The 143,671-nt window shown below is 39.5% G+C and overlaps 11 protein-coding genes and 1 long non-coding RNA gene across 16 annotated transcripts; 5 read left to right on the top strand and 7 right to left on the bottom strand.

Annotated features, from left to right (window-relative positions):
- Positions 1–2,950: 2,950 nt before the first annotated feature.
- LOC148909620 (adrenocorticotropic hormone receptor-like) lies at positions 2,951–3,880 on the bottom strand. Its single transcript, XM_089034219.1, has one exon. The coding sequence runs from the start codon at positions 3,878–3,880 to the stop codon at positions 2,951–2,953; it is 930 nt and encodes a 309-aa protein (XP_088890345.1).
- Positions 3,881–7,696: 3,816 nt separating this feature from the next.
- On the bottom strand, positions 7,697–45,797 carry LOC116299479 (protein FAN). Of its 4 annotated transcripts, XM_089033932.1 has the most exons (40): positions 45,429–45,797; positions 45,178–45,300; positions 38,736–38,903; positions 36,270–36,368; positions 35,309–35,387; positions 34,918–34,973; positions 33,378–33,471; positions 32,120–32,188; positions 31,189–31,233; positions 30,633–30,685; positions 30,505–30,545; positions 30,015–30,106; positions 29,681–29,752; positions 28,918–29,017; positions 28,459–28,552; positions 27,925–28,007; positions 27,247–27,326; positions 26,529–26,619; positions 25,911–25,974; positions 25,441–25,492; positions 25,070–25,190; positions 24,367–24,498; positions 24,220–24,262; positions 23,693–23,792; positions 22,811–22,916; positions 21,936–22,026; positions 20,505–20,570; positions 15,606–15,664; positions 14,719–14,786; positions 13,885–13,952; positions 13,624–13,685; positions 13,154–13,215; positions 12,808–12,864; positions 12,363–12,386; positions 11,954–12,011; positions 11,390–11,443; positions 11,145–11,183; positions 10,690–10,792; positions 9,819–9,928; positions 7,697–9,060 (listed from the first exon to the last, which is right to left on the bottom strand). In XM_089033932.1, exons 2-40 carry the CDS (start codon positions 45,204–45,206, stop codon positions 8,966–8,968), a joined length of 2,979 nt encoding a protein of 992 aa, XP_088890058.1. In that variant the 5' UTR covers positions 45,207–45,300; positions 45,429–45,797; the 3' UTR covers positions 7,697–8,965. The 4 variants fall into 4 exon arrangements, with proteins under 4 accessions (XP_088890058.1, XP_088890059.1, XP_088890061.1 ...); XM_089033933.1 differs by lacking the exon at positions 20,505–20,570 and having other exon boundaries at positions 45,429–45,795; XM_089033935.1 differs by lacking the exon at positions 38,736–38,903 and having other exon boundaries at positions 45,429–45,793.
- Positions 45,798–46,334: 537 nt separating this feature from the next.
- LOC116299476 (uncharacterized) lies at positions 46,335–48,731 on the bottom strand. The gene is made up of 2 exons (XM_031708134.2): positions 48,484–48,731; positions 46,335–47,020 (listed from the first exon to the last, which is right to left on the bottom strand). Exons 1-2 carry the CDS (start codon positions 48,503–48,505, stop codon positions 46,623–46,625), a joined length of 420 nt encoding a protein of 139 aa, XP_031563994.2. The 5' UTR covers positions 48,506–48,731; the 3' UTR covers positions 46,335–46,622.
- An 8,318-nt stretch (positions 48,732–57,049) lies between these two features.
- Positions 57,050–62,727, top strand: LOC116299477 (uncharacterized). Its single transcript, XM_031708135.2, has 8 exons — positions 57,050–57,185; positions 57,378–57,550; positions 58,319–58,505; positions 59,178–59,310; positions 59,480–59,582; positions 60,068–60,283; positions 60,912–61,030; positions 61,622–62,727. Exons 1-8 carry the CDS (start codon positions 57,166–57,168, stop codon positions 62,060–62,062), a joined length of 1,392 nt encoding a protein of 463 aa, XP_031563995.1. The 5' UTR covers positions 57,050–57,165; the 3' UTR covers positions 62,063–62,727.
- A 1,362-nt stretch (positions 62,728–64,089) lies between these two features.
- On the top strand, positions 64,090–67,323 carry LOC116299483 (uncharacterized protein F13E9.13, mitochondrial). The gene is made up of 5 exons (XM_089034707.1): positions 64,090–64,165; positions 64,807–65,038; positions 65,510–65,592; positions 66,002–66,336; positions 66,814–67,323. The coding sequence occupies exons 2-5, from the start codon at positions 64,945–64,947 to the stop codon at positions 67,130–67,132; spliced, it is 831 nt and encodes a 276-aa protein (XP_088890833.1). The 5' UTR covers positions 64,090–64,165; positions 64,807–64,944; the 3' UTR covers positions 67,133–67,323.
- A 791-nt stretch (positions 67,324–68,114) lies between these two features.
- LOC116300682 (uncharacterized protein F13E9.13, mitochondrial-like) lies at positions 68,115–115,811 on the top strand. The gene is made up of 5 exons (XM_089034410.1): positions 68,115–68,142; positions 86,870–86,969; positions 87,297–87,379; positions 87,744–88,078; positions 113,929–115,811. Exons 2-5 carry the CDS (start codon positions 86,888–86,890, stop codon positions 114,245–114,247), a joined length of 819 nt encoding a protein of 272 aa, XP_088890536.1. The 5' UTR covers positions 68,115–68,142; positions 86,870–86,887; the 3' UTR covers positions 114,248–115,811.
- LOC116300670 (uncharacterized) lies at positions 88,093–90,288 on the top strand. The gene is made up of 2 exons (XM_089034409.1): positions 88,093–88,520; positions 88,869–90,288. Exons 1-2 carry the CDS (start codon positions 88,509–88,511, stop codon positions 90,084–90,086), a joined length of 1,230 nt encoding a protein of 409 aa, XP_088890535.1. The 5' UTR covers positions 88,093–88,508; the 3' UTR covers positions 90,087–90,288.
- On the bottom strand, positions 109,282–111,671 carry LOC148909619 (uncharacterized). The gene is made up of 2 exons (XM_089033625.1): positions 111,539–111,671; positions 109,282–109,910 (listed from the first exon to the last, which is right to left on the bottom strand). Exons 1-2 carry the CDS (start codon positions 111,651–111,653, stop codon positions 109,315–109,317), a joined length of 711 nt encoding a protein of 236 aa, XP_088889751.1. The 5' UTR covers positions 111,654–111,671; the 3' UTR covers positions 109,282–109,314.
- LOC148909618 (uncharacterized) lies at positions 113,927–116,622 on the bottom strand. Its single transcript, XR_016120516.1, has 3 exons — positions 116,278–116,622; positions 115,354–115,451; positions 113,927–114,039 (listed from the first exon to the last, which is right to left on the bottom strand). It is a non-coding gene; the product is annotated as an uncharacterized LOC148909618 (long non-coding RNA).
- A 210-nt stretch (positions 116,623–116,832) lies between these two features.
- LOC116300720 (tumor protein p53-inducible nuclear protein 2) lies at positions 116,833–118,842 on the bottom strand. Its single transcript, XM_031709640.2, has 3 exons — positions 118,506–118,842; positions 118,161–118,333; positions 116,833–117,930 (listed from the first exon to the last, which is right to left on the bottom strand). Exons 2-3 carry the CDS (start codon positions 118,297–118,299, stop codon positions 117,449–117,451), a joined length of 621 nt encoding a protein of 206 aa, XP_031565500.1. The 5' UTR covers positions 118,300–118,333; positions 118,506–118,842; the 3' UTR covers positions 116,833–117,448.
- A 973-nt stretch (positions 118,843–119,815) lies between these two features.
- LOC116300728 (sorting nexin-20) lies at positions 119,816–126,015 on the top strand. Of its 2 annotated transcripts, none has more exons than XM_031709651.2 (3): positions 119,816–120,128; positions 123,252–123,421; positions 124,657–126,015. In XM_031709651.2, exons 1-3 carry the CDS (start codon positions 119,954–119,956, stop codon positions 125,338–125,340), a joined length of 1,029 nt encoding a protein of 342 aa, XP_031565511.1. In that variant the 5' UTR covers positions 119,816–119,953; the 3' UTR covers positions 125,341–126,015. The 2 variants fall into 2 exon arrangements, with proteins under 2 accessions (XP_031565511.1, XP_088890721.1); XM_089034595.1 differs by lacking the exon at positions 119,816–120,128 and adding an exon at positions 122,225–122,334.
- A 1,428-nt stretch (positions 126,016–127,443) lies between these two features.
- Positions 127,444–133,950, bottom strand: LOC116300709 (fatty acid 2-hydroxylase). Its single transcript, XM_031709629.2, has 5 exons — positions 133,612–133,950; positions 132,300–132,359; positions 130,690–131,100; positions 129,816–130,068; positions 127,444–129,322 (listed from the first exon to the last, which is right to left on the bottom strand). Exons 1-5 carry the CDS (start codon positions 133,891–133,893, stop codon positions 129,252–129,254), a joined length of 1,077 nt encoding a protein of 358 aa, XP_031565489.2. The 5' UTR covers positions 133,894–133,950; the 3' UTR covers positions 127,444–129,251.
- Positions 133,951–143,671: the final 9,721 nt, after the last annotated feature.

Raw genomic sequence — 143,671 nt, 5'->3', positions numbered from 1 at the left:
TGCTCCAGCTGAAATTTCAGTCTACTAATAGTTTCAATTATTTCTAAATCAGTTGGAATCATTTCAAACTGTTCGATTGAATGTTGGTTCTAGTGGGGATTCTGATTTTTGATTAATAAAATAATAATAATAAAACTGCAGAACAATTACAAAGCAGTTGTTCCACCAAGAGAGTTAACACCTACCAAATCTAATTGCATGCAAGGATATGACTGTTGATTTTAACCGTGAGAGGAACACTGGAAAACCCGGCCAGAGAAAAACCACTCGAAGCACAGGTGAAAACCAAGTTTGCCTTTTTTGGAAAACTGTGTATGCTTTCCTCAATATAAAATGATCAACTGAATCTGCACGAGCAGATGTTATTGGCATAAGTTTGAAAGACAGAGGCGTGCGCGCAAAAGAAAAGAAAATCTAAGTTTTGGATATTTGCAGAATATATCCTACCATGCTCGGTATTAGATCAGAGGTGACGATCGCTCATCAGGCTTTACCTGTACATAACAACTGCAATCTAGTGATGCGCAATAATTGGTTTTGTAAGCGGGGCGTCAAGAATTCAATCAGTTTGGTTCTTTCAATTCGGGAGGTGTAAGGCTCTCTCGAAAGTGTCATGCGTCTAAAGTGTTTCACCTGCTACAGCTTCAAGTTCGTTGTTATCCTTATATAAACCAAAAAGGACCAACTGTTATGCCAGTCATCTCAAGACTAGTATGCGCAGAACTCCATGAAGTGTTATCTCTTGATGTCTAAAGTAAAGCGCTAGACTGTGACGTAAGTTATTGTCATTGCTATAGCTATGCCAAACAGAGATCGATTAGCTGATGAAACAAAGTAACTTGGCAAGAACTACATCACAATGCTAGAGTGCATACCATATATCCATGTGAAAAATTGTAAGAAATGGCACAATTAGGAAGTTCAGTGGACCTCAGTAGACCGAAGACCTACAAAACTTTGCACTAATTTGTACAATTTTGAAAGTTAACTTTTCACGAATTGAATATGGTATGCACACTAATATTTGTAAACACCGACTACCGGCGCAGCTATAGTTAGTAACTATCACTGGAAGCAACATGATGGCTCTAGGAAAGCCACAGTGGTTGCAACCAATGGGATGAACGCTATCTCAATCATGTGACCACTTCACAGTTCCCTGCGCCATCTTGAAAGGTAGCCGTGCCTTTTCATCGAAGCGAGACGAACGGTGAGCATGCAATGATAGAGACATGTGAATAATTGTTCAAGGTGTTTAAAAAAGGTCTCTATCATTGCAAGCTCACCGTTCGTCTCGCTTCGATGAAAAGGCACGGCTACCTCTCAAGTTGGCGCAGGGAACTGTGAAGGAGACTATTGCGAGCGAGGTGTAAAGTTGAAAAACAAGGACACGGCCATGACTAAAAACCACAAAAATCCAAAATCTATGGTTTATTTATTGGAAGGCGTTGCACAGTGTGGAAAAGGAAAGACTGTTGCGAAGACTCGTTCTGGCGAGATGAGATCCAAAGACAGGAGCGAAGCCACGAAAGAGAATATTGAAAAGATGTAAACGATACCAACGACGATGTTGATGTTAAAATTCAAGTATTGATCAATAAAGATACAAACACTATACCTTGTTCCAAAACCTCCCCGTACATTATGTCAGTCACGGAGAGGTTGATCACACAGTACGTACTGCGACGACGAAGATGTCTGTTTATCGAAAAGGTTTAATCACACCTGTTTATTGATCATTTTATATAAACCTAACATTATTTCAATTTAAAAACACAGACGCCTTTGTCAATAAAGCAGAACTCTTTAAGGTAAACTGACATTTATTTTAATTTGGTTTTTCTAATTTGGCTCTTTCCATAGATTTAAAACTACTTTAAAACTACTTTAGTCGAGAAGTGCAAAAAACTTTCATTTCATTTCATAAGCACAAAAGTAATTTTTTCATTAATTAGATTTTGCTAGTATTGAATGCTCTTTTTTGGGTTGTCTGGCTGTCGAGTTTGGGTCAAGCTTGGTAATTTAGCTTTAATATATTGTTGTTTTTCTTTCTCTCTTTCTCGTTGCATAGCGTTCATGTACAAATAATCTTGACTAATTATTTCCGTTTTCAGCACCATTTTTAAAAATTTATTTCTCCTTTCTTTCTCTACTCAGTCTCTATTAAGTTAGTATAGTACAGACCTTTATAAATTTATTCTGAGTAAAATAATTGCTCCTTTTATGCTCAAAAACGGCCACATAGGATTCTTTTAAACTTTCTCAGTATTATCATATAGGCAAACATTTGGTCTACAAAGTCTAATAAATCGCTTTTAAAGTTTAGATCTGCATTTCGAGAAAATTGGCGTGATGTAAAATCAAGGACATCACAATTTCGATGCTAGAAAAACTCCGATTTCACCCAAGCTAGCAGGTCCGTGTACCTTCGTCCATTCAATTTTTGTAAAAATTGAAAATTGAAAATTGAACCAATAAAAATGTGTTTCTGGTTTTGAAAATGTAATTTTTCACCTTGATGTTTGGATTTTCCGTGTATCATTTTTTTGGAAACTGGAATGGTGGTATAGTGTGCTCTACATCATCATCCATTCCAAACCACCGCTGCATTGCCTTCCTACATGGTATAGTGCACTCTACAAACCACGGCTGCATTACCTTCCTACATGGTATAGTGCGCTCTACAGCACCATCCATTACAAACCACATTGTCTTCCTTCTTGGTATATTGCTCTCCACAACACCATCCATTCCAAACCACCGCTGCATTGTCTTCCTACTTGGTATGGTGCGCTCTACAGCACCATCCATTACAAACCACATTGTCTTCCTTCTTGGTATATTGCTCTCCACAACACCATCCATTCCAAACCACCGCTGCATGCTCTTCCTACTTGGTATAGTGCGCTCTATAACACCATCCAAAGTTATACTTTAGCAGTAGTTCTGCTCAGTTTACGATTTCACGGCCGAAGATCTTACGCAGTGATGTCACTGCAGCATTACGCATTCCTTCGATTCTCCAGCAGTATAGCATTGGGTTTAACACACCATTTATACTAAAAATTGTTTCAGAAACAATAAATGCGATTCTTATTCCGTAGGAGCGTCCTTGTACTGTACTAAATGGAACTAAAGTGCAAATACAAGGAAAGTAGCACAAAACAAAGGCACCTATCACCAGAAACATGGTGTTTGCGGATTTTCTGAAACTTACCATGTTGATGGGTTGTTGAGCAGACTGTTGAGATTGTATCTGCAATGAGTGTCTACGAATTACGAGGCACACCCGAAAGATGAAATAAAGGTTTATAGAGAACATTATCACAAAGAGACAAATAGCTGTCAAGATAGTCTTCATATTGTGACTAAATTTTATGATTAGGAAAGCGCAACTTGGTCCAAAGAAGCAGAAGAATCCAAGAGCGATTCCAACACGTTTGGTTGTGATGATGTCTTGGTATCGCAAGTGAAGGTGTACGGCCAGGAATCGATCAGCAGTGATGGCAGTCAGTGTTAGGAAAGATATTACTGTTAATGATAAAGCAATATACATAAAGACTTTAGCAAGGGAACAATACACATCATGGTTACGACGAAACTCGGAAAACTTAAAGAAACAATATATGGGTTGGGCAAGGATACCAATACTGAAGTCTGAGATGGCAAGACCAAGAATAAGAATATTGGAGGGAGTTTGTAGAGAAGGTGTTCTTGAAATGGTGTAAATGACCACAGCATTACTACAGCTGGCTACTGTAGCGATAACAGCGTTGATAACGATCATGGCAAGCAAAAAGTTATCGTAATTAATATCGCGAGGAACGCCATAGAAATACAAAGTGTATGGAAAACAAGCGACACTCAAATTGTGTAACATTGTAAGATTGTTCTTATAACATGGCCAGTCATTTCAGTAAAATGAAAAAATATTTATGAAGCTCGAGGTTATGACACCTTATCGATCTTCACAAGCAAAAGTAACCAGACTACACTGTCATATCAGTTTAAATACCAATGTTTTAAATTCTTAATTAAAAAGACACAAGGAACGCCAATGTCCTGTTAAGGCCTTAAATGGATACAATATTAGTGATATTATATTCACAAATTAGTGAAGCATTCTTATCAGCTGCATGCAGTGTGGCTTTCCTCCTCAAGTTAAACAGATAATCTAAAAAAGAATTTAATTTCAAGTTGCTCCAGCTGAAATATCAGTTTACTAATAGTTTCAATTATTTCCAAATCAGTTGGAATCATTTCAAACTGTTCGATTTAATGTTGGTACTAGTGGGGATTTTTGATAATCAGAGTTTCTCAACCAATCAGCGCGTAAGATTTTCAATAATTACCTCTGTATTTATACTAAAAAAAAAAAAAGAATAAAACTGCAGAACAATTACAAAGCATTTGTTCCACCAAGAGAGTTTACACCTACCAAATCTAATTGCATGCAAGGATATGACTATTGATTTTAACCGTGAGAGGAACACTGGTAAACCCGGCCAGAGAAAAGCCTCTCGAAGCACGGGTGAAAACCAAGTTTGCCATTTTTGGAAAACTGTTTACGCTTTCCTCACAGGCTAACCACTCTAATAAATGAAGGAAATACTCTAATAAATGAAAGGAAACACTAAATGGTGTCTTGTCTTTGTCTTTTTATGCGCGCGCGCTATCGATTTTTTGTAATCTCCCCTACCCCCCTTGGTAACAATTTTGTTTTTCTACTATACAATATACTAGTATATAAAAAACGTTTTGGATATTTGCAGAATATATCCTACCATGCTCGGTATTAGATCAGAGGAGACGATCGCTCATCAGGCTTTACCTGTACATAACAACTGCAATCTAGTGATGCGCAATAATTGGTTTTGTAAGCGGGGCGTCAAGAATTCAATCAGTTTGGTTCTTTCAATTCGGGAGGTGTAGGGTTCGAAAGTGTCATGCGTCTACAGCGTTTCACCTGATACAGCTTCAAGTTCGTTTTTATCCTTATATAAACCAAGGACCAATTGTTATGCCAGTCATCTCAAGACTAGCATGCGCAAGTTATCGTATTAATAACGTAAGTTATTGTCATTGCTATAGCTATGCCAAACAGAGATCGATAAGCTGATGAAAAGAAGAAACTTGGCAAGAACTACATCACAATGCTAGAGTGCATACCATATATCCGTGTGAAAAATTGTAAGAAATTGCACAATCAGTAAGTTCAGAGAAATCGTTGAAATTAAAAATGCCGGGCATTTAGTCCCTGCCAAGCAGTCTGAAATAACGAGAAATGTTGTGCCACGAAGTGCCAGGAAATCAAAGAGACATTCGAATTCTGTGCAGAGCAAAGTTAAACTTAAAAACTGAAATCTATTAAGCAGAGAATAACCGTTGCAGTTCCAAAAATAGAATGCTTTAAATGGTTTAAAATTTTTTCTACTCTAGAAATCGTCGAAAATCAAAGTAACCTAGCTCTTCTAGAACTCAGTTCCAATCGAAAAACTACTCGCGCAGGGCTTATCGCTTAACATGTAACCGAACTCGTTTAACTTGCAGCAACTCGTTTCTCATTTGCAGCTACTCGTCTAACATGCAGCAACTCGTCTAACACGATGCAGCAACTCGTCTAACACGATGCAGCAACTCGTCTAACATGCAGCAACTCGTCTATCACGATGCAGCAACTCGTCTAACATGCAGCAACTCGTCTATCACGATGCAGCAACTCGTCTAACATGCAGCAACTCGTCTAACATGCAGCAACTCGTCTAACATGCAGCAACTCGTCTAACATGCAGCAACTCGTCTAACACGATGCAGCAACTCGTCTAACATGCAGCAACTCGTCTATCACGATGCAGCAACTCGTCTAACATGCAGCAACTCGTCTATCACGATGCAGCAACTCGTCTAACACGATGCAGCAACTCATTGTTCTTATTACATATAATGGCAGATCGGTAACCCCCCACAAAAACAACAGCGCATACACATACGTTTGGTGAAACTGGGTATTTAGTTAACATGGGTGATTATATGTATCTATCTATGTGCTTGGTACCTTCACCGGGCCTCGAAAACTATTCGCAACCACAGGCAGATGATCAACGACATGTTTGGTCCAAGACAAGCGTCCATCGAAATCACCTTCAGCAAAAGTGTTACTGCTTTACTATCGTGCTATTCGTTATCGGCGATTTCCCTGGCTGTATCATTCGCTATGTTTTCCTTTAACCAGGGCAGTATCAAATGGAGCTGTGCATCTCTTTGGACCAGTACCAAGGGCGGATCCAGGGGGAGGGTCGGGGGGGTTCGCGACCCCCCTGTCATTCTGAGGTCAAATAAGCTTCTTGTGGTAAAAATGCGACTGGGATTCCTTTGCCCACAAAATTTACTCCTGAGACCCCCCCTTCAAAAAACCCTGGATCCGCCCTGAGTACCAATATATATCTAAGTTTTGTTTTTATTCCAGTCATCTGTTTCGTTATGGATAAAAGGCTGTTGAAAAACTCGGTTGGAAAAAAAAACCGAAGAGACATATGTGGTATAAAATAGTAAAATTCTAGAAAGAAAAAAGAAACTATGACGTCGCCATATGATTTTGTGGGGAGTTAGCGATCTGCCATTATATGTAACGTATTCATAATGTTGATAAATGATAACAATAATGAATAATAATCATGATGATGATTGTTGATAATGGTGATAGATGGTGATGAGAAATGTTCATAAATAATTATAACGAATGAAGTGATTATTGATGGTTTGCAAGCATTCCCAAGAGAGACAAAAAACATGGCGGCCATCTTGGGGCGATTAACAATGAATGCTAGAAATCTTTTGTCAAATGGCACCAACGCTACCCCGAGAGTAGCCTGCGTTCAGCCGGTATAATAGTCCCCTTCACAGTTTCCTGCGTCATCTTGAAAGGTAGCCGGGCCTTTGCATCGAAGCGAGACGAACGTTTAGCATGCAATGGTAGAGACATGTGATTAATTGTCAAAGGTGTTAAAAAGGGTCTCTATCATTGCAAGCTCACCATTCGTCTCGCTTCGATGCAAAGGCCCGGCTACCTTTCAAGATGGCGCAGGAAACTGTGAAGGGGACTATTGCCCTATTTCACTATGACGTCACTGCTTGTTTATGTGGGGGATAAATCGCCAAATCCAATAGAAAATTCAACAAAATTTGCTGCTAGCGTAGCAGTGTGATCTGGTTTTCAGATATATTATGTGTTAATATGTTCTAAAAAAAATATTCTGAGCGTTTGCTGGCTACTCTACTTCTATTCGTGGATTGATACGAGTCTTAGAACAATTTTCGGTGAATTTGCGTTGATTTGACCCCCTCCGACAACCATGATCCTTTGCGTTTAAACAATAGATTGTTTTGATGTGACGTCATAGTGAAATACTGTAGGGCAATCTCCTCGAGGAAATTTATTTCTAGGAAATTATATCGGCTGAACGCAGGCTACCCCGAGAGGCGTCCCGAAAGGCGTCCCGAGATGCGTCCCGAGAGGCGTCCAGAGAGGCCGCATTGACGTAACATGCAATCGAAGAATTAATGGCGACGCCAGGATGTTGAGGATGACTATAAATGATAATATTGATCAATGATAGGTGACTTATAATGATAACGACGATGAATGTTGACGATAATAAATAACAGCGATAATGTTGAATTTATGTACCCGTGAGTGTTAGATCTACGATAGAATTTTAATTGACATTTTGATATCAACATCTCAAATAAATTATCTCACAATATTTTCATTTCAGTACCTCAATTTAATATTACCAGTACTAAATAACTACCTTTATTGAAGTCAATTGGTGTAGATATTTGTGAGGCAATACAAGTCATATCCCCAAAAATGTAAAGAGTGCGACGAACAAAGAATTATGGAAATCAAGATGGCGGATTATTCGAGTCAAAGAATTCTATGCGCACGGGCTACCTGTTGTATTGCGAGTTGGAGAACAAATTTTGCACATCTTATCACTCCGCGCTCAACTACTAATTTACTTTGATTTAAAGACTATAGAAAGCTTCAAGTGTCGGCACAGGGAGCCCAAGCTTGAGTTTTGCGCCAGTACATTATAGTAAATGTATGTGGTTAACAATTTTTTTTTCAATGATGTTTTCCAAGGATCCCACATCTTGGAATCTAGAATTCAGTCATTTACATACGCTGTAATACAAACTAGGAAATAATTTACAAAGGCTCTTTCCAAGCTTCTACTAGGGGAGTCAGTTATGCCCATCAGATAAATTTTGTCATTTCTGGAAGTGTGGGATGGAAGCAATTTTTATAAAATATATGTAAAACCGTTTCGTCTAAAATAATTCTAAACTAAATGTAGGAAAATATAATTTTCTAAACTTTAAAAAGCCATTTGGGTTGCCTTTGCAACACGTTATAAACATTTGCTTGTCATAGACGCAAATTGATAATTTTTTGCTCATTAAATAATGTGATTTTTTTTCAACAATCGATTGAGAAAATAACGATAACGATGACCTCTTTGTACAGTGAGGTACAGTGAATACGATCACCTGGGGTATATAAGGATCGTAGGGCCACGTGATGATCATCACGCGATACATATAGTCAAGATCATAGATGGTTGTTCATGACTATGTCCACCAATAGTAGATACTTCGCGCATCTATGAATCTCCGTTCATTATGGCAGTTATAAAAAATTATACCGGGTTACCATGACTACCACTGTAGCCACGGTTGCCAAGACTACCATAATAACCACGGTTACCATGACTACCACTGTAACAAACGTTGCCTTGAGCATCACTTTTCTCGCCAACAAACCTATGCATCTTCAGTTTATCAAATATCTAAACATAGGCTTTGAAGTCTAACTAAATATAACCGTACATGTTCAGCTCCACGACGCGGCTTCGCTGCCAATGAAGCTGAGCATATTACCAAGGCAACAGTAATGCTATTGTTAAACTTTGATTTTCCAATGAATGACTTGACCATCCTCTCCTCCAGTTACTACGAAACACCCATCACCTGACACGTCAATACATCGAATAGCACCTGAGAGAAGGTACATTTAAATATGTTAAAGAGGTATTCACAGTCGTAATAGAGCTTTTAAGTGTGACGTCCATCACATGGGAAAAACTAGTTCGGGATTAAAGACAAGAAGCAGTTCTATAAAGATTTTTCTAACGCGTTCTTCATGACAGGATTTGTTGTCCAAAGGTCTAATATTCTCAGGCGGAGGTTAAATCATTAAGAACATTTATCGCTTTATTTTAGCGGCTATTGTGAGCAGTCGTACCCAGAAATAAGTCATAACATAACAGCTCGATAAAGAATTTCTCAGTCTTCTAAAAGCTAGGGTGTGGCACATACGGTTTTAGGGACTTGTGTGTGCACTGCAATACATATATAAACAAGATGGAACAATCATTGGTGCGCAGTGGATATGTATGTTTTGTTATTACGTAGTTAGGATAGTACGCGAGCGCTGGTTGGTCGAAAACTGTGCTTTATGAGTGAACGGAGCACTGTGCTGACGCCATCCGCGCACGCGAAGTGCTGCTAGATCCTGTGACCTTCTTTCTTTTTGCGTAAATAAATTCAATACCGAAGTAAAATTAGTAACTATATAATAAAACGAATAAAACAACTTATTCCGTGCTCTGTTCAGTAATAAAGCACTTAGGAAGCGCCGTAAGCACTTCTCCTTACACTTCTTTCGTGCTTACTCCATTTCTGCGTGCTTTATTACCGAACGGAGCACGGAAAAAGCCATTTTATTTGTTAACTATAGGGTTAAAAAGCAGTACCTTTATGCGCCGTAATGCTTGTTATTTGCTGTACATGAAATAAGTCCCATATTTGAAGATCACCGGACTCTCCTCCTGCTAGAACCATTTGCCCATCCCACACGGCACACCTGCAGATAATCCAATGACATCATATATCAACCATTAACTAACAAGACGTATCGTCACTTCTATCGGTGTCTGGATGTACCACATGATCAACTGTTGTCATTGTATCAGACTCGTACCCAGTCGTCACTCACGTTTTTTAAATGCGCGCGAAGGCTTTTTTGAAGGCTTTTCTCTTCCCTCCTTCCCTTGATACACCGCGAACTCACTAAATCCTTCCAATCAACCACAGCGTGAGATCAATAAGAGAAGAGAAGCGACTGGGTACGAGTCTGTCATGGTACTTGCGAAAATAGTCTATGTACCCATCATCCACGAAAAAAAATATGGCAAGGGTAGGAGTATGTTTATATTAGGTATGGATCGTTAAATAATTGAGGGGAGAGGGGATGCATTAATTTACGTTTCACGACATTCATTGTAACAACCCCTGCATGCAATTTTTAATGTTTGCTCGACATTTCTTTACTGAAAGGAGAGGCTGCGCGATTTGTTTTTTCGTAGGTGAGGTGCTTGCTCGATATTTTTTTGAGAATTTACGCAACCCCCTTCGGATTAATTATCTAATGGTCCGTCCCTTAAGGATCCCTCATTTACACGCTTCGAAAGTTTCTAATTGAGACAGTCAAAGTTACCAGTGGCCAAAATGTTGAAACAAATGCTTTCATTTACACGAAAGGGCTGTTCCTCTGCGCGACCCTTCAAATATTATCTCTGTCCTCAATGGTTTTTAACTTAATTTCAAGAGAAACAAAACACAAACCTTATTTCTTCGCCTGCATTTTTCGAGAAGACTTCTGTTCCGGTTTGCACGTCTGTCACTCTCATCGAGTGATCAGAACCACACGAGAAAATTCTTTGACCGTCTATAAAAAAAAGCACTCATAATTAAAGAATGATCTAGAAATTAGCAAACTCACTATACATAACTAATCAGATGTGTTTTTGACTGCTAATCACACACGCGAAATCGTACAATTTGCCGTACCAGTTTCAGTGCTCTTCCAAGCACCTTTTAAAGACGCCTTCATCTATAGTCTCCTACGCAGCCGCTATCTATAGTCTCCCACGCAGCCCCTATTACTGTCTTCACGCAACGCTTACTCCCATACGTAGGAGAATACTCCATCTATAATCTCTACGCAGCCGCTATTAGTGTCGTCACGCAACGCTAACTCCCCTACGTACGAGACTATTCTATCTAACAACTCTCCTTACCTGGACTGAAGAGAACTGAGTGTACTGTCTCTCTATGAACTGCAACAAGATAATTATGGTTTAGAATTTTATTTATTTTATCTGTTTATCAACTAAATTTCAAATTATCCAGCTCAGAGGTTGTTTCAGGGCTCGATAAAATTGGTTACGATTGGATAAAAAGAGCTTTGCGGTTTCCGCAACAATAACTTGAGAAAACTGCCACTACTAATTCCTTGCTATAAAAGAAAAAAATTGTTACTCACTATGATGTTGACTTAATATTGTTTGCTGATCGATATTCCACAGAAGAACATTACCTAAGTACAAATAAAAATAGCAGATTAATCTATATACGGTAAACCTGGGGTTACTTAGAGAAATATGATAAATATCTTTTATTAGTTATGCAGAAAAAAATAACAAAGACATCTGGAGATACTGACATACCTTTAGAGAAGTGGAATGTTTAGCACAGCAAAATGAGGAGAGAAAAGAAAGGCAGAGGGGGAGAGAAAAAGACAAAAACAAAATGAAACGAAAAGTGACAAACATTCAAACAAAAGTTACGACATTACGACAAAAGTTGCATAGAGCATTGCAGCGTGTAACCTACAGCGCAATTTGAAAAATATTGTTGCAACGGACAAGTTGAAGCAATCGTTGCAAAAAGTAGAATTCGTTTATACTTTTGGCAACGATTGCGTCTCCGTTGCACCGTGTAAACTTTCTGCAACTTGTTCTGCAAATTGTTTCGCAATTGCTCCGTGTAATCGCGCCTTAAGTCACATAAATAATCTTACTATCGACAGTTTTCTACAAAGACCTACCATCCATAGTCCCTGTAACTACAAGGGTATTGGTAGGATCTAAATCCACCGTATTCACCTAAAACGACAATAATAGATTATGAGAATTTAGTATGAATGGAATTACTGATAAAGGACATATGACGTGACGTTTCATGACCGTGACGGTGCCGTTACCGTGACGGTGCCGCGACGGTCGGCGCGTGCGGTATAAACTATCCTAATTATGACATCCTAATATAGGAGCAGGAATGTCACAGTAAGCTTCTTCTTTATATTTCTTACTGGTTCTCTCACCCACCCACCCATCCACCGGCGTTTCTTCTTGGCACTTCACCTTCTAGGCAAAAGCCAACTTGGAGAAAAAGCCTTCAAGATGTTAATCATATAAATCTTCCCTCCTAAGATATTTTAATAAAAATTAACTTACTTCTGTGTCATGATCCAACTCCGCCTAAAAAAAAGAATAAGGAAGAAGTTAGGAGATAATCGCCCACTGACATAACTTGTTGATGTGAGACCACTATAAGGCTCGTGTTTCAAGTTAGACTGTAATATCAAATAAACTCAACGCAAAAGTTGCGAAATAAGAAAAGTTTATCAAACCCTGAAACAACCTCTGGGCTGATCTAAGTCAGGGAACTGCTAACTCACAGACCAAGCTCTGAAATAACCATTATGGTGATCTAGGTCAGGGCGATGCTAGCTCACAGACCAAACCCTGGAACAACCATTATGGTGATCTATGTCCGGGCAAGGCTAACTCAAAGATTAAATTGGAATTTAGTGTGTACGGTTTTATGGAGGGAGGAAAACCGGAGAACCCAGAGAAACAAGATTACTTTAAATTTCATTATAAGTCATGTCTTGCTTACCAGTATTAGCGGCGAAGCTGGTTTCTTGCCGTCTGGCTCGGGAAGGAATTTCCATACCTGAAAAACGCATTCAAGATCTACAGGTTACTACTTCTATACTAGATACTTCAAAAGTAAAGTACCCTGTCATAATACATTTGTGACAACTGAAACCTTTATAATATAGAGGTGTCCTTAATTTAATTAGCTGCGTTAATTTTGTAGTAGATCGTATGGACCTTATTTGCACACAATCAGCAGAACTCAAGCTCACTTTTGCGTGCTTGGGGTGCACCGTGTATCTGGATCTCGGGTTTGAAGTGTCTTATCACACAGGAATCCCACTCAATGTTTTAAAGAGTCTTACTTTGACTGTAGAATCCCAAGAGGCTGTAACTAGTATTCCATCGTTCCAGCATAAACATGATACTGAAAACAAATAAAGTAAACCGCCACCCGGATAGCTTAGTAAGGTAAGACTGTGGGTCTGTTGTGCGGGAGGTCGTGGTTCAAGCCTTGACCAGACCAACACTCAGGGTCTTAAAATTGAGGAGAAGGTGCTGCCTTCGTAATTACATCTGCAAATGGTTAGACCTTCACGTGGCTCGGATGATCACGTTAATGGTAACGCTGCCGTCCCTAATGAACTATAGATGTAACCTGAGTTTCAGGCCCAATGGGAGGGGGGAAGGGGTGGGCAGGAGAGTGAGGACCACAAGTTTATCAGTTGAGTTACTGTCAAGTGTCAACCTCTATAAACAAAGTTGATTTATTCTATCTATTTTAAACTTCAGTAAAGCAGAGGCCCACTCTAATGCTCTTTAAAGCTCGACTTACTTGCATCATCATGTCCTCTTAACGTGTCTACCACACGACCATATTCTACTGAGTAGATGTATCTAAATAAAACAAAGAGTGGTGAAACTGCAAGCTACTGCAAGAATGTATGTATATATTAGACAGTGTTAGCAAAGATGAGACGAAGCTTTCTGAGTTCTACATTTTCCCACTCGCATTAAACATGCCTTATCGCAGATTAATGTGGTCAATCAAACGAAAATATAAGAAAAAGGCTAATGACAAAAGACGAGTTCTTACATGTTATTATCCCATGAACCAACTATGATTGTTTTAGCATCAGGCATAATGGCACACGAAGAAAGAGCCTGTAGAGAGATAAAACACCATCAGAAAAATCTAACCAAGCATGCATACAAAAACATCTTAGGTGCATTTTTCAGTCATATATTAATAAAATTGCTATACAAGAGTTAATACAGCGTTAGCACTAATCTGGCTTTAGGCCCATGTTCTTTGGGGACAAGGTCAAAACAAGGGCCCATAGGGACCTGATTTTATTGATTTAGAAGGTGGGTAACGGAAAATACCCTCCTCCCCCCTCAGATAGCTGTTAAAATACTTGATACTGCGTGTTAGTAGTGAATATTTCAATACACAAATGTATCGCGACTAAATTGTCTCCTATATTTTTGAGACGACAATATTTTGTGGTATTGTCGTTTCAAAATTAAGGCTTCTGATTGGCTAACGCGCGACGAAAAGGAAAGCTTGAGCGAGCGTGCGTTAAATCTTTACGCTTGTTGTTTGCGCCATAACGCGTGCTCGTAAGGAGAATTTCGTATTTAATCAAAGTAATTCGGTCAGTCCGTCGCTTCGCGACTCCGCCCAATACCGAATATATTTTCTCCCAACTAGTCATCAATATTTCATGGTATTGTCGTCTCAAGATTGTAATTAGTTTATAATAATCATTTGTTAAGTATTTCTGCTAAGGGGTTACCCCACTCTTCCCCTCTAAGTCGGGTCCCGCTATATTACGACTGTTTAGAACTCATCCCTTTTTCTGTTGCGGACAGAATATGATACACGTTCTAAGAAAATGAGCATTAGAAATCACAACAAACTACTAACCATTGAAGAGAGATTTATACTTCGTATTTGTTGTTTTTCTTCTAACGAGTAGATCTTCAGTTGCGTATCTAGGGAGAATGTAGTGTTTGTAATTAGTATAAACAAACTACTCTACTATTGCTATTACTGATGCATTCTGATTGCTAAGATATAAATATGACCTATTTCTCAGAGCCCAAAAATGATATCAAGGCATGCAAAACATGCAGTACCTTAACACAACTATGGAGCATGCACTTGCAGATATGTTGGAAGATCTAACATCAATTCTTTGAATAGATAAATCGTTGCATTTTCCGATACTGATTGTCATGTAGAATAACGTACATGTAATGTGCCCCCCTTCCTTGCCTTTCCTCTACCTCTCCTTCTCTAGCTCCCCCTCCCCCTCCCCCCTTGAAACACGGCGTTCCCATGGCTTTGGAACAACTACAGATTACTGAGAGATGTAATAAGTATTAATTATTTGAATGCAAATCCTCATTTTCCAATGCTGATTCTGATGGTCACTATTGTACTAACTCCTCTATTGTCATCCCTCTACCATTCCCGTCCCCTTACAGCCCTACACCCTTGGCTCGGTCCTCCTCTCTTGTCCTTTCTCTACCCCTCCAGTCCCCTTACAGCCCTAAACTCCTACGCCCTTGGCTCTGTCCTCCTCCCTTGCCATCCCTCTGCCCCTCAGGTCCCCTTACAGCCCTACACCCCTACATCCCGGGGCTCTGTCCTCCTCCCTTGTCATCCCTCTACCCCTCAGGTCCCCTTACAGCCCTACACCTCTACACCCTTGGCTCTATCCTCCTCCATTGTCATCCCTCTACCCCTCCCGTACCCTTCCAGCCTTACACCCCTACACCTTTGGCTCTGAAAACTGTTCAGGTACCTACCTTGTGAAACAGAGAACACATGTTTACAGTCTTTGGAAAGTCGTACTGACGTGACAGTGCTAAAACATTTAAATGTGTAATAAGAAAATCATTAGAACCCAATGAATCATCAATAAATCATCGTCAAAAAATTACCACATTCTTTGTTTTACAGTAGTGGAATGGAAGAGTGCGAAAGAATGAATTAGTCCAATAGAGATTTAGAAGGATTACATAATAACAGTCTTATATTATAGGTTGCGTTAGTTTTATAACAGTCCGATATTGTGCTTGATTTAAATACTATTTTTAAACGTTCAAACAATTAAAAAAATAGAAAAGAAATATTAAGAGCGGCTGTCCGTAAAAATCAGACATAAGGTGGCAACAGTCAAAAAATCAATTTTGTTCATACTTTGAAGTTAGATACCCTATCATATAACATTAACCCCTGTGCACTTAGTTTTGCAAAATTCTTTTTAGTTCGTGAGAAATTTCACTTTTTATGCAGATAGGCAAATATGCTAATTTGACGACTCTGAAATTGAGATAAATCACCAATCTCGTGTACGAAATACAATCAATACTTGACCTTTCCAACCTAATAGACTTCAAATATGGTATCTCTATATGCCTCACAACGATTTTCAGACATGTAGCTATAACGAAGAATTTCTGGAAGAATTATTTGCAAGACACAGTTTTCTTGAGCTTAAAAGTACCCTCAAAACAAGTGAGAATTTTACCATGGCCGATACAACGGAAAAACGAGATTTTCACTGTATGTGATGTCAAGATGATATTGTTCAAGATTGTAAAAAAAAATTCTTAGGTAAATGTGTTCTTAAGCCTGTACGATCGATCAAATATGCCTAAATACGTTGTTTCAGAAAGCATGGTTTTTGCATAAATTAGCTAGTGAATGACTGCCAAAATTAAAATAATATTTTTCAAATCTTATATATGAATTTGAGGGATTTTTCTGAAGAAAGAGCAGCATTTACTCCCTACCGCTTCACAAATCATGAATTCTAGGTGTAGTGACGGCCATCTACACAAAACAGCGAAAGCGTTGCGTGACCACTAGCGGCAATGACTATTGGAGATGAAGAGTTCTCCTCAAAAACCTTATTTTTTTACCGGCCTAGCCACTTGAGGACTAAACTTAAATTTCGAAGCCCCTTAAGCTACGCTTTCTTTCAAAATAATATCCCCCTCTTGTATGCATAACAAATTTATGTAATAAATGTATAGGAATGCAAACTTTGCTCTTCTCACGAACGCATCAAAAATAATAGATCGGCTCATGTTATGCGCCCTCGTATTGTGTGTGACCCCTGAGGTAACATTTGTCTAGTTTCAAAGGCCGATCCAGGATATTTTTGAGGGGGGGTCCAAAAAGTACATTCGATCAGTGACGTTATTTTTGAGGTCATACATACCGCTATATTTGTTGTAACCTTTCAGAACGCAAACATAACAACTTGATTTGGCTTTCAATTTATAAACTTACATAAGAGTCATGACTTTCAATAGAAAATTATCTGTAATATATCGTATGTTAAAAAGGGGAAATAACGAGTTGTAAAGGGGGGTCCGCAGCCATGGACCCCTCCGTTGGATCCGCCCTTGAGTTACGCGAGTGATTTCGGTAGCGGTAAGTTATCACATGAATCCCGCTCAATATATACTCCCGTCATATATATTGTATTAATTTAGGAAACAAAAGCTAATAATGTCGGTATAAATATTTTTTTCTTATAAAACGGCTTTAGTTGAAATGGTTGTTTTTCTTGTGAAAAGATGTGTGCGGACGAGTGCCGTCAATGTAGGATTGTTTTCTTTTCTTATCCTTTTTGCTGGTGTCCACGTGTTGCTCCAACTCGAGCTCTCGTAACAGGGGTTTCGAGAATTTTTTCATCGTGTTCTGCACAGCAAGCTCACACAGATTATAAACATCCAAGAATATGGGGTGCTGTATTAATAGGGCATTCTGTACTTCCTTGTTCATTTTGTCCAGAGCCTTTTCTGGAAGCTTGTCGTCTTCTCGTGCATCTCTTTCGGCGGGGACGACCTTTTTCTTTGGCAATCGTGAAAAAAACCTTATACCACTTGTTTAGATGTGAGGAACCCATCAGGACTAAAAAAACTAACACAATCAGAATTCTTGGCCTTCCTCAAGGACTTTGAGGAAGGCCAAAAATGCTTTCAGTTCGACCCCGTTGAGCTGCGCCACTCCTGTACTTGCGGTGGTGATAAGCGATGACAGTTTTTTTTTTCTTTTGATGTGTCGTTGCAGGATCAACTTTATGCCCGGTCTGCTCACCAATGTTAAACTGGGCCATAAGATAGTCTTTCTGTATTTCTTTAAGACGTTTTCGACCTTCGTTTGATTTCATTCCCCAACCTATTTTGTGATCGAACCGAGCTAGTACTTAGAGGGTCCTGAAGGGGTAAAATGAGTGCTGGTATTATCCTTCTTTGGTGCTGGGAAAATAGGATATCATGCACTGGGATTCATAAACAAAAAACCATCAAAAATGGGAGTAGGATTAAGATTTGAGCAAAACATACTCGGGCTAAGAATAAAAGGATTTGAACTGGGATTTGGGTAAATATTAGGAATCCCCTTCAGGACCCTCCATTTATCATAGGAATACGCAGAGTTAATAGAGGGGAGTCCCCTCTATTAACTCTGGAATACGTCATCAGAGCCTTGCATAGATTTGAACGGCCAGGAGCTGCTAACACGAACGTTATACTTTTAGATACTAAAACATAAGGAGGAAGACGCACAAATGTAGTTAATGACGGGAAATAAAAGTAGTATTTTCGGTATTTATTTGGATACATTAAAAAAAACTCACATGCACACACAGTATTTATTATCCCGCCGCCGGTGGTCACGCAACGATTTCGCTGTTTTGGGTTGATGACCATCACTACACCTAGAATTCATGATTTATGAAGCGGTAGGGAGTAAATGCTGCTCTTTCTTCAGAAAAATCCCTCAAATTTGCTAAGTGTTGATGTCTCAAACGGCTTATAAAAGATTTGAAAAATATTATTTTAATTTTGGCAGTCATTCACTAGCTAATTTATGCAAAAACCATGCTTTCTGAAACAACGTATTTAGGCATATTTGATCGATCGTACAGGCTTAAGAACACATTTACCTAAGAATTTTTTTTTACAATCTTGAACAATATCATCTTGACATCACATACAGTGAAAATCTCGTTTTTCCGTTGTATCGGCCATGGTAAAATTCTCACTTGTTTTGAGGGTACTTTTAAGCTCAAGAAAACTGTGTCTTGCAAATAATTCTTCCAGAAATTCTTCGTTATAGCTACATGTCTGAAAATCGTTGTGAGGCATATAGAGATACCATATTTGAAGTTTATTAGGTTAGAAAGGTCAAGTATTGATTATATTTCGTACACGAGATTGGTGATTTATCTCAATTTCAGAGTCGTCAAATTAGCATATTTGCCTATCTGCATAAAAAGTGAAATTTCTCACGAACTAAAAAGAATTTTGCAAAACTAAGTGCACAGGGGTTAATGTTATATGATAGGGTATCTAACTTCAAAGTATGAGCAAAATCGATTTTTTGACTGTTGCCACGAAATTTTCGAATTTGTCTGGTTTTTACGGACAGCCGCTCTTAATGCCTTAGTTTATATAGTTCACAGTTTAGGGATCATTTGAAAATTATTATTCGCTTCTCCGAAGTTAGATGAAAGACTGGTAACGAGCTCGTTGTGCAAAGGATTGTGGGTCAATTAATTTTGGGATGAGATTAAAAGCTTAGCAACCTCTCGTGCCCAAGTTCAGTCCCACAAACCTATTCACCATACGGTCATTAATCTCTCTTACTAGGAAAGGCGAATATCTGTATTAGATTTATTTGTTATATCTTATTTTTTAAATGTTTAACCATTTCAAACCTTTATATATATATATATATATATAAATTTTAACTTACTTTTTATCTTATGTTTTTATCATATCCTAATCTTTAAAGACGTTTAATTGATGATAAGGGCATATCTTTATAGTACTATATTTTTTTAATTGTTATTCAAAGAAGCCTTTATTGCATTATTTCATCAGTTAATCATTATTATTTGACTGGATTTTTTTCTCAGGATTGCGCACTCAACCAAATCCGATAAAAAATTCGAACAAACATGTAACTTAGAATTCGTCATTTTTGTTGTCCTTTTGTTGACTGCGCAAGTGAGCATGAGAAAGACGACCATTCGACATGACGTGTGGCTATGGTTTAGGCATCAGTGAGTACAATTTAGTCTTTATAATGTCCTTGTATTTATCCTCGCTTCGCTAGTGAAACAGTGCTTTCTATATGTTCAACCTTTTGACATTACTGAATACAGTATACTGTGTCCAGGTTTAGTTACATTAATTAGTGATATTAAGTTGAATGATAGTTGATTAGGAGTGTGTGTTTATGTGATACGTGACTAAAGTAATGACGTCTTATTTTGTTTTCTATTAATCATTTTAAATTGTTAATTATGATTATTAAATTATGTATTAAAGGCTAATTACATATAGGCATGACACGTGACCAAACTGTCAATATTGTGCATTTAAGTTCAAAAAATCCTTGACACGTGACCAAAGTATTGGTGGTCACATGGTCCTTTATGTTTAATATATCAGTGATCACGTGTTACTTTATAACTAATGTATTTAAAATAACCATCGTCATCAGCTACGCATCACTTATATAATTGAGTGTTTATACAAGCATTCAATTCTAGTTTATATCGAAACGTTAGTGCATTAGTGGTGGGGATAGCCCCCTTCCTAAATTATCTTGTGTTAGTGTTTTAATGCAAACCACGATATGGATCATTTAGGATTTAAAGAAGGAATTTAAGGCATTCAAACCTTCTGTGGCGCGTGATAGATTTGTTGGCAATATTCACTTTAACCTCTTTAATACAAGAAGAGTCCCTGGAGTAGAGTAGTAGCTTCAGGTTAGAAAACATACAGAGAATGTGATGTAACACTGAGAAGGATTGAATATCAGAATCAATATAATCAGATATCCAGTTCCAATAAGAACTACACAACAACAACAATAACGACAACGACAACAACAGCAACAGCAACAACAACAGCGACAACCACAACAATGACAACGACAACGACGACAACAACAACAGCGACAAACACAACAACAACAACAACGACGACAACAATAACAAGAGCGACAACAACAACAGCGACAACAACAACGACGACAACAACAACAACAGTGACAACCACAACAACGACGACAACAACAATAACAACAGCAATAGCAACAACAGCGACAACCACAACAGTGACAACAACAACGACGACGACGACAACAACAACAGCGACAAACACAACAACAACAACGACGACAACAATAACAAGAGCGACAACAACAACAGCGACAACAACAACAACGACGACAACAACAACAGTGACAACCACAACAACAACAACGACGACAACAACAATAACAACAGCGACAACAACAACAACAGCGACAACAACAACAACAACGACGACAACAACAACAGTGACAAACAACGACGACGACAACAACAACAACAGCGACAACCACAACCACAACAACGACAACAACAATAACAACAGCGACAACAACGATAACAACAGCGACAACAATAACAACAGCGACAACAATAACAACAGCGACAACAATAACAACAGCAACAACGACGACGACGACGACGACAACATCCGACAGAGATAAAGTAAATCACTCACTAAAACATTATTTAAACCTTATGGAGCCCCGAGAAAACTCTGGGCCGATCTGGCAATTTGGATGTCACTTGATAGGAATGTATTACGTGACAGACGCCTTGTGTGATACAGGTGTATCACGTGACAACTTAGTAAAGAAAGCGAAAAGCTTCTATTCTAAGTAGCGAAGTATCTGGTTATAACTGTTAAAGTAGCTGGTCATAATTGGTTTTCAGTACGGTGATTCGATTAAATTTACTTGATAGCGGTAAACAAGAGATTTACATTGATATTTCAATCTCATTTTTATTGGCTTTAATCATTGGCAATTTGAGAGATAAGAAATAAGGCTAAGATAAAGGGAACAAACATCTGCAAATAATATAGGGGATATCTTTATCAGTCGGTAACACTCAATATCCCTGGCTGAAGTCCAGTACATACATGATAAATAATAATAATATCACTTTTTTAGTGAATGAGGTAATGAGACCTCTTAAAGAAGCGACCACGCCATCACGACCACCTCTGCAAATCGACCACATAAGAAAGATCTAAAGCTAGGTAATTGTGACTTACTCTTTGTGTAGCTTGTGACATGACGCTTTTTCTAGTTTATCAATGCTGCCCCAGTGATCTAGTTCTGGCTCGGCACTGTCATCAAAGTCAACTGGAAGGAAAGAGAAATAAGATTATATGATGTTGATAATCATTATCATAACGGTGATGTGGAAGACGATATCGACTATAATGATAATGGTGATCATGATCATGATGTGCTAGTGGTTATGGTGGTTTCGGTGATGGTGGTGATGACGATAATGATGATGATGATGATGATGGTGGTGGTTTCGGTGATGGTGGTGATGACGATAATGATGATGATGATGATGATGGTGGTTTCGGTGATGGTGGTGATGACGATAATGATGAGGATGATGATGACGGTGATGATGACGGTGATGATGACGGTGATGATGATGGTGATGGTGATGATGAGGATGATGACGGTGATGATGATGGTGATGGGGACGATGATGATGATGATGATGATGACGGTGATGATTGCGATATTCAATTGACACTCGTTGGAATGAACGAAACACTGTGTATCATTGCCATCTTATGCTGAAAGTAAGGCATGAAATGTCCTTGTCTTACGTACTAAAGAGAACGGCTACACCAAAAGCTAATCTTTGCTGTTCTTCTTTTTAAGTAAAGGGATGCCAATATACTTCATTTCACTCTAAAACTGGGGTGCTTATTGAGTAAAATACTAGACAAACATGAAATAATAATGCAATAGGATTTGAAGCGCTTCAATGTTGCCGACGTTGTTGCCTGCGTTGCCTTCCTGCAGCTTAAGGGAATGATGATGACGATGATGGTAATTTGTAATAATGATGATAATAACAATAAGAATGCAAAACTTTATAACAACAAAAGTGTCTTACCACTGACGTTCACTACTGGTATTTTCTCTGCCCTCGGTTCTTTTTCTTCATTTTTGATCGCAACGTCGTTTTGAGCTGTTACACCATTAGTAGATGAAGGCAACGCCTAAGAAAAGCCAATGTCAACATGTTTTTTTAACCAAGGACTAACCATATTTTTAATTTTTGTTCATTATATGCTAATTATTTTGTGGTATGTCTGGAAAGGAGCTTTTAGCTAAGTACATAGACCACGTTAAATATTTAAAAGGTCATTGTATTGTTGTATTGCAACCTTTAATATTGTTTTCGGGAAACTAATCGTCATCTTACGAGAGTATAGTTTGTTAGGTCTATCCCTTGATTACTCGGGGTTCTCTGGGTTTTTTCCCTCTGCAAAACCCAATACGCTAGATGGCAATTGGATCTGTGAGTTAGCCGTGCCTGACTTTGATCAGCCCAGAGGTTTTGTAAATGTCTAGACAACTCACAACGTTGCAGCTTTGATGGGCAAAAAAAAAAAAACACAAAAAAACTGACGCCCAGGATATGAAGTTGTAAATCAATATTACAAACAAAAGAAAACAATAAAGAAATATCGTACACGAGTAAAAAAATGTTGGGGGAAATTTTACGCGCACTAAGAAACAAGGAAGTGAATAACAAGTACCCGCGAAAATACCCAAAGAAATACCACGAACCAGAGAAAACCACGGGAAAATGTTGCACACCAGAAAAAAACGACGAAAGAACATTTGCGCAATAGAGAAAGCAATGACACAAATATTGCGGCTCTTTGTTGGTGTTGTAGGGCACCTGAGTCATGAGAGAGAGGCAAGTGAGTGCAGAACATTAGTCATTCAAATCGGTAGTCATATTTCAAAATATGACAACAAAACTTACCATTCTCTTTGGATGGGGACTCTTGAATAGTTGCTTTGGTGTTTGACCGAACTCTAGTATCTGTGCTTCAAGTGATGCTCGTTCATTGGGGTCTGTAATGCTAAAGACAATAATATCCATAACATTAAGTACAAATTCATTTCACTCTTACTAGGTTCTTAAACAATTTCTAAATGCCACTGAAATACTTTCACGCTTCAGACATCCCCCCACCGTTTTCTCAAGGTCGCGCGCTCATCCAAATTTAAGAAACTTGACGGGCGACGATATCAGAACAGGAGCTTTAATGAGAATTATCATACATTTCCATGATATTTTTTAGATACGAATTCATAAAATCTACTATTCTCCTCTTTAAATATAAAACTGGCTTCTCAATTTTACTGAATTTGCGTTTTTTTAGTTTTGTGGCCCGTCAAGATGCGCACGCAACCTTGGAGAAAACAGTCTCTTCGACTCTATAGTTGTTGTTTTTTGTTTTATTGTTTGTTCGTTTTTTTTGTTTTTTGATTTAGCTGTTTTCTTACCTGTCAAGGTCAACTGCGCCTTCATAGGTCAAATAGTAGAACACTGTATATAAAATAAAAAAGGTTGGTTTCCATCAATCAAAAAATAGCTAACGCACGATGTTTTATGGATGGAAGCGATACACCCTAGATAAAACAAGTGTATACCATTGTCAGACTTCCACGCTTCCTCTCCTCTTTGTTTGTATCCAAATATCAAGTCAATCCAGTTGTGTAGCCGCTCTGATACGTAAGGACATTCCAGAGCCTCACGATTGATTCTGATGAAGTCCTCTGGATCTGGAAAAGAATATAAAAGAGAGTCAAAAAAGAAAACCTATAGAAGAGTGGAATGGGGGTGGGGTGGTGGGTGGTGGGGGGTGGGGGGGGGGGAAGAAGGGTGTTGGGATGTCTGGTAGCTTGCGTCGCGGAAAAATCACAGTCCACGTCCTTATATAGAGGCTTTACAACATCACTTGATGGCAGCCATGACAGGAGGCAGGAACAACTGAATCTGGTCTAATCCGGTTTACATGAGAAGGAATTCAGTTTACCAGGGGAGAAAGATTCTATTGTTGTGCCTCCTGTCATCAAATCCTCTATACTAAACTAGGAAATAATTCTACTTTTGTGAAATTGCACGCATTGTCGCATCATGTGTGCAACGCAATATAATCCAATAGATCCAAAATGTGACATAAAAACCAACCTTAGATTAAGAAAGTGAATACAGATCAAAAACAGTAATACCAGTATTAAATAGACCCCCTATATGCGGACACCATTTATCACCCTTCATTAATACTACATCAAGTAAGGTCCCAAAGGTCTCCCATCACTTAATAAAGGTAACCCTACATCACAAGATTACCTTTAGCGTAAGGCGGAAGCTCGACGTCCATAACCTTTGTTTTGTCTTGTTTTACACCAAGAGGAAGACCCTGACTGTTGATTAAGAATTCACCCGACGACTGAAAAAACTCGGGTATAAGCTGCAATAAGAATGGGATAACTCCATTATATTTAAAAGAGATATCAACGAAGCTTCTGAAAGGTTTAAGCTCTTCAATGGGAGGGTTCCTAGCATTAATCAAACTGACTACCATGATACTGAGCTGGCACAGGGTGGAAAGAACGGGGAGGGGGAGGGGAGGCGGAGGAGGAAGGGGAAAGGTGATTGGGAAGGGGAGAGGGGCGGTCACCTCAGTCCTCCTTAGAACAAGAAGCACTCTAGCAGCTCACCTCTTTTACGTCTGCATGTCCCGTTAGTACATTATCCCATGTTTCAGCAACACTGTAAGCAGATTAACTAGTATTAATACTATATATGACACCAAAAACATACGTTTAAAGGATCGTTTACAAGGGCGACTTTTGCGGCGATTCGAGGTGTCCAGAGACAGAGACAGAACAAAAGATTCCTTGCCATACAACACTCATCATGTTTATGCACTAAGATAACTCCAGAAGAGGCATTTTTGAACGGAGGGGAGGGGAGTGGAAAGTTATTTGGCTTCCGTCCATTGCCTCTACGCTCTGGGTTAGTATCTTTTTTTGTTTTGACCTTAACGTCATTAAAACATGACAATACCTTTAACACTCGTAAACTGCTTATACGAAAACCGTTACCGCTAGTGCATATTGTTTCAGCCAACACCAACATGGATGCGTATATAATAATTACATCTAACCAAAGATAACTAACACTTTACCTGTTGAATAATCGATCTGGCTGATCAAACTTTCCTCCTTGCAGACAAAGCATGAACTCAGGCGCTGCAATAAAAATACCCGAAGCAGATTCAGATTCTCTATTTCACACACCAAGTTCAAATAAGTTGTTCACATGTATCGATCATATTATAAATAAAGGGCCTATACAAGGAAAAGAAATACAATTAATAAAACTAAATAAATATTATCTTAATAAATTTTAATAATAAATTTTATGTTATATAAAAAATAATAAAAAATAATAAAATAAAATAACAAATTAACAAATAGGAATTGATTATTCTTTAAGCAAAACAGGTGTGATTATTTTACTGTTAATAAAACTACACACTGTTGTTAAAGGAGCATAGCTTTCAAGTTAACCACTATACAATCAATAAATAAGGTTATTACGCCGAATGAATATCAAAAGAAAAGAAAAAAAATGAAAGAAAGAAGAAAAAGAAAAAGAAAACAACAACAGATAACGAGCATGGTTAAAAAAGAAATGGAAAGACATAACGAAAATGGGTTCTGAAAACAATGATGGATTAGATACAACTTTAGCTTTGCCTATTCCCAGCAGCATTCTTAACACTATTGAAGAGCATCCTTACCGACTCGAACCAGGTAATATAAAACATATCCTGGGGTGGAGTAGTGCGATCCGTACAGAAATTTTGGTTCGGGCATTTCTTTACACCGCTCCTAAAAAGAGAGACAAAAAAAGGAATTATTCAATATCTCAATTGCATTTGTGTTGCCTTTTAGTGAGGGGTCTGCGCGCGCTTTGACCCCTGAGAATCACAGAATGGGCCTGGACGGATGGGGCGGATAAATCCTTAGCCAGTGGATAAATCGATGCTGCTATCCAACAAATTTATCCACTGGATAAAGATTTATCCGTCAGATAGCACTATCCACCATTCATACAATCAGGCCCAGTTGTAGTGTATAGAGCAGTGTTCGTATGACTGTAAAGAATTCACGGTAGGAACATGGCGTGCCGTGACCGTGACGGTACAATCCACGCAGTCCGATTGGATGGTAAGTGATCATGCGCACTGTGATTGGTTCGCTGTGAACGTCTTTAACTAGATGCCGTACATTTTTGGTCATAGTCATATGAAATTCGCATAAAATGTTACGAAATTGAAAACGTTATGCATGTCGACTCAGACAGAAACTTCAACGTATAACGACGTATAACATGTGTAAAAACATCTATTATTATAATAAACATTGCAATCTTCTACTGCAACATAGCGTAGATTCACGTCCATATCTAGCGCAATAGTCCACGTGTTTGTTTAATACCAACAACCAATAGCATACCTTGAGTTGTTGTAATCTGCTTTCATTTAATGCTCCTATTGGCTTGCTGAGATCTCTAAAGGTAGCCGGGTTCGTAAGATCTGATAACGGAACAAATCATTTATGATTCAATCTTGAAAAGAATAAAACACTTAAACTCTGCAGGGTTTAGTTGGGGGATCTGCATTGGGCATCAGCTAAATTAATGCCCGGGGGGGGGGGGGGGGTACTACCACCCCAATTTGGGTAGGGGTGTGCCGCCAGGACCTCAAAACCCTGACCCTATCCCAGACCTAAAATTTTGATTTTACATACCCTACCCCAGACTAAAACTAAGAATTGTACACCCTATCCCAGACTAAAAGACGGAAAATACGGTTTTACAATCGATTGCAATCAATATTTACTAACTATCTTATAACTATTTTTATTGTTTTTGTGTCGGCAGAAAGCGTAGCCTATTCGACAGACAAAAACAACCAAATCGTTAACTCTATCCCAGACTAAAATGATACCCTATCCCAGACAAAATGTCAAAAAATGGTACCCTACCCCAGACCCAAAAGCCGAAAAACCATACCCTATAGGGCGGCACATACCCGTATAGCAAATATAGGGGAGTACCCCCCTGGGAATTAATGGTATCAAAGAGGGGGGTCACTCAGCAGCAGCCTAAGGTAATATAAGGTTATTAGTTACCCAGTGATTCGCTTGTGTAATCGGCCAGTATCCATGGAAACACTGGATACTGAGTTAAATCATTAAAACTCCTATCAGATAAACTGAAAAAAAAAGAGGAAAAAATGCCGTTACTTTTTAAAAATCATTTAACGACTTAATATAACGCTGATGCCAATGAAAAACTTCGTCAAAGTGGAAACTAAACTTTGTAACGGATTGGAGCATTGTTTATTCACGAGTCAAACTACTGCCGTCTCTTATCCTGACTTTTGGGATCTCGGGTTGGATTAATGAACTCTGCATCACGAGTTTTAACTTGAATTGCTGATGCAAACTCTATTAAAATACAGCTTGTTTCAGGGTCCTTTCTACGTGTTAGCCATGCCCTGACTTTGATCAGCCAAGAGGTTAATTGTTTCAGTGTTCGAAAGGTTTGAAGAAAAGACAGCGGAACCCATGGATAAGTCTCGTAAGTTTTATCGCAAATTGGAGTATGGCATGAACTGTTTAATTTACTAATCTACGAGTCAGAGAAAGAGTAGAGAATTGTACCTGTTTAAGTACATCAAATAATCAAAGTTTGAAATGGCACCATTTTGCCACTTCAATGTCATATTTTCTTGGCCAGAATCTTCCAGCTTCACAACTGTAAAACATAAATACAGTTACGAATAAGAAGAGGAAGTTTTTATATTCATCAACCACAACATCAAGTGATGTGTGTTTTATCCTCTCCTATAAGATAATACCCGTTCTCCTCTAATAATGTAACTAAATGCCTTCGAAAAAGAAGTGTACGTTAACCATATTTTACTGAAGAGAGAACATTTACTGAGCGATCCAAATTTTTCCAATTAATACGAATAGGAAATTTGCAACCATCAAAAAGATGGTACTACTCTGCGCACTCGATCATATTTAAAATGTTAGAATGCGCAATATCAAGTATTAAATTTTTTTTGTTGTTATTATTATTATTATTATTATTATTATTATTATTATCTGTCTCACCTTGTTGTGCTACAAGCTCGTCAAAAAAAGTATCCCTCTCTTTTTGTGAGTTTAATACCAAATACATCTGAGATCCATCTGAAGAGAATATCTCTACTCCCTGTGAAGAAAATCATTATAGAAATGTTGGAAAAGGAGAAAGATTATTTATGAACATGACCTCCAAAGATACATAGGTTGAAGCTACGATGCAAGTACAAACGCAAGTATTGAAGACTCTTAAAACTCCAGTCATGTGAGCTTAGACTCACTTCTGAGACCGAAAAACAAAAGCAGAAATTAGAATAACAAAACAAGCACCACATGGATTCCAGGGTAAGTCCGCATACACTGGAGTTTTAAGTCTCGTCAATAAGGATCAAACAACTCTCATCTTTATCTCTGTGCCTACGCTCACAAACTGAAAATCAGGTTAAAATCCTTTCGCTAGTTCTTAGTGTGCGGCCACGTTAATGTTTTCACGGACGTAAGGAGTAATGATTAACTGAGAATTTAATGAGAGCTGTGATTAAGAAGTCATACCCCTCCCTTGACAAATGGACTATTCATTAGATTAATTGATGCTGGCTTATTTTTCTAGGGAACTTGCAGAGACGTTTACCAAGAATCCTGGTTGCAACTTTTACATTTTCTTTCCCTCTTTCCCTTTTCTTTGCCGAGTCACTCTCACTACGCACGGTCGTTTAATAAATAAAACTAGTAACCGCTCTTTTTACTATAGCTACGTGTATCTTCCGTATACTGACCATTCATTGGTACTTACCACGTGACGCAGTAGATATCTTCTCTTTACCACCCGACTTATTTGAGACAATTTACACTTTACTACTGGACACTAGCAAACAAGAGAAAAGTCAAAAATAAACCCATTGTATGAGCATCACACTATTAAACATCAAGAAAATATCATGGGAACCAACGCAAGGGCGAAGAAGGAAAAAAGATAGGATGACATCATTGGTTGAAATAGTTGCGCTACTTAGTTGGATTCAGATAGGTGCGCAACCTAAAAAGAAAGACTGTTGTAATACAGTAGTTGGTAGAGAAAGAAGAAAGAAAGGCAGAGAATGACATCATTGGATTAAAAAGTTACTTACAGGATCCGCATTGTTGAATGGCTGGAAATACAGCCGAGAACATGTTAGCATCACACGGCCAGGATTACAGACCAGGGGAGTGATCCTCTTAGCTGAACAAGACACATTAAAAATATGTTATTACATAATGGCTGGAGTTTACTTGTCACAGTGGGGGTTTAGGAGGTCCCATTCTCTCGCAAACCATAGTTAATTGTTATTTCACCATAACAGAGTGTATTCTTTGTTTGATTGGCTGACAGCTATGATCAATAAGAGGACAGACACATAGAATGACAAATCGCTCGCTCACGGATCCAGCGCGCGCTTGAAACCGTTTTTCTTTTAACCTTTTTCCTTGTTTTTAGATGTTTTTATTATTATTTTATTGTAAAAGACAAATTGCTCATAGATTTCCATTGTCAGTCCTCTTATTGAACATAGATGATCAATAAGTGGACAGACAATAGAAATCCTGGAGCGATTTGTTAAATAGACTTGTCTCTCTTACCTGAAGTCTCTATTACAATTTTCTCGTAAAAGTCTTCCAGCCTGTTGAGGTAGTAAAAGTTACAATATATTTTGTATTAAATGGCAAATAGCATACCAAAAGCAGTGAATGCGCAATGAAATATTTACCAGCTAGTGTTAAATGTAACTTTAGACTGCCTTGACTGGACAATTGTATTCACCTGAATAGAAAATTCAATGTCAAGTTTGAAAAGAGGAACTACAGATAGTGAAATCTCAATCACGACACAAAAGTTATCAAAACATATGAACGTGAAAAAAAACACCGCATGAACAGAAAACTAGAGTATAGAATCAATGACAACTACTGTATGGAACCAATCAGAGCCAAGAGGTCTGGTATGCGTTGCAAGGATATTAAATAACTACACGTGTACAGGTGATACAGCTGAAAAAGGCACTGCACATGCTCTGAAGTTCAGTGGAAAATCCTTAGGTGCATCGTGTTTACAAATAAAACCACTGGAGATTTCATGGCGTTTGGTAAATCTTTAACATGGAAAGTTGGTGCTTATTATTTTCCTAACACATCGCTTTAAATTTTTTCTTCCCCTGATCAAATAAAGTGAGAGAAATTTGCATTATACGAATGATGAACTTCCAAGCATATGTGGTGCGTTTCTACCCATGTCTGTAAAGGTGGAGATATGAAGGTTCAACTCACCATGGTCAACTGGTCAGCTGGGGTCAGGGTTGATGCCCTGTTAAGCTGCAAGAAACAAGTTTGATGATTAGATATTGAACCTTGTCTTAGATGTTTATACAAATTGAGTGTCAGATCTAGCTACACAAACTAGAGCAGAGTCAGGTTGATCAGAAGGACTTTCCTTAGTCGGTGTGGCTGTCAGTCGGGATTCCTTTACTCGTCAACTGTCCTTACTTAGGTCTGTACCTCCCAGTACAACCCGAACTACAACTTTAGCCTTGTTCACAACTAAGTACAAGATTGAATGCACAGAAATAGATAAATTGCCCAATCAATCAAAGACTTTATTTAAACAGGGTGGCCCATTCAGCTACCTGGTTGATATCCAGAGGGGTCCTGCTCATCCTTATATAACCAGGTAAATAATCCTTTATCTAGACAAATTCAACCTCGTGGTGGTTTGAATGTTTAGGTTGATTTAATTTGAAGTCAAAACAGTCTCGGTTACTAAACTAAACATGTAGACTTGCATAATCATATACAAAAAGCATTATTCATGTGAACAAATCATTTCTAAAATTCTGTTGCATAACAAATGTAAAGTTCCAAATGAATAAAAAGAATTGTAAAAAAAGTATAGCAATGTAATAAAACGTGATTTGGACTACAAAGTACAGTATTATTGCAATAACTGTTATCAAATGCTATCCTTATGCTATCCTGCAACAACCTCTGAGCTGACCAAAGCCAGGGCACAGCTAACTCATAGGTAGGACCCTAAAACTACAATACCTCTAGGCTGATGAAAGTCAGGGCACAGCTACTGTAACTGACAAATCAAAGTGATGACAACCTGCAATTTACCTATACCTAAGGGACTTCCTTTCAAATTTTAATTTAAATAACCTCTCATCATCAATTAAATTACAAGGTAACATAAGATATTCACCTGTTCTAGCTGAGGGAGCACAAACCCCAGGGCTACAAAGTTGAATGAAAATAAATACTTCTTCTTTTCCTGAAAAAAAAGGATGGCCAGTATGAAGAGAATGTTGATTTAAAACTCATGAATGACAATATTAGCTAAAATAGTTGGTATCAGGATATAAAGCTGATTGCCAGGGCCAGGGCTAAAAAATAAAAGTCAGTCATCAGACAGTGTCTGGCTAAAAGAGGAGCTTGTCTGGTCAAATCTTTGCATTGCTGGTCATTTTGAGCAGTAATGTTGAGCCATTGAAATGAAGCATGACTGAGCTATTTTTATTAAGACTAATTTGGCAGTTCATCATGACAGGCAACTGAGCAACCATTATTTTAAGCCATGATGTATAAAAATTACTGGTCATATCATATGGGTCAACTTGTGAATATAGAATGATGTAATCAGTCGAGAAAACTAGCCAACCTTCCTACCTTCCTTCCTTCATTCATTCATTCATCGAGGCATTCATTGATTAATTCATCCATTCATGATCATTGGTTAGTGTTAGCTCTTTTGTGTGTGCATTCATGTGTGCGTTCGTTTGTGTGTACATTTGTGCATGCATTCATTTATACAATGAACTCATTCTTATATCCAGGCTTGATAATTGTAATTCTCTTCTATATGGTTTACCTAATGCTCAAATTGATAAATTACAATATGTTTTGAACTCTGCTGCTCGTCTTGTAACTCTCTCCAAGAAGTATAATCACATCACTCCTGTCCTTTGTTCTCTGCATTGGCTTCCTGTGAAACATCGCATCAATTTCAAGATTCTACTCCTCACTTTCAAAGCACTTCATGGTCTGGCTCCTGTCTACTTGTCTGATCTCATAACTGTGTATAAACCTAAAAGAACTCTCCGCTCATCCAAGGAACTGCTTCTTGTTACTTGTCCGTACAATCTTAAATCTTATGGTTATCGTTGTTTTTCTGTGTCTGCTCCTGTTCTATGGAATTCACTACCGTCTCCTCTTAGAAACACTTCATGTCTAAAAACTTTTAAGAAAGACCTTAAGACTCATTTGTTTAAACTAGCTTTTGAATTATAATTTATATATATTTTACAGCGCTTAGAGCCGACTTGTATAGGCGCTATATAAATCATATTATATTATTATTATTATTATATTATACATATTCTTCCATCCAATAACTACTATCTTGAGTTAATTATTTTTTTATTCATTTTTAATTTGAAGTCCAAGAAAGTCAAGGAACTTACCCTAATAAATCTATATGGTGCAACTATATTCCCTTCTTTCATTTCTATCACCTGCTTGGATTCAATCACCAGGACATCACCTTTGGTATCTATCCTACAATGTAAAACACAACTGTCAGATTGATGTGCTACTGTATGATACAGACAAAACAGGATAGTATGTGCACCAGGGCTTAAAATAACAGCCAGACATATTGGACAATGCCTGATCAGAACTGAGACTAATGTCCTGTCAAATCTTTGCATTGCCAGTCATTTTGACAGTACATAATTTAGAGGTTAGACCAAGCTAAAACTAATTTGGCCTGCGAACATGGCCTGCGAACATGACCAGTAACTGATCAGCTGTTATTTTAAGCCCTGTGCACCAAACAATAATAAAACCACGTCATTCTCTTCATGTATAAGAATTTTTGTTTGTACTGTATCCATATTCATGTGTCTCCTTTATGGTCTTGAAACCAGTTTTTTAAACAAAGAAATGTTGTTCTAGGGAATGACATATGGTCTAAAATGGGAAAACATTATTAAGAAGTGTAAAAAAAATGTAATATAAAACTATGAATAATCACATTATTTAGATTTGAATATCCATAATCTATCAACATGGAAAAGTAAGAGGCAATAAAAGTATCGGTACACAGGACTTTGATATGCATTTTAGATCCAGGAATAGTGTTCAATGAAAGTGCTATGGTGAAAAAAGGTTTTCAAAATATATCGTAAACTTAGAATTTTTAGTAAGAAATTGTTTTTCGTTGCTGATATATATAATTTTTTTTTTAATTCATGGGATAAAAATAACTTCTGGAATGCATCAGACGAAATTTAAATTTTAAAATAGATCTAGCAAAAACATTACTAAGTCTTCTGAAAATAAGAGCGATCCATATCCTTTAGGCCTGCATTCAAAAACCTATATTATAACCTGTAGTTGTTATCACATTTTGTTACTCGGCAACTGGTCTTGCCTAGCAACCAGTTTCATAAAGCAAATTTATATTATGACAAAAACAAAACAAAAAAACAGTTAAGTCTATAGTTGAGCTCCCAAATTATTTGTATCACAAAAAATCTATATCTCTTTTATAATTGCATATATTTTGTCTGGTTGATTGCATTGCTGATATATTGGCCATTTATAGAGCCATTTGCTGATGAGGTGAGCAATTTAAGTATAAAGTATTGGGCCATTTGTCTGTCATTTAATGGTCATTGAACATTATCAGTATTCTTAATGTCAGGCAGTCATAATGTGCATTTAATGGTGATGCTACAGCTAGAATGAGTGGTTTCTAAACATGGGTAAAAACATAAGTTATGAAAGAAGGAATGAATGAATGAGCAAAAAACAAACAAATGAACAAACAAACAAACGAATGAACAAATGAATGAACGAACCCCAAACCAACTATCCAATGAATGAATGAAATAATCATTGAATAATTATCTAATGGATGGTAAAAACAATTGTACCAAAAGTTCCCTCCACCTGGACTGACAACAACAATAACAGTCCTTTAAAACACAATGTACTTACTTGGATAATAAAGGACCTGTCCAGTGAGCTATTCTAAGACATTCTCTCAAAGGAAACTGCAGAATGAACAAGACTTTTACTTACAGTATAACGATATGTAATATATTATATATCCATGAATTAAATATATTACATTTATTGATAATTATTATCATATTTTAGCTGCCTTGAAAAATCTATTATTTAAAATTTATTATTATTACTTCTATTATTTGTAACGTTTACAGATAATTTATCAATCAGCACCAGAGCTTGGAAATCACTGAAGCGTATGATTTATAATTTCATAAATGTTCGAGGGATGAAACTTGGAAAGAACTATTTTTTTGTTAAACATAAACATGCCTAACTACACTTAGCTCAATATAAAAGAAACAGCTGGCTTCCTTACCTTTAAAATTGGAAAAGAAGTGTCTATGGGGTCAAAAAGAATAGACTTAGAACACATCTTGAGCCTTCCTCTCTGCCGTCTGGAAAACACGTTTAACATAATATTTCAATCATGACTGTTTGAAAAAAATGGTCAGGAACTTACATGTATCAATCGTAAATATTGTAATTGGTTATCTATTGCAAACTGAGGTAATAAATAAATGGGATACACATGTAATTATTAGTTTGTGCCATACATGCGGTCTGTTTGATATATTTGCCTGATGAAAACTCACAGTGTTCACAGTCGAAACATTACTAGCTGATAGTTCAGGGTTTTGAATAAAGGCTAGCCAGTTGCTGGCCATGATGACCAGCCAAATTAGTTTTAACTCAGTCATAACTTATTCCTTGCTCAGCCACCACATCAGCTCTGCTGTAATCTTTGATATCATGTTTAGACAAAGACATATTTATTATTATTATATAATTACCAATGAAATATCTATTTTTCTCTATTTCAAAAAATTGATATCTTCACACGTGAAAATAACATGTTATTTTCACGTGTGAAAATAACACCATTGCGATGGCTATTCAAAAATACACGGAAAGAATTGCCTGAAAAAGCCAAAACATACTTCATTGATAATTATATAATAAACAGAATATTACATGGGCGCTTGGAGATACACAATTTATCTTCTCGTGTTGAAAATCTCTCACTCGTTCGCTGCGCTCACTTGTGAGAGATCTTTTCAACACTCGAAGATAAATTTCGTATCTCCGTGCGCCCATGTAATATCCTCTATTTATTAATGTTACTGGTCAAAATGAGGAGAAAGGCAAAGATTTGACTGGACATGTTCCAATTCCATCCAGACATTGTCCAATGACCAGCCATTATTCAAGCCCTTCAGCTACAAATGAGCTCAAGGATATACCAAGGTGGCAAGAGAGATGAATCTAAATCAACTTACCTTTTAATAGCTTCTTCTTCTGGTACATTATAAGGATAATAAAATACACTAAAATCTTCAAAATATATTTCTCCAGGTTCTAGCAGCAGGAGGGAAAACCTAGTTGAATAAAAAGGAATAAAAAAATAATATTGTATTTTTGATTCAATTTGTGTATAGATTCTTACAAAGGATGGCAAAACAGCAAGGGACAAAATATTGAGACCAACGCATGGTGATAAAGTGGAGAGAAAATCCCACGGTCACTTAGAACAAAAGCAACTACATGTACAGTTCCTCCATACATTTGATCATTGTATGTCCCCAACTCTTTTCTCACAAACTTCATAATGTACTAAATCAAGTGAAAGGCTTCATTAGTGATGTAGCTCACCATTAATACTGAAAAATGCTGAATCCTAATTACTAGATGGCATTTTTTGGTTAGCAAGAATTTAGAAATTAATATGTAGAAGATGTAAGGTGGTCTTATTGATCTTAAAACTCAGGTTTTTAGTGTAGCAGTTTGATAGCCACTCACAGCAGATTTTGGTGCCAAAATAGGATCCTTAATCTCTTACTCACTCAGACATTTGACTGAAAAACACTACTGCTTAACAGTCCTCCTAGAATCTACACTTACTGTACAAGATTTGACTGTGTGTAATAGGTATTTTACTTGAATCTTATCACTTACATACAGCCATGCCTCTTAAAAACGATAAAAGGCCTTGCATCTTAAAGATATCTACCCTATAATAACTTTTTTTCCTTCAAAAAATAAACATATTTGTTAAATGCTGGTTGTCGTAACAGCACAACACCTTACCCCGGTAAATGACCAGACAATCATGGACAGTTGAATAGATGTAGATAAAATGTTTGTATTATTAATTAATATATATATATAATATAAACATCAACAATACTGTGATAAACTTTGATGTTGAGTCAGTACAACTTCAGAATACTCAGTATTTAAATGATATGCACACATGAATCCCCTTTTGTTCTCCTATTGTTGTGTTCGACTTGCTTTATACTAAATCTTTTTCACAATAATTGTGATAATTATTGGGGTATTCTGAAGTTGCTTCGCAGAGCTCATTAATCATTGATGAACTGGTCTGATAGGAAGATAGTTTTTTTTGCTTGCGCCATGCATAAAAATATCCTTAAACAAAACAGAGCAACAGACACTTGGCTAAGAGATTACCGGATCAAATCATTAAAATAATCAAGCTAATAAAGTTGAACGGATAACATATTAATCTGACACAAAGAGAAGTTTACGTGATCATGAAAATATATCCATGGAAGATCAACAAATTATCCCTCTGAAAATTTATCTTAAAACTTAAAATACTGGAACAAAAGCCGTCCTTTTTATCTTCCAGCTTTAATACAATGTTTCAATAACGTAAAAATGAAAAAAGCTGCTCAACATTTTAAGCAGCATAAAATTCGTAATGAAGAAACAAAAAAGCGAACTCACCAAATTCAAACGAGACGTAAGCTAAAAATTTGATAAGCTTGGTAATGTAGAAAACAAGTCTTAGTAGCCTAATTTGTCTAATGCTAGGGGCGTTGAAAGCCCCATAGGCAAGCTTCTTAATAGAATTGCTAAACTAGAAGGCCATATGGCTTTTAAAATTCTTTCTAAATGAGAAACAGAAATAATAAATTCATTCAAGAAGCGACTGAAAGTTGTCAGGTGGGTCGCGGAATACATCAAATATTGGCCTAAAAACATCAAGTTAGTGAACAAATCTCAAAGGAGTTTCTATAAATGGATAGTTAGGATTTTATGTTAATAATAAAGAATCACCTTTCTTTTCTTTCTTTGGTTTTGTGTGGCTCTAAACCCGAAGGACTTGTGAAAGTCAGACAATCCGCCATATTGAAAACAAAAGACTAGATACCATACCCCTGATTACAGAAACAAACAGCTCGGCCGCGCCGCGGCGTCAACGCCGCGTGCATGACAGCTGCGCGCTGGTGGAGCGCTGTAGTAGTCATTCATCATACCACATCCGGCATTCATATTTCTATAATAATTCCCTATTTCTATTTAAATTTGACTCCAAATACAACGGCCACCAAAATCATCCAGAGAATTTTCTCTCTCTTTTCTAATTATTTTTATGTTTATCTCCCAATTCTTGTTTCAAATCTATTCAAATTGTAATTTTGAACATCAGTTTTGAAAGACATAATATGAAAACTGCATGGCAAGATGGTAATGACCTTCGGAAGCAGAACTCTGCAGCTAAAAGACTCTGACTAGGTCTTTTTCGAGTTTCGAGTTTAGTACGTAGATTCTTGGTATCTAAATCCTAATGACTTAAAGATTCTTTTAGTTCAAAAGCGAAGCCGACGAAATTTGGCGATTTTTTTCCTTCTCCTTAGGCCCCTCGAAGTAAAATATTCTTGAACCGCAATGTTTCTAAGTAGCTGTAGAAAACAAGTGGTGGTTAATATACTTACCTCGTGTAGTGATCCTCAGCAAACGCAGCCTCAGGGTTCAGTGAAAGCCCCGATCCCTCTCCATTCACCGCACCAAGCCTTCTCTTGACCTTATCCCAAACACTCATTGAGATCTCTGCTATTGACGTTCCCTTTGTCTGCGCATTTTTTCCGATATTTAAAAAAGCCCTACGGTGAAAGAAAAGCAGTAGAATTTATGCGTAACTCTAGGAAAAATACCGACAAAATTCTTCAGGAATTTTTGGCACTGTCTGTGTCCGATAAGCTTTCCATATTGAGACGTAAATCCTCGTATATTTTTTACAAATAAAAGACACATACTCTTTCAATAAAATAGCTCCTCTATCTTCCTGACGTTGTAGGAAAGGAAGAACTAATTCAGTGTTATAATCTTCGTGCGTTTTCTGCGTTGTTGACGCCACATAGTTTCCTTCATTGTGTTCGGACGGCTCACAGTGATCGCCAGTTATTATTAATAAGTTCCACAACTCTGGTCAGAAGAAATCGCACAATCTTATTATGCTATCACATTAATAACGCATGAAAGCTGTTGGGATTCGCAGAAAGAGAATTGCGGTCAAAACTTATGATAACAAAAGCCATTGAGAAAAATATTTCTAATTACACAAACAACGTCTGCGCGAGAAAACCCCCAATCTTCATGTACCTTCCGCACGCATAATGAACAACAAAAAAGACTAAAACTGTAAGGTTGGGTATTTCAGGAATTATGTTGACAAAGCGAAAAAAATATCCTTGGATAATCTCATGATATTATCCTAAGTCAGAGCGTAATTGATAAAATTCAAAATCGCGCATATTAGTAGATTGTGGAAGACACGTGACGCCTTGGTTTCTATGGTGACGGATTCCGTGACAGGTGCAGAATGATCGATGTGAGTGTTTATCCGATAATTTCTTGTTTCGGATTGGCTGTAATTCTATTCAAGACGATAAAAAATAAAAAAAGCGTGATAGACCTTCCAAAACAGATACTTTTATTTTCATGAATAAATTGAAAAATTACTCAGGAAGGACTTCAACATAAACGCGGTGTACTCAAAGCGACTTATTATTACTGATAGCGAGTTAAATCCCCCTGACATTGATGGAATTAAACGAGACACCCACAAGGAACAAGTACCATCAAGAGGCTTTACGCTAAACCAGAAATTCGCCTTCCTCGCATTACGTTACACACAGAGCATGCGCAAATGACATGGCCGCAGCTGTTATGGATTATGATAGATATTATATGGAGCCGGAATTGAAAACGCAACAAAGAATGATTAGCCACATACCACTTTATATTCGGTAACAAGCGATTAACGTACGCAGGATTATCATACGTATCTCTATGGTTTGGTTAGACCACAGGGCTCGCTCATGGCAACAGGTACGAATCATTGCGGTCAGCACTAAAGTGACAATTCCTTCAGTGGCAAGACCATCAAAATGATACGGAAAATGATTCTTTGATGTTATAATTTCTGCTATATATTATGACGCAAAGGTCAACACAGTTTTTCGAGACATTTGGGAGACAGCCACGTCATGCCCGATCACTGAACATCAACATTATATTACTATATGCTGTGTTGGCAGGGATGTATATACGGATATAAAGCATAACCATATAACTAAGCCTCGTAATACCGATCCCCCTCCCCTTCCATCTATACCTCCCTTCCCGCAAAAAAATCCACATACGCACACGGATTAAGAGGTATTTTACAGCAGCTACGTTAAAGCCGGTCCCGTAATACTTTTGCGCCGATCGACAGGGGATTTCATTTTTCTTAAGAAAAAAAAATTTTTTTTAAATTATTTGTTCAACATTTCGTGACTGGTGGATGATTGTTGTCTCATGCGCGCATTTTAAAAATATCAATACTTGCTTGAAGGCGTTATATTGCTTTACTATATCTTGCTAGAGGTCCTTGCGGAAATTAAAAATGATTCTTTTTTATTCACCTCGTGCAATACTGCTTCATGGAAATAGTAAACCAATGTACTTCTTCTGACAATACAGCAGCCATCTTGCCAGGGGGCAAAACAATACGAAGCCAACGATAAATATGATAGATTTGCGGAGTGTTTGTCTTATCTTTTAACATAGATAAAAGTGATGGATGTGCCGTCTAAATTATCTTATTAATTTTGTTGTATTCTCTTGTGGTAAGCTGTTAATATCAATCGAAGTCATTACTGTAACAAAGCTTTATTTGCCCCCTGGATGTCTCATAATGCCTTGAGATCCAAGATGGTCGCCGTATCGTCGAAGTAGTCCATTGGTGCCTCTTGAATGAAATAAACAAACAAACCGAACAAACAAGTCCTGTTTTTACGATGCTAGCACTCTATAGCCAGTGGCTAACAAGCCTGTGGCCCTAATTCCATGATCGAATTGAAATTCAGAAGTCGACTTTAGCGGAGGGAGGAAAACCGGATAGCCCGGAGGAAACCCTTAAAGACAAGAGAAAACCAACAAGGCGCTCTAATCATATACAAGACATCACCAAATCCGGGAACAAGCCCGGGTTGCATATCATTGGTGAGAGGCGAGTGATCTTCAGCCGCTCCACCCGTGCCGAGTTCCCTTAACTAACAAAAAGTGCGTGAAAGGATTCTAGAGAAAGCAAATAGAGGTTTTGCACCATTACGTGACAGCAGCGACGGCAGCCATGTTAGATCACAGGAGTTATACAATCGTTTTACATAAGAACTAATTCAATTCCAATTTATTGTTCTGCCATCTAACCACAGGCAGTCCCAAGCTGTATTATGGGCGTGGGCACGTGGTGGTGCAAAACCTCTAATAGAGTCATGCACGTTGCCGTACGTCACACAACGTAACATTACTTACTGACTCAGATGCTTTTTGTAAATTAATAGAGGCTGATCGCTTTAATTGCCAGTATTACTGGCGTCATACACAGCGTGGGTACTACTACTGAGAACTGAAGGAAGACGAAAATTTAGCCATCACTTTCAGTTAACATTTTTCAAAAGCCTCTCCTTTTGGCTTAATACAAAGACGCCACGATGTTGCGTAAAACAATATATAGATAAACAAAACAGTTCACGAAATACAATAACAGCTATTCCGACCAAGTACATCACACAAACGTCTCTGTATCTTTTGAGACAGACTCTTTTGAGTATTTGAACAGTTGCTTAATTAATATTCGTCTTTCATTGATCTTCCACCGACGCCCTGCCTGAATGTTGAATTAAAGCCATCCGTGCGTACACCATGTTAGGTTACGACGCCATTACCGCCATGTTGGCACACACTAATTTAATTATTTCGTTATTACTTTGATTAAGATATAAAACTAATTCTTTCCCATTATCTTAATGAAACTTCGTCGTCTCAATCAGGTCGACTTTACATCCAATTTCTTGACATCCAAGTTTTCAATTATCATTGTGTGGGTGTGAATGACGTGAATATCGTTATAAAAGTTTAACATCAGAAATCAACTTAAACCGGCAAAAAAAACTGAATGAATGATCAGTCTTTCATACTTTGATTGCCGAAAAGAACATACGAAGCTAGCTTAATATTACTTTGTTTATCCATTATATTATGCAAAGACTTCCAATTATAAGCAAGACCTGACAGATAAAAATTCCGGTTCGATCTGTGAGCTAGCGCTGAGCAGCGCCCTGATTTTGAATCGGATGTTTCAGGGTATCGGAAAAAAATTGTGTCAAGGTTTAGCAAGATAAAGCAAGCATGCAAAACGGCACGTGGTACATGCCAACGAACGATAAATAACTAAGGGTTTTTAACCATAGGCATATATTACAGCTGTCAGTAGTTTGGCATTTGAATGAGTCACATGAGTAACACCACGGGGGAAGGGGCAAGGGTGGAGTTGGAGGCACTTTACCCGCGTTGCATCATTCAGGGGTTAAAAGGTGGGCGCTATTTGGTGTCTCTTAGGTTTTTCTGTCTCAACGGAGATAGAAGAATGTAATTTCCTTCCAAAACTTTCAATCATACGCTGACTACCTACGACTAGTCACAGGGACTCTACATCCGCGTAAGAAAGTTATAAAACGATGCTTTCTCTTGGTACACCATGGAATATCCCACTTGTCACTCGTAATTTCTTAATAAACACACTCGCCTAAGAGTTCTTCTGCGCATAGTATAGTAGAAAGTCATGTGGGTTTTTTTACATGCATAGTATACCTGTGGTAACCGTTGTATATCTTGTATATAGGTGTCCAATATTCCCACAGAATTGGTATCATTCATCACCATCCTCATTCTTGTCATCTAGTTATACTAACTGATGTCACAAATGATGTTCAATACATTGGATAGCACTCGTTCTCATCACTAGCTGGTAATTACATTTCTGATTCCTACAATGATGCATTTGCGCAATGTATAACACCCGGCCAAAGTACCTCTACGATGCTGCAAATGACCCTACAAATACATACTCTCATCCTACAAATACCGCTTAAGTCATCAGACTACTTGAATTTTAAAGCAATTGTATTTACATCGAGTGCGTAGCAAAGAGGGTCTTTCGTACTTTGAAGATTGCCAAGAAAATATATAAAGCCTTTCACTAAAATATGTAGCAAGGGAAGGGGGATAATATGAGAAGCTAAATGAGGAACTTTCATGGGAGCGCGCTATTAAAATGACTGAATTCCCAATAGGACAGCAGTAGGGATGTAGTTTATTAAAATATCACTTTTGGCAACAGATTATTATCAAACTCCTTTATAGAAATTTGGTTTCATTAAGACTGATTCAAGCGCGTTTGCCTTATATATTATTGACTTGGTGTCTTGCCAGCCAACACCTTGCCAAAGCAGTCTCACTTTGTGCTGTTTGTTTATCATGGGCCAGCTAGTGCAGTTTATCGTAATCATATATATACCAGCAGATCACGACTGTAAACCTCTCCCATACGTATTATTTCCTCGCTCGTAAGGCATGCATCATTCGAGTAGTATATTATTGAATTGTATTTACTATAACAGTGCTTTCTTATAAAACTCAAGTATTATGAAAAAATAGCAAAACAGTTTTCCTACTTAATGTTCGTCCTCCTAGGCACGTATTTTTAAACCGTGTCACTTTGCCAAATTTAAAGCTAATTTACAGCTTTTCAGGTCTGTCGTAACACATTCAGTGTCCACACTATAAGACAGAACAGTCGTTTGTGAAATTCCAAACGAAAGAATATAAAATTAAGAAACAAGAACTAGATAAAATAAAAGTAGCCTTTCAATTTTTAGTGATATCATTTTCAGTCATTCTAGCTTGATATTTGTCAAGTGTGCATGACAATTTGATACTAGAAAAAAGTCTCCGGCCAAGATTTGAAGTAGCCGCTAGAGTTGAGAAAACCGCTATCACCGAAGAGGTCGGAAGGAGAAGAAGGAGAAGGAGAGGAAGAACGTAAAAGAGAAGGAGAGAAATAGAGAGAGTATCCAATATTAACTTTCATAAAGAATTCAATATCTCATTTGCCTCGAAAGTGTCGTCTAATATTTGGGAAGTGTTGGGCGCTTGCAAAAAGACTGTGCATATAATAGCCAGAATAGCCACAGATATTAAAAGCTAATAAAGTAAAATGAAAAGACTAAATTGAAAAAGAAGAAAAATAGGATTGAGTTAACCATGATTTGAAAGTATTCATTATTTTTTAGCGCGGGAATTAATTATAAATGGGATTCCCATCGGGCACGATAAGCTATTTGATATTTACTTGTTATTTATTTTCTTGTTATTTTTCTTCCGTTTCGCTCAAGAATACTGATAAGATATAAAACTTGTTCTTATCACAAATCGTCGTGTCACACAGCGAAAGTCGTTTAACTATACCTCAGTATGAGGTAACGTTGTTTTCCTTTTCTTTCTTTCTTATTTGTGATTGTTTTTTATATATGAAAACTAATAAACTTGAAGAAGGAAATGCAATGCGATGAAACTAAGCGATACATCATGGTAATAAATTGAGACACTTGCTCCTACTCTTATAGTAAAGATACGAGTTTAGATCTTAAATATTTTTCAAAATGCTTGTTTGAAGAAAAAAAAACATTAAAGTCACCTGTTCTCGACTGACTCATTCAACCTATCAGTTTTCCAGCATAAGAATATAGTGTATCGGTCACTGACATTAAACTCAATATTAAAAATACAGACGAGGAATATATAATTCCCTCTGCAATTTACGTTCGCTTAACAAACAAAAACACTGGTTTTAAACAATTGGATACGTTATGAATGTTAATGAAAATAATGATAATGTAGAGATGAAAAGAGTGTTTCATTAACGAGGTTTTTTTACCCAAATAAACGGCGTTGAAGAGGCAAATCGTCAAGAATAGATTTGTCACACAAATAATTGAGTATAAAAATATCAAGCGCTATTTCAAAGAAAAAATATTTCATTCTACTTACAGACATGGCCAACAGTCCCCAAAAGGCATTTTTCTTTTTCAAGAATTTTTTCCTACCAAAACGAGTTCGGTATAGATGCGTGTGAAGGCCGCACGTCGTAGCTTCGCTCAGCCCTCATATTTTCTGAAAATGTGAATTACTAACAGCTGAGCCTTGAAGAAGAGATCACTCGGATTGTCAAGTGATGAACGATATGTTAATCCACGGCGTTTGAGTAGTTTGGTTGGGATAAGATTGAGGAATTGGTTTACCTGCTTTATAGTACATCAAAAAGAGCAGCACTGGTTATTGTTTGTAGCGAGGCCAATATTTTCAATGCTTTTCTGTAAGGCTTATTTGTTTTGCTCCTATATTTAGCTGTCTCTATCTCGCAAGTTTTTCCTTGGATACTGACGTCTTGTGTAACTGTACCTGATTGATGTCATGCACTCTCGCTTGACTGTAATGTCGTCGTTAATAAAGTCTCGTCGAGTCTTCTTCCGTTACCAAATAACCATGTCACTTCATCGGCCGAACAAAACAAATAAAGAAACACTACATAAGAGCTAAATGAATCTGGCATCCAATCACGAACTCTCAAGATATGTATTAGCAAATTCATTAATATTTGGATGGAGAATGCACTGCCAGACGCTCAACAAGCATCAATGTTTCCTATTTATACCATAGAGTATTATTCTGTTATTTTCAAATTTTAATACCAATTCATTTATATTTATTCTTGCTTTGTTGTCTAAAGTAGCGGAGTTTAACCAATGAGATCGAATAGGGGATTAAATTGCTATGGTGATGTAAAAGCTTCTTGCATGAAGGCTCAGTCTTCCTGGTCACCGCTTGTCTCGGCGTTCAACCAATCACGAAGCTGTTGCTTTTATAATTTCTCCCAGTATGATACTCGATCTCGAGCTATTGAGTAAGTGACTTGAAAACCGTAACGAACCATGCGATATCAAGCTACATTATATCAAGCATATATACTGGGTTAGAAAAGGAAGGAAGGAAGGAAGGAAGGAAGGAAGGAAGGAAGAAAGAAGGAAGGACTGAAAGAGAAAGAAATCAGGAAGGAAGAAAAAACAGGAAAGAAAACCTTGAATTAGCAGTTTTATCTTATCAAACTAACTTGCAATTGCATGATGTAATTGTTTCGAGGACATTGATTTCTAAATGAAATTCCCTTGCATTTATTTATCAGTTGAATTGTATTGAAAGTTTGTCTCCTAACTTAATATACTTGATGTTAATATAGTTTAGTTCATTTTCTATTTAATAACTTGAAGGACATAGCTTGTTACTCGATCTACTGTAGTAAGTTTATATTGTTTCGTGATGATGAGCTAAATCCTCATACAGATTTATCTTTTAACGAGTGCCTAATCAATTATCAGTTATACCCGTCCGTTCAGTAATCATTTCAGTCATGATTATTGTCTCTTTTACCCGCCGCCCTATTCATCTGCATCTTCGATGTCTATCCTCAAAATGGGACATACTTTGTAGACATTGCATCTCCCAAATGAAGATATTTCGACTCCAAATACACAGTCCTGCTCATCCAGTGCTTTTCCTTGACACCCTATTGTTAGCTGCTGTAGCATCTGTCTTGTACATGCTCCTGGAAATATTTCCACAAGGCTTGGTTCTTCATCTTTTACTTTGCCAAACTTTATTCTTTTTTCAACAGTGAAACAGGGTTGCATTTGGTTGAGCTTGCTGGGGCTTTCTTGTTTGATGATATTGAAGCCGTTGAGAGAACTGGACTCTAATGCTGCAGAAAGTTCTTCCTGTGTGATTTGATGATCGACGTCTAGGATTCGGACTTCAAGTTGTTCAACTTCTTCGCGATCTGTAAAAGAACATAATGGATGCAAGAAAGTTATCAAATGATAGAAACAAAGGAAGAAACAAAGGAAGAAGCAAAGGAAGAAGCAAAGGAAGAAGCAAACAAACAAACAAACGAACACACAAGCGAACGAACAAAAGCAAAAGAACAAACCAATAAACTGGAACGACGGAACGAACGACGGAACGAACGACGGAACGAACGAACCATTACCGTTCTAATCGTTTCTCATAGTCAATTTCCTTCACAGTGGCATGTCAAATTGTTCACAATGTGCTACAACTTTGGGGACCCAATTAATCTGATCACAGCCAGAACCTCTGCAGGCACAGGAAGTATCGCTAAGCTGTAGACATAATCTTAGTAATTTATTCCCATGTGATTAAGAATTGAATTGAAATGTAAATCTATATATAGTCAAATTTCTCAACAGCACAAAAATGTACCCTTCTAATGATACATACCTCTTTGTTTTACATCCGACAGCGGAACTTCTAAGATAGTTGTGTTGAATTCGATCGTTTAACTGAATGTGAAAAATCTATTCCCTTCACTCAGTGAAGCCTTCAGCCATTATTTCGTCACGATACAGTGAATCCGGCAGTAAAGTAACAAAAATCGACAAAGGATTTAACTAATTTCCCTATGAATGTCTATGAAAAAATGACACACGGCACGGTAACAGTACTGAACTGAAAACATTCGTTTATTTGGTTTAAACCAATAACAGCAAACGAGATTACTTTTGAGCATCGATCAGAAACCGTTACGAAACGATGTGTATCTCTTAAGTATTAAACAATGCAACCTTATAAATCTGCACGAAAGATGTAACAAACTGAATATCACATGTCAATGTCTTCTTCTCATTTCATATGCCGATGCCAAAGGAGCCCATCTAAGATTTTACATGTCAATGATTGGTCGTTATTTTCCCCGTACTCTTCTATATTTCTGTGTCATCTATTGCGATTAATTCACATACCTTTACCATAAGCCTGACACAATAGTAAAGTGGACGTATGTCAGAGTAATTGAAGCGCGATAAAAACGATTTGAGCCGCGGTGGCACCGATTAAAAACTAAACTTATACACTCGCTTCATCAACGATTTGAACAACCGAAAATTAATTTCATAGTATATTTATACGTAACTAAATTATCAGGGGGTTCAGAGGAGTATAAATCATTATTTAATATATGTATATTCTTTGATTTTCTTTGTTTTCAGTGTATTTTTGTTGAATTGTAAGCAAAGGCATACTTAGTGTATTTGCTATGGCATGAGATGATGAGATAGCATTATCTTGAAAAAGCCCTTTCTATTTTCTTACTCCTTCTGTCTATACTTAAAAATAACTGATTACTCATTCAGTCTTTTTGTCCTTAACAACATGAAAATATCAAAAACAAGTTGCCTTTTGTGAGTTTATCTAACATTAGTTTCTGATATATCAGTAACTTACCAAATCCATAGAGCGTAGACATGTTGCTCGCGACAGCTGAGTGCGAAAATGATACGAAAGCAAAGCTTTCCAAATTAGATTAATACTGAGTTAAAGAAACTGAGGATTGTTTCAGTCAAAAAACAACTAAAATTCGGTTAAACCAAGGAGATGAGATGCATAGAGCGGCTATGAAGTATTGATGATTTTGACCTCGATACTGACGTGTTGTCTAAAGCTATTGAGTGAGGGTCGAGAGTCAAGTACATTTATTGTAGTATGCGTAACAATATAAGGTGAATTCAATTTAAAAAACACGCACGCAAAGGGGGCTGGTTCTATTTTCCGGTTGAAGGCTCTTTTTTCGCTTGATTTATTAACTAAAGGTATTAATTAGAATAAAAAGCACAGCATTAGTTAGGGTGCCTGCAGAAAAGAATATCGTTATCTTTATGATCTCTGGATTTGTTTTTTACTTTTGTCCCGCTTGGTGCGCGATATTTTGAAAAAGTACTTTAGCGCATTAAAGCACCACTCTCCCTCACGCGTTCTTCGATAAACTCTTTTGTATTTATCATGCTATCCTTAAATTTGGAACAAAGCTTAAATAGACCTTAAAGATTAAAAATTAGGCAGCCCGGAGTAAAGACCTATTTTGATAAAATGTTACGACCGAAAACCGTGTCACGGTAGTTTAAGCTCGCCAAAAAAATATTTTGCTCCGGGCTGCCTAATTTTTTTTCTTTATACAATTTATTTTCATAGCTCAAGTTTTATTTTCTTTATAACAATTTCTAGAGAGAGATATTAATAAATTACTGAAAAAGAGCCTTGGGTTGCCTGCTTTTTTTTGACACCTTAGGTGTGAACTTTCACACTTTTGACATGTAATTTGGAAAGAAAATTTTATGTATATTTATTGTGAAGTACTATTTTAGGTGTATTGGATACAGTGTAAATAAATTTTGTAGAAATGACAGCCACTTTACCCAGTTCTCATACCTTAAACTCACCAGGCCAAACAATGGATCACTAGATAGATCCAATGTCAATCAATCATGAGAATAAGCCTTTTCATAGTTTAAGAATCGATTCCACTGCGCATGCGATTTTATCCCGAATTTCTACTTTCTTTTGTCTAAACCTTCTTTTGTTCTTAATTAAACAAAAGAAGGTGAGAAATTCGGGATGAAATCGCATGCGCAGTGGAATGGATTCTTAAACTATGAAAAGGCTTATTGGAAACCTGCTTCAAGGTGTCCCCCCACCCAATCTTACCCCCCCCCCCCCCAAAAAAACCTTTCTAATTGGATGGTTTAGTAACAACAACAGCAGCAGCACGCATCAGCAGCAGCAGCAGCAGCAGCTGAAATGAACTACTTTGACAATCCAGCGGTCATATTCGATCGCAAGACAATATTGGATGTCCAATGGGACAAAATGAAAGAAAAGTGGTTGATAATACATAGACTTCCGTGTGTTTATCTTTTTTTCATGGATAAAAGTGTTAAAATTTGCTGTCTTTGGCTGTAAATAGCCGTTTCGAGGTTGAGGGAAAACCTGGGTCGAGTTTGCATTGCAGTGCATTGTGGGACTGTTTTAGGGGACGAATTAGACGCCATGCTGGAAATATGAGAGGCACCAAACAATTAGTCTTGTCATACTTTCCGATACTTCTAAATTAAAAATCTAATGAATTCAAATGCAAATGACATTAATTCTTTCGGTTTGAAGGGACCCATTTTGCTGTAGAAATAACTTGATCACAAATTAATGGATTTTCTCTTCACGCATGACACCCATTCTCATTCTTGATGGGTAGGAACGAACCTGAGGAGCACTGAGTAAGAAAATGTATAACACCATACAGAGGGTTTTCCTTCTCAGGAGCATGCGCGTTTTTATTAAATATTCAGTACTAAGCTACTAGCCATGCATAAGTCCAAAAATCAATATTCTAAGCCAAAAAAGCAGTTTTCTAATCGAACATGCATTTGCCCACCATGGAAGTCTACATAACCGCGTCTTCTTTTGAAACCCGACTCATTTTCTCCACCAACTCAGCTGGGAATCGCACCCAGTCCTCTCGGCTCGTAAGCCGAGCGTGCCCTATTACACTACTGAGTTTGGGGTGGTGTTTAGAGACAGGAAGGCCAAAACACAATGCCAATCGAAATAAAAAAGTAATTTGATTTTTTAAGAATTTGAAACATTTTGAACTGGCACATATTTAAATAAAATTAGGTATTATATAGCATCTTCAGGACTGGTCTCCTTCAGCATCTTGAAGCGTATCTAAAAAGCACCTGTGAACGCCACATGGAATGGATCTTGAGTCTTGCAGAAACATCTTCAATGGTAGAAAACCATGCCGGCCAGATCTATATCTCAGTTGGAAGACGTTGAAAAGCCAAAAAAAGTTTAGACGTTTGTTGAAAAACCAAAAGAATTTAGACGTTTGTTGAAAAACCAAAAGAAGTTAAGGCGTTTGTTGAAAAACCAAAAGATTTGAAGTTTAGGCGCTTGTTGAAAAATCAAAAAAAGTTTAGGCGCTTGTTGAAAAACCAAAAAAAGTTTAGGCGTTTGTTGAAAAACCAAAAGAAGTGTTGAAAAACCAAAAGAAGTGTTGAAAAACCAAAAGAAGTGTTGAAAAACCAAAAGAAGTTTCGACGTTTGTTGAAAAACCAAAAGAAGTTAAGGCGTTTGTTGAAAAACCAAAAGGTTGACACATTTGACCAAAACAAGTGGACGCATTTGTTGAAAATCCAAAGAAAACCTTAACGCTGTTCAGTGAAAAACCAAAAACAGTGAACCCGTTTGATGATAAACCAAAAAACGTTGAAGAGTCGGCGTTTGTCGAAAATCCAATGTGGTCGATGCTGATTCGTTGAAAAACCAAAACTTGAATACGACTAATTTATAGAACGCTGCAAAATATAAAAATAAAAATACCAAAAGGTGTGTGTGCAAATTAATTGAAGTTTTTTTATTTTTATATCCTAACAGCGTCCTTAAAATTAGGCGTGGCGTCGTCGCTGGAATTGACATCTGGAAAAAAACCAAGGCATCTTTAAAAATGTTGAAAACCTCTGGAGTTGAATTCCAAAAAGCAGATCAAAGTTCGTTGAAAACTTCTGGGGTTGAAATCCAAAAAAGCTGAAAGTTTTATTCCATTAGAACAAGGCTCAAGAGTGATTTACATTTTATTTACATAAATAGACATAAAGACATAAATAGTGTGCCAGATAAAAGAAGCCAATTGAGAAAGTGAAAAAAGCTAATTAGATAGATTCCTTATAAAAACTTTATCCGTGAAAATCACTAATGTAATTTTGGTGCGCTGCCAGCTACGAAAAACCAGAGACTAGAGAACGGCCGAAAAATCTCCCTGGAAACGTAGTCCTCCACCTTATGCAAGCGCACGACCTTGGAGGGTTAAAGGTGTACATAACTGAAACTGAAAGTGTGTGCATTGTGTGTGCACGTTAATTAATATTATTGTATTAACGTGGATTTATCTGAAAGGAGAAAAAAAGAAAAATATATTAGTACATTGCATGCCGACATGTCTTATTAAATTTAACAAACATATTAACACAAAATTTAATGTAAAGCATTGGGAAGCTCCTCTTCCACACCTGAAACAAACAAACGAAGAAAAATAATTAAAATTAAATAACAAATTCAGCAAATCAAATAACAAAAACTCAAAACTTAAATTGTTAAATTAAAAAAAAAAAAAAAAAAAAAGAATATTGAGAGGTCATGAAATAAACCTTTTCATCTGAAACGAGAAAAAGAAAAAGGAAAATATGTTAGCATTCGAATTTTTCAAAGTTTTTCTTTCAAACATAGTTAAGAAACAAAAGCATAAATAAGTTTTATATTTTTGAATCTTAACTGTCTGAAAACTATTTACCTTTCCAAACACACCGCATTTAGAAAAGATATTAAATCAAGATACAAAAGCATAAATATGTTTTATACTTTTGAATCTCAACATTACCTCGTACCTTATAATCAAGGGTTGGATATTCCTGAGCCTTCAATGAGGTAGAAATACTTCAGTGAAGAAAGAAATATCCGATGCCCCACCCGTCACCGAAAAAATGTATGATCGTCTGTGCATGTGTGTGCATAAAACTAAAGGGGATATTCCAGGATTCTCAAGGAAGTAATGAATACTTCAGAGAGAGCTGGAATATCCAAGGAACCACACCTCGAATCTATTATCACATCATGCTATCGAAAGAGATTAAACTAAGAAAAGAAGGGATATTCCAGGATTCTCAAGGAAGTAATGAATACTTCAGAGAGAGCTGGAATATCCAAGGAACCACACCCTCGAATCTATTATTACATCATGCTATCGAATGAGATTAAACTAAGAAAAGAAGGGATATTCCAGGATTCTCAAGGAAGTAATGAGTACTTCAGAGAGAGCTGGAATATCCATTGACCACACCCTCGAATCTATTATTACATCATGCTACCGAATGAGATTAAACTAAGAAAAGAGGGGATATTCCAGGATTCTCAAAAATGTAGTGAATACTTCAGAGAGAGCTGGAATATCCAAGGACCCACACCTTCGAATCTATTATTACATCATGCTATCGAATGAGATTAAACTAAGAAAAGAGGGGATATTCCAGGATTCTCAAGGAAGTAACGAATACTTCAGAGAGAGCTGGAATATCCAAGACACACACCCTCGAATAAAGATCTTAGAGAAATATTCTCGAACACGAATCTTAAAGTTATCGTCGAAAAAAGTCCGAAATATAGAAGTACGAAGTTAGTATCGAATAGAAAAAATTATGATGATCTACCACATGCTATCGAAGTGAAAACATAGTTATAAATCTAAAGTAAAAGAATTAACATACGACTGTGGGGAAAAACCAAGAAACGAACATGCATAAATTAAACATCAATCATAAACATCTCTAGTTTGATACAAAACTCTATCCTAAAGAAGCTACCACTGACATGCCCGGTGCATGATAAAACAGAAAACTATCGCAGACTCGTCTTCTCTTCTAGAGGCAGCCGAGTTTGGCTGTTCTTGGTAGACTTGATCCACGACTGAAAAGAAAAACTACACTGGAGCAGCAAGTCAGGATTTCATCACAACCATCAACCGAAAGGAGGGGCGAGGTCATTCATCCGGCGGGTGATCCTGACTGTACCTAGTCTTACGAGAGCACGCAACTGGCCAGTCTAAGCTAAGAATAGAAGACATCTAACCTTAGGCGCTGTGTGAGGGGAGTGAGTGATCTGAACTGGCCAGCGTTACTCAAGTAAGACTGAACTCCAGTTGACTAAAGTTCACACCTTATATGTGTAGATCCTGTGTCTTTATCGACGTGCAACGTTGCCAGCTTGGTGACTAAAGTTCATTTAAAAAACTAGCCTAGTCTTGGCCAATTGACCCTGGTCGAGATGACCAGTCAAAAACACTAATATCCGCCATACCCGCACTCCACCTAGTTTTAAGATAGTGGTAGCTTCTTGTCAAACAAATAATCCCTGGGACCAGCCTTACATCTGGTCCCCTCCTACTGCTAGCCTAAAACGTTTCTAGAAAAAATAACGAAGAAAAAAATCATTGCAGAATAGTTTTGACTTGCAACATATGACCCAATTTCTATGTAGATGATAGAGGAAATTTTTAACAGATGTTTGCAAGTCAAAGTCCTAACCTAGTGAGTTTACTCTTTAAAAAAGTTCCTTTTGATTTAGGAACTGCATCTCCCCACCTCTTTCCTTCTAACTGCAATGCAACAATAAGGAAGATCAAGAACAAGTTAGAGCCAACCAAACCAAAAAATGATTATAAAGCAATTCAGTTAATTTTCGTTGAACTTGTTCACGATCTTCCACCATCAACTTCGTCTTACAATACGCAGTAGTCTTCTTCTTGCTTCTAGTACTTTATATAACCACTTCCAATAATGATTTTTGATCTGAAAAATCGATAAAAATATTAGTATTAGGTAGAAAAAGATCTTCGTTTTTTTACTATTCTTCGAAATAGTAAAAAAACCCAGCAGCCGACGAAGTTTTGACGAGATTGGTTAACGATTTTCGTGAGGATGAAAAGCGCGCCAAAACGTCAGATAAATCATAAAAATAATTGAAACTTGCGTAAAAAGATTAGAAAACGCTAAAAATAAAAGTTAAAAATTAAAAGCTCAGTAAATCAATACAAATGCTTTTTCAATAATAGAACAAAAAGGAAATTTTTGCATCCAGAATCCAAATTTTCTGTAAGAGTACCCAATGAAAATCTTGCGACGTGAAAAACGCGCGAAAACAAAACTGAAACATTTTCGAAGCAAAAAAGTGTCAAAAACTAGATAAAATAAACTTACAATAGTTACAATATCTAATTAAAAGTACAATAGAATAATTCAGTGAAGAAAATTGTACAAAAAAAAGAAAATTTGTAGCGTTTTGACTCGTGGTCGCTTTGCAACTCCTTCGACACCGTGAATGGAAATTTTCTCCTAAAGCTTTAAATGATAATATTCTTACTGAAAAGATTTAAAAACTAACATGAATTGTACAAAGTCTCCTTTCTCGATAGTAAAGGTGAAGAAAGTTTTCAAAGAATTAGATTTTCTCACTTCACAACGACTTGCATCAAGTCAAATAAGTTTGAAGGTTTAAAAAAATGGTTAAAAAAATGGAAAAAAGGCTTGTTTCACTTGTAATTAGCGGTGCCTCGTACAAAACTACAAATTTTCTTGATCAAATTACAGAAACTTTATAAAAGAATAGTAATTTTTAGGCAATTTTTAAAGGAATAGAGCAGTACATACCTGACTTACTTCACGTCAGCTTGATTATGAAGTCAAACCCCACGAACCAGAAAGTTGAGAATTCATTCCCACGTGAATCAACTGCCAATCAAACAACACCAGCCAATAGTATTAGATTACGTTATAGGATCTGTAATTTGATTGGCTATTTGGTAATTTCACATGACGATGCAACAGGTTTTAACCAATAGGGTTAGTCTAATTTTCGCGCTTTTTGATTGTCAATCAGGTGGTCTTTTCAAATGGTACAGTGTTTTACATTCTAACGGTTTCCATTTTTCATTGGTTAAAATCTTTGCACGTGAAATTAGCTGTCAATGAAGAGCTATCATCCAATAAGCCTTTTCACAGTTTAAGAATCGATTCCACTGCGCATGCGATTTTATCCCGAATTTCTCATATTCTTTTGTTTAATTAAGAACAAAGAAGGTTTAGACAAAAGAATGTAGAAATTCGGGATAAAATCGCATGCGCAGTGGAATCGATTCTTAAACTGTGAAAAGGCTTATAGGAAGCAATCTTAGTTTATCGCGCTTTTTACCTTTCAATCAAAGAATTTTATCCAAAAAGATAGCGTATATTTGCATATTCGAATAATTTTTTAATCATATTTTATTATATTTTTAATGTTTTCAACAATTTTTTATTCATTTATTTATTTTTTGTTTAATTAAAATTTCCTTACAATAAAGTTTAACTTAGCAAATAAAGATAAAATCTCATAAAGAATTTGTTCTAAAAGCTAGCATCTATCAGTCCCCACCCCTTCTCCCCTCTCGATCCTTGAGGTGCATAAATGAAGGCGACAGACAGACTAAGATTTATATGTTCTAACACGTGCAAGAATTATTCCCACTTACACGCAATTTAAACGAATAAAAACAAGAAAAAACATTGATTTGCTTCATTATATGAAATATTTTATTACGAAAGACGTATTTGGTCACAGAGGAGATACAGCACGCATTATTATAATGACGCACCAATCCAAGCCGTGCAGTCCAAGGGCCGAAGTACCCTGCTTTTACAAAAGTCAATAAAAATTGAATGATCATTTCAAAAGCAGCAAATAAGAACATTTCATTGTAAAATAAGCACTAATGAAATGGTTCTGAGCTTTTCAAGTGATGTTATTCATACAAACATTTCCACTATGACTTGCCCACCATAAAGGACAAACGCACTATGGTAAGCTGCTACATGCAAAGAAGAGTGCCCTGTTTTTACAAAAGTCAAAAACTGGTAAGTGGTCGTCTTAAAAACAATCATTTAATTGCAAAACAAACACCAATAAAGTGGATTTGCGCCTTTCAGGGATTGTTATTTACAAAACAATTTCAGCGGGTCACTTCGCTCATAAACGGATAAACGCACTAACGCAAGCCGCGTAGTCCAAGAAAAAGTACTCTGTTTTTGAAAATCTCAAAACTGGTAATTAAAAGCAACAAATAAAGTACATAACAATTTCCTTTTCCCCCTGCACTCATCAACGTCACAAACGCACCATGGCAGACTGCAAAGTGCAAGTAACATGTTTTTAACAAAAGTCAAAGAATAGTAATGTTATTCTAAAACAAACAATCTAATGGATCTGCAGCTTTCAAGATATGTTTTTTACGTAAAAAAAACCGCAAGATACTATATGGACTAGCTGCTGCATGCGTAGGCAACATCTACTTTAATTTTGGGTTTATTTTATTTTATGCAAAGGAAGCCCAAATAGGTGTTATGATACCAGCAAGGTACTGTGGGTAGTTGGCCTGATCTAGGAAGGGCTATCATGTAAACAAGGAGACCTCAAAATCTGGAAAACCGTAACGAATAAAACTGGTAGAGAACTTCATGAGCAAGAAGAAGGCATACTGATATTCCAGTTATGAATCTAAGCTCAATCAGGTATGTACATTTAAAAATAATAGAGTTAGATTTTTGACATTCGTCGCTCGTAGATGGAAGCTACTCCATCCCGATCATTTAAGCTAATCCCATATTTCCCCCCATTATTCAATCTGTGAGGTTTATGCTCTGACTCAGATTCGTCCAGAGTTTGTTTCGAGTGTCAATAAAAATATCTGTTTAAATTAATAGGAAAAAGGTTGGTAATTTTATTGCTGGTGAAGAATCGGGCAGCTCTGCTGATCAACAACAAGGCGCATATTCAGACAAGAATCATACACCTCTACCCACAGATTCATATCCTTATCCAGGGCTAAAGTATGATTATCATTTCACTAAAATAGATGTGCTGACAGTAGGTAAAGGTAAGAAATATCAACAAAATATCTTTATTTCTTAGTGAACGTTATATTTCGTTGGGGAGTTTTTATAGATGGAATATATAAATTAAGAATGGCTAGCTAGAGCAACATTTTAAGAAAGAATAAATTAAGCTTATCTAAATTTTCCACATTTTAACATAATAATTATAATTATTATAATAACAATTAAAATGATCATGATCATGATGATGACGAGTGTAATAACTGAAAACCACACGAGTGTAGAGCATAAGCAGAACTGATTAAGACAAGCACCTTCTTAGTAAATCATACAAGCATTGACAAATGATATCAATGAAATTGCACTCAGCAAGAATGCAGTATTACGATATCTATGTATTTATAATGATACTGTAGGATGTCAACGGGAACAGATCACTACAAGAATGAGGAGGAAATTAATAATCATAGTAATAATGATAATGATAATTGTAATCGTTTTACTCATACACTGGAGGCTTTACAGCCGAAAGCTTGTGGGGTGATGCACATGCATCCTTCATACACATTTCTTGCAACATAGTTTTTGAATATTTTACACACTTACATGTTGATTTTTTATGGAGAAAAACTGCATGGAGAACTCAATGAAAACCCCTTGTATGACTGATATACTAGCTTAGACAGGACTTAAATGCAGGCTCCTTGACACCTGCCTTGCATTGATTAGATAGAGGTCAATACATTAGCAGTAAAGAACAATCATGCTACCCATCACATCTCATTACATCTCTCTTCCATCATTTATAGCAACATTAGGATTGACAACAGGCCAGACACTTGTGTCCTCAGACATCACATCAAAGTATGGTGAACTAAGCACCCCATATGGGCAGGGCTTTGTTTTAGCAGATTTTAATCAAGTACCTGGTATTGGTAAAATTGGTTGGAATGCTAATGAAAATCCATACCAAGCCGTGTTCAGTAGACCACAAGGGTGAGTTTAAGGCAAGAATTCAGGGCAGATCCCCCTTTGCACAGTCAAATAAAAAAAAACTTATTATAAATCAAGGCATTTTAAAAAAGTATTTGGATATAAGCTCTCTAATAGACCTCTTTAGCTTTGTTGTTTGTTGTGCACATTTCAAACCATGTGATGCCACTCTTGGGAGTTGATTCTTTCATATTTAAATATTTTAAACAAGTTCGTCATAAAAGAACAACTCTTGAGGGAATTTCATGTGATCTGAAATGGGCAATTTGCATATGAAGGTAAATGGGTCTATTTAATTTTTGTCAATTTGAAATGCAATTTTTTCCAGATTGTTCTGCCTTTTATGGGTTCCTATTTTTATTAAATTATTTTAACATGTGACTACTAAATTAAAGCCTGTGGTTATTGGCATAAGGTAACCTATAATGGTCACCACACTTTTGAAAATTCTGGATCTGCCCCATTATTGCCTTCTAACATGGCTGCCAGCAAGTGATGGTGCAAAACTTTTAACATTTTCCTGCCAAATCCACAGGAATCTCACATGAATTGATTAAATTTTGGTGCCAAAAGCAAACTTGGGGGGGGGGGGGAGGGGGGCACAAGCCACTCCATACCCCCTCCCCATGCTAGTGATATGGTAGGATGAGGTAAAGTTTTGTATCTCTTAATTAGACCTCCAGTACATCACAGCTGGCAGCTCTTGGTGGTCAAGTCTGATGTTCATACTACAGAGAGAGCTGGCTTACTGGATCAACTCTCTGGTAGGAACCAAGAAGTAGCCAACACTTCAAGCATTGTTTCTGCTGTAAGTACAAGTATATTGTTTTTATTAGTAAGAATGGTGTATGAATAATATATGATATAAAGGTTTCTTATAAAATGTACAGTTCTGAGGATATAATTCCCATACCTGTATCAAATATTTTACCATTTTGACACACATCTTATGAATTTTCCAATTTTTTCCCTTCCAGATAGCTCAACAAACTGCTAAAGGAGGACGTCTAATCTGCATTGAAAGCACAGGACAAGTCAAAACCTCAGGATTGACAAAGAGCCTCTTTGGTGGTAGTGATGGTAAGGAAATTAGTGAGTTAGCCATGCACTGACTTAGATCAGCCTAGAGGTTGTTCCAGGGTTCAATCTGTGAGTTAGCCATGCACTGACTTAGATCAGCCTAGAGGCTGTTCCATGGTTCAATCTCTGAGTTAGCCATGCACTGACTTAGATTAGCCCAGACATTATTTGTGGTTTCAGGTTTTGTTTCGTTCCTTTTCAATAGTGTATGGATGTGATGTATTCTTCAACATTCCCACCCATCCTAATTCTATTTATCCATTCTTTTTCAATATTGTATGGATGTGATGTATTCTTCAACATTCCCACCCATCCTAATTCTATTTATCCATTCTTTTTCAATAATGTATGGATGTGATGTATTCTTCAATATTCCCACCCATCCTAATTCTATCTATCCATTCTTTTTCAATAGTGTATGGATGTGATGTATTCTCCAATATTCCCACCCATTCTAATTCTATTTATCCATTCTTCTTCAATAGTGTATGGATGTGATGTATTCTTCAATGTTCCCTCCCATCCTAATCCCACAAGGTACACATACCAGCTCATCAACGTACCTGTCCAAATCATGATGTTTGGACCAGGAAAGCTAGTTAAAGTCACATGTGACTGGATGAAGCATTTCGTTGGGCCTTTACAGCAGGGCTGGAGGCTTGCAGAAATCTTTTGGGACCAAGGAAGGAAGAGTCATGGAGGTACATCTGTATCTGATTGACATGTTACCATAGAGACCCCACGTTAGATTACAGTGTACCAGTAATGAATTGAGAAACCAATTTAATCTCTTATATTTGCAGCTTGCAAAGGGATGGCAGGCATAGTGGTATTATACCCACCTCTTACCTCTGGGGTCTTTGGGTTTGTTTTCTGGACTCATCATCACATGTGTTTGAGTTTGTTAGATCTCTCCCTTGACTTGAAGGTTTTTTCCAGATTCTTCAGTTTTCCTCCCTCCACAAAACAATAACATACAAAATTCTAGTTCAAGCTGTGAATTAGATGTACTGTAATTAGCCCACTTAGGTCCTACTGAGGACCCACTAAGTTTGTTTCAGGGTTTGATAAAATTTGAAGGCTTATCTTTGACTATGAAAGGGCAATGTATTCTGGGGAATATTGGGCCCTTTATGTCCTTTCTGATTCATTAATGAATTGAGATGTATTCTAGTCTAGCTAGTTTGGTACAAGCATCTTTAATTATGTTTATCACACCTTGGAGGTGTTAGTACCCAAGCTAGAACAGAATGCACCTTGTTTGTAAAATACATGAAAAGCCTAAAGTTGCTATGATAAAAAGAAGTAACTTGTGCAACCTTTCTTCAGATTTTACTTTCGGTGGAGACCATAATTCTATTTGGTTCTTTGAGAAAGAAGCATTGCGACTAAATGATCCGACTCCAGTATATGAAGGAACCATCATTGAATACAAGCATACAGTCAAGGTAAGACAAACGAGTACTGGGGAAGGAAAAGGGGTAGTGCACCAGACTTCTATGTTATTATTTTTGACAGCAATGGTTATATATATATTAATTTCACTTTCACAATGGTCCCACTAATGGTCAATGAGAGTACACCAGACAATGATATACTTCAAGAGTACCATCCTTAGATGCATTCAGCCAGACCAGATGTATTTTATTGAAGAAATAAAAAACTTGCTTGCTGTGCTGTGTGCCGTTATAAAGCACTTGGGGATTGGCAGAACACTCGAGAAGTGTCCAGAAGCACTACGCTACATGTCATGCTTCTCCTAACACTTCTCTTGTGTTCTGTCAACCCCCGCGTGCTTTATGACTGCACACAGCACGTGCGCACGTTTTCTATTTCTTCAATTGAGATCTAAGAAAACTGATTAACTTTATATGATGTATTCTGCTCAGATAATGTACACTGTATGAGGCTAATAGATTGCAACATAAATCTAGTTCCAGTGACATGGCTACCCCCACCCCCTCTAATTATTTCTCCCTAACAGGATCTTTTTCTTTGTTATAACCACATTTTATTGACAAGACTTTTTTATGTTGCAGATTGGATTTTTCCAAACGAAAGCTAAGGGAGACTGGGCACCAATGATTACAGAGATGGGTAAAAGAGGCTGGGAACTAGCTTGTATGTTAGAAACACCTGAAGTGACAAATGTAGGACTGGGAAACATTACGTACAAGCTTCTTTTCTTCTTCCAAAGAAGAATAATACGGGTTCAAGCACCCAGTCATTATTCCCAGCCCCAAGGGGCGTATCAGGCTGGCTACCCTCAAAACTATGGACAAGGAGCCTATGGACAAGGAGCCCACACACAAGGAGCCCACACACAAGGAGTCCATGCACAAGGAGTCTATGCACAGCCTCCCACAAGCGGGTTCAGTTATGCCGGTGCCCCCCAAGGGTATGGACCACCACCTCCGTACAATGCTGATGACACGAGTAGACTGGAACCAAGTGCACCTCCTCTACCAGACAAACGCTAGGAATAAGTGATTACGAAACCTAGAATCTGATTGGCTTGAATAATTCTAATGGCCTGTTTGATTGGCTGATATGAACATAAAGTTCTAAATTCTAGTAAAATGAAATTTTAATTTTAAATCAAAGTACTGCCATAAAGAGCAACTTGAAAAAATCTGTGAAATTACAAGCATTAGACACACACCTATGGTTTTGGATGCAAAAAAGCACATTTTATTGTTGTAAAGACCTAGTACCTATTTATAGATTTCTAAATGTGGTCCACCCCAGACAATTTTGCACATATTGCCTGGGGTCCAAAGGTAACTACTCTCACTCCCGCATTTGCTGTTTTGAAGGGAAGTCGCAAGAAGAAATAACTTGAGGTTCCTTTCACTCCCTTGCTCCTTCGGCACAAGATTCATAAAATTCACAAACCTTTGGAGCCCAGGGTAATTGAAGGAGCAAGTTTTCTAGAGGTTTAAAAATGGTCTGATCCACCTCCAGAAAATTGTATAGTTATCATATTTTCCACATTTTGAAAGCATTGGACAATAACAGCTCATTAATGGTTTTCTCAAAAAATATATTTAACAGTAGACCTTATTATTATCTTCATACTAATTTTTATATATTTTTGTTACCACATTTTTTTTCATATATTTGAATATAGTGGGGATCATGTTGATGTTGTTGTTGTTGTTATATTTATATTTTTATTATTATTTTGTGGAGGGAAGAAAACCAAGTGAACCTGAAGAAAAACCCTTGAAGCACACACCACGTGCAGTGTCGCATTAGTGAGGGGCAGAGAGGCAGCTGTAGGTGCACACCACCCGTGCTTCCCAATACTGTTACCACTACTAGGAAAGAACATGAAGGTTCATGGTCTCTTGTACAACCACCATTCCAACTCATGTTACTGCTGCTTTTAGGATGACTGCTACATCCACCACCACCATCACTACTACTGCCTTTACTACTGACATTCCTCCTCTGCTACTCTTACATTGACTGCTACAACCACCACCACCAGCACTACTTCCTTGCCAGGGTGTGTGCATCTAACACGTGGTCTCTAACTAATGCACTCTGGGTTGAATCCCATGAGACTCAGTCTATGTCGTATGTGTAGACCTGTTCGTTGATTCTACCCTGTGTTTAAAAGGTTTTTCTTCAGGTTTGATCAATTTTCTTCCTTTCTCAAAAATTAACTTCTTAATTCTAATTCGATCTTTGGGCTTTCACCCTGCTATGATACAACCGTGCTAGCCAAAGCTTAATAGATTAAATTTATTTTAGATTTTGAATTTAGGTTTAGACTTAGACTTTGGGTAAATTATTAGACTGAATATTTTAGACTACTGTTACTCAGGGGCGTAGCCAGAGTTTTGCCTTAGGTGGCCCAAACATCGGTAAGACACGTGAATTTGTCACATGACTACTTAGATATTTAGGTTTATACAGTGTGAGGATGGGGCAAGGGGGCAGGCTATGCCCCTGTCACGATCACTGTCTTATGGATGTGGGTTTGTTATTCATCCTTCTCTCTCCTCTTCCATGTACTCTCCTCCTTCTCTTCCTTTGTTGTTGTTGTTGTTGTTTTTTTTGTTTTGTTTTGTTTTTTTTTGTCGTTGTTTTAAATCATCAATATCAACAATCAAAGATAATGTATTCCTCCTAAAAATTCCCTTTTTATTAGATTTCAATTCAAGGCTGCCCTATTTTCAATTCCTTTTATAGAATCAAAAGGAATGAATAGAATTTGATGACCTGAAAATGAAATTTACTTTTTTGTCGCTAGAAATGGAAAATTGAGTTGTCCAAATGGGAAGGGGAAGGCTCGCATGCAGGTGCAATCTTGTCTTATGACAAAGGAACACCTATTTTACTGCATACTGAAGTGCCTAAGCTAGGTTGCGCAGAAGATACACGAAAAGTGGCCTCGAGATTATGGTTCCCATGTAGGCGGGACTTTCCTCTCGTGTGGAGGTCCCGTAGACAATACTAGATTAATTACATGAAGTGCCTACCCAATTTGACAGTTTAGCCGCTGACTCCAGTAACGCAGTCGAACAATCATGGCGGATGATTTTCGTGCTTTCGTTTAATCTACTGCTACTGATGTAAGTAAAGAATGATCTGGAAATTTGATTTCTTATTTTAGTGACCTGGTATCAATCAAATATAAAAGTACGCCTGATGCTTTGTGGATAGTTTTCGAAATACCAAGGCTAGACTATTATTCTTTGTGATTCTAGTGGGCATGGAGGGCAGGTCACAATTTATTCCCAATCAAAGCTTGGCTCCCAGAAGATAGAGGAGTACTCGGGATTAAAAAGAATCAAAATGAAAAGATCACCTCGATATTAGTAGGCGAAGTTTCAGCTCATAATGTTTACTATAGCAGAAATGGCATTAATATAAATCAAATATTTTATCAAGCATTTGTATGGAAAAAAGTGTTGGCCATAAATGCAAGCTCTTGACAGTCAGCGCATTTTACCATACAATTTATCACTTCTAAATTCAATGATATTTCTCCAGTTCTGCATATTTTGACACCTTTATACCAATAACTGTAATTGTTCTGGACGGACTAGCCTCGTGTTCACGTGGAAGCACAAAACTGCTTTTACATGTAAGAGTCACTAGTCAGTCCAGAACAATAGTTATTCAAATAAGTTGTGGCGTTTTTCCATTAGGTGTATACGATGCCTTAAATCTGTTTTATTATTTCTGCATATATGTTTTTTTTAACTTCTAGACTTCCAAGATAAAGGATTTATGTCAGTAAACTATCCTCAGATCATGATGATAACACCGCATAAAATACACACAAGTGTCTGAGATAGAACATTGTAAAGATATCTGCCAAGACCTTTTGGTTACACCACAGAAAAATATGGTAGCTTCACGTTTGGTGCCCAAGTTTACTTCCCTGTTTAGTAGACAGTCTGCTGCTATCATTGGAATGATTCATGTTGATGCCTTGCCTGGTAAGATAGGTAACCATGGCAACAATGTCAGAGTCTACCCCCTGGCACCTGTCACACTGAAATTCAGTGGAAAATACTTACCTATACTCTTCTGGCCAGCATTGTCTCGGTTTTAACCTTGCCTAAATTACATTTAAGCTTCATCATTATAATGTAGAAAAGTTAAGGTCCACTATTTTCTTATTACTCAATTACAGAGCAATAATACACGGTCTGTGAACGGGTTTTAAACAGGTTTTTTTGCAGATGTCAGCGCGAGGAAATTTCCTCCAATTCCTTTGTGTGGCTCACATCAGTGGTCTTTCACTCGTAAAAATATCCGGCTGTAATATACACAACTAGCAGTGTAATAACCTCTATATAATCCAATATACCTGACAGACAGTGATTTACGCTATTGATGTTTACTTGAAATATGGCAGTATTTCATTTTTTGACTAAGAGAAGGATTTCTTGAACAATATATTTTAGGAACACCAATGAATAAATTACCCATGACTGAGATAGTTGATAAAGCCAAACATGAAGCACTGATCTACAAGAAGGCAGGGCTGGTGAGTATGATGATTAATGACAAGTAGAAGTAGTAGTGCACTCATATAAAATGCCGTACCTCAGCCTGTGGTGTCATGAAAGCCCCAACTTCAAATTCTATGTGTCAAATTGAATCCTATGAGTAAAGTTGTTGGACCTTTTTATGGACCTTTTGTGATTCAATTCTTCTGTGCATAGGGTTTCTTTTCCCACAGTCACAAAGGGATCTTCTTTTGAGAAACCATAGACAACCAACAAGCAACTTTACTTGCCTACACTGCACTGAGATCATGAATTTATCCCAGGATATACCATGGTGAAAGAAACTAAGCAATCTTTTATAGTTACCTGACTACTGCCACAGGATTGACCCAACCTAGACTTTCCCAAAGTTTGCCGCCCTTTGTGTATCTTTACTTTAAACCACAGGATGCTGTCATGGTAGAAAACATGCATGACCTTCCGTATCTCAACCGTCAAGTTGGACCGGAAATTACAGCTGCAATGAGTGTGATCTGCAATGAAGTTAAAAGAGAAGTAGGCAGCACTCCATGTGGGATTCAGATTCTGTCTGGTGCCAACAAGGATGCCTTGGCTGTTGCCAAAGCAACTGGACTTGACTTCATACGAGCAGAAGGGTTTGTGTTTTCTCACATTGGAGATGAAGGACTGGTGAATTCAGATGCTGGAGAACTATTGAGATACAGAATACACATCAATGCTGAAAATGTTTTAGTGTTTACAGATATCAAGAAAAAACACAGGTACAATTATATGTGGTATTGAATAGGGAAATCTACAGGAATATTTTCCACTTTTCATTCATTAATGAATAAGACCAATGTATCTAGAAATTCAGCTCACAGATTCTTGGGAATTTTTACAGTCTTGACTTGCAACATAAAGTCATGAACCCTTCCCCATTCCCCCTTTTCTCCAGATGTTTAATAAAAATTTAAAAAGTACATTGAATTATCATGATACCCTACCCTTCCCAATTCCCCCTTTCCACTTTCCCCCTTCCCCCTTCCCCCTTCCCCCTTCCCCCTTCCCCTTCCCCCTTCCCCCTTCCCCCTTCCCCTTCCCCTTCCCCTTCCCCCTTCACCCTTCTCCCCTTCCCCCTTCCCCCCTTCCGCCTTCTCCCCTTCCCCCCTTCCCCCTTATCCCCTTATCCCCTTGAAACCCTTTCCATAGTGGAAGAGTGTCCCAGAAATGATCCACATAATGCTTCTGGTCTGCAGTTCACATGCCATCACAAATGATGTTGACATCTTGGAAACAGCCAAAGCAGCAGAGTTCTTTCATTCAGATGGGGTTGTTATAACTGGTATCTCTACAGGATCCCCCGCAAGCTACAAGGAGATGTTAGCAGTACATGATGCAGTATCTGTGCCAATAATAATAGGATCTGGGGTGGATATCAGTAACGTGGACCAATATCTAAGTGCTAATGCCATGATAATAGGGTCACATTTCAAGGAAGATGGCCATTGGTCCAAACCTGTCAGTTTTGACAGGGTTAAGAGCTTCATGGCCAAAGTCGAACAAATCAGAAAATAAAAAGTTAAATAAAGCTGCCGACTGTTGAAGTCATGAACTTTTACATGCTCTGCTCTGAGAGTACACGTGGCCCAAGCACCCCGTTTTGGGCAACTTGTAATATTTTGTTTTTCAGGTTTCAATGACTGAACTCGCTAGCGAAATTTCCCAAAAAATAATGGTTAACATGAAATAAATACAATTTATCTTGATCTTGTTGTGCATTTTGTAGTATGTAATTTCCTGATGCTGGAAGTTGATTGCTGCTTCTAGCCTTATTTTCAGTCATTTTTTGATGGAAAACCCTTTCCAGACATCAATGTTTTTTGATGGAACACCCTTTCGAGACACTGAGACATACTGTCAAAAGGGCGGATCCAGCCAAAGTTTTAGGGGGGGGGGGGGGGGGCTAATTTAGTTTCTTCCGTCAATACAAAGGAAAACAATTAAAAAAAGGCATATAATTCTTCAATTTGGGGTTTTTTTTCTGCTGCCTTTGCTTCCCCCCTCCCCCCCTGGATCCGCCCTTGCGTCAGTGTTTGATGGAGAACCCTTTCGACTGGCTTATCAGACACCATTTTAGTCTTGATTTTTTTGATGGAAAACCCTTTCGATTGAGACCTACCAATTTCAAAGTTTTTTCACCTAAAATGGACTTAATCCACCTAGACATATGGCCGTATTAATTCTCGTTCTAAACCATGTGTCATTCTCTTGAGATCGAGTTTAGCTATATTCTTGTGTCTTCTCATGTACAATCGTTAAACAAAGGTACGATACTTTAGTGAACGACACGATGTATGAAATGGGAAAACAGTGAATTACTGGGCATATTGCGTATTTAATAGAAAAGACTTTGAAGATGCCACATAGAAAATTATAGCACCCTCTCCTCAGCTGCGCCCCCGTTATAAACCCATGAAGTTATCATGTTCGAATGGACATGGGTTTCCTGTGGTTACTCATTCCCTCTCGTTCTTAACCTCGTTTTGAAAACAAGATTCTTGAATCAAAATAAAGGATATTGAAAGGTAAGTTGTGCTTTTATTTATTTTATTTTATTTCTACGTTCAGTATTTTCTAGAGATTCATTCTCATTATATAAAGTCTTTAATCTTTCGATTTTTTATTTCCTTTCTTGCCGGATGTTATGATGATAGTTTCGACAAAAGAGATGAATGAAATTCGCGCCTCGAAAAATTCCCGGAAAAATGGACAGTTTTCTCATAAATTATTAAGTCTTGTGTTTTCTTAGTTATGTTTTATAATAATTTCGTTTGTTTATGCTACAAAAAAATTGTGGCACATAAATGTCTGAACCACAAATTCCACACTATTAACTATGTCCCACACTATACTATTGATTATTCAACATACGAAATCATAACTTGATTTTATACAAATTTTATTTAGAGATTCGAAATAAGCTTAGCAGACAAGAGACATTCTCGGACATTCTGTACTTTTCTATATTAATTATAACAGCTTTTTCCTGCACTCTGTAGTACAGTAATACAGTATAGAGGAAGAATGGAAGGAGATGTGTGAGCTGTTAAGGATCAAGAGAGGGAAAAGCTGAATTCCTTTTCGTTTTAGAATTTACATACTTAACCATAAATAGGCATGATTTTCTGCATCCTAGCTACCTCTTGCCACACTTGAAGCATTACTGAGACAAGAGGGACTAATATAAAAGTGCTCAATCTTATGATTGTGGTATTCATTTGTCCAAAATGAGTACGAAGATTATTACTGATCTTCAAGGAGGTCCAGAGGGGCCTACTTTATTTACCCCATAGGCTTCCATTCTTACACACTTGCCTCCAGGTGCTGCATGAAGTAACTGATGCATTCTAAATTAGAAAGGAAAAGATCTTCATTTGTAATTCGTGTGGACTTTGTATCATTTAAATTCTTTGGAAGGCAGGCTGCATGCTTGGATTACATCTTTCTTGAAGGAGAAGTTTTGTCACAAAGTTTTAACTGTTAAATGTACATGCTGTCAGGGGGAACCTCAAAAGTATTTACAGGGCAACATGCAAAAATAATACCAGTGATAAAGTTTTACATACTTTTATGTACAGGCTTTTGTGCCTTAAATTGACCCACTTCGATGTGAAGGTTTTACAACATAAACGTGTACAAGCTTGTTTGGCAGCAAAACACCATGCATAGGAGTATGCAAATAGCAGCAGTAAGGGGGACTCGCGGTCAATGTCAAAGATTTACGGGTTTTACAGGCGGTTTAAGGAAGGCGCCGGCAGCGGGAAATACCCGCGCGACAAGTCCTTACTGCTGCTGTGTTGGGAATTAAAGGGTCGCAAATGAGGGTTAAAATATTCGTTGGATATACGATGCATGAATGTAAAGAGTTTGCTTATGACTTCTGTATAATTTGCCTAAGACCCAAAGTTAACATACCCAAGCCCAAGGGTTTCTGGTGTTGTGGTAAGAAAATGCAAATAGAAGACGACACGTCAGCGCAGTGTTACGAATGTGGTAAGAATATTCGTAATGCCGTACCAAATGCCACCAGAGAGCAGTATTACGCCAATGGAGGTCGTAAGAAAACACCTTATAAGAGAATAAAATACTTCAGGGACTGGATGAGTCATATCCAAGGTTATCGACCGGTATATTTAAACAACGAAGTAAGGAAGAAAATCATAGACCACTTAGAAGAGCCAACCCCGCAAAGTCTACGGAAAACGCTGAAAAAATTAAAACTAGGGAAATATTACAAAGCTATTCCCTATCTTTTGTCTGAAATTACCGGTAAGTCTATTCCTGAGGTTTCTGATATGACAAAAGCCGAGTGGATGTTTTGTCGGCTGGATAAGGATATTCCTTATTATCCTGACGTAATTTACGAAATATTTTACAAAATAGACCCCAACCACCCCCTGTTAGGATGGATTCCGAGAAAATAAAAATGCAAAACTGGCGTTGTCAGAAACCCCACTGGGGAATGCATCGCGCAGAACACCAAGCTATCCCCAGTGGGGTTTTTTGCATTTTGGGCTTACGGGGCTTATTTCATCCCGCGCCAGAGGCCCTCTAGTACATACACATATATCTTTCTTACGACCCACCAGAGGGTGAACTCCGGACTGCGTCCCTGCGTCCCGAGACACCCCCTGACTTTTCCAATCGCGAAACCCCCCATCGCGGGGTTGAATCGCACTTTCTACCCCTCCCCCACGGTTGCTGTGAGTGGGGGAGGCTTTTTTTTTCACTCACAGCAACCGGTCCAAATGCGTCTACAGCGAGGCTCGAACTCGGGACTTTAGGCCTCCCCAGCTCCAAAGTCCACGATCACAAGCGAACGCCAGACACATCTGGACGCTTATGTATGTGAAAATTATTATATTTAATTTGCATATGAACCAGACAGCCGGCGTTCGATATGTAAATAGAATCCTGTCACGATATTTACTGAGCAAGCTTTCTTTGAAGCTCTTCTTTTGCCTCCTGGTAGATCTTTTTGCGAGATTCCTCGGAAAGATCTTTTACGACTGTTTTTTTATTCCTTATGTCCGTCTTTAATTTCTCGTATTTGTCTTCTTCGGTCAGAATAAGCGAGAATTCTACGTCGTCTATCTTTCTGTCACGCAAAGCCTTTGAGACAAGATCGGTAATTGTATTTACTTTAGCCCTTGACAGAGCTATTGTCGTGTCATGCTTGGATATCTTGCTTGACAACTGTTTCATAATACCCGTAGCAACAGCAGAAATAATACCACAGGCTGCCCCAACGCCGGCCAAAGGAACTCCAACGATTATTCCTGGTCCAGTAAGCGAAGTAGCAACGCCGGAGCCCGTTAACACAACAGATATGGATCCTGAAGTTATCGAAATCTTATGTAGCGTACTCCGGGCTCTGACGTATTTCTTCCTAACTTTTTCGTAGTGTTTTGTCTGCCCTTCCAAGTAAGCCAGGATTAAATTTGCTTTATTAAGCCTGAAATTCTCAGCGTTTAGTTCGTTAGGTGTAGTATAGGGAACATCTGGGTACAACTTAGGTGCTGATGGTATAACATCCATTATATATACTAATGTACGACGCTTTTGGGAATGATATTGAGGAGCAGCCACATCATGATAACAGGGACTACTGGAACTGGAGGGCCTTTAGGAAGATGTTTCCACATGCAGACCCTAGTAAGTTCGAAAGGAGACCCGATGGGATTTACTTCAACGGCTCCAGAATGTACAGTAATGAGGATTTGAAACCTACGCCTCAGCTGAAGCATCCTAAGCCTAAACCCGTGCAAGGTTGGTCAAAGGAATTGTTGCTTGGTACCAGTACTTATCCGATACCCGCAGTTACGTTTAATGAACATCCAAGCTTGGGCCTAACGTTGAACATGCGGGTCTCTAACAACCATTCCTTTCCGTTAAAGGTGCGAGATATCTTCAAAAACGTTCCCATTGTTCATACCACCGCTAAGGAATCTCATGAATGGTTAAGTGGTCCTAACATGCGTTATTGGCCGCAGCAACTAAACTTTGCGGTTTGGTGTGCCACTAGCGGCTGTGGTGTAAGTGCAAACTTGATGAAGAATTCAATATTTATGTTTCATTTTCACTTCACGGTTAGAAGAATACTGCATGAGATGGGAGTTACCGCTTTACCAGGAGATGCTGCGTTCTATCCAAGAGATAACAAATACGACGTTCCGGCCTATAACAGGCTTTGTAAGGAGTTCGGTGTTGTAGGGAAGGATTTTAGATGCACTGTCGGTGCTAACAATGGCTTGGGGCATATTTGGGCTTATTGGGGGATTGGTGGACACGAGCTAAGCGATAAGGAAGTTCATGCATTGAATCTACGATGGAACACTGGGTATCATAAAGAAACTCACGACAGTAGCACCTTCTTTGAACCAAATGCTAAGACCACTAAGGAAGTTAGAGACGGACCTCTGTTCAAAGACGAGGGTGGTAAGTATGGTGGAGCTAATCCACTGATTATCAAAATTACCAACGACGAGCAAACGAAGCAATATCTTAATTTCATACCCCCAGAAGGTAAAGGACTAACTAGAGCCGGCCTTGCCCGTTTGAACCGCAGCATAGAAGCTTACGTGTATTCCATTTTGGGAGCCCAAGTAAATACCCGATCTAGCATAATTGGAAATACCGGCGCCGCAGAAGAGACGCGAGCCGAAGCCTTGATTTTATTCGAAAGTTCAATCTTGGAGGGCGACATTAGCAAGGGCGTACAGCGTTACCAACTAGCTATACAAAATTCTAAGGCCCGACTGGACTATGCCGTAGCCCCGGGTTGTTGGTTAATGCCCAGTAATTTATCTATAAATACTGGCTCTGTAGTAGGATACAACAACAAACTTCAACGAGCTACTAAGGATATGAAGTTTGGGGTGAATGACGTGAACTCTGACACTATTAGAAGGCACTTTGTTGAACAGCCTAAAAAAGTGCACCATACGCAACCGCCTAAGAAAGTGCAGCTAACAAAAGAAGTATACCGAGCGCCTAAAAAAGAAGAGGAATATGACCATAACTTACTAAAGGCCGGCTTAGCCGCCGCAGGCGTTGGTCTGAGTTATTATATATGGCGATGAACAACCCCTACGTAGCTGGAGTAGATTGTGTCTATACGACTTACGCAGGCGAGAAAAAATACACCCAAGCATCTTGGGTTGATGTCACGGGCATGTCCGTGGATTTTAACTACTCGGGAAAGAAGTTAATCCTTTGTAGTATTTGCATTGGCACGAGCAGCCACGCCAACGTGGGCTTTAGGTTCCTGGATGAGAATGGCGTACTGCAGCCTATGCGTACGAAAACGAACGACAGGGAGCCTGCGCATTTCTCCGTAGAGCCCAACCCCAGCAGTGCCGAAAATCATTCCGTTTGGACTTTCCACGTGGTTGCTGATTGCCACGGGAAGGTAAAGCTGCAGATAAGAGTAGACGATACGGGGAGCGTTTGCGTAAATAGCATAGAAAATCAGAGAGATACGGTTTATAATCACAAGACCATTAGCACTCTTACGGTAATGAGTCTCTAGAAGGGAATTTATTTCCTGAAATATATGAATCCACACGCGAAGGAAGATTGGTTTCTTCATTATTTGGAGGAAAAGGAATACTTACAACAGCATTGGTATGACACCAGGCTGTGGGTGAAGGTTGGGGGCCTGGGGTTGATCGTGTGTACTATTAGCATTAACACGGGGTATTCGTGCAATGCTGGGTTTAGGATCGTTGATGAGAATAACCATCCATTACTGCCTTACAGAAAAAAAGATAACAATAGGAACCCAGTCCATTTCTCGTCGGAGCCCCCACCGCAAAGCTCAGAGGACATAACGTCGATAACTTTTCATATGATAGCTAATTGCCAGTATGCGAAGCTTCAGGTTCTTCCCAATGACGTTGCCTACCTTCGAATAAATGGCCTTGGTCCTAGTTCCCCTAATGCTGCCTGGTGCCATAAACCCATTTCTACTATGAGTGTGCTGCCGCTAGTTCCGCATTATCAAGGCGGCGCGAATACTATCTTTACTTATCCCCAGTCGAGGACGCCTCGGATGCCCGACGACGATAAGCCACCAGTAATACACAAGGATAAGATCAACCCTTCATCTTCTTCAGGAGTACCACTCCAATAGCTACGACTAATATCCAAATGTTATTCCCCGCGAACTTCAACAGTTCGCCGCCGGCCCTAAGTGCCAAGGAAACAACCGAACCCAGCAGCCCAGGAAGACCGGCTGCCATCTTTTTTCCCAAGTCCGTCAGCCCATTGCCTAATTTCTTTACGCCCGCGCCCGTAGCCTTAAGCGCGCTAAGGATTACGCCTACTACGCTCGAAATAGCAATCGCAAACGCCAGCGGCACGCCATACTTCAAAAGACCTCTTAATACCTTTTCCTTGGTGGTAAGCCCCAACTCCTTTTCCAGGTTGTCCTTTTGCGCCTGTAATTCCGCAAGGCGTACCTCGAGGGCCTCCACTTCCCTTTGAGCTGCTTCCCTTTCCTCTTCGGGACGAGTCTGGTCGTTGATTATTTCCTGCTGCCGCTCTATTTGCCCCTCCAGGTCTTCGATGGCCTGATCTCTTTGCCGGATTTGCTCCTCTTTGGTGTTGATTTCACCAACCAACCGCCGCCTTTCCTCTAAAGAGCCAGCTATGGTAGTTTGTAGGTCCTTAGCGTCGTCTCTTGTTAAGTCCAACTCCTGCAGGGCAAGGTTAAGAGCCCTTTGGGCTTGGTGTCTTTCGCGACGAATTTTGGTTCTTTGTTCTACCAGCTCCCTTATTTCTTGATCTTTGAATTCGACCTCCCTTTTGTGTGCGTCGGCGAGCCGCTGGTTTTGCTTCATGTATTCTTCCTCCCTTTCTTCCAGCGTTTCCCGCAGCGCTTCCGTTGAGGTGCCAGAGCTTTGAGCTTCTTCTAAGTCCCTTTGTGCTTTATCTCTTTCGCGCAGGGTTTTATCCAACTGGTTTCTCATTTCTTTCATTCTTTCATCTTGATGGGCGGACTTCTTCTCAGCATCAGCGAGTAGTTGACCTTGCTTTGCGTACTCTGCGTCTCTTTTTTCTAACTCCCTTTGCAGCTTCTCGGCACGCTTTTCAATTTCAACCCTTTCGGTTAGGGCTCTCAACCTTTCTAGCATGCTTCTAGTAGCCTGCTGAAAGCCTTTTAATCTTAAGACGTCGCCCCTAACGTCACCATTCTCATCAAAGAGGGGTTGCGGTTTCGTCCAGCGGTCTTTGTCGGGAAATCTCAGGTCTTGGACGCTTATTAGGACTTTGTTTCCGCGTTCTGTGAGCCTTACCTCGTCAGCATCAAGGTGGGTGTAGCGCAGCTCTAGCTCCTGCTTTGCCCACTCTACGGTTTCCCGCGCGGCTGCTTCCGGCTCGTCTATGTTTTGAAGCTCTAAGTATTCGGGGATGGGTTTGCTGGGGTTTTTCGACTGCCACATGCGCCTTAGAGCGTTCTTAGCACTTTCCCATCTACTACCATACTTATTCTCTAGGGCTGCGTCGTAAACTAGGGGGTCGGTATCCGCGCCTTTAGTCCATGCGTCGAATTCGTCGTCGTTAATGTCAACTTGACCTTCTTCGGTAAGGGGATCGAAATCCGTTCCTTCTACTTCCATTATATATGATAAGCTCAAAGTTAAACCCCAACGTATTACCTAAGCAGGTTGGCGGACTGAAAGCAGAACGCACCTTTCACCGGGTCACATTCACGCCTTCTAGCGCGAAACCAGGAGAGACGCTGTATGTAGGCGTACCCCGCCTAACGGATAACCTAGTCTTAGTTCCTGGCACCTTGGCGTTAAGGTTCGACCTAGCGGTGCAGTCAAGCCCCACAGACGAAAGGATTATCGTTAACAACGTGGGTCGCAACATTGTTTCTAAGATGCGCGTAAAGTTCGCCGGGAAATCCTTGCTGGACTTAAATAGGTACGATCTGTATACCACGTACAAAGACTTATGGTTAACAGCATTTGACCGCGCGCAAAGGATAGAACAAGGAATTGGTAGTGTCATTCTACGTAAGGTCCGCACACCTACGAAAACGCAACCTACTGACGGCAGCGGAGAAACCGCAGTGGCAGACGCAAAGCGAACAAAGACAGCCTATGGTAGCAAGTATGTCATACCACTGGACTTTGAAGTAATCACGAATCACGGCGCGTATTACCCAAGACAGTTATCCGAGCTACAGTTTGAAGTAACTTTAGCAGATGCTAATAACATTATTGGTGGGCTAAGCATTGCACTTACCACAACAACCCCATACTCTATTACCAACTTAGAGCTACAGTATGAGACCGTGTACAGCGAAGAGCTGGCCCGTAGCGCCGGTATGGAATATAGTGCCGGAAAGGCATTCCTTTACGACCACGTAGTAATGTACAAGACGTTTAGCTTCTTGGATAAGACGGATGAGGTTATCAACCAAAGTATTAACCTCCCCCGAAGAAGTCTCACGGGGCTGATGTTGGTGTTTGCCAAACCCTACGAGGCCGGTAAGCGCGACTCCGAGGCCTTTCACAACCCCAACATTACTAACGTGGGGGTCAACATAAACGGCGTTCCAAACAAGGTTTACTCCCAGGGGATAAAGCCCGCAGACGTGTACAGAGAGGCCATGCGCAAGTTTGGCGACCAAATTAGCCCCGAGGAATTCTTTAAGGATAAGTATGCGCTGTGGATTGATATGCGCACCATTAACGACGAAGACCTGCATGGTCAGGGTTTACGTCTAGTAAATACGCAGGATGGCATAACATTGGAGATCAAGCGCACCAAAAACGCCAGTGCCGGCGACGGCGACAAGATAAACTGCTACGTCTTCGTCGTGTCTGACGCGCAACTGAGCGTGGAAATGAATCAGCTAAAGAGCGTCGCCTACTAGTTTCGTGAACGAAGTGAACGAAAAATTAAAATATTCCTTACGTATAATATGCTTCGCGTATTTCAAAACAACGAAACCAAACTGCAATGCATAGTGCAAGGCGACAAACTGTACTTCAAAGCAAAGGAAGTGGCTTTGGCGTTGGGCTACGTTAACTCTAGGGACGCAGCTAGAGCACACGTCTCAGAGGAAAACAAGGTAACTTTGAGGCACATAAAGGGTGTCAATCTGGCCGACACCCTTAATGCGCAACCGCATTCCGTTTACGTAACAGAAATGGGCCTTTACGAGTTAATATTCGGATCTGAAAAGTCCGCAGCCAAGGAGTTCAGGAAATGGGTGTTGGGCGACGTTCTCCCTACGCTAAGAAAAACAGGTAAATACGAGATCGAAAGGCGGTTTGACGGTCCAAACAAGTTGGTATTCAAAATAGAAAATGAATTTGACCTGCATAAAAAGGTAGTGGACTACATCCGCAGGTTTTACCCCCAAATGCTCGTGACCCCTGGTCTAGGCGAACTGCAGGACGGCGACGGTAAACGCATAAAGTGCTGGCAGAAGGGCTACCAACGCGGTCAGCCCGACCTTCTTATCTTGAATGCGCACGTGCGATACCGTGGATTCTGCATCGAGCTGAAGACTCCAAAAGGCAACGGGGTATTATCCGAGGATCAGCGACTACTCTTACAGAGGTATGAAGAAAACGGTTATAAGGTAATGATTAGCAGCGACTACGACGTCATTTGCAGGGAGATCACGGAGTATGCAGAGCGCCTACGAATTCCTTGCAGGTGGTGCTGTAAGGCCTTCAAGACCTCGGAGACCTTGGCAACGCACTTAAAGATATTCCATATGTATAATGAGCCTGCGGCAAATACATTGGCGAGATCTAATAGAAGGTATTGCGTATGAAATAAAAAATTATGTCGTCTTCGAGGATATCAACCGCTTGCGGCTGGTCCTCAAAGACAGTGACGGCATAGAGTATTCCCTGTGGGCGCCTGATAGGGTCAGGTACGTCATACAGGGCGAGGAATTCACCCATCTGCGCTCGCATGGTAAGAAGAATGGGAGGTGGGAGTTCGACATTGAAAGGAGGGTCACTCCATCTCCTCTTTGTAGTTAAGCGCGTCTGCTAAAGTCCGCTGCGCTTTAGGATCCGCGGAGCACCAATGCCCCACAAAGGATCCTTCGGGGAATACCTTGCCACAATGAAGGCAGGTGTATTTTTTCTCCTCACGAATTGCGGGGGTTTCAGGGATTATGCAGTCGCTTGGTAGTTCGCATGTAATACAGTCCATATATTGAAAGGGCGATTAGGAATCCTCCTAAGAAGGCGGCTGCGTAGGCTAGCATATACCTTTAAAAGGGGTCCTTATTTTTATTGTTGTTTTGTTAAATGTTGATCCCTAACAAACAACAAGAAAAATAAGATCAGGATTTGAGACTCTTTGCACAAACCCTGCTTTACTATTAAAGGCCCCAAGAAATGCTATTGCGTATCATATATTTCAAAGAGTGTCTCAGAATGTTGACAATAAGGTTAAATCTTTGTTAAGACACCCCGGAAACTATTTCAAAGAGTGTCTCAGAATGTTGACGTTTAGGTTAAATCTTTGTTAAGACAGTTGAAGATATGTTCCTCTTCTCTAACACAACCACAACGATCGCACTCCTGCCTCCAATACTCCCTTTTAGTCCACGGAACGCCTTCGGCGCGTTCAAAAGAGGGGAAAGTACGGACTATCTTCTTATGGTAATCTATGCGATTCCTTAAGTAATCCTCTTTATGCGGGCAGCGACACATCAAATCCGCACATTGGTAGCAATCCACGCCTTCCAAGTCGTAAGCGCGGGAGAGAAACCTATAATTCACTTCATGCGTTCTCCGGTGCGTCTGTAAACGTTGACGACTACTAAGTATCTTATTACAGAAACTACACTGTCTGGTTCGATTACAGACGCCCCTTTTCAGATGCTGCTGCATTTCGAAGGGGTTGTGGAATTCCTTATTACAGTCCTTACAAAGCCCACAAATGCGTTTATCCTGATGTTGTTGCATCTTTTGAACGGTGCTGAATTCCTTACCGCAATCCTTACAAACCTTACTAATTGGCTTCTTCGTGCAAACTCCATGCCGAACATGGTATTGCAGTCTTTGTTTGGTGCTGAACACCTTTTTACACATCAAACAGTCCATATATACTTAACAGTATCTTAGCCTCCATTTAACATCCTTAACAAAGATTTAACCTAAACGTCAACATTCTGAGACACTTTTTAAATAGTTTCCACATATACTTAACAAAGATTTAACCTTATTGTCAACATTCTGAGGCATTTTTTGGAATAGCTTATGGGCGACTTAACAAAGATTTAACCTTATTGTTAACATTCTAAGACACTTTTTAAATAGTTTCCAGGCATCCTTAACAAAGATTTAACCTTATTGTTAACATTCTAAGACACTTTTTAAATAGTTTCCAGGCATCCTTAACAAAGATTTAACCTTATTGTTAACATTCTACGGGGGATATCGCATGAAGTCCTTAACGGACTCCTTAGCCCACGTTGTCATCGTCAAGAGCGCACCAAACCGTTCTGCGCGCTTCAGGCCGCACATTTCGTCGTACAACTCCTGCACGCGCTCTTTTAACCGGTCTATCTCCTCCCTTTGCATTTCTATGGTGTCTCTTTTATCTTTTGCGTCGGCGACAATTCTTTGCACTGCTTCCACTGGCTCCATATATACCAGCAAATAAATTTGCTTCTAGTTCCCTTCGAAAGAAGGGATATAATGAACCCAGATCACATGCCTTGTAACGCTCTGATAGTAGGACCCACCGGCTGCGGAAAGACCCAATTCGTCGTGGAGCAGCTATTAGGACCCTTTAGATACCGATTTGACTACATAGTGCTTTTATGCCCCACCTACGTGAATAACCGCACCTGGACGGGCATAGGAGTGAAAGATGACGACTTCTTCGTAGATATCTTAGACCCTAACGAGTTATCCAGCCATTTGAAGTTCTGGCATAAGCAATTCCCTAAAGATACACAGACTTTACTCATATTGGATGACATTGCCTGTGGGGACGACGTAAAAAGACGCACTTCCGAGCTCGTTAAACTCGCCTTCAGCGGTAGGCATGACAATATCAGCGTTTGGTTGCTTTCCCAGCAGCTTACCAGTGTCTCTAAACCCTTCAGGGAAAACATAGGTTCACTTGTCGTATTTTATACGCCGAGCAAGTCTGACCTGGAAACCATTTTAAGCGACTACGGCGGTGAGATATCCAAGGAACAGCTGCACGAATACATGCGGCATTTGAAGACGCACCAACATTCCAAGATGATCTTCTCTTTAAGGTTTCCGTATTCCATAAAGATCTGCGGTCTTTGATTCCTAATGTATATGGAGATTGAGCAGCTCTTAGATGAAGTCCCCACGCAGTTAGACGAAAGTAACCTTAAGGAACAACTCAACATCCTTGTGTCATCTGGGAAGTGCAAAGAAATGATAGGCAAGGAACTTACCCATGAGCAGGTTAATAAGTTGTCAGAAGAGGAGGTTAAGAAGTTCCATAAAAGGTATGAGGCCGCCCTTGCAAGTAAGACCACGGACGCCGTCGCAGACTCCGCTATCCGACTTGCAACTAAATTGCTTGGACTTGCGCTGCCCATAGACGACGTGGAGCAACTACGGAAGGACATAAGCGAGGACTATGTTATCGCCCAAGAACTTAAGATAACCTGCGGGTGGTTGTCTTTGAAGTGCGGTAAGTTAATGGCAGTCGCCTCTGCGGCACTTCACGTAGCTCAGCACGTCGACTTGAAGGAGGTACTGGTGTCTTGGAAGGACTTCAAGAAGGACAGAGAAGTCGAAAAGGTCTTCCAGGCGGCACTTGCTGAGGTACCTGATCAAGTCGCCTCAAGTACTTAGTCAAGTCGTCCCTAAGTACTTGGTCAGGTCGCGCCCAGGTTATTTCCAAGTCGTCCTTAAGTACTTACTTAAGTCATTCTCAAGTACTTATCAAGTCCTTCAAGTCCTTAGATATAAATGAGTGAACCAGAGTCGAAGGTAGAGCAGCCCCAAGAGGAGCAGAAAATTACCAAGGCTAAATCTCCAGGCAGAGTCGCCGCCGGAAAGAAGCTCGCGGAGATGAACAGGAAGAACAAAGCAAAGAAAGAAGAAAAGGTGGAGGAAAAAGAAGAGGAATCCTTTATTAATCCTGGGTACGTCATCGGCGCGTTAGGAGTTGCTATAGCAGCAGGCAGCCTCTACTTACAATGGTGGGCTACGAAGCCAAAAGTAGAACCCCCAACATATCACACACCCGTGCACGCACCTGTGGAACCGCCTGTTAGAAAAAGTAAGATCCCTGAAATGGAGTAACCTTCTCGCTTTGTAATATAATGTCAACCAAATTAATTGACGCCGTCCAAGAAGCTGCTATCACAACCTCCATCATCGCCGGTATTGGCTGGGTAGGTAAGAAAGTCCTAAAGGAGGACCTTACTGAGGACCCAAGTAAAAACCTGAGTAACTTTGCTAAGATGACCGCTGCCGTATGCGGGGCTATCATGCTAAGAAATTACCTACAGAAGGAAAAGTACCTCCCTACGACGTAACTCATGAAAATCCCTGTGATTTTCTAATATATAATGGCTAGCGTGGTCGCAGGTGGAGTTATTGCAGCTTTAGCATTCACTGGAGCTAATTATGGTGGTCAATATTTGGATAGATTAGTTAGAGGTGATCGCAGCGGAGATTTAGCCGCCGAAAGGAAGAGACACGACTTAGCGCTGGAGAAATATCAAAGGGACGTGGCGGCTTGGAATGAAAAAAGACAAGCTTACAGGGATTGGTTGGACAAGAACTACCAAGACAAGATGCAGGCGGATAAGAACTTCGAAAATACAGACTATGCCTTTAAACTTTATGCGCAAGCACACCCCGCGGCATCGATGGGATTGAGAAAGCCCCAGTTCAAGAATTACTACCAGCCTTCTAAGAAACAAAAAGATAGTGAGCTGGTCTTTGTAGGAGTCGCAGGGCTGGCGGGAGGCGTGGCTTTGGCGTATTTAGTCTAAGCTTGGCGCTTTGGCGCCTAGAATATAATGATCGTCTTTTTGGAAAGCGACAAGAATGACTTTACCACTTACTTGAATCCTCCCATCAAAGCCCATAAGGTTAGGCTGGTTAGTTGTTCTTTGTACAATTCTTGGTATAATTTAGTCAATGCCTTGGTCACCGTACTTAAGGCACCCGGCAAATATCAAGGCGAAATGCTACCCGATGGACATTACACGCCAATCACCCTTGCCAAGGAGCTCGCCAAGCGCGGTTATACGCTCACCACGGGGTTGCCGCACGAAATGACCCTCAAACATAATATGCCAAACTATTCAGTAACTTTTGGAAAGTCTGACCCATTGGGATCTTTATTATGTGCCTCGGGCAAAACAATTACCAACACGGCCATACCTGTGAAATGGAAAGTCGCATCCTCTTACGAAGTCTATTGCGACTTGGTTCATAGTTACAACAATGGAGAAAAGTCTTCTCTTATGTCCAAGTTTCTGCCCAAAGGTAATCCATTTGACCCAGTAGAATACACTCCCATTTCTTTGAGCTATGACTTGTCTAATTTGGTAGAAAGCATAAACATCACCATTAAAGTGGGCGGAAAGACGGTGGATTTCAACGGGCGAAAGATCAATCTCGTTTTGGAATTCATATAATGGGCCGCGTAGAGGACAAACTCAAAAGGATTTACTATGGGCCTGAAGGCTATTGGAAAGGAGCGTCGGCCATCAAGAAACTCGCGACCGCGGCCAGGGTATCAGAAGAAACGGCTAAGAACTGGCTAAGAAAACAAACCCTCTGGCAGGTTTATCTTCCCGTGCCCAAGTACATTCCCAGGCCCAGCTTTACCGTAAATACCCCTAATGAAGTTCATCAGGCGGATTTGCTTTTCTTACCGCACGACAAGGTGAGAAGAAAGACCTATAGGTACGCTTTGACCGTAGTTGATATCGCAAGCAGATACAAGGACGCCGAACCCATAACCAGCAAGGATTCTGGGGAAGTCGCAGAAGCCCTAGGTAGGATTTATAAGCGCGTCTTGAAATGGCCTAAGCTGCTGCAAGTGGATGCGGGGACAGAGTTCATGGGCGTGGTTACTAAGACCCTGAAAGACCACGACACTAAGATTAGGAGAGCCGAAGCTGAGTACCACAGGGGTCAGAGCATCGTTGAAAGATTCAATAAGACCCTGGCCGAGCGTCTCTTTGAATACCAGTATTGGAAAGAGCTGGAAGATCCCTCCAAACGCAACAGGGAATGGACTCAGAGGCTCCCCCAGGTCATCGCGGCTTTGAACAACGAGGCGGCCAGGGCTACGGGAATAAAACCCAGGGATGCTATGAAAAAGAAACACGTGGAACACAAGTCCTACGTCAGAAGTTCAAGGGCGGTCGGACTGAAGGAAAAAAAGCTACCCCGCAACATAGTGGTCAGATACCTCTATCAGCCGGGGGAACTCGAAGGTGGCAGTAAGAGAGCCACGGATCCTAACTGGTCTTTGGAAACGTATGAGATTTCGAAGTCCGTCACCAAGGAAGGGCAGCCCGTGTTGTATTACCTAAATGGCCCAAGTCGCGGATTCGTCAAAGAAGAACTGCTCATAGTCCCCAAAGACTCAGAGTAGTGCTAGCTGCCCTTCAAAGTAGCGCAGCACCACGCGCCCGATTGCACTCTAGGCATGTCAGTCTTACGTTGCCTCTGCAATGGCCGCGTTTGTTATTTATGCGATCCACGGAGAACTGCTGATCGTCATTTGGGTCAAACCTCCATAGTAGTGGTATGTTACACTTGGCACACCTTGCCCCTTTCTTATAGACGTCGTCCACGCATAAGTCAAAGACATGACCCTTCTCTTCGTCATGGCGCTTGTAGCGAAGGAGTTTCTTAGCAATGTTCTCTTTGGCTACGTCCTCTGGCGTCTTATCGTAGCGCAGTTGCGGACCCCAGGCTCTTTTTAACTGTTTGGCATACTCCACACGACTTACGGCGGTGTAGATAAGGTTGCTCCAACACAGCCGCTGGTCTATGATCCACAGCGTTTCTCTTATGGTAAGCCCTTGCGCGCTGTGGACTGTCATGCAATAGCCCAAGCGCCAATCTGGATGGGAGGTTATTTTTTCCACCTTTTCTATGGGTACCCAGGCTTTGTCATGCGTTACCGCGTTCTGCAGTTGGATGTCGGTACCAGGTACCCAGACGTCTCTTTTTTGCATGCGGGTGTCGTGGGGTTTGTAGCAAACAGGTACGAGATGCGTAGGGAAGCGCTCTCGGTGTATATTTAGCAAATCCTTTTGTATGCGAGACTGTGCTGCGCGTTTGCTGCTCAGCACCAGATCCTTTGGATGCCAGGCGTATAGAAAGTCCTCGTAGGACTTCGCTCGTACGCGTTTGCGCAGTGTTTTGCATTGCTCGGCATCACTGAGGCCCCGAAGTTCTGCTTTCAGGTTTCTTATTTGATCCTTACTGCGGTAGTCGGCGTTAATTTCCTCCGCATGGTCTACGAACCCCTTTAGCCATTCGTGGGGCATTTCTCCGGCTATTGGAGGAGGCTGGCAGGGATCTCCTGCGAATATTACTTGACATTTCCCGCGAAGGAACTCTACGAACTCCTGCAGGATTTCTAAAGGAACGGTGCAAATCTCATCCCAAAGTATTACCGGTGGTATGTCGTGGATAGCTTCCGGTACCCACTTTTGGCCATTCCAACGAAAGAAGCTGTGGTACGTTTGAGCGTCGTGGCCCATTTCGCAGAGTTCTCTTTCCAAACGGTGCGTTGGCGTTAGCACCTTTATCTTAGGAAAGAGTTCTAACACGCGCGTCGTCTTACCGCTGCCTCCCGTACCGTACAGATAGGAAAAGCGTTGGTAGGAAATAGGATCGGCAACGGAAGGCAGCGGCTCCACAGTGGGCGTTATGGTGCCCCGGGTGTGCTCGCCGTGATATTCTACGCGTTCTCTCCAAGCTTTTATTTCTTCATCTTTGACACGCCATTGACCACTTTCTGCGAGTTCGTCGTCGGTGTAGAATTCCTTCATCTTTTCTAACACTTCGGGCTTTACGTACAAGGAATCCGTAGCTACGCGCGGAACGTCCTCTTTGTCAAACCGCAGTAACATCGCGAGAAGGTTAATGTGCGCATATGCAAGCATGCTGGCACGCAGATGATAATACTGCGGTCGATGGTCCTGGTAGTAACACAAAGCATTCCACTTACGTTCTCTCTGCTCGGCTTCTATGAAATAATCCCATTTCTCCACGGACACCATCGTTCCTTGGTCATGTGCGCGCTTTATAAGGAAGCTTAGTTCGCCTTCGTCTGTTATCAAGCGACGCTGCATATGTTTTTCTCCTTCTTTAGCGCCCTGTGTGAATTTACCTATAACAATCCGCGCTGTGGGGTTGTGCTCTGGGAGCCATTGTGTAAAGGCGCTATGACAAAGTATGGCTTCATGCGCTGTGTATTCGAGCAGCTTACGCTCTTCAAAGAACTTCAATAAGGGCACCGGTATCCATTCTTTCTCCTGCAGGTGCTTTCCGTACCACGCATAGATTATTGGATGCAGGCCCGACGCTAATTTCCAAGAGGTTAATCGTACAAACCCCGTTGCCGGGGAGTCGTAGTGACCATCTAGAGACACACGGAAGAATTGGGAGTCTGGATGTCCGTAACGGTCGTAATATTCCTTACAATCTCCTAGACCTTTAAAGCTTGCAGGGTAACAGTGTTTCATATCCAAAGACACGTATTGGTCTTCGTCGTATTCCATGTTCCACAGACCACCGTGACCGTGTTCTACACAGGCTTTGGCTATGTCTCCGAACTCTTTTGGGGTAGGTTTCCATCCATTTCTTTTCTTTGCGGCTAAGAAGTCCAAGCTGCGACTGCTAAGGACCTCGTCAGAGAAGTCTTCCCCTAAGGTCTCACAGGCGCTTTGAATGCGCTGTTGTTCAATTTCGGGTCGATACAAAGTGCCGTCTTGCGTCATAAACTGACTTCCTTCTGAATCCATCAACCAAATGGAATTCTCATGGATTAACTCTGCCAATGGAGAATTCTTATAGACCTTCGTTTCCTTCTTTCTTGGGAACCGCAGTTCGCGCCAGGCGTGCCCATTGTGCTGGTAGATGACTATAGGCGCACCACGGCCCCCATATTTGTGTGTTCCGGAGTAAATAAAGCCGTCGGTGATATCTTTCACATGGATTCGCCTCTCCAGCGCCGTTTCTAACTTCTTGATGTTGTCTATCGACCCTCCGGTCCTATTAGTATCTTTTTCCCATTTCCTGATGGCTTCTCTTCTCTTTAAAGTCAGTTTACCGCCCCGAGAGGAGTCTTCAAAGAACTCTCTTACTAACTTCCCTACGCAATTACCGGGATGTCGCATCGGTTTCAACTTCTTAACGTCTGGCGTCTTTATCTTGTACGCACCGTAAATGACTACGGTAACAGGGTAAGCAACCTCGTAGAACAGCATGTCTATTCCTACCAATGCTCCCGGGCGTGTGTTTTCGTTTAAGACAAACAGGTCCTTCTTACCAGACGCCCTGATAGGATTGCGCCCCTTTTCTATCATCCACTCGCCGTCTAAATACTTTTTGGGGACTTATATAGGGCTAACCTCAATGTCTTCCTTTTCAAAATATGTAATCTACATTTTTTTTTTTTTTGAATAAAGTATTATTATGAACGTTAGCTCCAACCGGTAGTTACCTTCGGGTATTAAGTTAATTATTCTTTCAGCCCTTTCTTCTGTCATCGTCTCGTCCGTATCTCCCTCCATAAATGTTGTGAAGGCAAAGTCAGCATCCAGGCGATTCAACACCTGAGTTCGCAGTCGGCGCACAGTTTTATTTCGAATGCTTGTGATGGTGTCCATCTATGTGTAAAGGATATCTTAACCTCCGTTTGCGATATCTTTGATTCCCAACACAGCAGCAGTAAGGACTTGTCGCGCGGGTATTTCCCGCTGCCGGCACCTTCCTTAAACCGCCTGTAAAACCCGTAAATCTTTGACATTGACCGCGAGTCCCCCTTACTGCTGCTCAAATACATTAAGTGGTTACACTTCATCAGCAATAAAGCATTTTTATGAAAATTATCAGTGATGTTGCCATAACAACATGCACATTTCACTGACAAAACTCCATGACAACTTCGTGACAAAACTTCTGTAGCACCAAACTCAACTGAGAAGTACAGTAATAACTGCAGACTAATATGACTAAAATGGAATTAAGTTCTAAGCTTTCCTTTTAATGATACTTTATTTAGAGAGAATTTTATAACTGCATGATGACATCAAAATTTTCTTCTGTGTTTGGTCGGAAGTCTGCTGTTGTCATAGGAATGATTCATGTGGATCCCTTGCCAGGTACAAATTCCAAATAAACATTGGGTGATTTAATAATGAAATTTTGTTAAAGATGATGGAGTGCAAACAATGTATTCAGTGAAATAGCAAAAAAAAAAAAACAACTAGATAACAAATCTATTTCCTTTCTTTTAAATTGTTTCATTGATGCTATTTTCCACTAATTATTGTACTATTTCTTGGAGGTATGGTTTGCATTCTATTGTACAACATTATTAAATTTTAATAAAGGATAGACTGAGATATTTTTCATGTTGTAGCCTCTGATGTTTTTTTGGCAATCTTCTAGGAAAAGCAATTTTGTATTCATTTTTGTTTCTTATTTAGGAACTCCATTAAATAAATTGTCAGTGGATCAGATTGTTAAAAATGCTAACTGTGAGGCACAGATTTGCAAGAAGACAGGGGTGGTGAGTATGTGAAGTCAGTAACGTACTGACTTCAATACTTATTCATTCATGTTCATTCATTCATTTGTTTGTTTGTTCATTCATTCCCTTGTTCATCCATTCATTTATTTTTTCTCTTTTGTTAGTTTTTTGTGTGTATAATTCTAGATTATACTTTAAATTCATATATTAGGTATACAAATATACAGTTGACTCTCTTTGACCAACCAGCTTCTAAAATTCTTATCTCCTTTTTTCATGTAACCACTGATATCGAATTTCTCCTAAGTGACTGATGAAGAAGTGTAAATCATACCGCTACCACTTTTTTTAGCAACACCTTTTTAGTTTGGTCATTTATGCAGGCATTTACTTCAAACCGCAGGATGCTGTCATGGTAGAAAACATGCATGACCTTCCGTATCTCAACCGTCAAGTTGGACCAGAAATTACAGCTGCAATGAGTGTGATCTGCAATGAAGTTAAAAGAGAAGTAGGCAGCACTCCATGTGGGATTCAGATTCTGTCTGGTGCCAACAAGGATGCCTTGGCTGTTGCCAAAGCAACTGGACTTGACTTCATACGAGCAGAAGGGTTTGTGTTTTCTCACATTGGAGATGAAGGACTGGTGAATTCAGATGCTGGAGAACTATTGAGATACAGAAGACATATCAATGCTGAAAATGTTCTAATTTTTACTGACATCAAAACTAAACACCGGTATATTAAATATCTATTTCTTTGGTTCTGTTGGCTGGGGGTACATAAACCTCCACTCATCTTCCATCTTTTCCAACTCCTCACCCACCCCCACTCCATTTTCTAGGACTCATGCTATTGCCACTATTTTTCCTTATGTTTTCAACTTTTTAAAATTGCCTTGGTAATGCACTTCAGGAAACTATGGAAAACGTTTTGGGAAATGGGTGGAAATATATACGGAAGCTCTGGGGGGACTTCAGACTTCAGACTTCAGACTTCAGACTTCAGACTTCAGACTTCAGACTTCAGACTTCAGACTTCAGACTTCAGACTTCAGATTTAATAGTTTGTTTTATGGTCATCCTGTGTTTTAACACCGGCAGCCGGCCATTTATTGCTTAGTATGCTTGGTGTGCTGAAGACAAATGCTCAAGTTCAGTAGTATTAAATGGACAAAAAGGTAATTCAGATTATAGCATACTTAATGTTATATAACAAAGGTTGATTTTCCACTAATTAGCTTCTTTCGACTGCTTGAGTGGGAGACAAAATTAGTGAACTAGTGGATTGCTATAAAACGCCACGAGGTAGGGCTAGCCGAAAAATACCTATGCTAAAGAGCAGCAGTTGAAGTTAATATTATATAAAAATGCTAGCCTAGCATTACCATGTAAGAAAATGAGTATGAATGGGATAACACGTGCAACAGAGCGTCTTGCATGATAAGGCGCCGAGGGTAAGCATGTTGCTTGGTGTCAGAGTAGATGAGGAAAGAATAATATATTTGATTTATTAATAATCTTTACAGACCAAGTGGCTGCTAGTTGTAATACTGTTTACTGGATTTCCATATTGCTCAGGAGAAAACAGAGAACGTCTTATCACGTACTATTTTCTAAAAGGATACAGATATGTGGAAATTGTGGCTACACTTCTAACAGTCCATGGCATAAAACTATGTGTGAGACAGTTGAAAAGGATATTGTCTCGTCTCCATCTGAAACGAAGAGTGTTTTGTGGCGACGAATCCGATATTGACGATATTGTCAGGGCAATTGAACGAGAACTACAGGACAGTGGGGGGAGTATCGGGTATCGAACGATGTGGAGACGCATACAAGAAGAGCATGATTTACGTGTTAATCAAAAAACCGTAAGGCAACTCATGAAAGTTATTGATCCGATAGGAGTTGAAACAAGGAAACGTCACAGACTATCTAGAAGGAAGTACGTTGCACCTGGCCCTAATTATTTATGGCATGCTGACGGTTATGACAAACTTAAACCTTTCGGGTTTGCTATTCATGGTGCTATGGATGGATACAGCAGACGAGTTCTATGGTTACACGTGTCCCCAACGAATAATGATCCAGCGGTAATTGCTTGGTATTACCTGAAATACTTGGAACAGCATCAGCAAGCCCCAAGAATTCTCCGATGTGATTTGGGCACGGAAAATACAACAATCGAGGTTTTACAACCATTTTTCCGCTACGACTGCAGCGATGCATTCGCTGGGGTGAAAAGCTTCATGTATGGGAAAAGCACAGCAAACCAAAGAATAGAGGCATGGTGGGCGTTGTTGAGAAAGTCCTGCACAGGTTGGTGGATAAATATGTTTAAAGATCTCAGGGATAGGGGATTGTACAATGGTCATGATCCCGTACACATTCAGTGTTTAAGGTATTGCTTCATGGGTGTGCTTCGGGCTGAGCTTCAAAGGACAGTTAAGGAATGGAACTCTCATCCGATCAGAAGCAACAAAAATGGAGAATGTCCATCCGGTAGACCAAATGTCATTTACTTTTCACCTGAATTGTATGATTCAGAAAACTTTGGGATAACGGTGGACGTTGAAGACGTTGAAATTTGTTTAGACGAATATGCAAGTCCACCACCTCCTGACTACACTGATGACTTTCTACAACTACTACATCTGCTAAGGCCATTTGCTGAGAGACCAAACACAGTTGGTGCAGCTTGCGATCTGTATGTCGAACTTATTGAAGAGCTACGCCGTTTGTAAAGGGAGTAGACTTGAAAATTAACACCGACCTTGATCTGGATGTCAACTACATTTTTACTTGAAGTTTCCAAACATTTTCGTAATCAAGACTTTGTTAGACTTATAGCTCGCTTTAAATACTGAAAAAATACAAGTTTTATTATGCTTTTATGACATCAATTACAATAACTGTCACATCTTTAATAAAAATTTCTATATCATGAATAACAGTAGTTCAATTATCATCAACGATGATGATACTAATAATAATTATGTCATCAATTATAATAACTATCATATTTTCAATCATAAAAAATCAAGTATCATCAATAACAATAACTATAATAACATAAAGTATATAATCTCTAATAATCAATCATTACCCTAAGCTCAACCAAGATCGAACGCATGTGTACGAACGGCCAGAGTACGACAAGCAGAGGGGATTGCCTTTATGTGTCTTTCAGGATTACCTGAAAATGAACAAAAACCGACTGTATATTTGTTTCAATAATTAACACACAACGCCGAATGGAATAAAGTATAAAAACTAAAAGTGTGTAATTTTAAAAAAATATTAAAACTAAACATAGTGCGCGCTAAATAGCGATAAATTATGCTAATCCTATTGTTTTCAATAGCTTTTTAAACAATACTTTGCATTATTTAGTCCTATAAAAATAGCACTGTATAGGACTTGATACTGAAAACTATTGCACACTTTTACTGTTTGTACTCTATCGTTTAAAGATTCCTTTTCAAAAGTAATTTTAAATATGATTATATGTCTAACTATAACAAAACATTCGAAACCTAAATTTCTCCAGTCATTTGCAGTCGAACGGGCTATTAACGCCGGACTGTCCAAAACTTACTGGAGTTTCAATTTCTCTTTAGTACATTCAGCAGAGGCGGATTCAGGATTTGTGAACGGGGGGTGACTAGTCAATCCCGTGACCACCCCTAAATCCGCCTCTGATTTAGTGACACACGGACGTAATACTGAGAAGATGTTCAAGGGCTTTGACTTATTTGCTCCTTGCCCAAAATGACACCGCATTAAGGATATCAATTGCACGTGGACGTTTCGTTGGATCGTACTCCAAACAGTTGGTAAGAATAGGAGGCAACTGGTTTAATGCTTCAGGGCTTTTCTTGTTCTTCAGCAGTGATTCCACATCGACACAAGCCTCCCCAGATACGTCTTGCCAACAATCTTTTTCTGAAACAAGCTCAACCAATGTGCAACCAAGGGACCATATATCTGAGTGTAATGTTCCTGGTTGTTTGTCCAGTAAACATTCAGGAGCTAGATATTGCGGCGAGTAGTATAGGGAATGGGGGTTCCAGCGCAATCTCAACACGGGCAAGACCCGTGTCAAAAATCCACCTACGGACAATCCCCACTCCAAGTGTGGTTGAGGGCAACAGCGCAAATATGTTAGTCTATATATGGAGTGCGAAGATTGTAAAGAGTTTGTTTATGATTTCTGTGTAAAGTGCTTGAAACCCAAGTTTGTACCTACTAAACCAAATAAGTATATTTGTTGTGGTAAGAAAATGCAAATAGAAGACGACACGTCAGCACAGTGTTACGAGTGCGGTAAAAATATTCGTAATGCCGTGCCTTGTGCTACCAAAGAGCAATATTATTCCAACGGAGGTCGTAAGAAGACGCCATACAAAAGAATAAAATACTTTAGGGACTGGATGAGTCATATCCAAGGTTATCGACCGGTATATTTAGACAACGAAGTAAGGAAGAAAATCATAGACCACTTAGAAGAGACAACCCCGCAAAGTCTACGGAAAACGCTGAAAAAATTAAAGCTAGGGAAATATTACAAAGCTATTCCCTATCTTTTGTCTGAAATTACCGGTAAGTCTATTCCCGAGGTTTCTGATATGACAAAAGCCGAGTGGATGTTTTGTCGGCTGGATAAGGATATTCCTTATTACCCTGATGTAATCTACGAAATATTTCACGAAATCGACCCCAACCACCCCCTCTTAGGATGGATTCCAAGAAGATAGTGAATCTTATGGCATAAGATGAGAAATTACGCGTAATAATTCGCCAAATAAGGTCATGCAAATAATTTATATTATGCGTAATAATTCGCTAAATAATTTATATTACGAGTAATAATTTACTAAATAAGGTCATGCCGTGTATTATGGTATAAATCTTATGGCATAAGATTACGCGTAATTTCCAGACTGTCGTTCGATATGTAAACGAAATCCCGTCACGCTCTTTTCAAAGCAGATGTTTACTGAGCAAGCTTTCTTTGAAGCTCTTCTTTTGCCTCCTGGTAGATCTTTTTGCGAGATTCCTCGGAAAGATCTTTTACGACTGTTTTTTTATTCCTCATGTCCGACTTTAATTTCTCGTACTTTTCCTCTTCGGCTAAGATAAGCGAGAATTCTACGTCGTCTATCTTTCTGTCACGCAAAGCCTTTGAGACAAGGTCAGTGATCGTATTTACTTTAGCCCTTGACAGAGCTATTGTCGTGTCGTGTTTTGATATTTTGCTTGACAACTGTTTCATAATGCCTGTCGTAACAGCGGAAACAATGCCGCAGACGGCTCCAACGCTGGCCAAAGGAACGCCAACGACTATTCCAGGCCCGGTAAGTGAGGTGGCAACGCCGGTGCCTGTTAACGCCACGGACATGGAGCCGGAAGTTATCGCGATTTTATGTAATATGCTTCGGGCTCTAGCATACTTTTTTCGGACTTTTTCGTAGTGTTTTGCCTGCCCTTCCAAGTAAGCTAAGATTAAGTTCACTTTATTCAGACGAAAGTTTTCAGCGTTTAGTTCATTAGGTGTAGTATAGGGAACATCTGGGTACAACTTAGGTGCTGATGGTATAACATCCATTATATATACTAATGTACGACGCTTTTGGGAATGATATTGAGGAGCAGCCACATCACGACAACCGGGATTACTGGAACTGGAGGGCCTTTAGGAAGATGTTTCCGCACGCGGATGCTAGTAAGTTCGAAAGGAGGCCTGATGGGATTTACTTCAACGGCTCCAGGATGTACAGCAACGAGGATTTGAAGCCTACGCTGGTTAATCAAATAGACGATCAACTGAAGCATTCGCCAATGCATAAGCCAACGCCAGCGCCAACGCATGTTGAACCCGGTTGGTCAAAGGAATTATTGCTGGGTACCAGTACTTATCCGATACCCGCAGTTTCATTTGATAAACACCCAAGCTTGGACCTAACGCTGAACATGCGGATCTCTAACAAGCATTCCTTTCCGTTAAAGGTGCGGGATATCTTCAAAGACGTACCCATTATTCATACCACCGCTAAGGAATCTCATGAATGGTTAAGTGGTCCTAACATGCGTTATTGGCCGCAGCAACTAAACTTTGCGGTTTGGTGTGCCACTAGCGGCTGTGGTGTAAGTGCAAACTTGATGAAGAATTCAATATTTATGTTTCATTTTCACTTCACGGTTAGAAGAATACTGCATGAAATGGGTGTTATTGCGCTGCCGGGAGATGCCACGTTTTATCCAAGAGATAATAAATACAGCGTGCCGGCTTATGACAGACTTTGTAAGGAGTTCGACGTTGTAGGGAAGGATTTCCGATGCACTGCCGGCGCTAACAATGGTCTGGGGCATATTTGGGCTTATTGGGGGATTGGTGGACACGAGCTAAGTGATAAGGAAGTTCATGCGTTGCGGCTACGGTGGAACACGGGATATCATAAGGAAACTCACGACAGTAGCACCTTCTTTGAACCAAATACCAAAACCACTAAGGAAGTCAGAGACGGACCTCTGTTCAAAGACGAGGGCGGTAAGTATGCAGGGGCCAATCCACTGATTATTAAGATTACCAACGACGAGCAAACAAAGCAATATCTTAATTTCATACCCCCAGAAGGTAAAGGACTAACCAAAGCCGGCCTTGCCCGTTTAAACCGCAGTATAGAAGCTTACGTGTATTCTATCCTTGGAGCTCAGGTAAACACCCGATCCAGCATAATCGGAAATACTGGCGCCGCAGAAGAAACGCGAGCCGAAGCCTTGATCTTATTCGAAAGTTCGATTTTGGAGGGCGATATTAGCAAGGGCGTACAGCGTTACCAACTAGCTATACAAAATTCTAAGGCAAGGTTGGACTATGCAATAGCCCCGGGTTGTTGGTTAATGCCTAGTAATTTATCTATAAATACTGGTTCTGTAGTAGGATACAACAACAAACTGCAGCGAGCTACTAAGGATATGAAGTTTGGGGTGAACGACGTGAACTCTGACACTCTTAGGAACATTCCTCACTTCGTGGAGAAGCCAAAAAAGGAACACGCAGAAAAACCCGAACCAAAGAAGAAGCCCCAAAAGAAGGTCCTGCCTGCGATACCTGAGGAATATGACCATAACTTACTAAAGGTCGGCTTAACCGCTGCAAGCATTGGTCTGAGTTATTATATATGGCGATGAACAACCCCTACGTAACTGGAGTAGATTGCGTTTATACGACTTACACAGGCGAGAAAAAATACACCCAAGCATCTTGGGTTGATGTCACGGGGATGTCCGTGGATTTGAACTACTCCGGAAAGAAGTTGATATTATGCAGCATTTCTTTGGGGGCCGTTAGCAGTGCGAATATAGGATTTCGTTTCTGTGACGACAATGGAGTATTACAGCCCATGCGCGCGAAGACGAACAACAGAGAGCCCACGCATTTCTCAGTAGAGCCGCCAACGAATAGCTCTGAGAATCTTTCCGTTTGGACTTTCCACATGGTTGCTGATTGCCACGGGAAGGTAAAGCTACAGATAAGAGTAGATGACACCGGGAGTGTTTGCATAAATAGCATAGAAAATCAAAGGAATACTGTCTATAACCACATGACCATCAGCACTTTGACGGTAATGAGCCTCTAGAAGGGAACTTGTTCCCTGTAATATATGAATCCATACGTGAGGGAAACGCGTTATACCCACCGCTTAGATGAAGAGGGATATGACAACGGCGCTTGGCATGACGTTGGACTGTGGGTTGAAGTTGGGGGCACTGCATTGGTCATTTGCACTATTAGCATTAATGCAAATACGCATGCGAATGTGGGGTTTAGGCTTATCGATGAGAATAATAAGCCCCTGCTTCCTTATCGAACTTCAACGAACACCAGGAAAGTTACCCATTTTTCGATGGAGCCCTACACTGGATCCACTGAAGACCTAACGCCAGTGACTTTTCATATGCTAGCCAATTGTAAATATGCTAAGTTGCAAGTCACTTCTGATGACGGCAAGTTTGGGATAAATCGCATAGGTCGCAGGCCCGCTAATGCAGCCTGGAGTCATAAGCCCATTTCTACCATGAGTGTGTTGCCGTTGGCTCCAAATTACCAGGGCGGTGCTAATACCGTCTTTTATTATCCTCAAAGCAGGACACCGTCCGATGAGAAGATCAAGCCTTCATCTTCTTCAGGAGGACCACCCCAATAGCGACGACTAATATCCAAATGTTATTCCCCACGAACTTTAACAATTCTCCGCCGGTCCTAAGTGCCAAGGAAACAACCGAACCCAGCAGCCCAGGCAAGCCGGCTGCCATCTTTTTTCCCAAGTCCGTCAGCCCATTGCCTAATTTCTTTACGCCCGCGCCCGTAGCCTTAAGCGCGGATAGGATAACTCCTACTACGGTGCTAATAGCAACCGCGAATGCCAGCGGAACACCATACTTCAAAAGGGCTCTTTTTACCTTTTCCTTGGTAGTAAGTCCCAACTCCCTTTCCTTACCTTCTATTTGCGTTTGTAATTCCGCATGGCGTGCTCGAAGGGTTTCTAGTTTTCTTTGAGCTGCCTCCCTTTCCTCTTCAGTACGAGTTTGGTCATTGATTATTTCCTGCTGCCGCTCTATTTGCCCCTCCAGGTCTTCGATGGCCTGTCTCATTTGCCGGATTTGCTCTTCTTTAGTGTTATTTTCGGCAACCAACTGCCGCCGTTCCTCTAAAGAGCCTGCTATGGTGATACGTAAGTTCTTAGCTTCTTCCTTGCTCATATCCAGGTCTTTTAGAACAAGATTGAAGGCGTGTCGGACTTGGTCTCTTTCGTCTAAAGCCGTTTCAGCTTCTCGCCTGAGTTGCAGTATGACTTCGTTCTTGCCCTCGATTTCTTTCTTGTGAGCATCGGTTAGCCGCCGTATTTGTCTTTCGTAATTTGCTTCCTTTTCCTTCAACGTTTCTTGTAGTTCCTCGGCGTGTTTTTCTAGTGCGACCCTTTCATTCAAGGCTGCCAACCTTTCTAACGCACTTCTGGTAGCTAGTTGAAAGCCTTTTAATCTTGCCACGTCACCCCTAACTTCACCATTGTCGTCGAAAAGGGGTTGCGGTTTCGTCCAGCGGTCTTTGTCAGGAAATCTCAAGTCTTGGACGCTTATGAGGACTTTGTTTCCGCGTTCCGTGAGCCTTACGTCGTCGGCCTCGAAGTGGGAATAGCGCTGCGTTAGCTCTTGCGTTGTCCACTCTACAGTTTCCCGCGCGGTTGCTCCCTGCTCACCCATGTTTCGAAGTTCTATGTACTCGGGGACGGACTTACCCGGGTTCTTTTCGCGCCACATGCGATTCAAGGAGGTCTTGAAGCTTTTCCACCTACTGCCGTACGTGTTTTCTAGGGCCATGTCGTAGATTAGGGGGTCGGTTTCCGCGCCTTTAGTCCATGCGTCGTATTCTTCGTCGTTAATGTCGACTTGACCTTCTTCGGTAAGGGGATCGAAATCACCTTCTACTTCCATTATATATGATAAGCTCAAAGTTAAACCCCAACGTATTACCTAAGCAGGTTGGCGGACTGAAAGCAGAACGCACCTTTCACCGGGTTACATTCACACCTTCTAGCGCAAAGCCGGGGGAGACGCTGTACGTAGGCGTACCCCGCCTAACGGATAACCTAGTATTGGTTCCTGGTACCCTGGCGCTAAGGTTTGACCTAGCAATACAACCAAGCACTGCGGACGCGCGTCACGTTGTCAACGACCTTGGCCGCAACATTGTCTCAAAGATGCGCATAAAGTTCGCCGGGGAATCCTTGCTGGACTTAAACAGGTATGATTTGTATACCACGTACAAAGACTTATGGTTGACTGCATTTGACCGCGCGCAAAGGATAGAGCAGGGAATCGCCAGCGAAGCCATACGCAAGGTAAGAAGCGCAACCGACAGCGCCTCGGGAGAAGACGAAATAAAGACGGCTTATGGTACTAAATATGTCGTTCCTTTGGACTTTGAAGTTATTACGAACCACGGTGCATACTACCCAAGGCAGCTAAGCGAGCTGCAGTTCGAAGTGACCCTAGCAGATACTACGAACATCCTGCAGGGAAAAGACGTAAGTTCAGCAGCCGTCCACCCATACTCCGTTACTAACTTAGAGCTGCAGTATGAAACGGTATACAGCGAAGACTTAGCACGTAGCGCCGGTATGGAATACAGCTCCGGCAAGGCTTTTCTTTACGACCACGTTGTGATGTATAAGACGTTCAGCTTTACAAATAATGTCGAAGAGGTCATCAACCAAAGCATTAACCTTCCCAGGCGCAGCCTTACAGGGATAATGTTGCTGTTCGCAAAGACATACACGGCAGGATTGCGTGACTCTGAGGCGTTCTTTAATCCTAACATCACTAACGTAGGCGTTAGCATTAACGGAGTGCCTAATAAGGTTTACTCACAAGGGATAAAGCCCGAGGACATGTACCGGGAAGTCGCGCGTAAGTTTGGTGACCAAATTGGCCCAAAGGAATTCTTTAAGGATAAGTACGCGCTGTGGATCGACATGCGTACAACGAACGACGAAGACCTACATGGACAGGGTTTACGCCTGATAAATACCCAGGACGGCATTACGTTGGAGATCAAGCGCACCAAACATGCCAGCGACACTACTAAGATCAACGCATATATCTTCGTAGTCTCAGACGCGCAACTGAGTGTAGAAATGAATCAGCTAAAAAGCGTTGCGTATTGATTCGCGTTCCTTGAGCCAAGCGAAAGGATAAAAAAAAATATTCCTTAGGTATAATATGCTTCGCGTATTCGAAAACAACGAAACCAAACTGCAATGCATAGTGCAAGGCGATAAACTTTACTTCAAAGCGAAGGAGGTGGCGGCGGCGTTGGGCTACGTAAATTCCAGAAAAGCGGCGTCTGATCACGTATCAGAGGAAAACAGGGTAACTTTGAAGTCTTTAAAGGGTGTAACTCAGCGTGACACCCTTAACGCACAACCCAATGCCGTGTATTTGACGGAGGAAGGTCTTTACGAATTGATATTCGGATCTGAAAAGGCTGAAGCAAAAAAGTTCAGGAAATGGGTGTTGGGTGACGTTCTACCCACGCTAAGGAAGACAGGTAAATACGATATGGAGAAGCGATTCAATGGTTCAAATCCAATGGCATTTAAGATAGAAACGGAGGCAGACATACACGATAGAACCGTACACAGGGTGCGTAGGTTCTACTCGCACGTAATCATAGTTCCAGGTCTTGGAGAACTGCAGGACACCGCAAGTAAGCGCATTAAAAGCTGGCGGAAAGGCTACCAGGCAGGTCAACCTGATCTGCTGATCCTTAACAACCATAATAAATACAATGGATTATGCATAGAATTGAAGACACCCAAAGGCACCGGCGTATTGTCCGAGAAACAAAAGGTAATGTTGGAACGATATGAAGAAAATGGATATTTAACCATCGTAAGCAATGATTATGATCTACTTTGCAGGGAAATAGACGAATATGTTGCCGGTATTCGCATTCCTTGCCCTTGGTGCATTAAGGCATTCAAAGGTCAAGACACTTTAAGCACGCACCTTAAAATATTTCATAGGTATAATGATTCTTGAACAAACACACTGGCGAGATCTGTCGCAAGGCGTTTCATATCGAATAAAAAACTACGTCGCATTCGAAGACATCGACCGTTTGAGGTTGGTCTTAGAACGCGACGGTCAGGAATACAGCCTTTGGGCGCCTGACTGTGTGAGATACATACTGCAGGGTGAAGAATATACACACCTACGCAGTCATGGTAAGGTAAACGGCCGATGGAAGTTTGACATCGAACGTCGAGCGGAGGATAATCCGTTGTGCGACTAATCCTCTTCATGGGCGGATAAGTAGTCATCTGCTGTGTCTGCCCTCATTTTTTCCGCCATTTCATACGCTGATAAGGTAATAGTCACACCTCCTAGGAACGCTGCGATGTAAGGTAACATTATACCTTAAGTAGATTCCACTCTTTTCTTACCAACAGATAATGATCTAAGGGCTTAGGGCCATCGTAAAGGCAGCACCAAATATGTTGGCCGCTACGTATACAGCCACATCGGTCGCAGATGCCATCCCAGTGTTCCCTATTCTCCCACCTTACACCCTCATAGTCGTCGAAGCATACGAAGTCTTCGTCGATCTCCTTCTTACGTCGCGTGAGCACCCGGCCGGTTTCAAGGGGGCAACATCGCTCTGCTAAATCGCCGTGGGTCTCGCAGACCACATCTGTGAGGTCATAGCGACGGCAGCGGTACTTATGCCAGTTTTCTTCGAAGAGGGGTTCATCGCATCGGTGGCAATGGCCTTTAAGGCAGACTCTATGCTCGCGGTGATATCGTAGGGCCTGTACTGTGGACAGTTCCTTACCGCAGTCACCGCAAACAGTGCTGATGGTCTTCTGACAGACTTTCTTGGAAAGATGGTATTGCAGTCGCTGCTTGCTACTAAAAGCTCTATCACATTGCACGCACTTCATTATATACACCTTATTTTTTATTGTTAAATTGTTAAACCCTGTAAGAGGGTTTTAGGATAGGGTCTATTATTTCTTGTTATTTTGTTAAGCCCCCATTAAAAGATGAGGCATCATTCTTTCTCATCGTTGAAACCAGCAAAAAGATAATCATGTTAACCATTCTTCGATTACGATGATTTAACAAAATAACGATAAAAAATAGGTCCTTGCTTGAGACCTCTTTGCAGCATTTAACAAAATAACAATAAAAAAGAAAGACCTATGCTAATTCCCCTTGCCGGGGGCTTAGTAAGATCTTCTTTGCGACCTCTTACTCTTCTCGAACGTCGTCTAAAGTCCTTTGTGCTTTAGTATCCGCGGGACACCAATGTCCAACGAAGTCTTCTTCAGAGAATACCTTATTACAGTGACGGCAGGTGTATTTTTTACACGGTTTGGGTATCGGTGTTTTGGGAGGGATTATGCAGTCAGCAGGTAGTTCGCACGTAATGCAGTCCATATATCTATGGGGGATATCGAATGAAGTCCTTAATGGACTCCTTAGCCCAGCCCGCCATTGTCAAAAGCGCGCCAAACCGTTCTGCACGCTTCAGACCACACATTTCATCGTACAATTCCTGTACGCGCTCTTTTAACCGGTCTATCTCTTCCCTTTGCATTTTTATGGTGTCTCTTTTATCTTTTGCGTCGGCGACAATTCTTTGCACTGCGTCCACTGGGTCCATTGTATATATAATGGATCCGAATCATATTCCTTGTAACGCTCTGATAGTAGGACCCACCGGCTGCGGAAAGACCCAGTTCATCGTGGAGCAGCTATTAGGACCCTTTAGATACCGATTCGACTACATAGTGCTATTGTGCCCCACCTACGTGAATAACCGCACCTGGACGGGCATAGGAGTGAAAGATGACGACTTCTTCGTAGATATCTTAGACCCTAACGAGTTATCCAGCCATCTTAAGTTCTGGCATAAGCAATTCCCTAAAGATACACAGACTTTACTCATATTGGATGACATCGCCTGCGGGGACGACGTAAAAAGACGCACCTCCGAGCTCGTTAAGCTCGCTTTCAGCGGCAGACACGACAATATCAGCGTTTGGTTGCTCTCGCAGCAGCTTACCAGCGTCTCTAAGCCCTTCAGGGAAAACATAGGCTCTCTCATAGTATTTTATACTCCAAGTAAGTCTGACCTGGAAACCATCCTTTCTGACTACGGCGGTGAGATATCCAAGGACCAGTTACACGAATACATGCGGCATTTAAAAACGCACCAACATTCCAAAATGATCTTCTCTTTGAGGTTTCCCTACACGGTTGGAATCTATGATTCCTAATGTATATGGACATTGAGCAGCTCATAGATGAAGTCCCCACACAGTTAGATGAAAGTAACCTCAAGGAACAACTTAACATTCTTGTGTCTTCTGGGAAGTGCAAAGAAATGATAGGCAAGGAACTTACCCATGAGCAGGTTAATAAGCTGTCGGAAGAGGAAGTCAAAAAGTTCCATAAGAGGTACGAGGCCGCCCTTGCAAGTAAGACCACGGACGCCGTAGCAGACTCCGCTATCCGACTTGCCACCAAGCTTCTCGGACTTGCGCTGCCCATAGACGACGTGGAGCAACTACAGAAGGACATAAGAGATGACTATGTCATATCCCAAGAACTTAAGATAACCTGCGGGTGGTTGTCTTTGAAGTGCGGTAAGTTAATGGCAGTCGCCTCTGCGGCTTTGCACGTAGCTCAGCACGTCGACTTGAAGGAGGTACTGGTGTCTTGGAAGGACTTCAAGAAGGATAGAGAAGTCGAAAAGGTCTTCCAGGCGGCACTTGCTGAGGTACCTGATCAAGTCGCCTCAAGTACCTAGTTAAGTCATTCGTAAGTACTTAGTCAAGTCACCTCAAGTACCTAGTTAAGTCATTCGTAAGTACTTAGTCAAGTCACCTCAAGTACTTAGTCAAGTCGTTGTCAAGTCATTGTCAAGTCGTTGTCAAGTCGTTGTCAAGTCCTTCAAGTCCCTTAATATAAGATGAGTGGCACCGAAGAACAACCACCCGTAGAAGATACCAAGATTACCAAGGTTAAATCTCCAGGCAGAGTCGCTGCCGGTAAGAAGCTCGCGGAGATGAATAAAAAGAACAAAGCCAAAAAAGAAGAAAAGGCGGAAGAAAAAGAAGAGGAATCCTTTATTAATCCTGGGTACGTCATTGGCGCGTTAGGAGTTGCTATAGCAGCAGGCAGCCTCTACTTACAATGGCGGGCTACGAAGCCAAAAGTAAAGTGGGAGGCCGTGCATGTGCCGCCAACATATCACGCACCTGTGGAACCGGCTGTTAGAAAAAGTAAGATCCCTGAAATGGAGTAGATTTATCACCCCTAGATATTCCTTCTCGCTTTGTAATATAATGTCGACCGCGTTGTTGAAAACTGTTGAAGAAGCAGCTATCATTACTTCCATCGTTGCGGGTATTGGTTGGGTAGGTAAGAAAGTGCTCAAAGAAGACTTTACTGAAGACCCAAGCAAGAGCTTCGCTAATTTTGCTAAGATGACCGCTGCCATTGGCGGGGCTATCATGGTAAAGGATTATCTACGGAAGGAAAAGTACCTACCTAATGTATAATGGTTAGCTTAGTCGCAGGTGGAGTCATTGCAGCTTTAGCATTCACTGGAGCTAATTATGGTGGCCAATATTTAGATAGATTAGTTAGAGGTGATAAAAGCGGAGATTTAGCCACTGAGAGGAAGAGACACGACTTAGCGCTGGAGAAATATCAAAGGGACGTTGCAGCTTGGAATGAAAAAAGACAAGCTTACAGGGATTGGTTGGATAAGAACTACCAAGACAAAATGCAGGCAGACAAGAACTTCGAAAACACAGACTACGCCTTCAAACTTTATGCGCAAGCACACCCCGACTTTAGAATGAAAAAGCCTCAGTTCAAGAATTACTACCAGCCTTCTAAGAAACGAAAAGACAATGAGTTGGTCTTCGTAGGAGTCGCAGGGCTGGCGGGAGGCGTAGCTTTGGCGTATTTAGTCTAAGCTGCGCTTAGCCTCTAGTGGCGCCTTTGGCGCCTAGAATATAATGATCGTCTTTTTGGAAAGCGACAAGAATAACTTTACTACTTATCTGAATCCTCCCATCCGCGCGGAAAGGGTCCGGCTGGTTAGTTGCTCTTTGTACAATTCTTGGTATAATTTAATTAATGGCTTTGTCGTTGTGAATTCCCAAAAGCCAAAGTTGCCAGATTCCCATTACACCCCCATAACACTGGCTAAGGAGCTAGCAAAGCATGGATATACTCTTACCACAGGATTACCCCATGAAATGAAATTCAAGAAAAATAGTGGGAGTGCCAATCTAAAGGGCAGTTCATTGGTAGAACTCCTGGGCCTTACTAGTACCACGATCAATGGTCAACTTGACGTAAAATGGAAAGTCGCATCCTCTTATGAAGTCTATTGCGACTTGGTTCATAGTTACAACAATGGAGAAAAGTCTTCTCTTATGTCCAAGTTTCTACCCAAAGGTAATCCATTTGACCCAGTAGAATACACTCCCATTTCTTTGAGCTATGATTTGTCTAATTTGGTAGAAAGCATAAACATTACCATTAAAGTGGACGGAAAGACGGTGGATTTTAACGGACGCAATATCAATCTTGTTTTGGAATTCATATAATGGGCCGCGTAGAGGACAAACTTAAAAGGATTTACTATGGGCCGGAAGGCTATTGGAGAGGAGCGTCAGCTATCAAGAAACTCGCGACCGCGGCCAGGGTATCAGACGAAACGGCTAAGAACTGGTTGAAAAAACAAACCCTCTGGCAGGTTTATCTTCCCGTGCCTAAGTACATTCCCAGGCCCAGCTTCACCGTAAATACCCCCAATGAAGTTCATCAGGCGGATTTGCTTTTCTTGCCGCACGATAAGGTGAGAAAGAAGACCTATAGGTACGCTTTGACCGTAGTCGATATCGCAAGCAGATACAAGGACGCCGAACCTATAACCAGCAAGGATTCTGGGGAAGTCGCAGAAGCCCTAGGTAGGGTTTATAAGCGCGTCTTGAAATGGCCTAAGCTGCTGCAAGTGGATGCGGGGACGGAGTTTATGGGCGTGGTTACCAAGACCCTGAAAGACCACGACACTAAGATTAGAAGAGCTAAAGCAGAGTACCACAGGGGTCAAAGCATTGTCGAAAGATTCAATAAGACCCTGGCCGAGCGTCTCTTTGGATACCAGTATTGGAAAGAGCTGGAAGATCCCTCCAAACGCAATAGGGAATGGACTCAGAGGCTCCCCCAGGTCGTCGCAGCTTCGAACAACGAGGCGGCCAGGGCTACGGGAATGAAACCCAGGGATGCCATAAAAAAGAAACACGTGGAACACAAGTCCTTCATCAGAAGTTCGAGGGCGGTCTTCCCCCATGAAAAGAAATTAGGTAATGTCACGGTTCGATATCTCTATGAGCCGGGTGAATTAGAAGGAGGATCCAAAAGAGCTACGGATCCTAATTGGTCTTTGGAAACTTACCAGATCCGAAGTGCGATAGCTAAGAAGGGTCAGCCCATCTTGTATTATCTTCATGATGGTCCCACGCGTGGGTTCGTCAAAGAAGAACTGCTTATCGTGTGATGTCCGAATGCTATCGTATGCACTCTGTCATCACACATCCATCGCTTACCGTCAAATGCAGACAGTGACACCTTCTCCTGCGTGACGTTATGTATCTGATGACCATAGCTGCGCAGGCTGTTCATCTTATGCCGCTGTTCCTTGCGTGTTCGTAATACGTTGAGGTAGGACTCGTGCGTAATGTCCTTCTTAACCACATACTTTTTTACGCCTTTAGCTTTCTTTTCTACGCCGTCTAACTTTAGCACGCTGTACATCTTTGGTTTCAGACCCACGTATTCCACGATGGGTTTTCCTAACATTTCGTCTTTCATCTTCCCAATTACCTTCTTATTCTTCGCAGAGTAAAGGAAGTGCTCCTTCGGGTAACCGCTGGTGTCGTACTCGTCTATGTCGGGGAGGCAGTCTTTGTAAACGTCTTCCGTTTGCACTTCTAGAATTAGGGAGTCGGTGTCTGTGTACAGGAGGCGACAGCGGTCTCCGTACTTTGGCTTAAGCTTATCGTAGTAGAACTCGTACATAAGCAGCTTCGATAGATCCAGCACCGTAAAGCCTGTGTAAACGGGCTTGTTTAGTAAGAGGTTTGCCTTTTTCATGTGAATCACGTAGAAGTTCAGCATTTCTACGTATCTAACGAAGCCTGGCTGTGACACGTATGCTTCTGCTTCCTCTTTGGTGCTGACTATTTTTACGCTTACGCGCTTGCGGATGTTCTCCATTGTCTTTCCGAACACGCTGTTGTTCATCAGTTTGAAGAGGTTTTTCTCGAAGTCATTTTTCGCTGCGGTACGCTTTTGCGTGTTAAAGTCAATGTAGGGGCGCATCCAGGGTTCCTGCGTGAATTTTAGGACTCTGTGGATCTTCTCTACGCGCATTCCGTGTCGCACGTAGAACTGCAGGTTGCGGTAATGTACCACATACTTCTTCTTATCCATCAGGTTCATAGTTAGTTTCCTGTACGGTTTGTAACCAGGGCACATTTGCTTTTGCAGCGGACTTAGCTGCTTAAATGGTATCTCTATCGCTTCTGGTGCTAAGGGGAACTCATTGTGTTCGTCGTGCAGGCGCTCTGGGTACTCCAGATCCACTTCTAAGACGTAACCCTTGTCTTCCTCCTTTCCTACCTGCATGTAGAAGTCTATCGGCTTCACTGGATCCCATTCGAAGTCTCTCACAGGTAGGTACTGTGACATTGCCCAACCATAAAGGTTATTCGCATCCAGGTAGTAAATGTATGTGGTTGGTTTCTCTGGGTCGTGCTCTACTAAGGGGTTGTTTGCGCGGGCGTAACGTCGGCTGGGTCCGCATACGCCGCCACGAATACCGTCTTCCATAAACCGATACATGTCGTACTCCGTTAGGAGATCCAACTGCGCATTTGTCTTCTTTAACAAAGCACTCCAGCTGAGCCCAGGAGCCGTGTAGAAATTAGCGGGATCCAATCCGTAATATTCCATAGCCATCTTTCTGAAGCTTTGGAAAACATCTGCAAGCAGCACTACGTCTGAACGTAGGTAGATGTCGTGGTAGTCCCCCATGTTCTCACAGGAGTACTTTTCCCACACGTCTAACGCATGCTGGTACTCCTCATCCTTTATGCCGGACTCGTTTAGGGTGCTGTAGAAGCGATCTTTGGGTGGTAGGGACTCTTTGAATCGATCCCAGGAGTCCATGTATTCGTATGGGTAGACTCCTTTCCTTTCCGCGCCGTATTGACTGGAAATGGGAAAGTTGGTGTTATACTTTACGAGGTTTGCTAAGGAGTCCGCCATAAACTGCTGCGAATCTAAGAACTTTAGCTTACCCACAGTTACGGACATGTAGCGCTCTTTGTTGTTGGGTATGCATTTGACGTCGGAGCCGTCTGTTCCTTGTAGTAGCAAATGGGAGTCGTAACCGCGGAGGTTGTGAAAGAACACGGGTATTTCCATTTCTGGATCTACTTTGAAGTTTATATTGCATTTCCAATGAGCCGCTCCTCTGTATTTACCAGTGATGTGGCAGTGATCCCTAACCTTATCCACATAGAAATCCTCAACGAATGCTTTGTGGCAGTGAATGCAGTGCGTGGAGGGCTTTCCCGGCTTCTCACCTTTCTTAGCATACTTCCCGCATTTAAAATGAGCTTCTCCTAAATACTTTCCATCTTCATCCCACGCTTTCTTGGCTCGTCTTCCAAACTGGAGAAGCGTATGTTGACAAATGTGGCATTTTTTTGCCTTGTTAAAAGCCTCCTGGTTCTCTTTGGTAAATTCCATCTTCTTTGGACGTCTTAATTGTTCTCTTATCTCCCCCTCCTCTTCTCGCAATGCTTCTAGAAACTCATTAGCTGCGTTCTTACCTCGGTAAATCACAGGAGGGTTTGCTTTACCGTCTGATCTGACTACTATGTAACCAAAGGAGCAGATCTCGTGTAATCCTACCTTATTCGTGGCACCACGTTTCTGCTCTTCCTTAGTTATCAACGCTTCGAAGTCTGCATATATCACGTAAGGCACTTGCATCTGCTTTTGATGGTCTGCGTATGAAAGCTCTTTGTTGGTGGGCATCTGGATCCGTTGCGCCACTTCTTCGACTCCGCGGCAGATCTCATCGTGTTTCTTTAGGGTATTTAAGGATGTAAATGACAGCAAGCAGCAGTCACAGAAGTACTTTTTGCCTTTGTGCTTAGTATGTCTGTAGAATAGTCTGCTAATGTGTTTAACCCATGAGTAGTGTCCGCCGTGGTAGAATAAATGTACGCGCTCTCCTTTACTTTTTGACAGAACTAACGGTACTATCGTCTGCTCTCTGACTCCGTAAACGTTAATTGCTAGATCGTTTATTTCCTCAAATATGGGGATGTCTATCAACTGCATGGGAAATTCCACACCATCCCACTCTAAATCATCTGTGGGATACTTACTTGTCCTACAGGGATCCTTCTCTGCTGGATACAGTGCAGACCTGATTGCCCACATAAAGCATCGATTGTCTTCATTCTTCACGTTTACAATAGCCTTCTTCCTTTCTACCCACGTTGGTAGCGGTACGTAACTCCCCCCTCGTATGGGTACGTACCTGGCCATACTTATCTCTATTCCTTCAACCTCCTCTACTGTCCAACCCGATCCTTCTTTCGTGTAGTTAGACAGCGACTCCATTATTGCTTCTAAGGCTTCACTGAGTGACCTATCCAGATTCGTGGATTCTAATATCACTAACGACTTTGATCGCAACATTGCTGTCGTCATTACCTCGTCTTTTGACAAACTTACTTCTACCATTATGCTCGCTTTCAGGGCTCCTAATTCTTCTATACCTTTTCGGAGAGTCCTTTTAACCTTCCTTTCTGACTGACGCCAAAACTGTCTAACGTCAATCTCACCGTTACCGGGTATTGACACCGTGCTGAAGTTGCTTTGGGATTCCATCTATATAATAGGAAATATTTTATACCTAATACCAAGCACTTTTTAGGTCGTCGTAGTCGTACTCACAGTCCTGACAATGCCAAAACAACTTAACCTTAGTCTCAAACTTCTTACCACATCCACAATCATAACTGCTCATACACTTCGTCTTCATTTTCAAATGCTTTTTCAAATCCGCTTCTTTCTTAAAAGTTCTCTTACATTCTTCGCACTCCATATATAGACTAACATATTTGCGCTGTTGCCCCCAACCACACTTGGAGTGGGGATTGTCCGTAGGTGGATTTTTGACACGGGTCTTGCCCGTGTTGAGATTGCGCTGGAACCCCCATTCCCTATACTACTCGGCGTACCCGGGACTCCATTGGTAGCTGTGGTTGCTATTCCTGTCTTGATTTTGCTCAGTCCCATATCGCACAGTTTCGTCGCAACAGATTTCTTGTCAACTAGGACATTTGCTCGCTTGATGTCGCGGTGCACTACTGCAGGTTTCAGTTGATGCAAATAGGTCACTGCTTGACATATTTGTTTGGCAACAAGGACTTTGCCTTGAAGCAGCATTTCTCGATGGCTGTGTGCTTCAGAACTTTTATCACAAAATAAAAATATCTTCTAGGTTAAACCCGTCCACTAATTCTGACACTATGTAAACAGAATTCTTGAGCAGGGACATGGCCATTATTTGGACGATATTGGGATGGCGAAGCATACTGTGTACCTGCACTTCTGCTTCAAAAACAGGTTGCATCCTTTTGGCATTTCGCAATTTTATATGTTTCAATGCAATCGGAGTTCCCGCCCATACACCTTTATATACCACTCCAAAAGAACCTCTTCCAATTTCATCTCTTGAGTTGAAGTCAACATCCTTGATGTCAATGATTGGCAACTTGGAAAGAAGAAGACTAGAATCAGCATCATCGTGAACTTCTTCTATTCTAGGCAAAGGTTTGGATCTCCAAGGCTTAACCGCCACAGAATCTGAGACTTCCGCTTTTCCTTTGCTTTGTACTTCAACCTTGTAATCCCCAGTTGCACCAACCGGAAGGCAACACAAACCATGTCCTTCTTTGATTATTTGATTATTTCTCCATCAAGATACCATTTATAATAGGCAGGGTCTCCATGGCAAGCAGCAACAACACATAGTAAAAGCTTGTTGTCGTCATATCCCCAAACTTCAGAGGGGGGATGGAGAATGATTTCATTTGATGTGTGGTCCATAGGACACTGAGGAAAACTGAAACTTTCTTCAGACACTTCAGACTCTGTATCGGCAAAATTTCTCTTGATATAACAGGTGTTGCCTTTTGTTATCTCAGTTACTGTAAAATTGTTTTCTAAGGGATCGTAGTTATCTAGTTCGGTGTCTTGTGTGAATGGATCATTCAAACACTGTAGGTCGTATCACTGATGTCTATATGAAGATAACGATCGCATGATAACTTCAGAGTATGATGACTCTTTAGTTTCTTCGTATGTGATATCTAAGACATTGCTTTTTACGTCAATGTAGTCGCCTTCTGCACTGTAAACACCATACTTTGGAGTAGAAACGTTGGTCATTGGCTCGTACTCTGACGTTGGCGTTTCTTTCTCATCGCTTTTCTTGTCATCTTGTTGTGGTATTTCAGTCGTCATTAAATATATGCACGAACGACTTGCATAGAGGCCTCGACTACGGAGGTACTCTGGGTAGGTGCATTCCTTTCCCTCAGTGTCGGAAAATTTGTCGACAGGCTCTTGCTCGAAATTGCCAAGTTCAACTTTCATGCTCTTTAAAGGACCGTGTATGGAAGTACCTCCTGGAAAGAACATGCGTTGCCCTTCACTTTTAAGGAACTCTACAGTTATGGCGTTATCATCAGTGTATGTAATTTGACGAATAGAGCCCCCGCCAGTTCTTCTCACTTGCTTGAACCTGGCGCCTTGTGCTCTATGTAGCCATCCTATTCTTATTTTCTTCTGTTTTACTTTGCTTTCGGTCTTTGTGGATGCAGGCTCTTTTTTTTTTTTACATTCTTTCTTTCGTTTCTTATTTTGTCGATGGCTCGCCTTATTTCTTCCTTCCTGTTATCTAAAATAAATAATATTTTCGTGTTATTTTGATTGCAGTCTATTTCTTGGCATAGTTGTGATAATAATAATAATAATGATAATGATGGAAAGTTTATTTCATATTGCCATGTTTTACGCAAACAATTTACGTACAATTGACTACTTGAAAACATACACCTACTTGCAACAACGTTGTCATAGGAAAAAAGAACATTTGTAGTTTAGTGGGATAGGAATAAATTAGGTTGACAAAAGAAGATCACTGAAGCTGAACTCTTTCTTTTGTCTTCAGAGTTCAGCTTCATTGATCTTCTTTTGTCTTTAATTTATTCCTTTCTCACTAAATTACTTATGTTCTTTTTTCTTGTGACGTTTCTGCAAGTAGGTGTATAAACTTTTTGATATGAGACCGTTAAAGGAACTGATAAAATTAATAATAGTAATAATAACTAATAATGAATTTATATTTGTCATATTTTATATTTTATCCCTTTGATACTTGAAGGCCCACCAGGGGTATGATTTACAACCCCCTGTACTCCTTACCAGTTAGTAATTTACACTCAGTGGCGTAGCTAGAACCCAGGAAAAGGAAAAATTTGGGTGGACACCCATAATAAAAAGCTAAAAAATATTGAATTTTCATATTTTTTCTGATACATTCTAACAAAGTTTCTTAAATTGTGGAGGGGGCACTTCTCCCCCCTCCCCTCTCCCCCCTCCCTAGCTACGCTACTGATTTACACAGTTGGTTGATTTGGATTGGCTGGAATGTAATATTTGAACAAAAAAAAAAACTTAGGGGAAAAATGTAAATTAGGTATGTAGTTAGTTTGACAGACAAACAGAGCAAAGGGGAGAGAAATTAAAGAGGTAACGGGGGGTTCTAACTCTTTTGATAATTCAAACCACAATGTAGATTTAAACTACACTAGTGATCTCGAACCGTGTTTTATAGTCCTGTTAAGTCAGGTGGATGAATGTAGATGTTTTTTTCCCATATCATTAGTGATCTTCCTACAATGTTTCATTGGGGTATCAACAAGATGCATCTACCTAACTGAATAGACCATGGTCATTGGATGAAAAACTCCTGAATTATTAATGTGTTTGAGAATTGTAGTTACATGCATTTTGGCATAGGTTTTTATCTACAGGAGTAGCGGATGGGGAGGGAATAGCCAAAAATGACATATTCTGATCATCTTTGGCCACCCCATGAAAAATGGCAGTAGTTTTTAAAAATTCTTACTCAATAAGATAGGAAATTTAAAAATTAATAACAAAGCTGGTGAATCCAAAATAAATAATTAAATATAATCTAATAATAGTAACAGCTTGATTTTTGTCATATGAGAGCAACCATATAAAGCTATGTTGTAGCTTGCAAAGAACATTTGTGAGGTTATGTACTATATTTGTCAGATAATGTGTCTAGGATGAACAAAAAGGGGAATTGTTTTTCAAATCTCTGTAGCAGCCTGTAGATAAAGGTTAGCTTGAGGCTAATGTTTTTTGTTAAGCTAGTGTTATATTGTGCCATTTTAATGAGTTAATGATTTCTAGTCCATACCTTGTATTGGAGAGTTGACTTGAGAATCATTATTTCTTGGCAATATCATGGCTCGCAGCATTGCTGTCTCTCCGATAGCCAAACCCATTGCCTCAAACTGGTGATCGGTCACCATCCTTAATGCCTTAACACTGTGCACCTGGTATAATATAAATTGATGATGTCATTAAGAAACTGATCAGTCATTTAGAGATTTGCTTAAAAGAAAATCCAGGAGGCAGGTGTATATATAGTATATATCATCTTAGATTTATACTTTATATATTTAACTTTTTTATCATATTGTATTTTTTCTGTCAATGCTTCTGAAAAGAAAATAAAGTGTGTATGTATATATGTGTGTAAAAGGTCAAACAAAAAATCTTAGGAAATTAGGGGAGGTGGTCAGGTGTGAAGAAAGGACGGAAAATATTATTATAGTTTTCTAAGTTCTTCCTTTTTACATTTGAGAACAAAGTATTATTATCATTTTGCCAGAAATGTGGAAATCTCTAAGCAAAGAGAGGGGGGATTGAAACACAACAAGAATTACTTAAATTTCCAAAAATTATGCTATGCCCTGTTATTTGTGACCATAATTTCAAAATTGCACATTATGACATGTGGTACTCATTTTATTCTCAATAAATGTGTTCTTCAGCCTTTCCAAATTGGCTGTTTCCAGTACCTGATATAGCTAGAAATTATTAAAAGTGACTGGTTAATGGGTGTCTCTTTAATGGCTACTCTAAAGGTGGCTTTTTCATTATCTAATACCAAACCAACATTTAAAGTATGCATGCTAGTAACCACCCAGTACAGGCACCAAGTAATGAAGTAGGTTATAAAGGGAAAATGTGCAAATAACTTTAGATTAATCATGCATGCATGTTGGGTTACCTGTGGTGCAGCTTCTCAATAATGTCAAACCTATAATCTGTACCATAGTGACCTCCCTTAACTTTTACATTTAGGTTTATTAATACCAAGATTACATCGTTGAGGTTCATATCAAAAAAAAACGAAGGCCCGTTATTAGAGGAAGTTCGACAAACAACGGACTACCCTGCACGGTAGAACCCTTGATCCTAGTAAAACTATGCCCGACTATTTGGTGTCGTTTGAAGTTGGAGTCTTACAAAAATTACAAAATAAACGATAAATAGTTAAATTTAAATAGAAAAAAATTGGAGACCTTACAGTTGTTACTTTTAAGCATAAATAAATAAATAAATCTCATCTCGTGTTTCATCTCTGACGCCATCTTGACAGCAAGCACAGAAACACAGGGAGACCACGCAATCATGTTTAAACTATTAAATTTGAAGTATGAAGTGTGAAGTGTGAAGTGTGAAGTGTGAAGTGTGAAGTGTGAAGTGTGAAGTGTGAAGTGCGAAGTGTGAAGTGTGAAGTGTGAAGTGTGAAGTGTGAAGTGTGAAGTCCCCCCAGAGCTTCCGTAAATATAGGCCTTTTTAGAGTTCAATAATTTACAACATTTACTCTTGATCACTAATTTTAACAAAACTGCCGTTTGCTATTTCTTTATCAGCCACAAAAACAGACTTTCATATCTTATCAAAGTTTTTAGGAGTTTTAGATATAGAAGGTATTCTAACTGCTTGATTTTTCTTAGATTATAATGTGTTTACCAAGAGTTCAATTTCATAAATCACTGTATTTGACTTCTATACTCTACACTATATTTGAAATCTGGTTGTCGGTAAGATGATGGGAAGGTGTCGGTAAGTGGCCGGCCAACTGCTTGCCGACACCTTATCCTACAGTGGGGATTGATCACAATAGCCAAAAATGATATATTAGGCTCTATAGCTTCTGCAAAACAACAACATATAAGGCATGATGAATGAAAGATGTTTGTACCTACTGTAAGCTAGACCATAATGCATCATCCTCGTTATCTCAGAAAAAGTCTATTAATCCTAATCATCCTTTCAGAATTAGCCGCTTTTAAAGACCCATTGCCACTTACCGTGATGCACCGCGGTCACAGATGAATTTCGTGGTCCATGAAATTCAAAGATTCATATATTGAATAATAACTTCATATTAAATCCTTTTCCGACATAGCACTAAGGCACAATAACTATTCATTAACATTCTTTTACGGCCTTAGGGACTATCTAAGAGTTTATTCAAAATGTTGGAATTGTTTTTTCAGTGGTGACACGATTCAAAATGTAAACAAATTGTGATGCATCACGGTAAGTGGTAATTGAAAATAGATTCAAGGACCACACTTATTAACCAAGATTTTTCAAATTTCCTTTTCTAGACTAAATTTCATAAAGCACAGTTCATAAAATATAATTGAAATCTGATGGCTTGAAGTCACACTGAGCTACGTTTTGATACTGCATAGGTATGTGAATCTCTTGACTCTTGATTTTCAGTTCCCATGCCTTGACAAGAGACATTGATGTTGTAGAGATGGCAAAAGCAGCTGAGTTCTTCCAGTCTGATGGAGTTGTCATAACTGGTATCTCTACAGGATCCCCAGCAAGCTACAAGGAGATGTTAGCAGTACATGAGGCAGTGTCTGTGCCAATAATAATAGGATCTGGGGTGGATATCAGTAATGTGGACCAATATCTAAGTGCTAATGCCATGATAATAGGGTCGCATTTCAAGGAAGATGGCCATTGGTCCAAACCTGTCAGTTTTGACAGGGTCAAGAGCTTCATGGCCAAGGTGGAAAGAATGAGAAAGTAGATAAGTTATTATATAATAGCTGTTTGCTGTTTCAGATGCATCATTGTATACTAGGAATGTATCAAAAATATAAATATTTATATTAGATGGCATACTTAAAATACCAGTATCAAATGACTGGTTTTCCAAGAAAATAACCTAAAATACATCATTTTTTAAAGAACTATTCTTATACTCTTGACATTATTTTTGTCTTCATACATTTTAGTATTTATTGAGATAGGCACCTATCTGAACCCAAGCTAGACCAGATTATTAATCAGATTCACTATCTTGGTAAAAATTAATGTAGAGAGCTTTGAACCAAAGAATTATGCTATTGTTTGAATCTGGGTGTAAACGAAATACCAATGTCTATTTGATTGTGCCCAGCTACAAGAAAACAATCTTAGGGTAACATTTAAAATAACACTTTTTATTATATAGAATAAGTTATTATATATTAGTGAGTATATATCTACTATTATAAATACATACTGAAAACTACTTACCCGTAAATTTTATGACATTACACTTAGTACTAATAATATATTCTTCAATTTTTATCAGATAATTTTTTATTTATTGATTGAGTTTTAAATTTTTTTCCAAGATCTTGGAATTATTTATCTTAGGGTTTTAGAAGCCAGCAATACTTGACTTTAAACATAAAAATAATATTTAATAAGTAACATATTTAATAATTAATTTTTTTCTTACAATCAAAATGTTTAGTAAGGGGGATTGCAGTGGAAATTAAAAACATCAGCCTTTGGCTATGTCTTTCCTGTTATAACCTGCTTATCAAAGAAAAGTATCTATGTAAAAGTATAATATATGCATCTGGGAAAGGGAATTTATGGCAGAAAAGATATAGAAGTAATTTACGAATCAGAAGGTTCGGATAGGGAAAATCTGTTTTTAGCAATTTTGTTCCTGATTAACTATTCATTATCCCATGAACGCAAGGATGATGTACAGTACACCTTGCCATGGGCAGATATAGAAAATACAGTATCCTCACACAGGCAGTCACGAGCCATCACAGAACTGCAATGATTAAGACAACGGTTGTGACAGGGAAATCAAGCAACAGGCTACCATCAATCAAATAAATTGTTCAGTACCTTTTTACATTACTCTGATCGATGGCAATGTATTTCCTGACATTGCAACTGTTGTCTTGATCAGCACATAGCGATGAAAACAGTGAAGATAAATTGCACTAAGAAAAGAATAAACGGTAAGACTGTCATCATGCAAGAGCTAAATGCTGTACAATTCACTTTACTCAATAGAGTGCAATAGCATGGTAGTATTAGAGTGCATACAATATATCTGTGTAAAAGTTAACTAACAAAATTGTATTGTACGAATTAATATTGGTGCAAAGTTTTGTAGGTCTACGATCTACTGAACTTACTTGTGCAAATCTGCAATTTTTTATAATGTTTTTAACGGATATATTATATGCACTCTACGGTTTCAGTAAGTGCATTTTTTAATATATAAACTATAAATTTGATGAAATATTTATATTCTTGGTAAAGCATGCAGAAGAGAATAAAATTTTGGGGAATAAAAATGTATGATAAGTTTTAGTGTTCTGGTTTTGTGGAGAGACATTCACTCAGGATAAGTGTTTGCCATTAATGCTAAGTGCTTCAATAACCAATTGTTAAATCCGTTTTTCACCAATCTATATTTGACCCGAGCACGCGCATTCCAAACCACTTATCATGATGGGAAAATAATAAGTACCGTTAAGACAATTTAATAGTCAAAATGACAATTCTTAAATAATTACTTCTTAACTCTAGAAACTGGCCTATTTAAAAGTTTCCGAATCCGCGGTGCGTTAGCAATATTTTGCGTCTAGGATTGGCCACGCCCTTCTTAACTTACAGTGCGAACCGAGCAAAAATAGATAACGAGAGAAACCGATACCCCAACATAAAGAATTATTACATTTCAAGTAAAATTGCACCACAGACCCTCAGTAGTAATATAATATCGGATGTTTTTAGATTTACTGAATAATTTTTACATACGTGTTGAAGTCGAACGTTGACATTAAAAATTAAACGGATATTCATTTTGCGATGTTTTTCACGGCCCGGTTAGAAACAATCGACGACTACAGCTTTCATTGGTTACTGGATACGTACATTAGTACGATTACGAGTCATTTAAATACCGGTGGATAAATATATGGCTTTTCATTCGGCCTGGTAAATCATAAGCCATATTACCGGACGCGTACGGAAGTTAAGATACTCGGCTTCTTTACAGTTATATCTTTCAGCATACTCTTTTAGCTTCATTTGAAGGCCAATTTTTCCTGTATATAAAGTACCGTGAATTGATATCGTAGTGGATGGGCACCAGACCTTGGAAGTACCACACATTTTTTTTCCGCATTAAATTATTCAAAGGCCAATTATGCAATCCAGTATGTTAGGAAATTTATAGACCCACAGCCAACCAATGTGTTATATTTAGAGGAGAGAAAATCAAATAACATTACATAATAAATGCCGACAGCAGGGTTATTGACACAGGCCGGACACAGGTGGAAAATCCCATTAACACACAAACCAACACAGTTCTTTTTATAGAAACATATTTTTATTGCTGTCAATTTCAGACTGTATTCAATATCATATCTTACCGTGCACATAATTAAGAATGCACTTATATAGTTCGATGGTAATTATATTGACAGTATTCATAATACTTTTTTTAGTTTTTTGTGAATAATAAATTATAGCTGATTTTTTTCCTTTTTTTTTGGTCTTTCTGTTAAGGTCGTCATTGCCGGTCCAACACAAGTTACATCACAGTTCGTTAAATTAGAACATTCTTGAACACTCTTCCAAGGAAAGTGAATTCATACAAGTAAAATTCAGAAATACCGTATGATCAAACGTCTTTGTAATTTTTTTTTTCTTTTTGAAATTTTAAAACCGCAAGGTATTCATCTCGCATTTATTACTAGAAACACCTATCTAACTGTATCAACTTCTAATCAAGAAATTCTGACACCGAAAAAACAGCTCAGAAAATTTCAAGTAGTGCACTAATTTATGTACAGTATTAATTTTAGAAAAAAGCTACCTAAGTTCAGGATTGATTTGCTAAAGAAAATATAAATAGTTTTTGTTGCATATTCAAAGTTTGGACTTTGCTCCCACACATTCACTTCATCCTCATAATCACATCTTAGCCTCCTCTTTTTCCATGCATTCCTATATGTTTACCAACCATTCTGTCCCTCTTTTTCGTCCTCCTAGAACGCGAAGTGTGGTGTTCAACCTTGTTTTGTCTTTTCATATTCTTTGCGTTAGGCCTAGTTGACCCCTTTTTCGGCTGTTCTACAAGCTTACGTTTGGAGATGAGCTCCAGCTGTTCCTGAAAGCGCACAGAGCGACGAGCAGACCTGCGTTCTACAGCTTGTTCGTGGTCAGCTTGCTGGCTAGCCTCTCTTGATGAGGAGCTAGAGGCTTGAGTGGTAGAAGATATCGTTGAGCGAGGGCCGTAAACAGACATGCTAGGGTGTTCAATAAGGAGGTTTTCCAAGGGATTAGTTTCGAGGTTCGCCCCAGAAATGTCTCCTGCATCGAAGCAAGATGGCGGGGTAACATACCAGCTTTCTTCGACGCTTTCTGGAACCGCCACAGCATCTTTTTCACGCTGGACTTGGTCTGAAATTGAAAAAAAATGTGATTATCCGAACTTTTTTCTACTTACGAGTTTGGAATATGATCTGATGAAATCCGGGAGTGATGTAATGGTGGTGAAAACAATGTCAAGGGCGAAGGACCGTGACAACGAAATATAATATTGGAGATAATATTATTTTAAATTTTTTTATGATGAAGAATACAAGTAACATTTTTATTATAATTACTGTTAATTCTGGCTTAAATTGTACCTTTAGGCTTTTCAACAGAAGCCAAGTCGACCAAAATCCATCCTTCTTCCGACCTGTTGTCTTCGATGTTCACAGGGCAATCGTGAACAACTTGGTCATCTTGCTCCCCCCAAAAATAACTAGTAAGACTTGAAAACATGATTATTGGTCGCTTTTACTCGAAATAATCAAACCTATAGAAGGAATAAAGAACACATCCGATCAAGGTTCTGCATAACAACTAGCGTTACTTCGTATACACAATGCAAACAGCTGAAAACATACGTACGTACAAAAAAAAAATTTGGTGCACGAAATCCAAAGATCTAAAAATACTTGTTTCAGTTAAGGCTTGCGGGCACTCACCTTTGAGTAGAGTTAAACGAGTGTTTCGTAGATCCTAACGATGATGTTTATTTGGCTAAAAAGTCCGCCAAAATCCGTTGACAAGAAAGCTTGCTTGCCTTGCTATTCTTGGCTTGTGATGGGCGAGATTATGTAGGGAGCTATTTCGCTCGATTTTCTTTACGATGCACTAAAAATTAATGAATTGTTTAAAAGAAGGGCTTCCTTTTCTTGCGTTCTATCAGCTTGAAACGAAAAAACAGCGAAATTGTTAAGCTTTGGGCGATATCTAAGCGCCAAAAAATTAGTGATTACGACTTTCTTTTCAACTGCGAAATAAAAATTTGGGAAAACTCTTGTGTTTATGTTGACATTCTGTCAAAGTCCGTCAAGCCGAGTGATAAACCAATCAAATTTAGTTCCGGTTGCCAAATAAGGAGCTATTATGTCATAAATGTTAATCAGCACGTGATCAAGTAATTTTCCTTCTTATTTACATAAAAATCAAAACAAAACACAATCTATTTCCGGTGCGTACTGAGGGAAAAACCTGAATAAAACCACATTAAAATATACCTTGACGGATTCTGTAATATCATTTTATTCTCTCATAAATATCTCTTCGATATCTAATTTCAAAATCTCCTCGTGATGGTAATTCGAGGTTTAGTGCACGATTTTCGAACAAACTGATAAAGCCTCATAATGAATGCAAACATATTTGGTTAGTGGTCGAGAGAATCAACGAATCGAAAAAGAAAGCGTTTCTACATTATACATTTAATTTTTAGAAATGTTCAAAAATCCCTTGGTAACATAAGAATTTTGATGGAATACGTAAGTAAATACTGGAAACAAGTTTTTTAAACCGGGATAATATCTAATATACGTCATCAGGAGTTATAAGGCATAACATATTGCCATGGCAACTGTCTTCTGACGACGCGCGTCATCGAAACTATGGGTTTCTTAAAAATAATAAGGTAAAGGGGTAAGAAAGGAATAAGTTGTAATCTTGTCTCAGGTTTTATTCCATTAAAAGTAGATGAAATCGTATCTTCGATTCGCTTTATTCACAGCTTTTCTCACATATGGCATTCCCGTTCCAATTTCCAAGCTGATAAAGCTCGTGATTTACACTCTAGATAATTCTAGTCTTTTTTCCTAAATCCTATTAAAAAGTAATGCCATAAAGATCATGAATCTTTAATTTTTTTGTGAGACTGAATGCGTGTCAAACTGATTATTTTTAACCGACGCTTGATGTCCTCGATACCCGTTCCTCGATACCCGTTCCTCGATACCCATCATGCATTCCTGTCGAAGGCGTCAAAAAATAAACATGGCGTCGAATGGCGTCGATTGGCATCCTGTCGAAAAATTCCGGGGAAATAATGCTGAACATGAATGATTTTTGCTCTTGACAAGCTCGTAACTACGCCAACGCTTAAAAACCAAGCTTGCTACATATGTCTTCAAAACTTTTAGAGAAATTATCTCCTCCAACGGATGCTGAGGAGCTGGATAAAGAGCTTGGTTCGTGTGATGACTTGGACAGTCTACCTTCAACTATGATGTTTAATGGCAGATTAGTTATGATAAAGGAGGATGGATACTCACCTTCACAGCCGAATAAAGGAGAAGGTTGGTACAGTGTAGAATCTTCGAGAATCTATTTATTTATTTTTTTAAATTTTGACGGGCTCTGACATGCCATATGCAACATCCACAATATGAATAGTTTCGTAATCAGCTTGGTACCTATCGTCGTTTTATATTTCATGCTTTTATTATCTGATTTTAGCAATATCTTTTATTCCATCCCTTCTTACTTTCTTCTTTCATAACTATGTCGTTGAATTCTCTTGTGTGTAAACAATTTTTGGTGTGATTATTTATCGTAGTATTGCATGGAAACCATTGCACGAATATTAGATGTTCTTAACCTTGTTTGACTTGTAGTAACTAAAATCCATAGCCAGCGACGGATAAATTAGTTGAATTTTTACTACAGTCCGATAGATATTTGCTTACTATCTTTTTATTTCTTTTTTAGAAATATTCTTCTAAATAATATGACTCTCAACTATTTTAATTGATGTCTAAATTTGAATTAACATTCTCAGACGTTTGATAGACAATAGTTTGGTTGCTGTTATTACATCATCTCTAAAATATTTTACTACTAACAAGTTAGTAGTCTACTTATTGGGGTATAGCATATTTTACGTTGCTAATAATGATAATTATAGCAATAGTATGAGATGATAAAAAAAATAATAGCAATAATGATAAAATAATGACAATAGCAATAATAATAAAATAATGATAATAACAATATTATTAGATAATAATAATAAATAATAATAATAATAAATAATGCTGATAAAAATAGAACCCCCTAAATGAAAACTATACAAACCCCCTAATTAGATTTTTTTTTATTCATTTAACTACAGGCCTTTTTTGGTTCCGTTCACTTGTTTGAACCATCTTTTTTAGTAAAAATCCTGGATGCAATCCATCCCAGTATTTTCTGCTTATTGGTGTCAGTCCATTGATTATGCCAAGACGGTTAGCTTTCATTCACATTGGCCAAAAGGAGCTTCTGAATTATAAAACAATAGAACAAGGCATTTTAACACAATAGATTTGTTTTAAGTCCTTTTGGCAGATGTGAATGAGTGCTAACCTGCCAGGACATGGTGGCAAGATAAAGTTTAATGTCACTATATAAATAATTAATAAAAATAATTTATAAAAATCAGCTTATTTTCATATATGATTATCATGTCTGAAAATGTTTTTAATAATACAGAAGATAACACTAGTTGATTAGATTATCCTTTGCAGGAATGTTCATGGGCAGCCCTAAAAAATTCTCCCCACAAAGGATTTTTAGGATCGCCCCTAAGGAGGTCGACCTGCTAGGGATAGACACCTGTTACCTTCTTCTCAGTTACTAGTATTTTAAGACCCTGAGTGTTGGTCTGGCCCGGACTCAAACTTCTATCTCCATATAACAGACACCTGCTATCGTCTCCTCAGTTACTAATATTTTAAGACCCTGAGTGTTGGTCTGGCAGGGACTCAAACCTCTATCTCCATATAACAGACATCTTCTACCTTCTCCTCAGTTACTAGTATTTTAAGACCCTGAGTGTTGGTCTGGCTGGGACTTGAACCTCTATCTCCATATAAAAGACAGATGCTCTTACCAGTTAAGCTAATCAGTTGGTGGCTTTGCACAACCATAGTCAAACCTTAGACTTAGCTCATGCAGTGGCTAAGAGTCTCAACTAGTGGAGTTCACAAAATTTCTCATAATTTCTCTGAATTTCCCTGAATTTCCTATATATTTGTTTTAATAACACCCTGTTTATAATACATACACTTTCTTTGGTCCCTTAAGTGCATAATACTTTTAAATGTGAACATTTTATCTGATTTTTTTTCCTTGAGCCCATAATTAACCTTGAAAATAATATTCCTTTTTGGCATATTACATATTTTTGGAAGTATTTGAATTTGATAATTACATTAAAATAAAATGGAGTTAAAGTTGGAACATTCATAATCTGATTTTCCCTTGAACTCTATATATTTCACATTTTAATAGCTGACACCATATTTGGATAAATATTGTGTCACAATTAAAAAGATTACATTGAGCTGTACATTTGAGAATACTCTTATAAGGAAATTGAAACCATGCTTTCAGTTTCTTTGATCATGTTTACATGATTTGGCAGTTGTAATAAGACTTATATACAATTTCACAACAAAAAAGAATTATACTTGATCGTGCAGTGACTATTATACATCATGGAACTTAGGTCCCATTTTGCATGTAGGTATATTTATGAATGATTATTGGGCACTATTCATGTCTGTTTGCTAACATTTTTGCTTACTACAATTCTGATATTTGCTTCAAACCATTATTGACTAGTACTGTATGTTACCCAGAATAGACCCATTTACCTTGGGTTTTTATGACCGTTATATTTTCTCAGTTCATACCATGTGTTGTTCACTTCAGATTTTGTTTGAGTTGTATTCATATTCATGTTTCTTTGACACTTTGGGAAGACATACTCGACCAAGGTCATGATAGCTCTTAACAGTAATTCAACGGATAAATTTGTGGTCCTCTTTTTTAAGTGTTGTTGTTGTTTTTAAAATCCCTCTAATTAATTAGGGAAGGGACAGCCACAGTCATTCGAGCCACATGAAGGTCAAACCATTTGTAATTACAAAGGCAGCACCTTCTCCTCAGTTATTTTAAGACCCTAATTGTTGGTCTGGTCAAGGCTTGAAGCACGACCTCCCGCACAACAGATCCAAAGTCTTACCTTACTGAGCTGACCGGGTGACAGTTAATTTACAACTTTTTGTTATAAAAAATAGGTGCCTTACGTGCTGACTAAAGCCTAACTAGGCCTTGAAGCTGTTAGGTATGACAGGAAAAAATAATTCAGTGTACATTAAACATTTCTGTTACATTACCTTATTTAATAATTGGGTTGTTCTACTTACAAAGGTAGCTTTACTTGAGTCTGATGTGAAAGTTATAACAACTAGACATAAAAACCTGTGAAGTTCATATTATGAGAGAGAACCTGAATTGTAATAAAAAAGCTGCACCAGTTTTGTTTTTTAATAGCTTTTTTAATCAAAAATTTAAATCTATTCATACTGTAAGGCAACATGGTCCATGTTGGATATGATGTCTAACTTGCTTTCTTTATTTTCTGTCATATTCAGTTGTTTTTGAGGAAGAGGATGAGAGCAGTGATGTAGATGAACTGGATTTCCCTGTCGATAGTATTTCAAGAGGCTTTAGTATAAGCAAACTTAGTCAAGATCTCAGACCAAAAGTCAGGTTTGAAATTGTCTCAACGAGGGTTTGTGAGGAAGGCCGCAACAAATATGTTGTGAGTATATATGTTAATATTATCTTTGTAATGTTCAAAAGGTTAAATCATCAAAGTTAAGATTCAAAAGCCCTGCCCTCCCTTCATTTTTTTTACAAGAATAACACATTATTTTATCTAGTAAGTTTGATTTCTTTTTTGATAAAAAATTGAGATTTTACCACATTTGTGGATTTTCTCGCTTTCTGATTGGTCTAGAGCCGGGGGAGATAGCAGGACATAAATTACGATAAATTATGTCAGCAAAACATGTGCACACTTGAAACTGTTTTTATTTCAAATTTTACCCTCGTTTTCGCAGTAAAATAATTATTTTTAATTTTCTGTGGTAAAAAAACAATTTCCTTAGATACGCGTCGTGAGTCCACAACATTTTGATGGCTAGATAAAGAGGACATACCACAGAAAAGTAGAGGAAATCAGTTAATAATATTAGCCCCCTCCCCTCTTAAAAAAATGCTCCTTAGCCCCCCCCCCCCCCTTCAATATGGTGCTCATCCCTCCCTGTATGAGAAATTACGATACATGAAGTCATATTGTAGTGAGACGTTTGACTTAATAAAATTACTAATTCATTTAGAATTTATGAAACAAGGATGTATGTAAGCTCTAAATCTACCACGGTTTGTTTGTGTTGTGAAGCGCCTAGAACAGATTTGGATAGACGCTACATAAATGTTATATTATCATTATTATATTATTATTTCCTAGTGACCTTAAAGAGTGAACCAAAATCTTGTAGACTAAACAGAGTTCAGTCAAGTTTTAGATATTTTTTAATTGAACGTTTCATACTTCCTTGAAAGCAATGTCCTTGAGGCTAAGTCAGCAGAATAAAATAGGTGTGAGTCAACCCAAGGTGATTTGCACTCAACTTGCTGAAGGCCAAGGTCAAACACACTCTAGAAAATTATGCCAAAAACAGTATAATACTTGCACATTTGAGCAACATTTTCAAAAAGGCAGAGAGACAAAAGCGCTAGGGTTGCGGCCAAACAACAAGTTTCCGTTGTCTTTACCTCCATTTCTATATCTATTCATGGACAAACGCATTTCTTGGAACACCAGGTCAAGGTTAACCTTGGCCAGTAATGGTATTCAAATAGAATAGAAATTAAGCAGAGGATAAAATAGAGAGAATTGGGCGGGTAGTTGGATTTTTGCTGTTTGGGTACCGCATCGTTGAGGCATTTTTACATTCCTTTTCTTTGACTCGCTTTCTTTTACTTTCGTAGCTCTACTCTATCATGGTAGTGAAAACAGACGGCCTGGACAGCGATAAAGCAGTAGTCGAAAGACGTTATTCTGAATTCACAAATCTCTGCAAAGAACTCAAGAAAGTGTGCCCAGAGTTGATTTCCAAAGTACGACTTCCTAAAAAAGTTTACGGGTCAAAGAACTTTGATGGTGAAGTCATTCAGTCGAGATGCCGCGCATTTGAGAAGTTTTTATCTTACATCTATACAAATGATAGCGTGCGTAATGCTACTGCTTTCAAAGAATTTTTTTATCTTCCTGATTTGAGACAAGCATGCTCCGATATTCGTGGAGGAAAATGGACCGACAGTTTAAGACTTCTTACGAACTCTTTACACCTTCAGCAAAAGCTTGGAGACGGGATACCAGAAATAGTAGCTACGTTAGGGAGTATGGTAGTGGCTTATGACAAAATTGCCCGCTTTAAGGAAGCTGAGCAGTATGCCGAAGCTGCCCTAGAGTTGATTGGCAGCAATGTCTCCAGTTCATATTTGATTCCACTTTTAAATACGAGGATTGAGTTGTGCTGGAGGTTGGGAAAAGAAAAAAAAGATGCCGAGAAAAGACTCGCAACTGTTCAGAAAATTAGTGGGATTGAAGTGGAACATGCCTTCACTTTAAGAGAATTAGCTGTTCATAGATATAGTGACGTTTTCGATTAGAAATATGTATATATATTTAGAATTATAATTTTGTACATTCGAGAAAATGCCTGACCAATGAACAGAAGCATCGAATAATGATCATTTTTTTAAACCATTTTTTCTTTTTCCTTTCCTCTCCTTGCCTTCCTTTCCTTTCCTTGTTTCTTTTCTGTCGTTTCTATGTTTTTATTATCATTTTATTATTACTGTCTTTCTTTCTTTTTAGATTTTACTCAAAAGTGAGTAACAGGGCACAAATACTATATCTGCGAAACAGTACTATTTTAAAACGGTCCAAATGGCACAGTATCTATTGATTTCCATTATTGTATGATTAGTCTCTAACAGTGAAAGTGAAAATATTGAATGAGTGTCTACTACCTTGCATTAAAATGGCTTCCCATTGTCTTTTAGTAATTCACCCAATCACAACGCGTAGTTGCGACTACGGTAAGATACGGTACCGCTACCAATTTGTCGTATCGTATCCCACTCATACGAAAACTGCTCTATCTTCGCTCATTATTCGATGCTTTACTGTTCAGGAAATAGAAAATCCTTCTGAAATACCTGTATATAGTAGTCAGTATATAATTGACTTAATAAGGACTCCACTACATATTTTGTAATGTAGATGTCTTAACATGTTTTATAAAGAAGATTTTGAAAATATATTTGTTATATTTTGCCCCAGTTAAAGTATCTCTTAGCAAAATAATATTTTTCCTATGAAATGTGTTTTTGTCACTCGTTAAAGATGTATGTGTTAAGTGTATGCTACATCGAGTGTATAAGCGGAATAATAATTCGTTTTCTAAGAAATAAACTTCTGCTACATGATTTAGAAATAAAACTATTGGAATTTGCATTTCTCCATAAACCAGCAGAGGGTGGGTGGCGAAGTGTTAAATAAAATTACGGGTCGGTAAAGGTAATTATAGTCATATGCATCATTGTCGTGCAACGTTGTTGAAAGATATTTCGAGGGACATAACAGGTAACAATTTTCTCCATAACGAAACGATAATAATAAACTCTACTCGGCCAAATTCTGCATAGGACAATAAGAACTCGCATGTCGCTGGGTGAGAATAACACTCCATTTCCATTACGCCCAATGTTACGGAGGCGGCCCACACGATTTAATCTATTACCGTGTTACAGCTGAAATGTTACTTTATATTGCACGTTAATGAAGACTCGCAACAGAGTTCAGCGCTTGCGTTCAAAGTTGCTGGTGACGGAACTTGACATGTAGGAAACCATACATGAGGAAATTCCACCCAAGTCTGTGGCCAGAGGTACGCAAAAAATAACGTCATAGGGTGAGAACCGCAAGTCATTTGTCATTAGCGCTGCAGACTCTGACATGAAATTTCTTGCGCGTAATTTGCTGCTAATCGAGCTGTTCGATAAGTTCAAAAGATGATAATTCTTTCGCGTAAGAGACTACTAAATTTGTTTCACGTAATGCCGCAAAGGAGTTCACACGATGAAACTCGTGCACAACGTTGCTGAGTCGTTAGATAAGTTCAAACTATGAAAGTTGTTGCGCGCAACGTTGTCGAGTTGCAGATGAGTACACACGATTAAACTTGTTGCGCACAAATTCACGCAATGAAACTTCTTGCGCGCAACGTTGCAGAGTTATAGATACGTTCAAGACATGAAATTGTTGCGCGTAATGTCGTAGATACTGTAGGGGCAACGAAACATTACAGAGGAGTTCACACGATGAAATTTGTTGCGCGCAACGTTGTTGAATGGTTAAATAAGTTCAAAAAATGAAATTCGTAGCGCGCAACGTCGCTGAATGGTTAAATAAGTTCAAACAATAAAATTTGTAGCGCACAACCTTTCTGAATAGTTAAATAAGTCAAAAGAATGAAATTCTTTTCGCGCATTGTTGCTGAATAGTTAAATAAGTCCAAAAAATGAAATTGACAATACATTGCATTGCGGGACTGTTTTATGAGACAAAATAGACGCCATATTGGATGTCCCCTAAAACTGTCCCTCAATGCACTGTGATGCCAATTTCACCTAATTTTGTTCCTCAACCTCGGAACGGCCACTAGTTTTCAAACTAATTCTGCACAGTAGTCACTAAACAACAAAGCGTTCTTACTGTTAAACTTTTATTTCTATTGCAGTGCAATTACACACATTCAATAGTTTCACTTGATTTTAAACCCCAGTTGAATTGTGCTAGTCATCGACAATTAATAAATATATATCTTACAAATATGTGACTTGCTACCCCTATAGATATGAATTATTGAATACATTCCTAGATTATATTGTCCACTTATTGTAGTTTACACCTCTTGTCATTTTATTAGTTACGGCAGCGCACCTGAAGTCCTACACTTAAGTATTTACTTCAAATGAATATTGACTTCTGGTAATCAACCTTTTGGAGGTTTGATTGAAATGTTCATGGACTGCAGTTCATTAACAAAATAAAAAATGTAAAAGAGGAAACTTCACCAATTAAAACTATTTTCCAAATCTGTACCTGTGACAGTTAATTACGTTAAGAAACTAAAATTACATGTAATATAGTGTTGCATGCTGTGTGATGAAAGTGTTCCCGTAATTTTGAACCTTTATAAATATGTTAAGTCCAGGGACTGTGGACAGGGCAGGACTGTGGAGAATATATACTTCTCCCCCCTCGCCCTTAAAAATATCTTAAAACTGAAACAAGTCGTGTGATTTGTGATAACTATTCCCTCCCCCCATTTATCAAAACTCTGCTCCACAGTCCCCGTAGTCTATTGCTCAGTATACTGAGTGATAAGTTAAATTATTATGTGATATCTTTTTTTTTTTTTTTTTTTTTTTTTTTTTGAGATGTGAATTCTAAATGTGCAATTGCTGGATTTTATTGATTGCTAACCATTAAAATTACCATATTTTCTATTGTATAGGTTGGTTTGGTGTATAAGTTTCAGAGTCTTAGAAATGAGAGAAAAACTTTGACAACAGTCTATATCAAAAAACTTGTCCAAAGAGCATCAACTAAAGACAGATATGATTCAGTGAGAGTATTTTTCATATGGAGTAATTTTTTTCTTAAACAACAAATAATTATAAGTCTGCTCTGGCAAATTTTTTTGTTTGCTGGAAAAATCTCTGTACATAGTACGTTGAAGGAAATTCATAAATTTCAAAGATTATATCTAAAAAAAAACCACATCATTTTAAGAAAGAAACAAGATTCATTCGTCTGTCTGAATTAAGAGTGTGATGAATGTATATATGATTTTATATGATATAAAATTATAACGTAGCTGTGTATGAGTGCATATAACATAAATTATGATGGATATCATATTACTACTGTAGTAATATAATATGTTGAACACCACTAAGTAAAATTAACTCTACTTGCAGATTTTCCTTGGACAAATTTTTGACAATACTGTCTTATGGTGGTGTCACTACCCCTCTTTAAGGAATTTTTGCCCTCCATTTTAGCTGCAGCCTTCATGGAGGAAGAGAAAAAAGATCTCTGCTTGCTGTGCAGTTATGTTGTCATGGCTTCCTAATCAACCAGCAGGTATATTTCAATTCCTTCATAAAAATATTTTAGATGAAATTATATGAGAGTGGGATAAATACATGACTGTTTGTACTGTTAGCTTCAACTTGTAAGACTGATCTATATTAGCCTGCGTAGCAGTGCTTTGGGTAGAGGGGAGTGGAGGTCGGTCCCAGTCCCTTTCTCCTTCCCTCTCCAAAGTGCCACTATGCAGGCTAGATTGATATCTGCTTTACAGTGATTTACTAAAAGGCGACTGGGTAACCACAACAACACATGAACAAGAAATCTAATTTCAACATACATCTCACAGAAGAAAGATGATGTGAACAGGAACTATTATTACCTTAAATTATTCAATCATGACTACATTCCTTGCAAATTAACTTGCTTTGTCTTTGTTTGGATACGTATGGAATGGATAGTCCCATAACTTGCTGGATATGCCAAAGCCTGTCATTATTAAGCAATAAATAAACCATTAATAAATAGGTCTTACTTGGGTGTATGATGTAATGTTGTCCCATTTCAAAACCATGTGTCATTCTCTTGAGAACAAGAATCTGAGTTGTGTTTTTCATTTTGCAAAGTAATGACACTCTAGGGGATGACGTGGTCTGAAATGGGTCAGGTCACAGGTTTGATGGAAATTCTGCAATACCATGTGTCAATAGAGTTTGGTTTGATGTCTCTCCCTTCATGATCACATGCCCTAAGGGTTTCTCTCTGGTGTACTTAGAAATATTAATTGTAGTGGAAGTGAGAGTCAAGTGTGTCCTATACAGTACACATATTTATAAGCATTAGCCTCGGGTCAGAGGGACTTGGCAACATTTTGGCCGCATATGAAGAAAACAAAAAGATTTATTTATTTAATAAAATAACATAAATCATCATGATTATGATTATAATAGATTAATATGTGTTTCAAAGAGATTTAACTTACCCATCTGTTGGTCTTCAAAGTGGTGTTGAACATGGTATTTTTTGAGGTTATAGAAGTAGCCACCTTGAGCAGGCGAGCCATGGTGAAGGTAGTAGTGTATGCAATCATAGAAAACATAGCCTAGAAGGCCCCCAGAGAAGATGGCATGAGCACAGCCAGGGGACATTGTACAACTAAACAAAGCATAGAATCCTATCGCAAAGACTGAAGCAGCCACTGGTGGAAACACAAGCCTGGCTCCATCAAATGGGACCTGAATAAATTAATGAAAACAAAAGAGATCAGATGTTACATGGACATAAATATTGCGCTGACTTTTAGATTAAAGTATTACACCTTTTGCTGTCCAATAACAGAAAATATACTTCATTCATGTTGACTGTTGCATCAATAAGGTGGACATACTTTCATTAATGTCACAATAAACTTCATTAGTGTTGAATAGGCTTTCAATAACGATATTTAAATATACATGAACATTCAACAGCATCAACTTGACAAACAATAGCATGAACAGACATTCATGGAGATGAAATGTATTTTCTTTTACACTTAATGAAACTTCAATAACACCATTGACAAACAATTGCATTCATGGACAATCATTTAGCAAAAATAGTAAATTCATTAATGCAATTAGAGCAACATGGACAGTCAAAGCCACGTTTATACAATCATGAGCATCAACGTTATATTCTATAGCGTGGTTTGACAAACATTTGCATGATTCAAATGAACAATAAGAGAAATAGAATGATCATTAGTGATGTTCTTTTTTTATCACTTTGGAGAATGTAATCCTCCAAAAAACGAAAAACAAAACATTGGTTTCAATTTTGTTATGTAAAAATTATTTGTTCTCTTATATATTAACCTTGTGATGCTGGCCATGAAGGAAAAAATGAAATGTGATCCAAAATGGCGAGTCAGCAGGTGGAAGCAGGTGGAACAGAAATCTGTGCAGGATATACTCAACCAGCGACCACAGAAGACAACCAAGAATGAACAACGAAGAGAAGACAGCTAGGGCCACAGGGAAAGATGGAGTCTCATAGAGGCTAGTATACTCTTTATTAAGGTGATTGAGACCCAAAACTGAAGTGTAGAGAACCACTGGGATCCAAATGAGGGGGACAAAAAACCATGGCGTTCGTGAAAAGAATTCTACAAAATCTGAATGGAAAAGGCGGAGGGGTCGGTCCACAGGTGAGTGGACCCATTTGAGGTAATCAGAACCTAACTTTCCAACTTGAGCAAGCATTGGTTTGCTCCAATCAACCATGTCCTGAAAAAATAAGAAAAATGAACATCAAAAAAGGGACTTTACACCATCACATGATGGCAGCCATGACAGGAGGAGGGAACAATAGAATCGGCTCTAATCTGATTTACATGAGAAATAATTCAAGTTCCCAGGAGTAAAAGACTATTGTTGTGTCTCCGGCCATGCCTTTGCACCATCACATGATGGCAGCCATGACAGGAGGTGAGAAATTGACTATGGTCTTACTTGATTTACATTATTGGAAAAAAATTCAGGTTCCCAGGGGGGAACACTATTGTTGTGCCTCCTGTTAACTGCCATCACTTGATGGTGCAAAGCCTTTATATAATTAATACATATATTTAGTAAACATTTATCATCTAATTTTCCAGTTTTAATCCTAAAGAGGAGTTTGAGCAGATAGTCCCCCACTGTGGTCCGAGTTAAGAGTATGCATTTTTCATGAAAAGAGATTGATTTCATTTGTTTTGCCCTATATTGGTATAGCTGCTGTGAAGTGCTCCACTAGTTTTTTTAAACTTAGCCAAATAATATACATGTGAAGTTTCCTCCTTATAGAAATGTAAATACCATCCATCCATTATACTACCGTGAATGAATGTCTTTGCATTTTTATGTTGAGGTTCTTTTCAAATGCTTTTAAAGTTACAGTTGAGTGCACAGGCAAACTACTTAATTTGAAATGTAAACTATCTTTCTTAAATCAATGAACTATATCAAGTGGAATGTGGAAAAAATACTTAATGTTATTACATGGCACCAGTAATTTAAAAATATGAAATAAACCTAGTGTTTCTGACAATGACACTTGATGATTTGAACTACTTTAAATCTTACTGTCTCTTTATTTTCAAGCTTTTGTTAAATTTAATGAGCTTTTATATTTATGTACACAATGAATATTCAAGCCTTGAGTGGTTATAGTCTAGATAGACTAGAAGATTTTTTACCTTAATGAAATTATGTCTAAAATAAAACACCAAAAAAAGATTAACCAAAATATTATGTTTTAAGCTGTAAAATTCGATTACACATAAAATCAAACTTTTATTAAGCCACACCTATGTTCATTGTGAATTAGCCAGTTAATCAAGCTAAAAAGCAATGCAAAACCCCTCTCTGGGAAGCTGCAACTAGCTACTAAATAGAGGTAAAAGCTTGTTAATAGAATTCTAATGTATACAGAAAGGTTTCCTTACCTCTCTCCATCCATCAACACACACATTATCAAGGTTAGCTTTGTCAATCTGTTTCTTCTCCTGAAAGAAAAGGTTGCTTAATTAAGATCTTTTATATTAGAATCATCAAGTTTTCATAACAAATGAGTGATAGCTTTTCATATTACACTTAAGTTAATAATATCAATACAAAATTTTCTAACAGTAAAAATTGATAGTATCCAGGTACAAAATTAAGGTGTACTAGTGTGTACTCTGAGCTACATATGTTTATAATTATTATAAATGCCAGAAACCATTACAGATAAATAATTGCGACCACACATTTAACCAGCATAGCACTGGTTGACAGCAGAGCACCCATCATATAAATCTTTGCCTATAAAAACATATATCTCTGACAAAACTTGAGTTGTGTCATCTTCAAACAGCATGAAACAGTTAATAAATCTGATGGAAACATGGTGTGATTCCACAAATGCTTTACAACAACTTAGTATTTGAATGTTTTCAAGATTAACTTGTACGATCAAGAATGAAATAGGTAAGGGGACTTAAAAAACAAAGACTAAACTTCAGGAACAAGGCTTCAGACTGCCCTGGCCTGTCCACATAATTTTAATACACATGTTATTACATAATAATATAGCTGGCTTTTAAAAAAATGGTGCATATCAGGATCCTTCCAGTCTGCCAGTCTGGCAAGAAAAAAATTAGATTTTGACTTTGATAAAATGTTGGTTTTTTTTTGGGAAGCCGATAAATTTGCTATATAGAATCACAGTTTTAAAAATTTGTTAAGGCAGGTTTATAAACGTTATACAAACACGAAGTTAACTGATACCAATGGAAATATTAATTTCAATATTCAAGGTATTCACTTTTGAAAGCCAAAGACAAAAATTTATGCAGAAAAAAAGTTTTCTGAAAATTTATCAAAAACTCTTAATCGTTGGTGGTATATACATAACACGTTGTTTATTTTCTACGCCGACTCATGACGTCCATGAATGAAAAACTACACAATGTAAAGCAACATGGTCATGCATTGAGTTGCCCCAAAATGGAAGAGACAGCTGATTGTTTCGTCTTTAGTTAAGCGTTTATTATTATTTGCCCAGGTATCTTCTAATATCTTATAATTCCTCTTTTTAAGCACAAAATGGTTCTCAATTTCTACGTTTTAAGCAAGTTATCTATTATTAAATGGCGATTATAGATTAGATAATTACAGCTAATAAAACTACTCATTCGTTCCATCAACTTTCAAAACAGATTTCAAAAAACACCCACGGCCCAACCAAGATTAAAATTCCATAAGACGATTCCCTACCTCTTCCTTGACCTTCCCAATGTAATATTTCTGCAGCCACCCGTAAGCAATCTTGCTGTGCTTATGAAAGTCTGCAGAGTTCATTATTTCTGTCACATCTTTACCACAGTTTTTCACTAGAATATCCTGACCTCCTGGGTGGCGTTCCAAAAACCCACTAACATCGTATACTTTGCTTGAATGAACAAGCCAAGCATCTCCTTCGCTGGTATGACGAGCGATCTCTTCTAGAGAGTAGTTTTCTGTTCCTTGTGGCTGTGTTTTAGACGCCACGTCGGCCATCTTTCCAAAAGGAACGTCGTCAAGTGCTTCTCAGATTCTTTAACTTGTCCTCTCCGATCATCTGTTATGTCATGTCTTCCCCAGGTCCTTCCATGGCTCTACCACAGGGTAACCAAACAGATGTTTTAAATTTAAAACTCGGGAGAAATTTAAAATTAAAAAAAAATAATAATAAAATACAATTTAATTTCACATATTTAAAATGCTTCAGGCTTCTTTTAAAAGATAAGTAAGAATATTTTTGAGGGAAGAGTTAATGAAAACCGTTATGGGAATGTTTACCACAGGGAACCCAAAAATTATTTTTTAGTCTTCTCAAAATTTTTATAAACACTGGAAAGATCGACTAATATCATCTTTTGTAAACAACTTAAATAAAGGAAACAATTTGAATTTCTATTCATGCTTATATTTTGATTGATCGCATTAGAAAATGTGGGAGCATTGATAAAATAAAAGCTAAGTATATATATAAGTTTTATGCACAAAACATTGGAGGCGATTTAGCTTTACACCTCAATGACTTGAGTATTTGGGTGTTTAGAGCTCATTTTACCCTTGCCAAAATTTAAAATTTTGGATTTCACTTTGTTGTTTGGTTATTTTTTATTGTTTATTTACATTTTTAAATTGTTGGAATATTTTGATTGATGTATTTTATTGCATCTTTTTTCCTTTATAAATAATAATAATAATAATAATATTTATTTATACACGATAAGTTATATACAGCGTAGCTGATGTGGTCGTGTTCTAATCCTAGGTCCTAAGCTATACTAGTCCTCTCACTCTCACCCACACACATTCTCTCTCTCTCTCTCTCTCTCTCTTTCTCTCAGCAGCAGTAAGGGGGACTCGCGAATCGCCGGCATTGCCAAAAATCACGAATCGAAAAACACCAGGGGGGGTGGGGTTTTTGGAGCAGTGACGAGGCCCTACAGGGGGTCTTGCGCGATCGGGTGGCAGCGCGAAAAGTCCCTTACTGCTGCTCTGTTGGGTACCGTAAACGGAGGTTAAGATATTCCTTAGATATAGATGGACGCCATCAAGAGCATACGAAACAAAACTGTGCGTAAGCTAAGAACTCAGGTGTTGGATCGCCTGGACGCCGACTTTGCCTTCACAACATTTATGGAGGGAGATACAGATGAGACGATGAACGAAGAAAGAGCAGAAAAAATTATCGACATGATGCCCGAAGGTAACTACCGTTTGGAGTTGACGTTTATAAAGTATTTAGACGGCGAGTGGATAATCGAAAAGGGCCGTAATCCTATTCGGGCGTCAGGTAAGCAAAACCTGTTTGTTTTAAGTGAAAATACGCGCCCGGGAGCGTTAGTAGGTATTGACATGATGTTTTACGAGGTCGCTTACCCAGTTACTGTGGTCATTTACGGTGCGTACGAGATTAAGAAGCCCGACGTTAAGAAGCTCAAACCAATGCGACATCCAGGTAACTGTGTTGCGAAGTTAGTAAGAGAGTTCTTTGAGGACTCCACCCGTGGTAGTAAGTTAACTTTAAAGAGAAGAGAAGCCATCAGGAAATGGGAAAAAGACACACATAAGGCCGGAGCCACCATAGACAACATCAAGAAGTTAGAGACTGCCTTAGAACGCCGCATACACGTAAAAGATATCACTGACGGGTTCATTTACCCAGGTACGCACAAATACGGAGGTAGAGGTGCCCCCATAATCATTTACCAACACAATGGACACGCTTGGCGAGAACTTAGGTTCCCCAAAAAGAAGGAAACTAAGGTCTATAAAGCTTCTCCGTTGGTAGAATTAGTCCACGAAAACTCCGTTTGGTTGATGGACGCGGAGGGAAGTCAGTTTATGACGCAGGATGGTACTCTTTACCGCCCCGAAATTGAACACCAACGCATTCGAAGTGCCTGTGAAACCTTAGGGGAAGACTTCTCAGACGAGGTCCTTAGCTCTCGTAGTTTGGACTTCTTAGCCGCAAAGAAGAGGAACGGATGGAAGTCCACGCCTAAGGAATTCGCCGACATAGCTAAAGCCTGCGTAGAGCATGGTCATGGAGGTCTGTGGAACATGGAGTATGACGAAAACGAATACGTCTCCTTAGACATGAAACACTGTTACCCCGCAAGTTTTAAAGGATTGGGGGATTGTAAGGAGTATTATGACCGCTACGGACATCCAGACTCACAGTTCTTTCGTGTGTCCTTAGACGGCAGCTATGACGCTCCAGCTACGGGGTTTGTAAGATTAACCTCATGGAAGTTAGCAAAGGGCTTACACCCTATAATTTACGCGTGGTATGGTAAACATTTACAGGAGAAGGAATGGATTCCAGTGCCGTTGTTAAAGTTCTTTGAAGAGCATAAACTTATGACGTACACAGCGCATGAAGCCATACTTTGTCACTCCTCCTTTACAAAATGGTTACCTGAGCATAACCCCACCGCGCGGGTCGTCATAGGAAAGTTCACTCAGGGTGCAAAAGAAGGCGAAAAACATATGCAGCGGCGCCTAATAACGGACGAAGAAGAGTTAAGCTTCCTCGTAAAGCGCGCGCATGACGATGGATCGATGGTATCTGTGGAGAAGTGGGACTATTTCGTAGAAGGTCAAAAAGAACATAAGTGGAATGCATTGTGTTACTACCAAGATCACAGACCGCAATATTACCATTTACGCGCCAGTATGTTAGCATATGCGCATATTAACCTTCTTGCGATGCTCCTACGGTTCGACAAAGAGGACATACCACGTGTAGCCACGGATTCCCTGTACGTAAAGCCCGAAGTGTTAGAAAAGATGCAGGAGTTCTACACCGAAGACGAGTTAGCGGAGAGTGGTCAATGGCGCGTTAAAGACGAAGAGATAAAAGCCTGGAGAGAACGTGTGGAATATCATGGTGGACACACAAAAGGCGCCATTGCCCCCACAGAAGAGCCATTACCGTTAGTTACGGACCCCATTTCCTACCAACGCTTCTCTTACCTTTACGGAACGGGTGGTAGTGGTAAGACCACCAGGGTTTTGGAACTCTTTCCAAAGATAAAGGTGTTAACTCCTACGCATCGTTTGGAAAGGGAATTAACGGAGATGGGTTACGACGCGCAAACCTACCACAGCTTCTTTCGCTGGAATGGCCAAAAGTGGGTACCGGAGGCAGTACACGACATACCTCCGGTAATACTTTGGGACGAGATTTGCACCGTTCCCTTAGAAATATTGCAGGAGTTCGTAGACTTCCTAAGAGGGAAATGCCAGGTGATATTTGCTGGGGATCCATGCCAACCTCCTCCAATAGCCGGAGAGATGCCCCACGAATGGTTAAAAGGAATGGTAGACCATGCAGAGGAAATCAACACCGACTACCGCAGCAAAGACCAAGTACGTAAATTAAAGGCGGAATTAAGGGGCCTTAGCGACGCGGAACAAAACAAGATACTACGTAAGCACATACGAGCGAAGAAATACGAGGACTTTCTATACGCCTGGCACCCTAAGGATCTGGTGCTAAGTAGTAAGCGCGCGGCACAGTCTCGCATACAGAAAGACTTACTCAATATACACCGAGAGCGCTTCCCTACGCATTTGGTGCCCGTTTCTTACAAACCCCACGACACCCGCATGCAAAAAAGAGACGTCTGGGTACCTGGTACCGACATCCAACTACAAAATGCTGTAACACATGATAAAGCCTGGGTACCCATAGAAAAGGTGGAAAAAATTACCTCCCACCCAGACTGGCGCTTGGGTTATTGCATGACAGTCCACAGCGCGCAGGGACTTACCATAAAAGAGACCTTATGGATCATAGACCAGCGTTTGTGTTGGAGTAACTTAATTTACACCGCCGTAAGCCGCGTAGAGTATGCCAAGCAGTTGAAAAGAAGCTGGGGTCCGCAAATGCGTTACGATAAGACGCCAGAAGACATAGCAAAGGAGAACATTGCTAAGAAACTCCTTCGCTACAAGCGGCACGACGAAGAAAAAAATATGACGTTCGACCTATGCGTAGACGACGTCTATAAGAAAGGGGCAAGGTGTGCCAAATGTAACATACCTCTACTATGGAGCTTCGATGCAAATGACGATCAGCAGTTCTCCGTGGATCGCATAAATAATAAACGCGGGCATTGCAGAGGCAACGTAAGACTGACATGCCTAGAGTGCAATCGGGCGCGCGGTGCTGCGCTACTCTGAGTCTTTAGGAACTATGAGCAGCTCTTCCATGACAAATCCGCGACTTGGGCCATTTAGGTAATACAACACGGGTTGCCCTTCCTTGGTGACGGACTTTGAAATCTCATACGTTTCCAAAGACCAGTTAGGATCCGTGGCTCTCTTACTGCCACCTTCGAGTTCCCCCGGCTGATAGAGGTATCTGACCACTATGTTGCGGGGGAGCTTTTTTTCCTTCAGTCCGACCGCTCTTGAACTTCTGACGTAGGACTTGTGTTCCACGTGTTTCTTTTTTATGGCATCCTTGGGTTTTATTCCCGTAGCCCTGGCCGACTCGTTATTTAAAGCCGCGACGACCTGGGGGAGCCTCTGAGTCCATTCCCTGTTGCGTTTGGAGGGATCTTCCAGCTCTTTCCAATACTGGTATCCAAAGAGACGCTCGGCCAGGGTTTTATTGAATCTTTCGACGATGCTCTGACCCCTGTGGTACTCTGCTTCGGCTCTCCTAATTTTGGTGTCGTGGTCTTTCAAGGTTTTGGTAACCACGCCCATGAACTCTGTCCCCGCATCCACTTGCAGCAGCTTAGGCCATTTCAAGACGCGCTTATAAATCCTACTCAGGGCTTCTGCGACTTCCCCAGAATCCTTGCTGGTTATGGGTTCGGCGTCCTTGTATCTGCTTGCGATATCAACTACGGTCAAAGCGTACCTATAGGTCTTTTTTCTTACCTTATCGTGCGGTAAGAAAAGCAAATCCGCCTGATGAACTTCATTAGGGGTATTTACGGTGAAGCTGGGTCTGGGAATGTACTTGGGCACGGGAAGATAAACCTGCCAGAGGGTTTGTTTTCTTAGCCAGTTCTTAGCCGTTTCATCTGATACCCTGGCCGCGGTCGCGAGTTTCTTGATGGCCGACGCTCCTTTCCAATAGCCTTCAGGTCCGTAGTAAATCCTCTTGAGTTTGTCCTCTACGCGGCCCATTATATGAATTCCAGGATGAGATTGATCTTACGTCCGTTAAAATCCACCGTCTTTCCGTCCACTTTAATGGTGATGTTTATGCTTTCTACCAAATTAGACAAATCATAGCTCAAAGAAATGGGAGTGTATTCTACTGGGTCAAATGGATTACCTTTGGGCAGAAACTTGGACATAAGAGAAGACTTTTCTCCATTGTTGTAACTATGAACCAAGTCGCAATAGACTTCGTAAGAGGATGCGACTTTCCATTTTACGTCATATGTACTGCCGCTATTTATCGTGGTACTAGTAAGGCCCAGGAGTTCTACCAATGAACTGTCCTTTAAATTAGCGCTTCCACTATTTTTCTTGAATTTCATTTCATGGGGTAATCCTGTGGTAAGAGTATATCCATGCTTTGCTAGCTCCTTAGCCAGTGTTATAGGGGTGTAATGGGAATCTGGTAACTTTGGCTTTTGGGAATTCACAACGACAAAGCCATTAATTAAATTATACCAAGAATTGTACAAAGAGCAACTAACCAGCCGAACCCTTTCCGCGCGGATGGGAGGATTCAGATAAGTAGTAAAGTTATTCTTGTCGCTTTCCAAAAAGACGATCATTATATTAGATACGCCAAGGCCACGCCTCCCGCCAGCCCTGCGACTCCTACGAAGACCAACTCACTATCTTTTTGTTTCTTAGAAGGCTGGTAGTAATCCTCGAACTGAGGCTTTCTTAACCTAAAGTCGGGGTGTGCTTGCGCATAGAGCTTAAAGGCGTAGTCTGTGTTTTCGAAGTTCTTATCCGCCTGCATCTTGTCTTGGTAGTTCTTGTCCAACCAATCCCTGTAAGCTTGTCTCTTCTTATTCCAAGCCGCCACGTCCCTTTGATATTTCTCCAGCGCTAAATCATGCCTCTTCCTTTCGGCGTTAGATTCTGCGTTTCTATCACCGCTAACTAATTTATCCAGATATCTACCACCATAATTAGCTCCTGTAAATGCTAAAGCTGCAATGACTCCACCTGCGACTAAGCTAACCATTATATGTTAGGCAGGTACTTTTCCTTCCGTAGGTAATCCTTTACCATGATAGCCCCGCCTACGGCAGCGGTCATCTTAGCAAAATTAGCGAAGCTCTTGCTTGGGTCTTCAGTAAAGTCTTCTTTAAGCACTTTCTTACCTACCCAACCAATACCCGCAACGATGGAAGTAATAATAGCTGCTTCTTCAACAGTTTTCAACAACGCGGTCGACATTATATTACAAAGCGAGAAGGTTATTCCATTTCAGGGATTTTGCTTTTTCTCACGGGCGGCTCCGCAGGTGCGTAATGTGCTGGTTCCAATTTTACTTTTGGCTTCGTAGCCCGCCATTGTAAGTAGAGGCTGCCTGCTGCTATAGCGACCCCTAACGCGCCAATGACGTATCCCGGATTAATAAAGGATTCCTCTTCTTTTTCCTCCACCTTTTCTTCTTTTTTGGCTTTGTTCTTCCTGTTCATCTCCGCGAGCTTCTTCCCCGCGGCGACTCTGCCTGGAGATTTAGCCTTGGTAATCTTCTGCTCCTCCTGAGGTTGCTCTGCCTTCGACTCTGGTTCACTCATTTATATCTAAGGACTTGAAGGACTTGACAAGTAACTTGATGACGACTTGACAATGACTTGACTAAGTACTTGACAACGACTTGACTAAGTACTTGATGACGACTTGACTAAGTACTTGACAACGACTTGACTAAGTACTTGAGAATGACTTAAGTAAGTACTTGATGACGACTTGACTAAGTACTTGACAACGACTTAACTAAGTACTTGAGGCGACTTGATCAGGTACCTCAGTAAGTGCTGCCTGGAAGACCTTTTCGACTTCTCTGTCCTTCTTGAAGTCCTTCCAAGACACCAGTACCTCCTTCAAATCGACGTGCTGAGCTACGTGCAAAGCCGCAGAGGCAACTGCCATTAACTTACCACACTTCAAAGACAACCAGCCGCAGGTTATCTTAAGTTCTTGGGATATGACATAGTCCTCGCTAATGTCCTTCCGCAGTTGCTCCACGTCGTCTATGGGCAGCGCAAGTCCAAGCAATTTAGTCGCAAGTCGGATAGCTGAGTCTGCTACGGCGTCCGTGGTCTTACTTGCAAGGGCGGCCTCGTACCTCTTATGGAACTTCTTAACCTCCTCTTCCGACAACTTATTAACCTGTTCATGGGTAAGTTCCTTGCCTATCATTTCTTTGCACTTCCCAGATGACACCAGGATGTTAAGTTGTTCCTTAAGGTTACTTTCATCTAGCTGCGTGGGGACTTCATCTATCAGCTGCTCAATCTCCATATATGTTAATGGAATACGGAAACCTCAAAGAGAAGATCATCTTGGAATGTTGGTGCGTCTTTAAATGCCGCATGTATTCGTGTAACTGTTCCTTGCTTATCTCACCGCCGTAGTCGCTTAAGATGGTTTCCAGGTCGCTCCGGCTCGGAGTATAAAATACGACAAGTGAACCTATGTTTTCCCTAAAAGGCTTAGAGACGCTGGTAAGCTGCTGGGAAAGCAACCAAACGCTGATATTGTCATGCCTACCGCTGAAGGCGAGTTTAACGAGCTCGGAAGTGCGTCTTTTTACGTCGTCCCCGCAGGCAATGTCATCCAGTATGAGGAGTGTCTGCGTGTCCTTGGGGAATTGCTTGTGCCAAAACTTCAAATGGCTGGATAACTCATTAGGATCTAAGATATCCACGAAGAAGTCGTCATCGCTCACTCCTATGCCCGTCCAGGTGCGGTTGTTCACGTAGGTGGGACAAAGCAGCACGATATAGTCGAAGCGGTATCTAAAGGGTCCTAATAGCTGCTCTACCACGAACTGGGTCTTTCCGCAGCCGGTGGGTCCTACTATCAGAGCATTGCAGGGAATATGGTTCGGATCCATTATATATACGATGGACCCAGTGGACGCAGTAAGAAGGATTGCCACCGACGCAAAAGATAAAAGAGACACCATAGAAATGCAAAGGGAGGAGATCGATCGGCTGCGGGAACGCGTGCAGGAATTGTATAATGAAATGTGCGGTCTGAAGCGCGCGGAGAGGTTTGGCGCCTTGTTGACGATGGCCGGTTGGGCGAAAGAAAGCGTTAAGGACTTTATGCGATATCCCCTGTAGAGTCGTTTAAAAGATGTCTTAGAACGTTGAGTATAAGGTTGTTAAATTGTTAAGGATGTCTGCATGTGTCGTTTAAAAGACACCTTAGAACGTTGAGTATAAGGTTGTTAAATTGTTAAAGATATACGTATGAGTCATTTAAAAGACACCTTAGAATGTTGAGTATAAGGTTGTTAAGGATGTCTTGCATGTTACTTCTAAAAGACACCTAAGAATGTTGAGTATAAGGTTGTTAAATTGTTAAAGATATACTGCGTGTGCTGTTTAAAAGACACCTTAGAATGTTAAGCGTATGGTTGTTACATTGTTAAAGATATACGTATGAGTCATTTAAAAGACACTTCAGAATGTTGAGTATAAGGTTGTTAAATTGTTAAGGACTATTATTTCTTTTTTTAAGAAAATATACCTAAGAATAAGGATATTTCTTTTCTTAAAAAAAGATAATAATCTTTAACAATTTAACAACCTTATACTTAACATTCTGAAGTGTCTTTTAAACGACTCATATAAGATATCTTTAACAATTTAACAACCTTATACTTAACATTCTGAAGTGTCTTTTAAACGCAGCTGTATGCTCCTGCAGACCTATTTTAAAAGATACCTCAGAATGTTAACAATGAAGTTAAAAATACGTTATATGGTGGTTAAGATACACTTAAGTATAAATGAACTGTTCAATGTGTAAAAAGGTGTTCAGCACCAAGCAAAGACTACAATACCACGTTCGTCGTGGCGTTTGCACAAAGAAACCAATTAGTAAAGTTTGTAAGGATTGTGGTAAAGAATTCAGTACCGTTCAAAAGATGCGACAACATCAAGACAAACGCATTTGTGGGCTTTGCAAGGGCTGTAATAAGGAATTTCCTAACACCTCCGAGCACCTGAAAAGGGGCGTCTGTGAACAAAGCAGACAGTGTAGTTTCTGTAATAAGATACTAAGCAGTCGTCAACGTTTACAAACGCATCGGAAAACACATGAAGTCAACTATCGGTTTCTCTTTGGGAGCTACGACTTGGAAGGCGTGGATTGCTACCAATGTGCGGATATGATGAGTCGCTGCCCGCATAAAGAGGATTACTTAAGGAATCGCATAGATTACCATAAGAAGATAGTCCGTACTTTCCCCTCTTTCGAACGCGCAGAAGGCGTTCCGTGGACTAAAAGGGAGTATTGGAGGCAGGAGTGCGATCGTTGTGGTTGCATCAGAGAAGAGGAACATATCTTCGACTGCCTCGACAAATAAACGTCCTTAACAATATAACAACCTTATACTCAACATTCTGAGACCCTTTTAGAATGGGGTTTGCGCAAAGAGTCTCAAATCCCATTCTTATTTTTATTTATTCTTTAATAAGAATAATGAATTAAGGATATTTAATGATAATAAATAAAAATAAGGACCCCCTTTAAAGGTATATGCTAGCCTACTTTGTGGCAGGATTCCTAATCACCCTTTCAATATATGGACTGTATTACGTGCGAACTA

The sequence above is a fragment of the Actinia tenebrosa genome, unplaced genomic scaffold (genome assembly GCF_029948245.1).
Source record: "Actinia tenebrosa isolate PJP-AT-01 unplaced genomic scaffold, QUT_ActTen_1.0 PGA_scaffold2__45_contigs__length_23673736, whole genome shotgun sequence".
In the NCBI taxonomy this organism is placed as follows: domain Eukaryota; kingdom Metazoa; phylum Cnidaria; class Anthozoa; order Actiniaria; family Actiniidae; genus Actinia; species Actinia tenebrosa.
This window is presented reverse-complemented; position numbering and strand designations above follow the sequence as displayed.

Coding starts and splice junctions, on each gene's coding strand:
- LOC148909620 (XM_089034219.1), bottom strand. CDS start 3,880: ATGTTACACAATTTGAGTGTCGCTTGTTTTCCATACACTTTGTATTTC.
- LOC116299479 (XM_089033932.1), bottom strand. CDS start 45,206: ATGCCTTTTGGGGACTGTTGGCCATGTCT. Junction 25,493..25,910: donor CCAGATCGATTATTCAACAG/GTAAAGTGTTAG, acceptor ATCTGCTTACAG/TGTTGCTGAAACATGGGATA. Junction 12,387..12,807: donor CAGCTTCGCCGCTAATACTG/GTAAGCAAGACA, acceptor TCTTTTTTTTAG/GCGGAGTTGGATCATGACAC.
- LOC116299476 (XM_031708134.2), bottom strand. CDS start 48,505: ATGTCTACGCTCTATGGATTTG. Junction 47,021..48,483: donor GTCTACGCTCTATGGATTTG/GTAAGTTACTGA, acceptor GTTCTTTTACAG/ATCGCGAAGAAGTTGAACAA.
- LOC116299477 (XM_031708135.2), top strand. CDS start 57,166: ATGAATCTAAGCTCAATCAG. Junction 57,551..58,318: donor TGTGCTGACAGTAGGTAAAG/GTAAGAAATATC, acceptor CATCATTTATAG/CAACATTAGGATTGACAACA. Junction 58,506..59,177: donor GTGTTCAGTAGACCACAAGG/GTGAGTTTAAGG, acceptor TCTCTTAATTAG/ACCTCCAGTACATCACAGCT.
- LOC116299483 (XM_089034707.1), top strand. CDS start 64,945: ATGGTAGCTTCACGTTTGGTGCCCAAGTTTACTTCCCTGTTTAGTAGA. Junction 65,593..66,001: donor TCTACAAGAAGGCAGGGCTG/GTGAGTATGATG, acceptor TTTAAACCACAG/GATGCTGTCATGGTAGAAAA. Junction 66,337..66,813: donor GATATCAAGAAAAAACACAG/GTACAATTATAT, acceptor TCTGGTCTGCAG/TTCACATGCCATCACAAATG.
- LOC116300682 (XM_089034410.1), top strand. CDS start 86,888: ATGATGACATCAAAATTTTCTTCTGTGTTTGGTCGGAAGTCTGCTGTT. Junction 87,380..87,743: donor TTTGCAAGAAGACAGGGGTG/GTGAGTATGTGA, acceptor TTCAAACCGCAG/GATGCTGTCATGGTAGAAAA. Junction 88,079..113,928: donor GACATCAAAACTAAACACCG/GTATATTAAATA, acceptor CTTGATTTTCAG/TTCCCATGCCTTGACAAGAG.
- LOC148909619 (XM_089033625.1), bottom strand. CDS start 111,653: ATGGTGACCGATCACCAGTTTGAGGCAATGGGTTTGGCTATCGGAGAG. Junction 109,911..111,538: donor AGTCAACTCTCCAATACAAG/GTATGGACTAGA, acceptor AAAAAAAAAAAG/AGCCTGCATCCACAAAGACC.
- LOC116300720 (XM_031709640.2), bottom strand. CDS start 118,299: ATGTTTTCAAGTCTTACTAGTTATTTTTGGGGGGAGCAAGATGACCAA. Junction 117,931..118,160: donor TTCTGTTGAAAAGCCTAAAG/GTACAATTTAAG, acceptor TTTCAATTTCAG/ACCAAGTCCAGCGTGAAAAA.
- LOC116300728 (XM_031709651.2), top strand. CDS start 119,954: ATGTCTTCAAAACTTTTAGAGAAATTATCTCCTCCAACGGATGCTGAG. Junction 120,129..123,251: donor ACAGCCGAATAAAGGAGAAG/GTTGGTACAGTG, acceptor TGTCATATTCAG/TTGTTTTTGAGGAAGAGGAT. Junction 123,422..124,656: donor AAGGCCGCAACAAATATGTT/GTGAGTATATAT, acceptor TTACTTTCGTAG/CTCTACTCTATCATGGTAGT.
- LOC116300709 (XM_031709629.2), bottom strand. CDS start 133,893: ATGGCCGACGTGGCGTCTAAAACACAGCCACAAGGAACAGAAAACTAC. Junction 132,360..133,611: donor TTGGGAAGGTCAAGGAAGAG/GTAGGGAATCGT, acceptor CTTTTCTTTCAG/GAGAAGAAACAGATTGACAA. Junction 129,323..129,815: donor CTTTGAAGACCAACAGATGG/GTAAGTTAAATC, acceptor TAATAATGACAG/GCTTTGGCATATCCAGCAAG.